General features: G+C 35.7%; 1 protein-coding gene and 5 long non-coding RNA genes across 11 annotated transcripts; 4 read left to right on the top strand and 2 right to left on the bottom strand.

Moving 5' to 3' along the window:
• Positions 1 to 3,832: 3,832 nt before the first annotated feature.
• On the bottom strand, positions 3,833 to 6,287 carry LOC126976890 (ejaculatory bulb-specific protein 3-like). The gene is made up of 3 exons (XM_050825528.1): positions 6,148 to 6,287; positions 4,682 to 4,866; positions 3,833 to 4,172 (listed from the first exon to the last, which is right to left on the bottom strand). Exons 1-3 carry the CDS (start codon positions 6,186 to 6,188, stop codon positions 3,985 to 3,987), a joined length of 414 nt encoding a protein of 137 aa, XP_050681485.1. The 5' UTR covers positions 6,189 to 6,287; the 3' UTR covers positions 3,833 to 3,984.
• Positions 6,288 to 17,403: 11,116 nt separating this feature from the next.
• On the bottom strand, positions 17,404 to 19,019 carry LOC126976932 (uncharacterized). The gene is made up of 3 exons (XR_007732035.1): positions 18,955 to 19,019; positions 18,013 to 18,211; positions 17,404 to 17,553 (listed from the first exon to the last, which is right to left on the bottom strand). It is a non-coding gene; the product is annotated as an uncharacterized LOC126976932 (long non-coding RNA).
• Positions 19,020 to 40,359: 21,340 nt separating this feature from the next.
• Positions 40,360 to 42,165, top strand: LOC126976929 (uncharacterized). The gene is made up of 2 exons (XR_007732032.1): positions 40,360 to 41,234; positions 41,914 to 42,165. It is a non-coding gene; the product is annotated as an uncharacterized LOC126976929 (long non-coding RNA).
• Positions 42,166 to 48,717: 6,552 nt separating this feature from the next.
• On the top strand, positions 48,718 to 92,049 carry LOC126976904 (uncharacterized). The gene is made up of 3 exons (XR_007732002.1): positions 48,718 to 48,792; positions 90,806 to 90,986; positions 91,813 to 92,049. It is a non-coding gene; the product is annotated as an uncharacterized LOC126976904 (long non-coding RNA).
• Positions 51,014 to 52,280, top strand: LOC126976911 (uncharacterized). The gene is made up of 2 exons (XR_007732013.1): positions 51,014 to 51,190; positions 52,044 to 52,280. It is a non-coding gene; the product is annotated as an uncharacterized LOC126976911 (long non-coding RNA).
• On the top strand, positions 58,398 to 82,539 carry LOC126976905 (uncharacterized). Of its 6 annotated transcripts, none has more exons than XR_007732004.1 (3): positions 58,398 to 58,539; positions 81,324 to 81,504; positions 82,303 to 82,539. It is a non-coding gene; the product is annotated as an uncharacterized LOC126976905 (long non-coding RNA). The 6 variants fall into 6 exon arrangements; XR_007732005.1 differs by lacking the exon at positions 81,324 to 81,504 and adding an exon at positions 69,596 to 69,776; XR_007732003.1 differs by lacking the exons at positions 81,324 to 81,504; positions 82,303 to 82,539 and adding exons at positions 69,596 to 69,776; positions 70,568 to 70,804.
• Positions 92,050 to 107,505: the final 15,456 nt, after the last annotated feature.

Below are 107,505 nucleotides of genomic sequence, written 5' to 3'. Positions count from 1 at the left end.
TTGCTTGTTTTTCTAACTATTGCACAATTATGTACACATATATTGAGATGCTGCCTGCAAGCTAACGTGCAGATTACTAAATACTTTATATTATTTTGTCTTACTTATCGATACGTTTTTTCCTCCTTACGGTAAAAACGCTGAATCATATTTAAATGTCAACGGGGATATCTTATTGTGTTATAAAGATCAACTCTTTTGAGAAAGTCTTAATTTTAAACTCTCTCTTATTAACTTTGTATGTATTAATGTAACGGGATATTTTATCCTGATTTCCCTTCATTTAAAAAAATCGATATGAATTGAAATTTCACACATTTATTAAATACCGATGAAAGTTCAAAAATTTAAACTGTTCCTCCCACTTTTTTAAGAAAGCTTGGTATGTTTGTATGTATGTAATGTGTATCCTGTCACAATATTTTCAAAATGTTGGATTATATTGAGACATAACATACTCAACAACGATCGATATCAGTTCAATAATTATTTAGTCTCTCCATAATCCTTACCAGGATGTTCAGGATAAGTAATTTTTTTAAAACCCACATCCGTAGTCTTGGTGCCAGAGGTACGTACAGCCACGTGAAGAGCTCTCCAAAATCTCAATTATTCATCGCTAAGGAATTATTATCATCGTTTAATGACTAAAAAAGCAAAAATATCAAGCCTTTTTACAATAAAATACATTTTACCGTTATCACACTCTTCCGATTTGAAACTTATTGAAACTTGTTTTATACATTAGTTTGGTTATCTATGAAAGCGTGTTTTTTTTTTAAACTTTTATATATAGTGTTTCACGAAAGAAGGACCATATAGTATAGACGGACAATGAAACTATTTAGCCCGTTGTTAGTCACTCTAACTGTCAAGACATATTTTCAATGTAAGCATTCAAATTCATATGTCTGAAAAAATGAAAATCAAAATTGTCATATTTAGTGTGGAAACGTCAATTTGCACCAACTGAATGATGTGGGCATTTAAAACGAATATTTTAATTGGATGTAAGTTAATACATGTAGGGTGCTTCATATTGACCTATTTTATTTTATTAACGAAGCTTACAGCGACAAACACAATACAGTTAAAACATGTGAATAAACATAAGGCCAATTAAAAACATATGAAAAAACAAAAAATATGTCTAACTATATAAAATTATATGTAACGAAAGATTTTAAAAGTTTTACAATTGAGTATATAAATAAAGTTTAATCTATCGCTAACATTTAATATTTACTAAGTGAACATCTAGTACTATTTATGTTACTAGCAAAGAAATCAATTTCAATATTGTACGAAATATTGCGTAAATTGGAGCTTCTATAGTGATGAATTTGGCGAGTGACTCATTTGATATAAATTGTAAACTGACACCTATGTTCACCTGTAATAAGAAGTGTTATAGGTCGTCTTCATGTCTAGTGCCCTGACCAAAAGCCCTTGCAGACTTAGTCTTATATCTATAGAACGTACTCAGACTTTGCTCAGAATTTACTTACATGAAACTCAGATGAGTTCAAGTTAATCCGTAAGAATTCATCCTTACTCAGTGGTTCAAGTGTAGCGCAATCTTTTATTTGGTATTTATAGTCATTTGACAGCTGAGATTAAGATGAGACAGACCAATAGAAAGATCAAACGCACTTTTCATCATCCACAGTACATTGTCAATTAATATTAAACAAACTTTTACAATAGAAAGATTAGTAAATTATAACAGAATCCAAAACTTATCTGGTTATTAGTTTTATTGATATGAAATAAGTAGAAATCCATGAATGAATTTTTTGAAATGCAGACTTGATAACTTATTAAGTATGAGGAACGGAACGCATTTTTAGATACGTGACAGCTATGGGTGACAGCAGAGAGTGTTTTATACGGGAAATGTCTTTCGATCTCCATTTTGTTAGGCTTATGGTCAGAGTTTTCCTAAGTCGTCGTTATGGTGGACTTATGTACAAACTAAGCTTTAGTTTAACGCGCACTCAAAGCGATGCTTATAAAATATACGGACTTCGACTCAACTTGCTAGATTAGTCTGAGCAGAGTCCAAAATCGCTCTATAGATAAGAGCTCTCAACCTTAGAATCGAAGGATCTGCGCACATTTAACCAAATTTTACCACATTTAATTGAAATATGTTTGATATACATTACAATAGTATTTTTGTTGTAAAATGTGGTACAATGCTAAAGAGAAAAAAACTTCCGATATTCATAAGTGCTATATCCCTGACCTGATTTTGCTTTAATTTGATATAATATGACTCGAATAGGTCTTTTCTCTCATATCTATATTATTCTATATTCATATTTAAAAAATATATGATAGGTAATAATGACAGACAAGTTCGCTAAAGTGGCCAACCAAAAACCATATCAATCAATAGATATAGGCCCATAGCACCCATAGACAGTAACAGTCAGCTAAGTTTGGAATTAGCTCCTAAGTCTTAGAATATTGACATTAAATATTCTAAGTCCTAAGTATATTACTATTGACAAATCAAAATTGGTTATAATATATTTTAAGTCTTTCAATAGGTCTGTTGTCATAAAATTTGCAGTCACCTGAGTAATAGTAGCTGCTATAAAAAGCAATGTTAAATACAAACTTAATGAGAAATTGCTGAGTATTTTTGACGAAAATTCGCGTACTGTTACCAAAAAGGCCTAATGTTCCTGTGATACCTCTAGCATTGCAAGAGAGTTTGGATGAGGAGGAGATATTTACATTCAACAATAATTGTATTTATTTCAATAATTCTATAGAAATTTAAAACCGCCTATAATGCATAATTAACAATCGTTATTCAAGTATTTTAATGCATTTGACGACGGCTAGGAACGCGAGAATCTAGTATATCTATACTAATAATATTATAAAGCTGCAGTGTTTGTTTGTTTGTTTGAACGCGCTAATCTCTGGTACTACTGGTCCGATTTGAATGATTCTTTCAGTGTTGGGTAGTCCATTTATCGAGGAAGGCTAAAGGCTATGTTTTTTTTATCAAAATTAGGGATCCGTAATAAAATTGCTATTTTGTAACACAAGGTGTAAAATCGAAAACCTATTTTTGCGTGCGCTGCAAAAACTATTGACAATAGAACAAAATGATGTACAGGCTATAATATAGGCAATATTTTATTACTTATAAAACTATCGCGTGAATTATACTTTATGTGGCAAAACAACGTTTGCCGGGTCAGCTAGTACATTAATATAAATGGTTCAATTAGCTATTTTAAATTACTTACCACAAATACACATTACGTTATTTGAAGCGCGCGCTTTAGTAACCCGCGTTTTAACAATAAATATATATACGGAAAGCAAAGCTACAGTACAGCATACATATTTGGTACACGTTCAAACGTCCGTCAGATGCTTGTTTTCAGATGTTAATACGAACGCGTGTTCTTCCAGCCGCCATTTTTGCTACTTAATTTATAGTGCGCTTTCAAGTAGGGTTGATGAATATTCATCGAGAACTTCGATACAGATTTATTTATTAATTACATTCAAAACAGCTCAATGTGGAACATGGAATGTCCTGATTCTCGGGTTAAACACAACGCCGAACGCTTAATGTGTATTCGTTCTAACAACAACTGATTAACAAAAATATGTCGTCATTTTTGCAAGTCTAAAGCTAATTTTAAATATTCTACTTTTAATTCTCAGTCATTCATTTATCTATAAGTTATTGTATCAATATAGAGTGAGCCAGCCCATGCCGCAGGCGTAATATTGCTCTAATTTCGTATGAGGCTTTATATTCTTGTTGTTTTTTGATATAAAGGTAAATAAAATATTCCCATAATAAAACCACAATATATTATAAATATTTTTCAAGTATTGATAATGTCAAGAATATTACATAAAATTATTTACTTAAAATCATAATGTGATGCATACGTAAACAAAAGCTAAATCCATCCATTTCAGTCATGATCAGTCTGTTTAAAAGTTTTAATCGGAACGTTTCAAGAACTCGGCGAAGGCAGGCCTGTATTCCTTAGTGGGGTCTATCTTGTCCTCAAGGTCCTTCCACATTTCAGGTAATTTCGTCTGAAAGCCTTTTACTACGACACGGATCAGTTGACGTTGTTTGGGTGAGCATTTCGCGCATGTTGTTTTAATTGCGTCCGGAATTATTTCTGGAATATTACAAATATTTTATTAGGCTCCTTGATACAACGAGGCGGTCTGGATGGGTAAGGGGGAAGAATTAATATCTTTCAGTTTGGTAGGTACCGTAGCTAATGCAATTACTAATGAGACTTAACATCTTATCGATTTAGTAAGTCTTTTATTGGGCGATGTATATTCCTTTAAAACATGATCCCAGAAAACGTACAATAAAAAATGTGTTACCAATTTCAAAAGAATTGTTAAAAACGTTTGTGTGGTAAAGGTTACTAGAACATAAATGATTTTCTTAAATAATTATGCTACTTTCTTTAATCTTAATTTCATTAATTTCTTAATTTTCCACAAACTGGGAATGAAGCGAACGCCCTCATTGTAACTAAATAAAAAAATAAGCAAGTCTAAGGCATTCTATTTCAAATGTGCGGTAGTTACTGACGTTCAAAAAGCAATTTTACATCTAATTTTGAATAATCCAGGGCGTATCACCATCAGATGGAAATAAAAAAATACATACTTCTAATCTCCCTTGCCTCAGGGGTGCAGGGTCCCTTGTTCAAGAAACATTTTCCATAGTTTTTGAGGAGGAAAATATCGTCCACCAAAACTTGAGCGTCAATGTTGTCAAATTTAGGATCGTAAGTCTCCACCGCGTTACAAACAAGACTGGCTGCCAGGACTGACAGTATGATGGCCCTCATGCTGGAAAAAGACGAAATGACTTCGAAGTAAAACTATTTCTACAACAATACCAGTAGGAGGCATCTTTGCACATGATGCCGGCTAGAGTATGGGTACCACAACAGCGCTTTTTATGTCGTAAAGCAGAAATGTGTATGCATTATTGTGTTTAGGTAGGAAGGGCGTCGTAACTAGTGAAATTACTGGGCAAATAAGACAACATATTATGTCTCAAGGTGACGAGCGCGATTGTAGTGCCGCTCAGATTTTTTTGGGTTCTTCAAGAATCCTGAGCGGCAAAATAAAGCTCCAGGGCTGTTAAATAATGAACAAGGCACTGGCAATCAATAAGTAGCAATATAACCACACACTTGAGGGGGTCAGTAAGCAGAAGGGGCTTCAGCAACCTATATCCCTAGAATAGTCTTGTGCAAAAGGCAATGGTAAACCACTGTCTATCCTAAGAGAAATGCCATACTAGTTAACATACAACATCAAAATTTCATGACAGCGGTTGGCCATGGAATACATTTCCTTGAAAATCGCACTGGATGTACGCAATGTGAGAATGGTTTGTAATGTGAAAATTTTTAGCGTCATGTTAGGACAAACAGATGTTTGAAACACTCTCCGTGATGAATGCGGTAGAAGACATAGGTACGTGGGTAACACTGGAAATGTTTAGAACTGGCCAGTTAGAAACACTTGTAATGAAAACTTTTTTTGAATTTCAATTTTAGAACTCTTTGGTACTTTAACCGACGACCAGAAACACGTTCGCATCAAACCCGAAACCAAAAGAGAATCAGCTCAGTGGGTGTTTCCTTAAGAGGATCGGGCAACTAAGGTAATCAAAGGAAGAAGTCATGGAAAACATGAAAAATGTTTTCCTCATTCTTTGGTCGGAAAGGTCATTTCGCGACGGTTGTGCTAGAAGATGGAAGGACAGTCACTGCAGACTGGTATGGCAATCGCTATTTGCCTGTAGTCTTGGAAAAAATTCAACAGCAGCGCCCTTGAAGCAAGATCCTCCTTCACCACGACAATGCTTCAGGGCACTCCGCAAAACGGACTGTTAAATATTTGACCATGGCAGGTGTCGAGATAATCAGTCATCCGACATACAGTCCTGAGCTGGCGCCCTGCGACTTTTATTTATTCCCAAGAACTAAAGATAAAATTCGAGATATAATATATAATGAATTAACGTAATTTTATTTAATAATATTGTTACTTCATCTCGCAAATTATATTTGTAAATTGTTGCACTCAATAAAAAGAAAATATAAAATCAGTACTTACCTGGATAGCTTCACTCTACAAGATGCAACTGTGTGTTTCATTATCTAACTATCATATATATAGATAGCGATGCGACCTTATGTGGTCAGCAAATAACAATATTAATTAAACAGACCGGCCTGAGATTTGCTGACGGTCTCGGTATTTTAGCTTTAGCTATTTTTGCACGTGTGACAAACACAACACGGAGAGCGATGGTATTTTATCGAAGAGTTTTGATTTATATTTAACAAGTCACCTGCCGTGGCTTTTATCGCTTTAGTTAATTAAATAAAATGTAATCTTCTTTATGAGTCATTAATGGTTTTAGACCTCTGTTTTAGATTGCAGTATGGTTGTGAGACGTGGAAGATCTTGAAGTTCATCTCTCATGAACACCAGGTTTCCATTAACCGATCCTTTCGAAATATCCTCGGTATGTACTGGCCATAAATTTGAAATTTTTCGCCATCATAAAGTCTGGTTCAACCATCAGATCTGGAATGAAATCATTGAATTCACAATGAATCGGAGTTTTTCTAAATTTCACAGGTTTCTTTGCACTGATTTTTTCGGATTTCTCTCTCTTAATTTCGTATTCTAAATTAAAAGTAGCTTCGACTTCCTAAAATATAAAGTATCGGCCTGTAAAACTATGCTAATTGGTTTTCTGCTATATTTCTACGCAAATGCTGATATTTTGACATTACAGAGAAACATCAATTTTATTTATGTAGAAATTAATCTGTTTTTTTTTTTAAATAAGCACATTTTTCTGAATCCGGTTTTGTTAATTGACTGTTACGTCTTTAACAGTTAAATAGCTCTCTCTCGGAATAATTTAACTTAAATGATTAACTAATTAAAGAATATGTAACTGGAAGATTCCATGTTGTGTTTATTGAAGAAGAGCCTAAACGATTCAGAATATGATAGTAAGAGACAATCTTCTGTGATAATAATAGACATTTACAAGTAAGGTTCATAAGTATTTTGTACTTATGTAAAAGAGGCAAAGAAAGTTCCATTCAGATTTTATAATCTTAACTAAACTGATTATTCAGTTGTTTAAAATATGCAATATATTACCGATGGATAGAAAAGAGTATCATGAATGATTTGAGAATATTATTTTAGTAATGAACATAAATTTGTTGTTAAACATGTATACGAAATGAAAAGCGTAAGAAAAAGAAAATAATTTCAGCCATAGTTTAATAATGATTATGGGGGACGACAAGTTTAACTTTCTTTTTACATTTTCAAAGGTTTTCAGTGATATACAATTTCTCAGGCAAACACTAAAATTGAATTGTGTTAGTATAAAATCCAACCCAAAAAAAAGTTTGACTGAACTTTGTGATAAGTTTAATGTTAATAACACATTGTAAGTATGAGCTAATTTAACTAGGAGCGTTATCTCGTCATCAAATGTTATTGATATCTCTTAGATGGTCATTAGTCGTGATTATCATAAATCATCAAAATATAATCTATCAAATCGCTTGTTCATTTTAAGCCTAAAAATCAGCTGAAGTCGATACGTGAATAAAACTATCAGTACGTGATTATTGATATATCAAATATGCTCATACAATGAATACAAACGTTTTAAATCAACCGTTTGTTGCTATTTAACACGAACGACAAAATACAATCTATATATATATAAATTAATTGCTGTTCGTTAGTCTCGCTAAAACTCGAGAACCGCTGGACCGATTTGTCTAATTTTGGTCTTGAATTATTTGTGGAAGTCCAGGGAAAATTTAAAAGGTGAATAAATAGGAAAATGCTCAGAATTAAATAAAAATAAAAAAGGAAAACCCTTTGATGTGCCCCCCGTCGTTCAGAAATCAAATTGAAAGAGTAGTTTAAAATGAATAACTAATAAGAATTATTATATCTTTCTAACTTTCTCAGGTAAAAAATAAACGTAATTTTGGCTAACTATGGTTGGTAGATTAACAACAGTTGTTAACTATCAATCAGGTTATTTTTATCTAGATTGATAAGTCATAAGTTTGAGAGTGACAATGAAGTACATAGGCTTAAATTGCAACGAGTTCGTGCAAATCAAACAGCCATAATATTGCGATTCGAGCTGACACAACACCTGCCGATGAACACACTAGGAGGTTTAATTCACCCACCATTGACGAAGTCGCTGTAGTTATTGTGGGAGAAAATTTACCATCTACAGCAATTATTCTTATTTCCAATATTTGTTTTGTATGGACATATTTTCTATTATTGACAAATTCATTTAAAACATTATTCTATTTATTATATACAGAACAACGTCTGTCGGGTCAGCTAGTTCATAATAAATATTATGTGCATGTTATTACTTATGTCATGAATGATTTAACGTAAAAATAAATTTTGAAGATAGTTGTAAACATAAGATTTATTTACGAATATATTTTAAGTATTTACAATAAGTAGATAAGTAGTCCATTCAAAAAATAATAAAGGTACGCAGCTGTGGTCGCTGAGAGGGCAATGGAGAGGGCAATGGAGAGGGCTATGCTCGGAGATTTCCTGCGAGATCTAATCAGTAATTAGGAGAGAGAGAACAAATCCGTGAGAGAACAAATTCAGCGACATAACCCAAACGATTGCGTAATTGAAGTGGCATTGGGCAGTGCATATAGCTAAACGACAGGTGGACGTTGGGGCAATAAAACCCTCGATTAGCGACCACGTACCGGAGGAAAAAGTGTTGGTAGGTCATCCCTACCACATCATCAGATTGACCGATGATCTGGTCAAGATCGCCGGAATATGTTACATGAGATAGCACCGTTGACTCTCATAATAGTGCCCCGGTATGATCTTCACCTACCACGTACATTGCAAGGATCGTCATTGTGCCATTTTGTGACGTCACAGATGTTATGACAATAATTAATTAAATATTATATTTAGATGTTTTACGACTGTTTAATGTTTTTATTTTAATTTGATGTAAGTCTATTATTATTGATACGCAAATAAGTTTTTAAAGTGATTACTTCTTATACCGCTTTGTAACTGTAACGCGTTACGTTACGAAGCGGTTTCTCACTCTCTTTCTCACTCTAACCATTTTTACTTTTCAAGGATAAAATAATGATACTAGATAATAATATAAACATACAAAATTCTAATGTACATAGTGCGGCCGATATTAATACCATCTTTGTGCTGCAGAAGAGGGTTATTCGCGCGATTTATAACCTAGGTCCTAAAGAATCATTAAGGAAAAAATTTAAAGAAATAAACATTTTGACTGTTGCTTCTCAATACATTTTTGATAATGTTCTGTATGTTCATAAGCACATTGAGGAATTTTCTAGAAACTGTGACATTCATAATGTTAACACGAGGAAAAAACATAAACTTTGATGCCTACTACTCGGTTGGGTCGAGTTAGTAAGTCTTTTGTTGGGCGATGTATATGCTTCTACAATATGATCCCAGAAAATGTACAAAACAAATGTGTTACGAAATTTTAAAGAATTGTTAAGAAACGTTTGTGTGGGAAAGGTTATAATAGTATAAACGATTTGCTTAATGACACCACGGACTAAAGCGAACACCCTCAGGCTCTTTAATTATAAATGTTTATTGTACAATATCACATTGTAATCCATATTTTATATTTAAAAAAAAAAAGCTGAGTTTCTTGCGCCCATTCTTCTCAGGTCTGAGGCAGTCTCTTTTGAATGGGTGGTAGATTTTGACGTTCAATAAGTGATTTTAAATCCTATATTGTATAAAAATATTTGAATTTGAATTTGAAAGCTGGTGCTTCCCGTATGGTCCCATTGCAAGTCTAGTCTATCTGACAATGACATCCATGAGAAAACCATAAAAGTTTTAAATTTGCTATACATACGTATAGCAAAGTGGATAATAAATTTACGAATAACTCAATATCGCGCTAACCGATTTCGACGATTCTTTTTTTATTGGAAAGGACATACTTCAAAGATAGTTTGGTGAGAGTTTGGTTAACCAACCAAACTTCCGATTACGGAATCCATGACAAAGTAACGGAACACTGTCTGTAATCAAACTGCAAAGCAGTTACGCTCATTTCTGCATTGAAAAATTTATTATATCTACACATATTTAGAAAAATTGTTAGTTAGTGTACTTCAAATTCACTAAAAATCATAAAAGATTTTTTTATACAAACTTATATCGCTGGTAAACTATACGTCATCCCATTGACAGACAGCGTGTACGGATAAGGTGAGTTACCGTCGATAAGTTTATTAGGACAGAAAAGTCAACGATAGTTATGATTTTTATCTCAAGTAAGAGATAGACTGAATATTGGGAACAGCCGTTAGTCTTCATCATCATTTCCAAATCACCAAATTTTTTTTTCTTCTGCGCTATTTTTTTATTTATGTGTTAAATACCAGATTAAATTAATTAAAAAGTTCCCTTCCTCGATTACTCAAAAAATTACTCTCTGGTTAAAATCACTTTTTAAACGTACGTTCAATAACATCCATTTGATGATATCAATACAGTACCATCCACATGATATGATACATTATAATATATAACATGCAATATCGTTACAATAAAAATATATTTCAACATTTTCTTACGAAAAATTTACAAGTGAAATGTTTAGAAAACATCCTGAGTTTTGCAAACCACAAAGTTGACTATAAACTAATTATAATTATTTAACGTTCGTAAATATACAAAGAGTATCTGTGATACAAACAGTCGCTTTAACTATGAGGAGATAGATGGTGAGTAGCAGAAAAGGTTTCGAAGGTTACCTTAAATTGTGCGATCTGTTTTCTTTAAATGAGTGGATGGCCTGTGAAATGCCACTGAACACTCAACAGCTATTGTCATCTCATCCCAACCCAAAATGTGACTCTCCTGCAGATTATTATGACTAAAATACTCAAGAGTTAATCAAATCGTGAGGGCATAAGCCCAAACTCTCGAAAACAAGATCAGTTTTCAAGAGTTTGTAGAATAGCCTACACACATTTTCGACTGTTAAATTATAGTTTATTGATACTTATGGTTAATGTTTGAAGCTATCTAGCAGACTTTAGGTCTATCACAGTATTAGGTGAGGTCTAAAAGTTAGTTGGTTTTGGTTTGTTTGCAAATCAAGAAGTACTATAAAGTGCTGAATATCCGCTGCGCTGGCAATTGAAGGTCCGTGGATGCACATATACGATATTAGACTTTTTATTTTTAAATAAAAGTAAATCATAATTATTTAAGAAAGTATTATGTACATGAACAACATTTTGCTAAATGTTTTGTGTAGGCGTCATTTTTTCTAAAGCGGTTGACGCCTTTGTTGAACTTTATATAAATTATAGTTGTAACTATCAAATTCTAGCCAGGCATTGTTGGTCCGGGCTACAAGTACCTAGTTAATAAAAATAATCGACCTGTTTGATAAAATAGCCTACGCAAATGGACAATGAGACATACCATCGGACATAGTCCGCTACCATACCGCGTCCTATTTCGGCCGAACCAAATCCGATCATGTAGTTAGACTATAAGCATAATCGCGATTTGAAGGGCAAAAAGGAGACTCGGTTTTAATGGACGCCAGATGGGCACCACAGGTGCTCCGTTCAGGCCGACATGCAGACCACGTATAGAGTCGACTCCTATACTCCAGTGTTTAGTTAAAGTGCTAGGGATCGAATCCCGGTAAGTGGAAGCATTTACAATAATGATGTTATTTTAAAAGTCGTAGATCTATTATGTATTTAAGTCTGCTTAAATATGGATACTATTTTAAATATATCCTTATCTTGTACAATAGCATGAATATGAATAGTTTGGAGCCAAATAATTTGTGTAAGTATAAGTATATGAATATTAAACAAAATAATTGCAATGGCTCATTCATGAATTCACAAGAGCAAAACACGCTGTACTTTTTCAATTATTATAAAATTAAGAAAATGAACGAAGACTTACTAGCACTATAAATATATAATAAATATTGATACACTTTTACACAAATTATCTTGCCTCAAACTAGGCATAACCTAGTATAGTACTAGGGTACAAGACAACGATATATTTAATACAATATACTTACTTAAACATACATAAATACTTATAAACATCAATGACTCGGAGACATACATCCATGACTTGAAAACAAAAATCCTAATCATATAAATGATTGCACCTACCGGGATTCGAACCCGGGACCTCTACCTCAGTAGGCAGGATCACAAACCACTGGGTATACCAGTGGTTTGTGATCATAAAGTAATCATTATTTTAACATTACACGTAAACGAATAAACGAATATAATATATATTTGGCCTGCCTACGATGAGAAGTGAAGAAAAACGTGTGCGTGTAGTGTCGGTACGCCCGACAGAGGCAACTTAAACTAATCTAAACTATTATATTATTATTACTATTTAATATTGAAATTCTTTGACTTGAGAAAAACATAAGTTTTTATTAAAAAAAAATTGTATATAAATTTGATAATGTAAGGAAAGGTTATTTATTAATAAAATCTTGTATTTATTATATAAAATATTTTATTCTTACATACAATTCTTGAATATGTACATTAGAGTTTTGTATGTTTATATTATTATCTAGTATCATTATTTTATCCTTGAAAAGTAAAAATGGTTAGAGTGAGAAAGAGAGTGAGAAACCGAAACTGTACCGCGTTACGTTACGAAGCGGTATAAGAAGTAATCACTTCAAAAACTTATTTGCGTATCAATAATAATAGACTTTCATCAAATTTAAATAAAACATTAAACAGTCGTCTTCCGCGGTGCGAGTCATATATGCCGGAAGTAAAAATCCGGAATGGCACCGTGCTTAAGGCGCTTCTCACCTTGGACATTCACAAATCGAGCGGGCCCGATGGCATTACCCCGATAGTGCTGCGGACATGTGCTCCGGAATTGGCGCCGGTCCTAACCCGTTTTTTCCGGCTCTCCTACTCATCAGGCGTAGTCCCGAAATTATTGAAGGCGGCTTTTGTGCACCCGATCCCTAAGAAAGGTGTACGCTCAGATCCGTTCAACTACCGCCCCATTGCCATTACCTCCATTTTCTCCAAAGTAATGGAGTCGATCATCAACCACCGGGGCCGACAAAATTTAGTCCAATTCAACCCCAAGAAGACACAAGTTTGTGCGTTCACCACTAAAACGTCTCCCTTTGTCGTATCCCCTCGATTCGAGAACACTCCTCTAACTGCCACAACAGCCTGTATTGACATACTTGGCGTCGATATAACGAGCGACGTTCAGTTCCGTGGTGACTTGGAAGAGAAGGCCAAACTGGCCTCAAAAAAGGTTGGTGTACTCAGTAAGGCGAGACAGTACTTCACGAAAAGCCACCGCCTGCAACTTTAAAAGGCGCAAATTCGGCCTCACATGGAGTACTATTCTCACCTCTGGGTGGGTGCTCCCCAGTAACAGCTTCTTCCATTTGACCGCATACAACGAAAAGCGGCTCGAATCATCGACGATCAAGTCATTTCCGATCGGCTTGATTCTCTAGCATTGCGTAGAGGTGTGGGTTCTCTCTGCATCTTCTACCGCATTTATCACGGGGAGTGCTCAGAGGAGCTGTTCGGGTTGATTCAAGCGGCCAAATTCCACCACTGAATCCGCATCACGTAGACGTCTGGCATTCCACAACCGCGCGTTTTGTCCGAAATTTCTTGCCTCGCACAGCCACTTTGTGGAATCAACTACCGGCAGCGGTCTTCCCGAACAGATACGACTTAGGGACCTTCACGAAAAAAGCATAATCCCACCTTTTGGCCGGCAACGCATTTCTTGACACACCTGTTGTTGCGGATCTCCATGGGCGGTGGCCTCACCTCTACCCATCCCGTGAGCCTCTTGCCCGTTTGCCCCCTCTCATATAAAAAAAAAAGATAGAGCATTGTTTACTTCGTCATATAAAACTTGGCTTCGTTTCACTTTGAATATAAGTGAAGTGTCGTCCGCAAACAATACCACCTTGTGTTTTTTTTCTACAAGGTTAGGTAGATCATTTATATAAATTAGGAAGAGCAAGGGTCCAAGAATGTACCCTTCTGGTACCCCCATACCGAGAGGAGTCCCAGGAGATCTCCTGCCACATCGACCCTCTGAATTCTATTATTTAAATATGATATCAGAAAATCGAGCGCAGATCCTCTTATACCATAGTGACATAGCTTCCTGACCAGCGTTGAATGTTGAACATACTCAAAAGCCTTAGATAAATCACAGAAGACACCAAGTGCATTCTGTGATTCCTCCCAGGCCTCAAAAATATTCCTGATGAGTTCAACACCTGCATCCGTAGTCGAGCGTCCCCTAGTAAAGCCAAATTGTTTTATATGAAGTACTTATAAGTGTTAAAGTGAGTAAGCATTTGGCTTAAAATATTTTTTTCAAAAATTTTACCTAGGGTCGACAACACTGAAACAGGGCCATAGTTATTCGGGTCAGAAGTGGGTCCCGATTTAAATATTGGTGTAATTTTACTATACTTCAGAAGGTCAGGAAATACGCCATGTTCAATACAGCTATTAAATACTAGTGCTAGATATGGTGCTATGACGTCAATAACAGAACTTATTATTTTTACAGATATGCCCCATATATCAGCAGTTTTTTTCATTTCTAAGGATCTGAAAGTTTTAACCCAGTCGAAAGTTTTGAGGAAACAAACATAAAAAAACATACCGACGAATTGAGAACCTCCTCCTTTTTTGAAGACGTAGTAATAAATTAATAAATAAGTCTACTTAAATACTTAAAGTTGCAGAATAAATGATTTTTCGTTCTTTGTTTATTTCAGAAACCCAAACTCAAAACCTTTCCAAAGATGGGATTTATGGGAGTCTGTACACGTTGTAGTTGATGAGGAATTAAATTTCTATCACCTTCCTTGTGCTTTATATATAGAGATGGCATATTTGACAGAAAGTGTTCAGAATTCCTTACAGAAACCACATTGTATCGTAGCAGTATTTGTACTTTTTACAATACCATCCACATTTCTTACTTAAAAGTGTAAAACATTTAATATTAATTTTCTATGTTTGAAAAAACGACAAAGTTTTCTTTAAGTGATATCATGTATCAGGTATTCCTACTAATATTATAAATGTGATTGTATATTGTTTGTTTGTTGAGCTTGAAAAAGTACTGAGGCTACCTTTTATTACAAAAAATTAATAAATGGAGGGGTTGAAATAGAGAACGGTAGTTTGTATGAAAATTCGTTTTTATCGAAGTTAAAACCATAAAACTTGATAAGAAATAATTTATAACCGTTACTTCGAACATTTTTGAAACTTTGACCTACATAGGGATGAAATATTAGGTTAAAGTTCACAGGGAAATATCATTAGCAGACTGTCCACAATGACAAGTGATATGTGCTGTATCATAGAAGAGCGCTGCCAGCAGCGGTAATCTTACTATTAAAATTGAAAAGTAATCTAATATCGTATTTAAGAAGATCGTTTATTATACTGATGCTATGTAGCCGATATTAAAACCATTTTTGTGCTGCAGAAAAGGGCTATTTCTAACCAAAGAATGAATAAAAAATAATAATAAACTAAGAATGAATTATTGAGAGCAAAATTCAAAGAAATTAACATCTTGACTATTGCTTCTCAATATATTCTTGATAATGTAATGTATGTTCATAGGCACATAAGTGAATTTGCTAGAAACTGTCATAACCATAATGTTAACACCAGGAACAGACATAAGCTTATAATGCCTACTAGCCGGCTAAGTCGAGTTAGTAAGTCTTTTGTGGGGCTTTGTATGTACTTTTACAACTGGATACCAGAAAATGATCAAAACAAAAGTATTACGTTATTCAAAAGAATTGTTAAAAAACGTTTCGCTGGTAAAGGTGTATAGGCTATAACATAAATAAAATTCTTAATGATACCACAGAATGGGAGTAGAGCGACCGCCCATATTACTTTGTAAACATATTTTTTCGATAAAAAAAGCCCGCAATGTGTGTAACGCCCGTTCTTCTCAGGTCTTAGACATTCATTTTGGAATTGGTGGTAGTTTTTACTTTCAATTAGTGATGTGACATACTATTTTGAAGGCTTCCTAGGCTTAGGAATAATAAGGATAAATTTAAAGAAATAAATAATTCAACTATTGCCACTTAATATATTCTGGATAATGCAATGTATTTAAACAGGCACATTAACGAATTGATTATAATAATAATAATCAAAATGTGAACCCAAGGAACAAACATAAACTTGAACTATGTCTATTAATCGGTTAACTCGAGTTAATATTTTGTTTGGCAACGTGTATGCCTTTACAACACAAACCCAGATAATGTACTCAACAAATGTATTACAAAATTCACAAGAACCATAAAAAACGTTTATGTGGTAAATGTTACTATAACTTAAGGCTCTCAGGCTAATGAATGAATAAATCTCTGAAATATACCAGCAAACTAATAATCTTCTAAAAAATGAAGTGCTAATTACCGGTAATTTTAACAAAATATTCAAGCTAAAATAAAATATAATGGGTCCACCCTTTCTAAGTTTATCCGAACAATGCACTTATAAAAGTATCTAATTTTAGTTTATAGGCATAAAATAAATTACACAAAAATAACTAACTGTTTCTGGATTACACTAACGGCCGTTCCCAATATACTATCTACAGATAGAGATAAATTACTACCTTCTCCTGTCAGTAATTAGCTGTCAATAATCTGAAGCTGTCCCAATATACCCGATAAGTCATTCTTATCACCTTATATTGGTACGCGTGGATTGTAATTACCATACAAACTTCTGTCGCTGGTAAGCTATACGTCGTCCCATTGACAGACAGCGTGTACGGATAAGGTGAGTTACCGTCGATAAGTTTATAGGGACAGAAAAGTCAACGATAGTTACGATTTTTATCTCAAGTAAGAGATAGACTTAATATTGGGAACGCCAGTAAGAAAATAACAGCCCTTTCTTCTGCGTCTTACAAACAATACCTTGACAAAGGTTTTAATTAGAGACCAACATAACATTATAGAAAAAAAACTCAATGACATCAAAGTTCACAGAAAACTTTTATTTATATAATTAACCCAAAAATATATTTCAAATCACACGGATTTTCGCTACTTAACATTTTTATTTTACACCAGTCACTTTTATTTTCGCTATTTTGGGAGTCCGTTGCTTTCGTTTCATTAAAATGTTATTCAATAATCCTTTACAACTTTCTTAAGTTCATCTAATTTCGTGCCCGTTGGATCGTAAACTTTTTGAAATTCAGAGTACTGAGTTGTATAGTCTATTGGTACAATTGCTAAGAAACGGTTCCATAAATGTTTATGAACATCAGTACATCTTGTACAGAGGGTGTCAATCGAATCTTTCATATTATCTGGAATAAGAGCAATAATTATTAATAGCTGATACATTGAGGAATTTTGTGTGTTAGTATCTATAATTATAATATACATAATAGTATTGTGTCAAAATAATTAAGTTGTTTACGGCCGTTTCCAATATTCAGTCTTTCTCTTACTTGAGTTAAAAATCGTAACTATCGTGGACTTTTCTATCCCAATATCTAGAATACGCTGTCTGTCAGTGGGATGACGTATAGCTTACCAGCGATAGAAGTTTGCATGGAAATTGCAATTCAGGCGTCCCAATATAAGGCGATAGGAATGACTTATCGGGTATATTGGGACAGCTTCAGATTATTGACAGCTAATTACTGACAGTAGAAGGTAGTAATTTATCTTTATTTGTTGATAGTATATTGGGAACCACCGTAAGATGCCAAACGTACGATTAAACGACTCACTTACGCAGTAGTATATAATAAAATTATTACCTTTGTAAAGTTGCATCTGTGGGTCACAAGTTCCTTTGTCAACCAAACAGTTCAATGTTATTGTCATAAAATCTCGATTAGCTGCCAGGATATCAATATCTATATTGTTATTACCGGTATCATAATAATCGACTGGCTGTGCAATTGTGATCGGCAGTAAAACCAGCAAACAGAAATATATATTCATTTTTAATTATATCTGAAACGATTAAAAAAATAATAATATTAGTATGTTTTAGTAGACATAGAATCTATGTCAATGGGAAGTACTACGCTCACTTAGCACGTATTACGAAAAATATCCGGAACAGATTAATATTACATTTCAAGTTTGTTGCAGTGTGAACTAAACGCACTGTTTAAGGTACCTTGTTCCTGTCGTTAAAGTACCAGCTACACTGTGCGTAGCGTGAAAGTATGGTATTTAAAGTCGATACGACACAGATTTGTCCCTACCATTAAAAGAACAGTGTGACAGGAGGGTATTTTTGAATGTCTTTTTTTTATGAAAATAAGGCACGAGACGAGTAGAACGTTCTGCTGATGGTAATCGATACGCCCTGCCCATTACAATGCAATGCCACTCAGGATTCTTGAAACAACTCAACAATTCTGAGCGGCACTACAATTGCGCCCTTCAGACCGAAACACAATAATGTTTACATATTACTGTTCACGGCAGAATTAGGCGCCATTGTGGTACCCATAATCTAGCCGGCATCCTGTACAAAGGAGCCTGCCTAGCCTGTGTAGCCTACACTGGTGAGTGAGTCTAAACATTTTCTGATATCTCTGGTGTTGTGGGTGGGCGGCAGTGATGACAAACAGTCACGTCACCCGTCTCAGTCGATAGACTGAATATTGGGAACGGCCATAAGTAGTTCCTCTTACAGAAATACAAATATATTTGAATTTAAAACAGGAAAATTCAGTAGCACATACCAACTTTACAAACTCCGCCAGCTTACTCACAGAGGTTCAACTATTTCTGAGCTCATAGATTTATATTTCATTTATTTATATTCAAATTCTAATTATTGTATAATTTTAGTTATACGCATTGTATATATAATATAATTTAATTATATTATATGAATATTTATTTGTAATACTTATCATTATTAACTTATTAAAACAGAACAGGTGATGCGGCGGATGGATCCAACTACAGGCCGATATCGCTGGCGACGATAGTGGCTAAGGTGCTGGACAGTTTGATGGATGCACAGCTAAGTAAATCAATTAAAATACACGACGCTCAGTTCGGCTTTCAGCCTGAACTCTCTACGGAAAGCGCAATCCTGTGCCTCAAGCAAACTGTGCGGTACTATACCGACAGGAAAACTCCTGTTTATGCCTGTTTTTTGGATCTATCCAAAGCTTTTGACCTAGTAGCTTACGACGTCTTGTGGCATAAGCTCGAAAAGGAATCAGCTTTGAGACCCGAACTGATTTCATTGTTTAAATACTGGTATGGTAACCAAACTAATGTGGTTAGGTGGGGTAATGAACTTAGTGACCCATATAAAATGGAGTGTGGAGTGAGACAGGGAGGGCTGACGTCCCCTGGGCTGTTTAATTTGTATGTGAACCAGCTGATTGAGGGGCTCGGTGGAGCTGGTGTCGGGTGTTCAATAGATGGCATACGCATGAATAACCTTAGCTACGCCGACGACATGGTTCTACTGAGCCCCTCAGTTGGGGGTCTTAAAAGGTTGCTGCAACTCTGTGAGGAGTATGCCGGGATGAATGGACTCAGTTACAACGCCAAAAAAAGCGAGTTCCTTATTTTCAGGGGAAAGAACAAACTATCCAGCTTTAAACCAAAGATACAATTATGTGGTAATCCCCTGAAGCAAGTGACTGAGTTCAAGTATCTCGGTCATGTAGTAACCGACAGCCTGAGGGATGATAGTGACATGGAACGAGAGCGCCGGGCTCTGTCGGTCCGAGGCAATATGTTAGCCCGCAGATTTGCGCGCTGTACTGGGCAAGTAAAGCTGACCTTATTCAGGGCTTACTGCCAGTCATTTTACACGTGCAGTCTGTGGATGGACTACAGGCAGCGGACCTATGGTGCCTTGCGTGTTCAATATAACAATGTGCTGAGAGCGGTGTTGAGGAAGCCTCGACACTGCAGTGCGTCGGCAATGTTTGCGGATGCTCGCGTGGATGATTTCTACGCGATCATGCGCAAGCGTGCCGCGTCCATGATGCGCAGGCTAATGAGTAGTACCAACACTCTTCTCAGCGCATTGGCCAGGAAACTAGATAGTCCTCTCTGGAGGTGCTGGGGGGGTGCGCACATAGGCGCCAAGAGGCTCCCTCGGGTTTTTTAGTTATAGTTTTTAGTTATAGAATTAGTTGTTAAGCTAGAAATAAGTACCTACTAACATAGTTTTAAGTTATTTGTCATACTAACACAGTTATGGGTCTAATGGCCTGAAATAAAAGTTTATTATTATTATTATTATTATTATTATTAAATTAATCATTCAATTTTTTGTTTATTTTTTTTTGAGGCTCGATCTATTTTTTCTCGTCATTCAGGTAATTGCTTACCATTTATTGAGTTACTGTTCTTATAAAAAATGGTAAGTAAATATTTTAAGCAAATTCAGTATCTTGAATCATCATCATCATCAGCCGGACGACGTCCACTGCTGGACAAAGTATCTTGAATGAAGGAGAATAATTAAAATCTCGTTTTATATTAAAAATTAACACGCGTCACGTTATTTGAAATTTATAACTGACTATTGCTTGGTCTGACTTTAGAGATTGGATGGATTGTCTTTATTATTAACCTCAAATAATATAATTATTGAGGGAAAACTATCCTATATCTAAAGCTGTTATTTTTTTATATAAGAAGGGGCTAACGGGCAAGAGGCTCTCGGGATGGGGATAGGTGAGGAAATCGCCAATGGACATCCGCAATAAGGTGTGTCAAGAAATACGTTGCCTGCCTTTAAGGTGGGATTGCCTTTTTCTTGAAGGCCCTAAGTCTTATCTATTCGGAAAAACAGCAGCCGGTGATTGATTCCACAAAGTAGCTGTGCGAGGCAAGAAATTTCCAGCAAAACGCGCGGTTGTGGAATATCAGACGTCAATGTGATGCGGGTGGTACTTTGCACGTAATGTCCGGTGGTCGTATTCGGCCGCTGGAATCAACCCGATCAGCTCCACTGAGCACTCCCCCTGATAAATGCGGTAGAAAATGCAAAGAGAACCCACAGCTCGCAATGCCAAAAAATCAAGCCGATCGGAGATGACTTGTTCGTCGATGATTCGAGACGCTCTTCGATGTATGCGGTCAAGTGGAATAGCTTGTACGGGGTAGCACCCGCCCAGAGGTGACACAGTACTCCATATGAAGCTGAATTTGCGCCTTCTAAAGTTGCAGGTGGTGGCTTATAATGAAGTACTGTCTCGCCTTAGTGAGTACACCAAGATTTTTAGAGGCCAGTTTAGCCTTCTCTTCCAAGTGACCACGGAACTGAACGTCGCTCGATATATCGACGCCAAGTATGCCAATACAGGCTGTGGCAGTTAGAGGGGTGATCTCGAATCGTGGTATCCCCACCACAAAGGGAGCCTTCTTAGTGGTGAACGAACAAACTTTTGTGTTCTTGGGGTTGAATTGGACTAAATTTTGTCGGTCCCACTCCGGGACTTTGCAAAGCATAGTCTCGATTTCAGACACAAGTTTGTTCCGGTTCTCGTCAGAGCAGGCACATGTTTCGTCTTGACAGACATGCAAATATTTTTGTGGTTTCGCTTCACAATATTATAAACCAAACACAATCAGTAATTACTGCTACATTTAATTTGACCAACGTTAAGCCTTTTAAAAGACCCTACAGAGATAATGTAGTAAAAATAATCACAACAAAATATAATAAAATTGGTAAAAATAGTATTGGTGCCAGTTACCACTTCACTTGATAATATTCGTTTATTGAGTAAAAACAATATTTTTTAATAGTGTTAATAATTTAAATTTAATTCTATTTAGCACTGTCACCTCTCTTATTTCTTTTGGTAATTTATTAAATATTTTTACACACATAGCATGACAGTTGGTTTTAATGTGGGGTACTTGAAGTCTAGTAGGATCTCGCGATGGAAACAAAGAACAGTCACCCAGCCGAGTGAATATTCGATTCGAATAATTCGAATTCGACCCAACCGCTTGCGCCCATTTATGGGTGAGGTATGCAAGAAGATCACCAACTGAGCGACCCTGACGGAAACCACACTGGCAGTCACTGATCAGCTGGTGATCCTCTATGTATCCCAAGAGCTGGCGGTTGATGATCGACTCCATTACTTTGGAGAAAATGAAGGTAATAGCAATGAGGCGGTAGTTGGACGGATTCGTGCGTTCACCTTTCTTAGGGATCGGGTGCACTAAAGCCGCCTTCCATAATTTCGGGACTACGCCTGATGAGTAGAAGAGTCGGAAAAGACGGGTAAGGACTGGTGCCAGATTCGGAGCACATGTCCGCAGCACTATCAGGGGAATGCCATCAGGCCCGCTCGATTTGTAAATGTCCATGGTGAGCGCCTTAAGCACGGCGCCATGCCGGATTTTTACCTCCGGCATGTATGACTCGCACCGCGGAATATGCGGTGGTTGTGCACCTTGGTCATCCAGAGTCGAGTTGGATGCGAAGAGATGAGATGAATATGAGAAATTATTGTTCGATAAACGATAACCCACCATTAACACAACATTTAGTGAATGTAGTTTAGTTGTTGCTTCCAATATTTCTTCATGAGTCTAAAACTCGAGTTGTTTTCTTTTGGAACACAATTAGTGCTCTTTGAAACAGGTATCAATATGAACTTTGACGTCAGTCCTTTGAACTCTCACAGCCCCTTCTATCCATTTCCTCCCTGTTTCTATATCCACTCAACCAAGGCGGCCATAATCAGCGCATTTGTACCGGGGTACTTCTGAATGCTCTGGTGTGATAACGAAGCATGTGTTTAAAATATAATATCTGTAAAGTTCTGTATACGTGCTTTACATAACACTTTTAATATTTGAATCGTTATGAAACGTAGTAAAATAAAAAAATGTTTTTGTTCATTTTTGCCTTGTAATTATTATTTTTTTGTTGCGTAGTTTGATAGAAGGACCGAGGCAGAATTTTTTTGGAGAGAAATTGTGTATTTTGATAATCCTGTTTGATTTCTACTTGTACAATAAACAAAATCGGGTTTTTCACGCAAAACAACCTGACAGACTTTTGAGACTTCTTGTTACTGTCAAACAACCATCGAAGGTGTATTCTAAAAACTTAACACAAAGACACAAGGGTATAAACCTCGGGGAAGATATTGGTATAACAATCTACTTTTATTGAGCAGAGTAAATTTGATTGTGATGCTTTGGATAATAAGCCAAAATAATATATTTTAAATTGGATAGGGAGAAATCAGAAGTGTTCTCTTGCTTGAAAAAATATAAGGATATATTTAAGGCGCTATAGTCCTAAAAAGTAACATTTTGTGAAAATCTATTTAAAATACTTCTACAAATTACAAAAATTTATTTGAATTGTTTTATATTATCATAAAACTATGATATATAAACATAAAACTTATTTTATTCGATACTTTATTAGTATTTATAAATTTTCCTTGTGGGTTTTATCAATACGCTTTGTGAATTATTTTATATTAATTTTTAATTTTTATAATTAATAATTAATATAAATATAATATAATATAATTAATATAATATAAATAATTATTTTAATATATTTTTAACCAAACGCGACGCCTTGGTTGCATGCTCGCTCATGCCAGCAGTACGCCCGTAACCACTGTCAAAGAAGGTACTGTATTCGTGTCTCTCGGGCTCACATTACGTAAGATTTAAGCAAACAAGTACAAAGCGGGAATCATAGAAAAAAAATAATGATGATTTATATATATATATATTTTACGTATTTGTTAAAATATAAAGGTAAACTAGCTGACCCGGTAAACGTTTTGCCATATAAAGTATAATTCACGCGATAGTTTTATAAGTAATAAAATATTGCCTATATTATAGCCTGTACATAATTTTGTTCTATTGTCAATGGTTTTTGAAGCGCACGCAAAAATAGGTTTTCGATTTTACACCTTGTGTTACAAAATAGCAATTTTATTACGGATCCCTAATTTTGAAAAAAAAACACAGCCTATAGCCTACCTCGATAAATGGACTACCTTTAACTATACTGAATTTAATCATAATGATAATCATTTTGTGTTTAGGCGAACAGGATAGTAATCCTTACAAAATTATAATGGAACTTGGTTTTTTATTAAAGCGTCATAGTAAAGCAACAGTTATTGTAACCAGTGTACTGCAAAATTACCACATCAATGAAAGAAAACTGAATAATTTATTGGAACTGACTTGTAAAAATTATAAAAATTGTACAATCTTGACTTTCGTACCCTGGCAAGAAACACTTCATTTAAGATTTTTGTATAGAATAAATGAGCTTATGGACTCAATGTATTATAGGCAAAAATATTTAGTACCCGGTAGTAAAATTATCATGGGACGTGGTGCGAAAGACATTCAACATCAAGCCCAAATATCGCAGTCTGCCAAAACTATCACCAATAGTAAAATAATAAAAGGTACTATACCATATTATTTCAAGCTAAAAAGTAAAGAACAAAATAATGAACTCAAAAGTGATTCGTTTCTTCGAGTCAAGATTTTATCTTAATATATCAGAATATAGCGAGCGTTTTAAGTAAAAAGGATTTTGAAAATGGAAAAGTAGTAGATGTTATATGTCTATCAGAAACATTCTTGAATGCAGAAAACAGATCTAATATTAAATTGAATGGATATACAATGATATCAGCTTTTTGTAGACCTAAGGAAAAACGTGGTGGTGTCTGCATTCTAGCCAGAGACGATATGGAGGCTGTTAAATTTGATGTCATGGATGAGCTCTGTGCAGAATATTCTTTCCAATGTTGTGGTTTAAGAATACCAAAGCACAAATTGATTGTGATATGTCTATACCGGACGCCGAATTCGAACGTTGCTGAATTTTTGAATAAGCTTAATTTACTTTTACACAAATTAAGATATTGGGAGACCAGTAATATTGTGATTGTTGGTGATGATATTAAAACGAATCTAGAGTTTACTAATTTATTGCGAAATTATAATTTTTTTAATCATATTAATGAACCTACTCGGAAAAAATCCTGTATTCACCTCTTTGTTAGTAATATAGAAAATGCCACAGGGAAGATTCGTCAGTTAGGCCTGTCGGAACACAGCACAATTCTTAATAGTACCGACGAAAATAAATAATTCAACACCGTCGTATAAGTTTATTTTCAAATAAGATTTATGTAATCAAAACATAAACAAATTTAAGGACTGTATAAAAAATCTTAACTGGATAGACGTGTATGATGCTCAAAAATTTGACGAATCTTTTGATGAATTTTACAATACATTAATCATATTTTATACATTATGTTTTCCTCTTCTTAAGTATAAAATTAACATTTGAAATTATTCCTTTTACGGCGCCCTTCAGACCGAAACACAGTTATGCTTACACATAACTGCTTCACGTCAGAAATAGGCATCATTGTGGTACCCATAATCTAGCCGGCATCCTGTGCAAAGGAGCCCACTCGTAGGACGTGCTGTTAAAACTAAAAAAGGTGATAATGTTGTTTATTATTGTTAAGACAGAATCAACAAAATTCTATAAGGAAAAAATTTAATCGAGAGAAATTAAGACTACGACTCTTTCATGTTTCATATAAGACCAGAAGCTTAGCTTATCGTCAAATACAGGATAGTTAAAAAATGGCTGGATCAAAATCTTTGCTGTCTCGATACGTGGGTGAGAAGTACAAAATATCCCTTTCAGTCATTTTGTCAATAACAGAAATTATATAAACATATTATATTATTGTGAGTTATATAATTCTAATATAATATTATATGCATATTGTATATAATATTTATAATAAGACATAATCACTAGACTGTGAAATTATCGTTCCTGAAAGAAAAATTACGTTGAATACAAAAACACTAGAATAATGAAGATATTTAATTAATTGATAAGGATATATTTAACTGCATTTAAGTATATTTCTAAATCAAAAGAAACACAAATAATATTTAAATTCGTTGTGGTATTTATAAAACAATTATATATTTGATTTTAGAAAATACGTGATTATTTAAATCAAAATCTACATAAATTGGATGAATTTATGTATTTTTTTTGTTGATTGCATATTTAGCTTAACTTTTATATAGATATTATAATATCAGCAGTGTGTGATAAGTCTGCTAGAATACAAGCACACTTGCTTATAAAATTATTGTTAAAATTTCTTGCACTGTAACTTTACCCCGTAGTAAGAGGTCTATACCATATTTACCATATACCATAGATGACTCCTTGCCTTTTGTCTTTAAAAAGACTTGGGATGTTATAAATTTGATCACAATCTTTATATCCAAATCAATTGAAATCAAAATAAAGAATGAATTATTCTTCTACTGTGGAGAATTATTATTATTATAATTATCAATTATTATCTAAAGTGCGAAATAAATGATTTTGTATTTTTGTATTTGTATTTGTATGTGTGATTCAGTTAATTAGATCAGTTAATTAACGCAATATAGGGCATATTATATGAATAGGCACGTTGCCTTCTCTTTCTGATGAATGATCTGACTATGATCACAAATGAAGTTGAGCAAATAGCCGTCTCAAATTGCTATACTTGTTCCCCAGAAGCAAGTGATAAGTATTTTAATTGTTCTCTCCATGATATTGAAATACTACACACTAATATTCGTAGCCTTATGAGCAATTTTGATAAACTAGTGGTATTTTTGAGTAGATTAACATACATGCCGGACATTATTATTTTGACTGAGTGCTGGCTGAGTAAATGCCCAAATAATCCCTTACTAACTGGCTACTCCTCGCACATTTCGTCGTATAAAACACAAAATGAGGGCGTGGTTGTCTATCTAAGAGATTTCTCTGATACCACTGTCGAAATCTCTTTATTAAATGAGGCAAATGCTCTTCTTCTTAAATTCTCAAATAAAGCTGCCTTCATCGCAATTTATCGAACTCCTTCTTATAGAGATTTGACTAATTTTCTTCGCAGCCTGGACAGTTTACTCAGTAGCTTAACTCAATTTAAAACCGTAGCCATCATTGGTGACATTAATCTAAACATTACTCCTGGGAACACCGACCCAAATGCTGATGAATACCTCAATCTTACAGCTTCACATGCTATGTTACCAGCGTACACTCTACCTACTAGACTCTCAAACTGCATTGACCATGTGATACTCCGGACTCAAAGCTCTGCTACTACTCTTATAATTGATTCTCCCATCACTGACCATACTCCTATTTTAAACCTTTTGCAACGTCAATGTAATAACCAAAACCCCCCACTCCACCAAAGTAAAAATTTATTTGCCTCAGATTGTGGAACAAATTGACAGCACAGATTTTTCCTCAATCTTTCAGTGTCATAACCCGAATGAGGCTGCCGAATCTCTTGTTTCCATCATGTCCTCAGTCATCAATTCGCACTCACATATTTCTCAAATTCCCAGTAGAAAGCGCATCATTAAGCCATGGATTACTCCTGGCCTGCTGAGGTGCATACATCACAGGGATAAGTTGCACCGAAACTTTATAAAAAACCCTGAAGATGAGACACGCAAACTAATCTTCTGTCGCTATCGAACCTTCTGTAACAATTTCCTAAAAAAAGTGAAGCGTCAATATGAAAGTTCCGAATTCGAACAGGCTAGAAACAGTCCAAAAGCTACATGGAAACTCATCAAACGTGTAGCAAGCTTAAGCAAAAGCAGAGATACGGCCTCTGACCTTCTAAACTCTAGTGCTGAACCGTCGCAGGCTGTAAATAATATCAACACTTACTTTGCGAATGTGGGTGGACTTTTGGTGGCTAATATCAAACAGTCTGTTCTTTATAAATATATCTCCGAGAATCGTTCTGAATTTGAGATACTAGGCACATCCACGACATCCGCACCTCAATCAATGGCTCTTCACAGCGTGGATAGTGCTGAGCTGGAAAACATCATCCTTAACCTTAAAGAAAATTGTGCAGTTGGATTTGACGGTATATCCCCCGAAATTGTGAAGGCGACTCGGCACACTCTTATTCCTATTCTCGTTTTCATCTTTAACCTGTCTTTTTCAATAGGAATTTTTCCTGATGTTTTCAAAACTGCAGTTATCCACCCTATCTATAAGTCGGGAAACAAGGACAAAGTCTCTAATTACAGACCCATTTCAGTGTTGAGTACCCTCTCAAAGATATTCGAAAAAGTGATAAACCATAGACTAACCAAATACCTAAATAAATTTCAACTTCTTTCTAATAATCAGTATGGATTTAGAAGTGGAAAATCCACCGAAGATGCTGTACTGGAACTTTCTAATACGGTTATTAACCACTGGGAACATAAATACAAAACACTAGGCATATTTTTAGACCTATCCAAAGCCTTCGACACTGTTTCCATTCCCATTCTTCTCTCAAAGCTAGAACACCATGGTATTCGTGGAACGGCCCACAGTCTCTTTTTTTTTTTTTATGGAATAGGAGGACAAACGAGCGTACGGGTCACCTGGTGTTAAGTGATCACCGCCGCCCACACTCTCCTGCAACACCAGAGGAATCACAAGAGCGTTGCCGGCCTTTAAGGAAGGTGTACGCGCTTTTCTTGAAGGTACCCATGTCGTATCGTCCCGGAAACACCGCACAAGGAAGCTCATTCCACAGCTTCGTGGTACGAGAAAGAAAGCTCCTTGAAAAGTGTGGAGGACCGCCACATATCCAGATGGTGGGGATGATATCGTAACTTGTGGCGTGTCGTGCGAAGAAGAAATTTGGCGGCAGGAATCAGGTTGAACAGCTCTTCGGAACACTCCCCGTGATAAATGCGGTAGAAGACACACAATGAAGCGACGTCTCTACGCAATGCCAAGTGATCCAGCCGTTCACAGAGTACTGGGTCCCCGACAATTCGAGCTGCTCTGCGTTGCACGCGGTCAAATGGATCGAGCTGATACTAGGGTGCGCCAGACCAGAGATGACAGTAATACTCCATGTGAGGCCGGACGTGCGCTTTGTAGAGCGCTAGAATGTGGGCCGGCTTAAAGTATTGCCGTGCTCTATTTATGACGCCCAGTTTCTTTGAAGCCAGTTTGGCTTTGCCCTCCAGATGGCCACGGAATTGGCGATTGCTCGAGATTTCGAGACCCAGTATTCCGATACTAGGCGAGGCTTTAAGGGAAGTGTTCTCGAAGAGCGGCAAATGGGGTTTTTTTAGTGGTAAACGCGCAAACTTGAGTCTTCTGGGGGTTAAATTGGAAAAGGTTCAACTTACCCCATTCCGCGACCTTCTCGAGAGAGGACTCGATAGAAGACACAAGTTTCTCCCGGCACTGGTCGACGTTTTCCCGAGAGAGACCTGCATGGCCCGTGTATACGGCATCACCAGTGCTGTCGTCTGCATAGCAATGCATGTTGGCGGTGTCCAACATATCATTGATATGCAGAAGAAACAGCGTGGGAGATAGCACACAGCCTTGGGGCACTCCAGCGTTCACGGGCTTGGGATTCGAGCAATAACCGTCGATAACGACCTGTATGCTGCGCCCAGTGAGGAAGCTGGAGGTCCACTTGCATAAGCTCTCGGGAAGCCCAAATGATGGAAGTTTTGCGAGGAGCGCCTTGTGCCATACACGAACAAAGGCCTTCGCTATATCCAGACCAACTGCCAGGCCTTCCCCCTTGCTTTCAATAGCCGCCGCCCATCTATGTGTTAGGTATACCAGAAGATCGCCAGTCGACCGACCATGGCGAAAGCCGTACTGCCGGTCGTTGATCAACTGGTGAAGGTATACCAAGAGCTGGCGGTTAATTATGCTCTCCATAATTTTAGAGAGTAGGGAGGTAATAGCAATAGGCCTGTAGTTTGCCGGATCCGGACTGTCTCCTTTTTTTGGGATCGGATGGACAAGGGCTGACTTCCATGAATCAGGGACTACGCCTTTTGAATAAGAGTGCCGGAATAAACGCGTTAGCACCGGCGTCAACTCAGCGAAACACGTTCTAAGCACGATTGGAGAAATGCCATCCGGTCCGCTCGACTTCCTGACGTCCAACGAAAACAGAGCTCGCCTAACAGTTTTCTGTCGGAACTGTACTTCAGGCATGGAGCTCTGACACCGCGGGATGGTCGGCGGTGTTTTTCCGTTGTCGTCAAGAGTCGAGTTGGAGGCAAAAAGAGTGCACAGGAGATCGGCTTTCTCTTTTGCCGTATGGGCCAGGGTGTCATTCCTCATGTGCAACGGCGGCATGGACGGCTGGTTGATGTTACCAAGAGCAGCTTTCGACAACGACCAGAACTTGCATGTTCCGGTCGGGTAACTGGAAAGCTGCTCGCTAATTTTGACGACGTGCTTCGATTTCACACGGGCGATTTGCCGCTTAAAAAATCTGGAGGTACGGTTATATTTCCTCTTCAGAACTTTGCAGTTCGGATCCTTTGAGCCCAGCGCCGCAACCCAAGTTCGATACGCCTGTTTTTTGCAGTCAGATGCTGCTTTAACTGACGCATTGAACCAGGGCTGTGATCTGCCACCGATCGGTACTACAGAGCTTGGTATAGAAATATCCATGCCCTGCAGTATCACATTGGCTACTGCAACGGCGCAGGCACTAGGATCATCCGAAAGGAAACAAACCCTGCCCCAAGGGTAGGATGCAAAAAAGGAACGCATCCTATCCCAATCTGCTGACTTGTAGTGCCAAACGCGGCGGGTCGCTGGTGGTCTGCGACGTTGGCTTCGGATAGGCACTTAACTCCTGACCAGGCAATGGTCGGACGTTCCGAGAGGGGCGTCGACAGAGACCTGGTAACCATCGGGATGTGTAGTCAGCAGAAGATCTAATAAGGACGGCATGTGGCTATTCACATCCGGGAGCTGCGTCGGCGACTCAACCAATTGGGACAGACCATACGCCAATGCAAAATTATGCACGGATCGCCCTGCGTAGTCTGTGGTACGTGATCCAAGCCATTCGGCATTGTGCCCGTTGAAATCACCCAAGACTACGATTTCAGCGGAGGGGATCTGAGCAAGCACGTCATCAAATGCCGCTTGAACGCAGCCCATGAGGTGATCCGTTTCTGCGTTACCACTATGGGATCTGTAGACACACGCATAGATGCGGACGCGGTCCTCTAAATCTACGCGGAGCCAGAGAGTAGACAGGCCCCTACCCTCAAAATTGCCGAGACGGCGACAGCAGATATCCTCCCTAACGTACACACATACCCCGGCATGAGGCATGAAATTATGCTCAATTTTGTACCTGGGGTACGTTAAATATGACGTATCGCTAGGTCGAGATATCTGCGTCTCCGTAAGGAAACACAACACTCTTTTTTAGGACCGCTCTCATATTTTGTTGGGGGGGGGGGGAAGGACGGGGGGAATGGCCTCCGGTCCTCGACACTAACTTATGCGAAACATAGCGGCACTAGGCCGCTACTTCACGCCGGTATTCTGTGCGAGTGTGGTAAGTAACCCGGACGAGTCTGGCCCGATTGTGCTGACGTCATAAGACAGCAGCGTGACTCTCCCACTTTCAAAAAGCCCGTAGTCGCCTCTTACGACACCCTTGGACCTGGGACTACCCTATTCTTTTTTCGCCCCGGGGCAGCACACGGCAAGTCTCTTCAGGAGTTATCTTACAGGTCGTAAATAAATAACAAAGCTTGAAAGTTAACAGAGCAACCAGGAGACTCTCACTTTCGGTGTCCCCCAGGGCAGTGTCTTGGGTCCCCCACTTTTTCTTATATACATGAATGAGCTGTGTCAGTTATCCTTACCCAACTGCAAAATTATAGCTTATGCCGATGACACAGCTCTAATTGTTCATGGTAGGGACTGGACTGATACATTCCTCAACTCTGAGTATGCCTTGACCACAGTTATGAGGTGGCTGACCAAAAATCTCCTTACTCTAAACGTCAATAAAACCAAATTTATCACTTTTTCTAATACAAAATCTAGTCAGCCTTCTACACCGATTGAAATTCGTGCGCATACCTGTCCAAACCGACACGAAAACTGTGGTTGTCAACAAATAGAAAACACTGCTACTATTAAATATCTTGGAGTTACTCTTGATAGCAATTTGAAATGGAAGCAACATATTTAACTGAAGCTCGTGTAAGAAAACTTATATATATATTTAAAAAGCTCAGAGCCGCAGCCGATTTTAGCTGTTTAATAACTGTGTACTTTGCGCTTGCCCAGTCTGTTCTGGGGTATTGCCTTACGGTATGGGGTGGTGCCGGTAAAACAGCCATGCTAAGGGTCGAGCGTGCGCAGAGAGCAGTTCTGAAAGTGCTAGCAAGGAAACCAATCCGATATCCGACAACCGATTTGTATACCCTTTGCCAGGTCCTCTCAGTTAGGCAGCTATTTATATTTCAAACTGCTCTTCGCAAACACTCCAAAATTACCTATGACCCCAAATGCTGTACCACACGCCGCTCAAATAGGGTATGTAATATTGATTCACGTAGAACCATAGCTGCAAGTCGCCATTACAAACACATAAGCTCTAAAATTTATAACAAAATCAACAAAAGCTTAAACATCTACCCACTGACCAAGAGGAAATGTAAAGCGAAACTTGACTCCTGGTTAAAAACATTAGATTATGAAGATACAGAGAAACTTGTGGATGTGTAAAATATTCATCACTCCCTCATACACCTAAGAAAACCACACACAGCACAAATGTAACAAACTTCACTTACTATATACGTATCTCTAACACTCACCCACACACTTCACCCAAAACTAAACACATAATATAATAATAATGAGTAAATATGTTTATTTAATCAAAACAAATCTTATAACTATATTTACAATACTACGACTACATAAAATTAAAACTATCATTACGTGGAAGCGTACCAAGAATACTGGCAGCATTACCCCGTTGGATAGCAAGGCTGATCCGTTGACCGAAATAGCTGCCAGCGCTTGGGTTTCCAGTAGCCTTATTGAGGCGCGAAGATAGTATTTTGAACATTCTCCGCGCCTCTGGGCCCCACGGGCCAAGTGTCTCGACACCAAACGGCACAAAGATGTATGACTCACTGAGACCAACATATTTGCGACGCTTGCTGTCTTCGGCAGTCGAAGCAGCAGCCCCAGCACCAACTGACGTAACATGGACATGAGAAGGAGCCAGAGTGTCGACGCAAGTAGCGTCCCACACCAGCGCCCTTCCCCGTGCCCAAGCCACCAGCGTCATTCCATCAGGACGCTTGCCATCGCGGCGGGTAATACCATTTGGCTCTAAAACAGCTGGTATATTAAGAGCGGCAAATGCCCTGCGGATGACTTCATTAATGCTGGCGTGACGACTGATACGGCCTGCCGATTTTAGGCAGGATAACCCGTGGCGTCCAAGAGCATCTACCTGAACGCCACATCTACATTGATGTGGTTCATTCAGTTTTATACCTAGCCGGAGTGATACGCATATTGACAATGTCATATTGTCAAGTAGCGTTCCAATCGGCGCAGAAGGCAAGGCTTGTAACCAAAAGCCCGACTCATTTTGTGTCACGGCCAAAAGACGAGCACGCTCTGTTATGTCAGTAGATGAGATCAATAGATCATCAAAGGCTGACTTACAAAGAAGTGCGTCCCATGCTTTTTGACACTTTAAATCGTCTGGAAAATTTTGAATGTTTGCAATATTTAGCCAAGCATTGTTAGCTTCGTTCAAATACACAATCTCTGAGTTACCTGATACATGATTTACAATTCTAGTAACCAAAGGCTGCGCACTATGAACTGAAGATAGAAATGCTGGTAAGGCAACGCCCGAAACTTTGCGAGTACCCAAACCACCAAACCGTATCGGTAAAGAGGCTTGAGACCATGCACGATCTGTAAACGCGCAATTCAAAACGGTTTCTAAAATATTTTTAAGTGAAATATCAATCACATCAAGCAAATTTGGAAATTTCCATAACGGGCTAGACCTTAAGAGGTACGTAAATTTTGGAACAAATAAACAAGACCGAATAATAGTTAAGGCCATATGAGAATTAATTTTTAATAATCTGTCCGAAACATTATTAAATTTTTTAATGTGATCGTTTAAGATCGTTGGAATTGAAACAGGAAATAATGGAGCTCCAAGAAGGTCAAGTGAATTCTTATCCAAAACTTTAATATTGGGGGCCAGAACATTAAATTTATTGGTAATATCAACCCGGTCTGAAATTTGGAAATTTTCGCCGATAAAAAGCTCGCATTTTGAAAAATTTAACTCAAGGCCGATTGAGCTAAAACTTTCTATTACAACTTTCAAATCATCTAAAACAGAGTCCACTTCACCACCCAAAGTACCATCATCCAAGTACCAAACATTAAATTTTGATTTTAGTTTTGTTATGGCGGAATGAATGGCAAGGCTAAATATTGCTGGACCAAGAGGGTCGCCTTGCTGACAGCCAACAGAAGACCAAATATTATGATTTTTGAATAATAATTTGGATGGTTTACTATAACATTGCCAAATATAATGATATACTGAAGGAATTGAATTTTTAACTTCTCTCAGCAGAGCTCCCCTATCAACAGAGTTAAAAGCATTTTTCACATCTAATTTTAAAAAGACATCACCAGAGTTCCTCTCCAAAAAAGTTCGCGCAGCGTGGACTGCAGCTTCGCAACCACTTTTGCAGCCGAAACCCAACTGAGTTGGAATGAATTTAGTTGATAGGATAATAATGATGTATATATTTCAAATCACATGTCCTGTACTATTTTTTAATGTCTTCTATTAATAACCGTACTCTGTTTACTATTTAGATCTTTGTGCATGGAACATCATTCCTTATTGTATTCGGAGAAGGGCGTTGTTAGCTGCGCTGCAGTTTATACTTTTGCAGCTATCATCGTTTTTACTTGTTTGTATTATCTTTGTTAAATTGTTCCAAATAAAAGTTTTATTATTTATTATTCTTCATCGTTTTTCTTTTGAAACTGAAGGTTTCTTACGTTATCATTCTTATTATAATAAAAATTCTCTCAGAAATGTCAGTACAGTTGGGTGAGACAACATGAATATAAAAAATAATAAAACAAAATTAAGAGATCTCATTTGATCCTCTAGTCCAAACTTTCAACCCCTCTATTTCGAAATCTAAATTCCTAAGTAGTGGGATAAAAACAGCTACTAATAATAAGTGACCAATTGCCATACTTCCTATCCGTTGTAAGTTATTAGAAAGAAACCTTATTACTGGTTTTAGAAAAACCCGATCAACCGACGATGTAATGTTTCAGCTTTCAAATACAGTGGTAAGGAAGCTGGATGCGTGCAGGGAATAACTGTCTAATAATTTTCCTAGATATTGGCAAAGCATTCGATACGGTATCTACTGAATTCCTAGTAAATTAATCAAAACATATGTGTGTGGTCAACAGTTAGAATTATTTCAAGAGGAGAATTTAGTGTGTGCGTATTCGCCACCAATAGCCCTCGCGATGTTATCACAAGATAACATCATCTCAGGGAAGTATTTGGCGTTACAATGTTTTAGTTTAGCCCCATAATTGCTTTCGTCGAAGATACTGCTTGCATATTTCGGTGAGAAATTGGGGGGGAAGTTTTAAATGCTCAAATTGGTTTTAGTAAAATTTCTATCTGGATTTAAGTTAATCTCTGTAGCCTAAACATTGTTAAATTATTGTCTTTCTCAACTTTTACAAATAGATAAAACTTTCACCCGACAGCAGATGCTTTCTAAGATTAACCCTATCCACTTGCTCCTTATATAACCAAAATAAAATTCAGTTTATTCACGTAGGTCACGGAAATGACACTTCTGAATGTCAAAAAAAAAATGTTATTGAATCTATCGCTACTTCACTCTTCACTTCACTTGCCACTCATTTATATCAAGATTTAAATTTGAGTACATCGATTTACAAATCATTTCAAATTACAATATAATATGTAAAATGTAAAATGATGCAACAGACACACTCAAACGTCAAATAGTCAATGTCTTACACGAGTAAGTCAAAAAAGTAAATGTAAATTAATACAAAAGTTATTGAGTACAGTAGCTGCATCATCCACATACACCATAGATAAATAAATAAAGGTATTCTGTGAGCATTTTATAAGCGATTATAATTAAATAAATATGTTTATATCCATACATATATATACACACAAACATAACCATACAATTATCAACAGAACTGCGACAATTAAATAATTAGATATCATGTTGAATAATAAATTAACATTAGAACCACATATTCAACTTTTAACCACCTTTATTCGTTAACTGATAGCTTTAATTAAAAATATTGCAGCACTATCAGCAAGATCTCATATGAATGATTTCAAAGAGCCATTCTTAAAGTGAGACAATTCCATTCATTATTGTATCCCACCTCCATTTTTTATATAAAGATTAACGCTACAATTAAATAGACTGGTTGATGTAAAATATATAAATGAAACCCAAAATATATAACATATTTTTTTTATTAATATAGCTTATGAGTAGGTACTACTACTAACTCATAAGCTAGTACCATGTGCTAGTTTTAAATTTTTTCCCTCATGCCGTGGTATGTATATTCATTAAGAAGGATATCTGTTGTCACCGCCTCGGAAATTTTGAGAATAGGAACCTAGCTACTCTCTGGTTGCGCGTCTATTTTTAGGACCGCATCCTTATCTAATCTATGCGTGTGTCTACAGGTCCCATAGTGGTAACGCAGAAACGGATCATCTCATAGGCTGCGTTCAAGCGGCAATTGATAACGTGCTTGCACAGAGCCCCTCCGCTGAAACCATCGACAGTTCAAAGAATTTGTATTTGAGGTAGAATTTGGGCTTGCAGATATAAAACTATACTTAAAGAGCTGTTATTTTAATTAACGTCCTAATTAAAACTATTATACAGAAAAATCAATATCTAGTACCCCGAATCGTATTGAGCAGCACTTAAAACGATTTCCTGAAAATCGAAAAAAATGTTTTTTGGACGGTATATTAATAACACTTATATTGAAAGGTCTTGCTGATATTTTTCCAGTTATTATTTTGTTCCAGTGGATAGCTTCTAAGCACAGGATATAAGTTAGGTGGTTAACAAATCGATGTGTTTTTTTGCCATAAAACTGTAATTTACAAGTCTTATTGTATCACATTTAGAAGAGTACTGTTAGAGACCGGTGTTAATAACTTTTGATACCAAAAAAAAAATAATAGGATGAAGGAAAAGGACGAGAATATAACAAAAATGAAAGGAAAAATAAATTACGGGCGACATACCTGTTATTTCGTAACAGCAAAAATATGGATAACAATTAATCAATAAAAATGGAAAAAAAGAAATCATGCTTGTCCCTTCACATTTTTTTTTAATATTTGTATCTTGTAGTATTACTAGAATTTAGTGTATTTTAATTTAAGGAACACTACCCAGAATTGTTTCTATGAATAAATTATGCAATTTTATATAAAATATTTCTGTGTCTCTTCTGCTTCTTATATTTATTTAAAATTAATCACAAAAAGCAGTTAGATAAGAACTAGGTATAAGAAGAAATTTTACCCTTTTTTCTACGCACTTCGAAGGAAATGGCATGCACCTTAGCACCTGGAGTTTCTAAGGGACTTGCGGGGGCCCCCAGCCGCAGAACATGGCGTCCAGGAATACCACCTGGTATAACTGATTTCGCAATAATATAATAATTATATATTAACCACGCACGCGCGCATACAGTGCCAGATATCTCTAAGAATATTACAGTCCTTTAAAGAGAATGTTTTGTACTAGGTGTTCCAAGCGATGCTCCGCAGAAATTTTTATGCAGTGAATGCTAAATTACTGTAAGAATCATAAAGCGCTACCTCCAGACCGCAATGTGCTACAAAACATATGGAAGCATTCCATAGTGAAGGCATCTACAAAGACAAAGTTTGCTAGTATCCAGTACAATATACGTGCAGCTCAAATCAAATCTAAATCACTTTATTCATGTCCCTTAAAAAAGTAAAAAAAAAATCTTATTGATTTTACCGCAACTTCGTAAAGTATTAAGCTAATACGAAGAAGTGGCAAGAAACTCATTGCCACTCTTATTTATGACAAACTTTACTACGATTGTAAGAAACAATTATATATCACAGTGGTTACGTTCCTCCAAATGGAAGTCTCCAATGGCAAGCATTATTTTGCTTAAATGGAGACTTTTACCCCTCGTTTACACCAAGGTATAATACACGTATTTGACAAGTTTCATGCAAATTATAAATACAAGTTGTATGCATGATTTCACAATATAAAAACATAAAACTTCTCGTAAACAATATGTGTATGAAACATGTCTGACGAAATTGTTTGTCACCTATTAGTTGTCTACATGCATATGGTCCCATGTTTTATACTTGTTGTAGGCGTGTAGCTAAACTTGTTTAAGACATGTCAGTGCAGAAGTTAATGAGTTTGACAACACAATAATTGACTACTGGTACAAACAATAGGAAGTGAAGGTACTGCAGAACTTTGCTTCATAAGTGCAGTATACTTGTACATCATAAAAATTAAGGAAATTCAAGAAAACCACGCAAGTACTGCTCGCGATCAATTTTGAGGAGACTACAGCAAAAAGGGGCCTATCGTTCCTTATTGAATAATAATGTGTTATTGAAATGGAACAGAAATTTTGTTAGAATGAGACCAGCAAATATGGAGAATTTGCTTCAAAAAGTTGCACCATACTTTTCTCAGCAGAATTCACAGTATCGAGATGCCATCACTCCAGCATTTTTTTTTATGGAAAAGGTGGAGAAACGAGCGTACGCACGGGTCACCTGGTGATACGTGATCACCGCTGCACACATTCTCTTGCAACACCAGAGGAATCACAGGAGCGTTGCCGGCCTTGAAAGAAGGTGTACGCGCTTTTTTTATTAGCTGTTTATTTGAGATTTCTAGCTACTGGTGACTCATATTCTTCTTTGTATTTGCATCGGATATCAAAGGCAAAATGTAGTTAATACATTACTGATACTTGCGAGACGATTATAAAAGTATCGAAAGAATATCTTAATATAAGCCGAGATAAATATTGCTTATAAATCTTATGTCGTTGACCACTATATTTATCTTCTTCATTTCCACTAAAAAAAAGCGGTCTATCTGGTAAATGTTTAAAACTTTATCCACCAAGCGTGGATAGAGTTTAAAACTAGAATTATACATAAACTTTAATAAAATTAACAATACTTGTTAAAAACATGTATGTTTTATATTGGTGTGAACCCTGTCAATGTATCAAACATGTCTCAGATCTATATGTGAACGCAAATGAGTTTTATACTTGTTGGCAACACAGTGTGAACGCAAGAATGGTTCAGACAATTGCAATACAATGTTAAAAACAAATAATTATGTTTTGACAAGTATTCTACAAGTTTTGTATAAAACAAGTTTTTGAGTTGTTTCTTGGTGTAAACGAGGGGCATCAGTGATAATGTAAGATAAATGAATTGTTTATCTATATATATAAAAATGAATTGCTGTTCGTTAGTCTCGCTAAAACTCGAGAACAGCTGGACCGATTTGGCTAATTTTGGTCTTGAATTATTGTGGAAGTCCAGAGAAGATTTAAAAGGTGAATAAATAGGAAAATGCTGCTAAATTAAATAAAAACAACAAATTTGTTTTTCCGTTGATGTGTCCATACATAATTTCCATGAGAGAATTTATTGACGCACGGTTTGACAGTTCTGCTGTGAAACAATTTCATTACGACAGCAGGGTGCATATTTTACGAAGTAATTTTTGATGTTTTGATATCTTATTGACAAATTCATATAAAAACATTATTTTATTTATTATAATATACAGAACAACGTCTGTCGGGTCAGCTAGTGTGAGATAAGTATATATAAAAATAAAAATAAAAGTCTCTTCTACATTAATTCTCATGTTAATGCATCGGTTAGTTTTTCAATACGTTCTTTGTATTCAAAGGAATAAATATAAATTAATTTTAATCAGCACGAAAATTGTGATAAGTAAGTTTACAATACTCTTTAATTTATAGTTTTTCATATAATTATATTTTGCTTAAAGCGCCATCTAGATTGATTTCAACTAATTTAATAAAATCTGTTGTTGATGTAATTATGTTAGATGAATTATTGATTGGGTAGCTGATAAAAGAGTTTCTTCTTTGCACATAATAAGCGTGTGAGGCATTTGCTACACTTTCAATGATATAACAGATAGTTACGTGCAGGTGCTCGCCAGTCAACGTGAACAATCTGTTCGATGACAGTAAACCGAGGTTTCATGTGCTCTTGGACAAAAACCTACAGTTTTCGTTGAAAATACCAATCAAGCTGGAAGATTCTTTCACTGAAAGATAGCTCAAACGTCTTATGGCCGTTCCCAATATACTATCTACAGATAGAGATAAATTACTACCTTCTACTGTCAGTAATTAGCTGTCCCAATATACCCGATAAGTCATTCTGATCGCCTTATATTTGGACGCGTGAATTGAAATTTCCATACAAACTTCTATCGCTGGTAAGCTATAGGTACATCGTCCCATTGACGGACAGCGTGTACGGATAAGGTGAGTTACCGACGATAAGTTTATTGGGACAGAAAAGGTCACGGTAGTTAATATTTTTTATCTCAAGTAAGAGATAGACTGAATATTGGGAACGGCCGCTAATGAATTTAACATAATAATGAACTATGTTCACATGCAAAAACTTAAATAATAATTTTGCGAGCAGATACGATTCAATATCCTCATTGAATTCATAAAAAAAATATATCTTAAAATGCATTTATTATATTTTACAGTTTCCAATGACCAAAGTTGTATTGCTAGCTGTTATATGTGACTCGTGTTTTGGAATAGAATATTATAAAGTCAATGAACAATATGATATAGACGAATTGATAAGAAATAAAGCCAAGTTCGACGCCAAAACCGAATGTTTTTTGGATATTGGACCGTGCAACGATGAATTTCTGAGTTATAAAGGTACAAATATTTCTTTAAAGGCTGTTTGGTTATTTATAAGGCTTTCTGGCATTGACTACTAGACTGGTTACCATAAAAAAAATATAAAAAAAAATATCATTGTCATACATAAAACTATTAAGAATATATTTATTTCAAAATTATAAACTATTTCTGAGAGAGCAGTGTAACGATATTATGCTGACAAGAATGGCTCCGAAAGAGTGGTGTGAAACGAAGCAAAAAGAGTATGAGCAGAGAGGTGACTGCAAGAGAAGATCATCACATGGATGAGAAAAAGAATAATAGCACTTTGGACCGAATTATTTTCGGGTCTAGATCAAAGCTGCATTTTGATTTGTTTTTTGTAATAATCCAATTTAAACAATTTCTTATGTTTCATAGTGATAACCCTCACCTCTGGGATTAATTACAAAAATGATGCAAATATTGGGGTTGAACAGGTATTCTGCTCTAAAGTATATCCTATAACTGAAAATTAGATCCTGTAGATGAAGCCACAACCTGAGAGTTGAACAAAGCAAACAAGATTTATGACGATACCTCACTCAAACGGTTGGCTCAGTTGGAAAGAGCGCTCGCACGGAACGCGGGCGTTTCAGGGATCGAGTCCCGCATCGTTCATAAAAAATTGTTTTCAGTTTTATTTGTATAAATAATCCAATTTGTGTATTTTCAGCTATATTACAAAGTTCAATAGAAGAAGCATGTGAAAGGTGCACCCCTGGAGTGAAGCGTTTGGCTAATGGTTATATGCAGGCTCTGGAGAAAAACAATCCCAAATATTATGGAGACTTCCTCAAGAAGTACGATCCCGATGGCAAATACATGGACAAATTCCTAAAAGCTATTGCAGATTTCTGAGGCGCTGCTAATGTACAACCATTGAAATAAAACTTATAATTACCAATAAAACTTCTATTTAACCACACTATCGAAATATTATTTATTGAAAATAAAATCTTACTTAAAATATTATGAACTTTAAGTATTTACGTGTTTTTTTTTTCGTTTGGACTATACCTGGTAGATAGTGAGAACTGCTAACCTTCTGCAGTGGACATCTTAATATCTAATATATAAAATTCTCGTGTCACGGTGTGCGGGACCGAACTCCTCCGAAACGGCTTGACCGATTCTCATGAAATTTTGAATGCATATTGGGTAGGTCTAAGAATCGGAGAACATCTATTTTTCATCCCCCTAAATGTTAAGGGTGGTCCACACGAATTTTTTTTTTTAATTTTTTTGAAATTTGTTTGATTATGAGTCAGCATTAAAATACATACAACTTCACCCATCTACGATCAACAGTTACTTTTGTGTCGTGATTTTAATATCGGCAATACAACGTTTGCTGGGTCAGCTATAATATACAGGATGTCCCAAACATGAAGGGAAAGTACCTTAAATATCGAAGATAGGCTATTTTACTGAAAGAAGACTTTATGTTATTTTTAAAAGTTAGTACTTCTGCATTCAAAGATTTTCTAAGAATTACTTGCCTCGTCTGGGAATCGAACCAACTGAAATGTAAAAAAAAAACACCCCTACTACGAATGGACCGATTAGATGGCCGGCCAGATCCCCGGACCTTACACCATTATATTTCTTCTTTTGGGGATACGTGAAAGAAATGCTATACAAAAAACGATACGAGAAGGTGGGCGAGTTACAAACAGAATTGTGCCATATCATATCGAGTATACACCATAAAATGATAAGAAAATCAACAGGCAGCAGACTCATTAAAAGATTGCCGATTTGCGTAAGGCAAGAGAGATCACATTTTGAGCATTAAATTAATTAATTTACCAAAAAATACCCACTTATTTGACTACTTTCTTTTAAAATACGATGTTATTTAAGAAGAGTTATTAGTTTTTGGCCATTCTTTCGATTGGCATCATAAGAGTAGGGGTGTTTTTTTTTACATTTAAGTCAGTTCGATTCCCAGACGAGGCAAGTAATTTTTAGAAAATCTTTGAATGCAGAATTACTAACTTTTAAAAATAAAATCAAGTCTCCTTTCAGTAAAATAGCCTATCTTCGATATTTAAGGTACTTTCCCTTCATGTCCCATAACTTTGGAACACCTGTACATAAAATACGTGACACGTTGTTTGTCCGCGATGGCCTCCTAAACTAATGAACGGATTTTAATGGGGATTACTTTATGGAGTGCAGTTTAGTCCTACGTGAGAGATAGGATAGTTTTTATTTCGATTTGAGACCCATGACTATTTTTATTTTCAATATTTGTTTTGTATGGACATATTTTCTATGAGAGAATTTATTGACGCACGATTTGACAGTTCTGCTGTGAAACAATTATTACATTACAGTTAACAATAGGGAGCAATGACGTTCTATACATAATATAGAAAGTCATTGATAGGGAGCATATTTAAAAAATAATTCTTGCTGTTATGAAATTATACGTGGAAATCTCTTATATATATACAGATTATTGACAAATTCATAAAAAAACAGTATTTTTTTTATTATGCACAGAACAACGTCTGTCGGGTCAGCTAGTATATATATATTTCTTTTGTGCGTCTGTTGTAACTGAACTCCTCCTAAACTGCTGGACCGATTTTAATGAAACTTTCTGTGTGTCTTCAGGTGGATACAAGAATGGTTAAGATTCACAATTGAACTACCTCCTAAGCGGTTGAACCGATTTTGATGATTTTTTGTGTGTTCCAGTGAGTTTGAGATTGGTTTAGAATTTAGATTCTCAATTCTGTCCATAAATCTTAGTCTGTCGGGTCCACTAGTAGGTATAGATATTATACAATAGCTTAAATTACAGATGCATTACCTACCTGCCTTTGAAGTGTGAGTAGTTGTTTGTAGTTGAAGTTGTTTTAATAAATCCGATTCTGAATAAAAATTTGAAAAACTGGAATCACAGATACCACAGATTTATACTGCAGCGACTACATTAATTGTTTAATGGCTGGTGGTTTTTAACTTTAAATAAGAGATTTTTAAATCTTATTTTGAATAAAGATATTCGCATTAGAATTTGGAATGTTAAATACAGTATCAACATCAGTAATAACTCAAAAATTTTATATAATATGTAAGACTTTTCACTTTGAATATAGTTATTTAAAGAGAAGGAAATCCCCCAACAAAAAGATGAGAAAACCGAAAGTCTATTATTATTCATTTTGATTTAAATATAAAAATGGTGGCGCAATGCTGCTACAGACAGCGTAACACGAAAATAAATTGCGTGTCTACAACGTACACATGTCAGAAGTGAAACCTGTATTGTGCATGAACCTCTAAACTGCATATGAAGTCCTGGTACATGTTGCTAGGATGACACATGATTTCATGATTCATGATTTCCGCTATGAAAGACATTACTAACACCGCTACCATATTTATGTTCTCCTAGTGTCTATGCAGTTACAAGTCGTGCGTGTGACATAAGAATATATTAAGGTATACCTACTCGCGTCATACATAAAAACAAAATAGTATGCATATTTCTGTCTCATTCTTTGCCGGTTTCATCCCACACATTTTTGTATTTGTGTCTCTTAAGCTGGGGTCCCACGGTCCGCTATTCTACGGATCAGCCACGCACAGCCGACGGTGCGTGTCGGTCTGTGTAGATCATTTCAAGTTGCATTTCGAAATGCAAAGTGAAAGAGAACGTATCGTCGCTGCAGCTGCCACTGTGATTATATTTATCAGTAAATGAACGAGTTCTGACCTGCCGTCTGTGCAGACGCGGATGCGCTCGGACCATCACAGACGTAGACCTTTGAAGTTACCGACTCGCGATGGATACCGCCACAGACGTGTCTGTGCTATCACGGACGAGGCCGGTTCTAGTGCGTCGTGCGAGCTGGTCTGCGTGCGTCCGCGTTTTTTCGGACCGTGGAACCCAAGCTTTTCCTGTCGTTTTTTCCATTGCATCCGGTTTGAAATCACAACGATTCTAAAGAAGTTTCCCTTCAAAATGCAACTTTGTTTATAGTAACAGTTAGTATTTACAATATTCTGATTAAATAACGTATAGGTCCTAGAGAATCATTGAGAGCAAAATTCAAAGAAATTAACATCTTGACTGTTGCTTCTCAATATATTCTTGATAATGTAATGTATGTTCATAGGCACATAAGTGAATTTGCCAGAAACTGTCATAACCATAATGTTAACACCAGGAACAGACATAAACTGATGATGCCTACTACTCGGCTAAGTGGAGTTAGTAAGTTTTTTGTGGGGCGATGTATATGCTTTTACAACAAGATCCCTGAAAATGTTCAAAACAAATGTGTTACGTTATTCAAAAGAATTGTTAAAAAACGTTTGTGTGGTAAAGGTTATTATAACATAAATGACTTTCTTAATGATACCACAGATTGGGAATGGAGCGACCGCCCTCAGGCTATTAAATAATAAGTTTAATTGTACAATGTTACTTTGTAAATGTTACTTTAATTGTAAAACATATTTTGATGAGAAAATGCCCGCTGAGTTTGTTGCGCCCATTCTTCTCAGGCCTGAGGCATTCATTTTGGAATGGGTGGTAGATTTTTTGACTTTCAATAAGTGATTTCACATCCTATTTTGAATAAAAATATTTGAATTTAAATTTGAATATCATCCCGTAAATTAAAATAATATGCCCACGAAAAAACATTAAAAAGTTTTTCAAAATGTTTTATTATTGCTAATTAACAGAGTTAGTTACAGACAATACCCAAAAAAAAAGCATTTTAATAAGTGATTAGATAGTTTAGAACATTATTAGAATTTCAGCATACAATATTTAATATTATGTCCTTTAGTTTGCATTGTACTAAACAACAAAGTGAAAATTAATGAACCTAAATTTTTTTTTCAAAGAACGTTAAAATAGCCAATGCAAATTTTATACAAAACAAAGACTCGGTGATGGTTGACATTCTTAAATACATTCTAAACCTAACAATTTGACGATGAAATATGACGCTGAAACTATTTAGTACACATTGAAAGGTGCAGGATTCTGCTAAGATATGAGTTTTTAAAGGCTTCAAATATAGAACTGATAATGTATCTATCATAGATTCATGAAATAATACCTTGTGATTTTTTTCAACTTCATAAAATCACAGAAAAGCTTCGAGATAATCGATCTACAATACTTGAAGAGGCGGTAAATGTGTTCCAAGGGGCCAAACAAGACTTCCCTCACCAAAACTGGAACAATGGATATAATGCAAAAGTGTATAAATATTGAAGTGATATACTTTGAAACAAAAAAAATAACTAACGAACTTAGAAACTTTCAATGAGTTTTATATGCAACAATTTTCTTAAATTAATAATAATAATATTAATATAATAATTAATTATTTTACTTTGAAAATGGCTTAGCATAAAAGCTTCATATCTGTATTCATGTCTGCTTCATATTGATAAAATATGTAAATTTTGACATTTGTACATTTAGTGAACTAACTTACTCATATATTGACAAAATACCTTCACATGTGTGCTTATAAAGCGCAGTTGGATTTAAACCTTATATTACAGAAAAGTTTAGTTTAAGATTTTATCCCTAGTATATTAAGTATTGGTCTCCACTGCGCTCCAACTAGATACCGTAGGCGAAGTGCACCAACTAATACTAAGCCCAAGTGGGCACACTCGAGCCAGTCTCGAACAATGTGTGACATTCACATGCCACACGTTTCAATATAAAATAACACGATGAAAAATGCCAATGCCATCTTTACAAATAGCCAATAAATACTACAATAACGTTGCCGTAATGAAAAAGCTATTGTGTCTGTTCGGTGCGGCAGCTACGAGCCAACTGTGCCTGAGCACCACTGCGCCGAACCATCGAAACCTTAGTAGACTTAGGTTGGCTAGTAGAATTCTAGCTGCTCTTTTTTCTCAAACAGGAGTAATTTACCTCTTTATTATTATAAAATAATTACGTAAAAGCTTAATAATCTCACACGCGCATGAGAGTTACAGATGAAACGTAATAATAATAATATTGGTGACACGAAAATGTGGGACATTTCGGTCCAAAAAGGGAGAGATTTTTGTTTGCATGAATCATAAAAACTAACTATGAATTTTTTTTGTGACTTTTAAATACAGTTGCTCAAACAGTGACGTATTACGGGGACGTATAGCGTTCGGGATATGGGCTATTACATACTCGAATTTTTTATCTTTTCCGAACTCGTGCGTTCTCTTTCCCAACTGTCAAAATAATGTCTATTAAAAAGAAAAAACCAACCACGAAGTTTTTACAAAAAAAAAATTCGTAGAAGTCTTAATGATTCATGCAAATATTTCTAAAACGGTATGTCAACCCTAACCTTCGGCTCGGGTAGACATTTGTCGGAACTCTTAGCAATGACAGGCATTCCGCACTAGTAATGAAATATACTATTCCTACACACGTCGAGAGGAAGTAACAGGAACCTTAGCATCAGGTGTACCTAGAGGATTAGCAGAGGCCCCCAGGTGCAGACCATCGTGCCTTGGAATCTCATGTACGTCGGCCTATTATTTAGCCATAACTAATTTTCAATTTTAATAATATCATAAGATTTCCTACGCACGCGCTAATACAAGAATTGAATAAATTTCTTATTATAAAATGCATTGACTATGTATGTATGTATTAAGATATATGTGTACATGGAATTTACTTTTTTGCCCATGACGTTTAGATAATAATTGTGTAGGTTGCTTCTCCATTATTATTGTGTTTCTGAGTTCGTTAAGAAAGTACAGATGAGAGAGGTTTGTTTCTGAATGTCCTGAATTTTCCAGGACAAGAAATTTTGTTTTGGCGATAAGATGTCTCCGCTGTGGTTCAAGCTATTATCCATCGATAGTTCAATTTTGATTGAGGTAGAGTGTCAATATGATGATCTCCCACTGGATAAAAATACGGAAAGAGATTTATTAACTCTCCTAACTAGGGAAAAACAGTAAGTATTAAAGTTCTTAAATAAAAAAATATATAACTGAAATTAAAATAAATTGCATAATATATCATAATAATATGTATATTTGTTACAATATATTTTATTACAATACTATGATTAAATAAAATTAAAACTATCACTACGGCGAAGCGTACCAAGAATACTGCAGCACTTCCTCAATTTATAGCTAGGTTGATCCGTTGCCTGAAACAGCTGCCAGCTCTTGGGTTGCCCGTAGCGCTATTGAGGCGAGAAGATAGTATTTTGTACATTCTCTGCACCTCTGGGCCCCACGGGCCAAGTTTCTCGGTTGACCAAGCGGCACAAAGATGTAAATATAATTTAAAAATGGTAATTAAGTGTTTGTTTTTGTAAGAAGAGGTTAATATATCTTTAAATAATAGCTGGAACTTGGCGATTATTACTATTTGAATGGCAAGAAAAAATTTAATGTTAAAGTGAAATAATGAGAAGGAAGTTGTAATAATTTTAACAAATATATTAAACGTTCCTTTATATAAATGCATCATAATTCTCAATATTCAGTCAGGAGCAGTGTGAGTAAGCTGAAGCAATATATAAAGATGGTAAGTACTGTTCAATATAATAATTATATTAATACTTATTGTATTTAAATTTTGATATATATCTCTTATGATATGGAAGATATGTCTTGGTTATGCCAGATATCTCTAGAATATAACGGGCGTTCTAAGATAATGTTTTGGATGGTATATCATATTACACTGGATGTTTCGCAGAAACTTTGATCCAGTGATGATAAATTGCAAGAAACATATTATTTATGTTATATTAATGTTAAAAAACAGATTTGATTATTCCACACAAAAATACATCAGACTTAATGAAATATTAGAGTATTTCTTTAATCATACACATTTATACACTAATGTCATATATTAGTATGCAACCATCCGGTATTTTATTAATTGTTATGGCAGGATAATTTGAAAATTCCTGAAATGTTTTGCAGATTATTGCCATCTCTTTTTATCCTCTTTAGTTTCTGTGATCTTTTAAATATAAATTGCTGCTCGTTGTCGGAGTCGTAACTGTTTAAAAGATATTTAAAAAGTTTTGAATGATTTGCTAGATTTCCTTCTCAGAATTGTCTCCAATTTGTTGGTTCACACCACCACCACCACCATGTACAATGGTGGTGGTGTGTCAAAAGCTGAGACCAAGCAAAGTAAATAAAAAAGAGGTTATTTCAAAACCCAAAAATCATTCAAACGTAATATATTTGTCCTGGATGCAATTTATATTCGTAATATGATCCATTCCAGTGTGAGCGGGAAGTTACTTGTTTGGTGCCGATTTAATACTACTTAATATTACTTGCGGCATCTATGAAGATGAAATTGATAAGATTTTTGAATTTAACAATAACTGTTACCATAGTTTTCTCTTCGAGACATAATAAGCGTGTCAGGCGTGCATTCTCAGATTTTCCCAAGTTTCTCGGATTTATTTAATATGTTACTTTTTGCACATGGTGACGTGCAGGACTGAATTGCTATGGGAAAATAACCAACAGTCTGTGCTACCCATATGGTCTAACCTCTCAGGTGTTACAAACAGGAGAGCAGTCAATATTACTGTTTTTATCTTTCAGAAAATTGACAGCAGCTGATTTCTCCTCTCTTCAACTTGTACTAGTCATTAGGCCAGATGGAATATCCCGTTTGGTTTATGATCTATCTTGACCCTCCATAAAGGAAACTTAGAGTGAAATAAACAAGTATCAGACCTGGTGTGATGAAGGCTGGCATTTCATAGCACAGGCTTTTATCAGCTCCTGTCGGCATATCAACAATTGCATGTTGGCCAGATAGAGTTGAATTAATAGCACTAAACTGTTTCAATATACCAAAGTTTATTAATTCCTTCATTAAAATGTCTCTTTCTGGGGTCGGTCCCTTATGTTTGAAAATCGCACTCAGCATTACAGATGCGTCTGGAGCGGATGATCAGCCTCCACGTGTTTCAGTCCAGTTGATCTCCTATAACTGTGGGGAGTTTGGATGACAAATCTTTAATTTGGTTTTTCCAATTAGTTGACGAACGACCACGCAACCTTTTGCCATCCGCATTTTCAACCGCAATTAGTCCTCTAAACTTTAGTGGCCAAAACATGAAACGGGACACATTTGGAAAGCGAGTATAAGAAACTGGGTTGGGATCAATGAGTATGAGTGAGTCTCGCTGTCCAATGTATTCTTAGGATTTACCTCTAACACTACATGCACATTGAATGCATCAATCCCTCTCCTTTCCTCCTCGTGTCAAGACTGTTCAAGTTTCTACTCCATACAGAAAGATAGGAAAAACCAGTGCTCGTGTCAATCTAGTCATAGTTTTGATAACATAATTTAAGATAAGAAATGGCTTAGACAGGATATAATTATCATCGTTTGCTATTTGGATTCTCCCTATATCAGGGACACAGCTGCCGTTATTGTTGATTTGGGAGCCCAAGTATATAACACAGTAGTCGAAGTTATTAATGCCAGGAATGTTGCACATTCCATTTATAAGCATTTCGGCTCGATCACCTATCACTTTTTTTTGCTCAGTTTACTGCTAGGCCGATTTATAGTCTCTTTCCACCTAAAAGAAAGCCCTTCTCATCACTATATGATAGCTCATAATATATGGAGTAACTTTATATTTGATAAAGAAATACGATCTCATGCAAGAATTAAAAAAATCTAATTGAAAATTGCATGTAAAAAGAATTTGCAGAAAATAATATTTTATAAAGCATTTCTAATATTTTACAGTTTGCAATGACCAAAGCTGTAATGCTTGCTGTTTTATGTGGCGCATGTTTTGGAATGGCAAGTTATGACGTAAATGAAGACTTCGATATGGAAGCATTGGTAAACGATAAGGCCAGTTTTAAAGTCGCAGTCGAATGTTTCTTGGATAAAGCACCGTGTGGTGAATTTCAGATGTATAAAGGTATGTATATTAATATAAGGGCTGTTAGGTTGTTACGCTTATGGCCTTAATTAAAGTAACTAACTTATAATAATTTACATTAAAATATTATCAGGGCTTCATGTAGAATACATGTTATCCCAAAATTTTTAATTATTCTTGAGTAGGCACTGCTATGATTTCTATACCGAGTACACAAGTTGAATGTTTTAATTCTCCGAAAAAAAGCTTTGAAACGAAATTTAAAGAGTATATGAAGGGGATTTTATTCTGGCTTTCGTTTATTGTCATTCTTATTGAGTAGGCAGTAAAGTGAAATATGTGACGGGCAGAATCCAGCTAAAAATCTGTTTAAAAAAACCGCCAATAAAACAAAATCCATTGCGTAGTTTAAAAGATCTAAGCATAGATATCGACAGACAAACAGGAAGTGAATTTGTTATTTACACAATGTAGTGATTTCTGATATTCAAAAAGATAAACAGTTTGTTTGATAACAACAACATCTCAAGTCAATTTCCTAATATTACGCAAATATTGGGGTTGAGTAGGTGTAACGTAGATTCTTTAGGTGGAGTCACAACCTGAGAATTGATCAAAAAATACATTGATTTATGAACAAAACGTTAGTCGAAGGGTTGGCTCAGTCAAAGAGCGCTCGGACGGGACCCGGAGGGGTCGCGGGTTCGAGTTCCCCATCGTTTATAAATTTTGTTTACTAATGTAATAATCCGAGTTCTTTATTAATATAAAGAACTCGGAAAACACTACTAGTGTGTTTTTTCCAACAGTTTTGCCTGATTTATTTTCGGGTGTAGATTGAAACTTTTTTTTGAGTCTTTTTTGAATAATAATCGCTTTTTTTATTTTTCAGATATAGCACAAGATACAGTAGAAGCAGCATGTGATCAATGCAGCCCTAAACTTAAGCATTTGGCCCATACGTTTATGCAGGGTCTGGAGAAAAACAATCCCGAATATTACGGAGACTTCGTCAAGAAGTTCGACCCCACTGGCAAATACATGGACAAATTCATAAAAGCTGTTGAAGATTTCTGAGGCACTGCTTATGTACAACTTCCATTGTAATAAATCATGGAGTTATATATAATACTTTTATTTTACCAAATTATCAAAAGATAACTTACTTAAAGTAAAATTTTACTTCAACTATAAGTAATGAATCAATACTCATGTGGTTCTTACTTCCCGTCCATAACAATTTATGAACCACCGACTAATTAGACATCTGCAAATCCAGAGGTATTAGAGAAAGAGATATTAAAGGTGAAGGATCAATACAATCATCACAGCAGAAAAAAATAAATTTCGAAAATCATATCCTGAGACGGTTTTGCAGCAATATTCGTAAAGGAGTACTGATACGCGATACCCAGTTAAATATAGAAAGATTATTTTGTTAAAGAACCTTGACAATTGAACAATTGCTATTACTCTTCCACATTGACTAATTAACCGACTTCAAAAAAGGAGGAGGTTCTCAATACGTCGGTATTTTTTTTATGTTTGTTACCTCAAAACTTTCGACCGGGTGAACCGATTTTGATAATTATTTTTTTATTTTAAAAGCTGGTGCTTCCCGAGTGGTTCCATTATATTTGGTTCAGATTTGACAGTGGAATCTATGAGAAAACCATAAAAGTCTTAAATTTTGCTATTTATACGTATAGCAAAGTGGACGATAAATTTACGAATAACTCAATATCGCGCAAACTAATTTCGATGATTCTTTTTTTATTGGAAAGGATATACTTCAAATATAGTTTGATGAGAGTTTGGTTAGGTTTGGATTACGGAATCCATGACAAAGTAACGGATCACTGCCTGTAATCAAATTGCAAAGTACTTACGTTCTTTGCTGCAATGAAAAATTTAGTATATTTACACATATTTAGACAAATTGTTAGTAAGTGTACTTGAAATACACTAAAATTCATAAATGAAAAAAAATAACAAAAAAACAAGCGCCTTCAAAAACACTATTCCAAGACAATAGATATAAAGTGCACTAAAAAGTATAAAAATGATAGCGTATTTTTATACAATCTAATTAATTAATCTTATTCTAGTTACGATTATTGTAATTTTTGGAGACGGTATCATCCAAGATAGGTTTGTTACTACATACATAGTTATTGGTGAGATGTGCTTGAATCGTGAGGTGGCGAGAGGCGAGAGCGGGTCGCGGCGGAAGGACACCGATTTCAAAAATAACAATAATCGTAACTAGAATAAGATTAATAAGTTAGATTGTATAAAAATACGCAATTATTTTTATACTTTTTAGTGCACATTATATCTATTGTTTTGGAATAGTGTTTTTGAAGGCGGTTATTTTTTTGTTAATTTTTTTTATGTTATATTTTCATTATCTTTCATTAAAACAACTTCAAAGTGAAGAAAGTTTTTAAATAGCCTGCACTTGTTGAAAAAAATATTGTCAGATATATCAGACGACACAGAATTTGACAAGAAGTCAATCATAATAGTACCTAAGGGAGCCCGAGCGGGGATTTTTATTCGGGCGTGGCAGAATAACTTAAGAGGCAACCATGTACCTTGTCAAGTGGTCCCACCATACCTGCTCTGTGTTTAAAGCAACGCTGTCGGGTGTGCGAGGCGCGGGGAGAAGGCAGTGGGGACTATGGTCCTCGTAGACGAGCGTGGCTATCTTGTTAACAATGCTCTAAATTAATAAAACTAAAACGAAACGCTTGTTGTTATCGAATAAATCTTCGTTTGGCCCGCCCGTTCACTCTTCCTTTTTTATTTTATAGTACATCATAAAATCTAATCGTAAGTATTTTTTATGTTCTGGATAAAAGTTTTATCGTTACCTTGATACGTACATGTTTTTTGCCTCGGGACACGCCCATACTGCTCATACTAGAAACCATATTAAACATAGACATATTTTATTTCACATCACCATCACACAAATTAATTTACAAAGTTTTATTATAAACGTTAAAGTAAAATAAAACAATATCGCTATAAGTTAAATAATATTTGTGAACATAATTATAAAACCAACAATACAATCAAGAATGATGCGAAAATTGACACCGCTCAGCGTATGCTGTAGCAAATGCTACAGCGCTGGTTTTCAGCCTAGCCCATTACGAGACAAACTCGCGCTGTGGTTTTAGAGGAGCGTAGCAGAAAGTTACCACCATTTTCAAATGGTGAGGGGAATCCAACGTACGTGGTCTGGTAGCGGACCATTTCCGATGGTATGACGCATAGTCTAGCGTACAAAATTATGACTATTACCGCCCGGACCGAACCGTAGACCGACGCCGAATCGATTGGTGGACGCGCCCACTGGACCATCATATTCTTAGGTTATAAGACTTGAAAACCAGGGGCTAAGGTCAGTTGACTTTTTAAGGTTTTATTTTTTATATAGAACCTAATATATATTAAATCGTCATCATCATCATCATCATCATTAGCCGGAATACGTCCACTGCTTCTTCAGCTCCGCAATCGATTGGACTATGTCGGTAACTTCGGATCTCCTCATTTCAATGAAATAAATTGTTCTTCACGACGCTATCATAAATCATCTGATTTTTTGGGTTATTTTAATATATACATTATGCAAATTGCACTTGCAGTCATTATTTACCACCCATTAGCATAAATATTCACCTAGTATCAAACATTCAAAGTTTGTTTATGTTAGTGAATCATAGATTTGTCTTACCTTTGTCTTTATATATTATTTTTAAAGCATCGCTGTGTTCGGTGTCTTTTCCAGCTTTATGCAAACAAACAAAAAGTTGTTTTAATATATAAGAGTGAGGTCGAGAAAGCAACAAGAATGAACGCAATTATAGACCTATATTTCTTATCTTTTGGTTTTCGCAAAGGTGCTTGAATATTTAATTTGTCCAATAATTCAAACGCATTTCAAACGTTTCGTTTCTGAACATCAACATGAATTTTCGCCAGGTAGGTCTACCACAACTAATTGGGCTAGTTTCAAAAGCTATTGACTAGCAGAAGCAGGTGGATAACGATTTTAAAAAGGCATTTGATAACGTGGATTGTTCGTTTTCGTTCTGATAGTGGATCCTCATAATCATTGGAAAATTATCGATCAATGGGCTCAGAGGCTCGGTGATGAATGGGCTTTCATCATAGTCGTTAATGGTTTAAGCTCTTAAACTAATCTAGTAACATCAGGTATACCTCAGGGTTTGCATCTTGGCCCAATTTTATCTACTATATTAATTGTGAAAGACATTGTTTCTTGTTTTGAATACTGCACACCATATTCATATGCCGATGACTTAAAAATAACGAGAACAATTCCTTCACCAAGTGATTTGATTCTATTATAGAACGACCTAAGTAAATTTACCAATTGTTGTGAATCTAACAGCATGCAACTCAGCTGAAATTATATTTACAAAGTTATATTAGTCCGACAAGATGTGAACTGAATAGTAATACCCTTAAGCAAATTGAACTCATAAGAGGCTTGGGTTGCTTGATAGAAAATTGTCTTATCCTTACCACATAGAAAGTGTAATAAACAAAGTGTCAGTATCAGGTTCTATTTTGTAACAAGGTCGAAATTTTAAAGAAGCCAAAACAAAAAATGTCTTTGCAATAAACCTTGTCCGCAGTCATTTAGAGTACTGTAGCGTTGGTTAACGTCCAAATTATTCTACACACTACTTAAGACTGAAACGTGTCCAGAAAAGGTTCATGTCGCATCTGTCATACAAAGATTTACAATATTGTGGTCTCCTATAAAAAAGTCTGATACAGTTTATCAAGATGTACTCTTAAACTTAGAAGATAATTTAAGGACTTAGAGTTTTTATATAAATGACTAAGAAACAATTCAGACCGCAATTACTCTGGTCATGCCTCGTACTAGAACAGTCTTTGGCGCCAACTGCACTATCCCTCGCTTGTATAAACTATAAAATAAATTCAGTTCAATAGCTGATATAAATATTGATTACCCTAACACTATTCGTAAATTAGTTATTAGCAATCTAGTCAGCCAGTAATGAGTGTGATATAATTACTTTGTCGTGTTACAGAAAATATTCTAATTTTAGTTTATTTTCTCTTATTTTATAATAATTATATTTACTTAGCTGAGATTTGAACTTTGTTACATTATTTAGTTGTAACTAAAACACTTATTATTTGATTCCCTAACTATCCTTAAAACTATTATTCTCAATTGTCATTGCAGACTTTTAAATGATTTTTGTATATTTTTTTTCTCTGGTTTTAGTTTTTAACTCACATGTACATTTATTTAGTAATTCGTCATAAACATAATGTAAGCACCATGAATAGACATTAGCTTATAATGCTTACTACTTGGCTAAGTCGATTTAGTAAGTCTTTTGTGGGGCGATGTATATGCTTTTACAAGAAGATCCTAGAAAATGTTCAAAGTATTACGGTATTCAAAAGAATTGTTAAAAAAAACGTTTGTGTGGTAAAGGTTACTATAACATAAATTACTTTCTTAATGATACCAAAAATTGGGAATGGAGCGACCGCCCACAAGCTATTAAATAATAAGTGTAATTGTACAATGTTACCCTGTTAACATATTTTTTGATGAATAAAAAACCCGCTAAGTTTTTTGCGCCCGTTCTTCTCAGGCCTAAGGCATTCAAATTGGAATGGAGTGTGTCACATCCTATTTTGAATAAAAACATTTGAATTGAATGATAAGTGAAATTAGGATGCAGTCTTTTCCTTTTTTATGAAAATAAGGGACGAGACGAGTAAGACATTCAGCTGATTGAAATTGATACGCCCTGCTCATTACAACGTTGTGCCGCCTAGGATTCTTGAAAAACCCAAAAATTCTGAGCGGCACTACAATTGCGAGACATAAGATGTTAAGTCTCATTTGCCCAGTAATTTCACTAGCTACGGCGCCCTTTAAACCAACATCCAGCAATCTCCATTCCTAATAAATCTGTAGCAATAAATTTTCATAATTGTGAAATTGTCTGAGATGTAAATATAAGTTTTTAGTTGTTTTATTATTAGGTACTATTTAATTTCAATTTAGTTGTTAAATAATAATATTACAATAAAATATGAGGCGCCTTCTATTCCTCACAGTTGGTGATGAAAAGTAGAGCGAAAAATATATTTTTGGCTCGGGAGACGTACTTTGAATCCCTCGCTGCGATCAGGTATCTACTCTAGAATCTCTCACTCGCCGTGAAATATTACTTTTCTTCCTTATGATACAATCTACTATGTTAATTTTTTGTTAATTTACAATTTTTTATGTGTATTTGTTCAAGGTTGGGAAAAAAGTATTTAGAAATAACACGTGGAATTTGAATTTGCCACTCGTCATTTAAGAATTTAATTTACTAATTTTCATAAAATATAAAATAAAAATATTTCATTAAATCTAAATCTCTCAATTAATGTCAAGAAAATCTCATTTCTTAATTTTAATAAAAAAAAAATATAATTTGTAATATTGACAAAAACATTGAGATTTAGATAACATATAAGTATTTAGAGAATAGATTAGAATAAATATAAACGACATTTAAAAATAAGTTTACCAAAGAAGTTTCACTTTCGAAAATTATACTTTGTAAGCACAAAATTTCTTATTATAGAATGCAATTACTATGTATGTATGTATTTAGATGTATGTGTTCATGGAAAGTCCTTTTTTTTTCATGTCGTTTATATAATAATTGTGTAAGATGCTTCTCCATTCTTATTGTGTTTCTGAATTCGTTGAGAAAGTACAGATGAGAGAGGTATGTTTCTGAATGTCCTGTATTTTTCAGGAGATGAAATTTTGATTTGGCGTTAAGATGTCTCCGTTGTAGCTCAAGCTATTTACCATTGATAGTTCAATTTCTGATCGAGGTAGAGTGTCAGTATGAAGATCTCCAACTGAATAAAAAATACGGAAAGGGATTTTATTAACTGTCGCAACTTGGCAAAACTAGTAAGTATTAAAGTTAAAAAACAAAATTATATAATTAAAATTAAAATAAATTGCATAATATATTATATTATAATTATAATTTTATATCTTTAAAAGTGTTTTTCTTTGTTAAGATATGAAAAACGGTACGAAAAAGAAGTGTCATAAGAAGAGGTATGTTATTATATCTTTAAATTATAGCTGGTACATGGCGATTATTACTATATGAATGGTAAGAAAAAAATGAATGTTAAGGTGAAATAATGAGAAGGATGTTGTAATAATTTTAACAAATATATTAAACATTCCTTTATATAAATGCATCATTATTCTCAATGTTCAGTAGTAACACAGGAGCAGTGTGAGTAAGCTGAAGCAACACGAGTATATAAAGATGGTAAGTACTGTTCAATATAATGAAATTATTATAATAATATTGTATTAAAATATTAATATAATTCTTATAAGACATGGATATTATGTCTTAGTTACTCGTATGCCAGATATCTCTAGAATATTACGGGCGTCCTAAGATAATGTTTTGGATGTTATCTCATATTGCACTGGGCGTTTCAAGCGATGTTCCGCAGAAACTTCGATGCGGTGATTATAAATTATAAGAAACATTTTATACAATCTTACACGTCCTTGTGTCAAACTGCACGAACCCTTAAACCAATTTGTTTGTTGTATTATTAATTGAACTAAAATTACTAGTTTCCCTTTTTTATATATAACTATACAACCATCCGGCATTTTATTAAATGTTATGTCAGGATGCGACGACTCCTTATTTTTCTGTGATCTTTTAAATATAAATGTTTTTTTTTCTATCTACAGAATTATCTCTATTGCTGGTCGTGATCGGAGTCGCAACTGTTTTTTAGATTTTTAAAAAGTTTCAATGATTCGCTTGATTTCCAACTCAGAAATGTCTCCAAATTATTGGCTATGGGCAATGCGGTGGTGGTGTCAAGTAAACTAAATAAAAAACAGCGAATTTCAAAACCCAAGAATCATTCAAACGTAATATATTTGTCCTTGGTGTCCGTGTATGCGGGAATTTGCTTGTTTGGCGCCGATTTAATATTACTTAACATTACATGCGGCATCTAGAGGAGTATCAAATAATCTGACTGTTCAAGTTTCTATTCCATACATCCCTATCTTCCATAGGGTTACCCAGTGCTCGAGTAAATCTAGTCATATCAATAATTTTAGATAAGAAGTTGCTTGCTCAGGACATAATTATCATAGTTTGCTGTTTGCATTCTCCTTCTTATCTCAGGGACACAGCAGCCGTTATTGTTATTGATTTGGGAGCCCAAGTATATAATATAGTAGTTAAAGTTATTAATGCCAGGAATATTGCATATGCCATTTATTAGCTTTAAGTCTCGATCACCTATCTTCACTTTAGTTTTTGCTCAATTCTTTACTAGGCCGATGTTGCCATTTTCTATTTCAAGTCGTTGAAACAGCTCACTCATATTATCCTAAATGGTAATAGTCACAAAAATGTTTCGTCGGCAAACCGGAGATTTTAAAGCCTATTTCCAACTACAGGGTGGACCAAAAGTCCGTTTACATTTGAATTGGTTGCCGCGTCTAGCAGCGGCGGTGGAGGGGGGTGGAAGGGTTATGCATTGCAAGAGCGGTCAATGGGAATTTAGTATCATGGTGTCGTTTAGCGGTAGTCAACGTGCATTTTGTGTACGCGAATACTATCGAAACACTGATTCTGCGACCTTAGCTCAACGAAAGTTTTGCAATCATTACAAGATACGACACAAAAATCAAGCTCCATCAGGTGTGTTAAATAAAAAATGGGTGCTCAAGTTTGAGAAGACGGGTTCAACAATGGATTTACGTCGATCTGGCCAGCCTAGAACGTCGAGGGACCCCGAAAACGTGGAGCGAGTAAAATCGTCTGTTCGTGACCAACCTGGACTATCAACTCGAAAGCGGTCTGCTGTCCTTAACGTGCCAAGATAATGATGTAATAAACCGCATTCTCAAGAAAGATTTAAGTCTACATTCCTATAAAATCCAAATGGTGCAGGAACAAGTTCCCCAGTTTTACAAACATTTTTTTCTCAACAAGGCACACTTCCACCTAAATGGGCATGTTAATAGACAAAATTATCGTTATTTGAGTGACACTATGTCATGGTGATCAAAAACCCCTGCATTCCAGCCAACCAACCCAGTAACTCTTGACGAATTAAAGGATCGTATTCGCACAGAAATCCAAAACATCTCAACAGAAACATGTGTAAAGCTGTCATCGAAAATTTCCGCCTTAGATTGCAGCAATGCCAGAATAATGAAGGATTGCATACGGATGATGTGATTTTTAAGAAATAAATTCCCCTTTTGTTTACTATCGAAAACAATAAACAGTTTTGATCTACTGTACTTAGTTTTTTTTAATCATCATTCCAATTATAAAGGAACTTTTGGTCCACCCTGTATAAGAAATACTTTATATTTGATAAAGAAATACGATCGCTAGTAGGAATTTAAACAAACTGATTGCTGATGATTACAAAGCATTTCTTATATTTTACAGATTACAATGACCAAAGTTGTAGTGCTAGCTGTTTTATGTGGTGCATGTTTTGGTATGCCAAGTTATGACGTAAATGAAGACTTCGATATGGAAGCATTGGTAAACGATAAGGCCAGTTTTAAGCTCGCAGTCGAATGTTTTTTGGATAAGGCACCGTGTGGTGAATTTCAGAGTTATAAAGGTATGTATATTAATTTAAGGGCTATTTGGTTGTTACGCTTTTAGGCCTTAATTTAAGTAACTAACTTATAATTATTTACAATAAAATATTATCAATGCTTTATGTGGAAAATTTTTAATTATTTCCCGAAGAAGCACGCTATGATTTCTATGCCGAGAACACAAGTTGAAAGTTTTAATTCTCCGAAAAAAAGCTTTGAAACGAAATTAAACATTATATGAAGGAGACCATATTCTAGCTTTCGTCCGCTGTCATTCTTATTGAGTAGGCACTAAAGTGAACTATGTCGCGGGTAGAACCCAGTTAAAAAATCTATTGAAAAAAAAACACTATAAAATGAAAATCCATTGCGTAGTTCAATAGATCTAACCATAGATATCGACAGGAAGCGACTTTGTTATTTACACTCTGTAGTGATTTCTGATATTCAAAAAAATAAACAGTTTGATTTGTTTGATAAGCAACATCTCAAGTCAATTTTTAATATTATGCAAATATTGGGGTTGAGTAGGTGTAATGTAGATCCTGTAGATGGAGTCACAACCTGAGAGTTGATCAAAACATACCTTGATTTATGAACGAAACGTCAGTCAAAGTCAGGTTGGCTCAGTAGAAGAGCGCTCGGACGGGACAAGAAGGGGTCGAGGGTTTGAGTTGCGCATTGTTCGTAAATTTTGTTTATATTCATAAAGAGCTGAGGAAACACTACAAGTGTGTATTTTCCAGCAGTTTTGGCTGATTTGTTTTCGGGTGGAGATTGAAACTTCATTTTGAGTCTTTTTAGATAATAATAGCTTTGTTTATTTCTCAGATATAGCACAAGATACAGTAGAAGCAGCATGTGATCAATGCAGCCCTAAACTGAAGCATTTGGCCCATACGTTTATGCAGGGTCTGGAGAAAAACAATCCCGAATATTACGGAGACTTCGTCAAGAAGTTCGACCCCACTGGCAAATACATGGACAAATTCATAAAAGCTGTTGAAGATTTCTGAGGCACTGCTTATGTACAACTTCCATTGTAATAAATCATGGGGTTTTCTATAATACTTTTATTTTACCAAATTAACAAAAGATAACTTACTTAAAGTAAAATTTTACTTCAACTATAAGTAATGAGTCAATACTCATGTGGTTCTCACTCCCCGTCCATAAGATTTTATGAACCACCGACCAATTAGACATCTGCAAATCCAGAGGTATTAGAGAAAGAGATATTTAAGGAGAAGGATCAATACAATCATCGTAAAGGAGTACTGATACACGATACCCAGTTAAATATAGAAAGATTATTTAGTTAAAAAACCTTGATAATTCAAAAATTGCTATTAATCTTCCACATTGACCAATTAACCGACTTCAAAAAAGGAGGAGGTTCTCAATACGTCGGTATTTTTTTTTATGTTTGTTACATCAAAACTTTCGACTCGGTGAACCGATATTGAAAATTATTTTTTTATTTGAAATCTGGTGCTTCCCGAGTGCTAGCTCCCCTTTGACAGTGGAATCTATGAAGTCAAAAGTCAAAGTCAAAGTCAAAATATCTTAATTCACTGTAAAACTTTATAAGTTATTTAGTGCAAGTCAGGATGAAGTACAAAAGTTACAATAGCATTCAAATGAATATAACAATATTCATTAACAAAATATAGAACATTAATTCCAACTATCTTTATCATTCAAATAATCTTTCACATTATAATAGGCCTTAGATGTTAATTTATTTTTTACGATACATTTAAATTTTTTAATAGGTAGAATTTTAATTTCATTTGAGAGTTTATTATAAAATATAACACAATCCACTTTAAAACATTTAGCAATTTTACGGAGCCTAGTAGATGGAATTGCGAGTTTATGTTTGTTTTGAGTATTGACACTGTGTACATCACTATTCTTTTTAAATTGGCTAATATTTTTATGGGCGTATAGGAGGTTCTCGTATATGTACTGGCAGTGTACTGTCATAATATTTATTTCACTAAACTTTTCTCTCAATGAATCCCTTGAACGCATTTTATAGACTCCTCGAATTGCTCTTTTCTGCAGCACAAATATGTTTTCAATATCTGCAGCCCTACCCCACAATATAATTCCGTAAGACATGACACTATGAAAATAGCTGAAATATACAAGTCTAGCCGTTTCAACATCTGTCAGCTGCCTAATTTTTTTTATCGCAAAAACTGCAGAGCTAAGTCGATTTCATAAGCTTTTTATGTGAGCACCCCATTGTAGCTTAAAGTCTAATGTAATGCCTAGGAATGTTGTCGTTTGTACTACATCAAGTTTGTCATTATTAATTTTTATAGGTTTTGGTTGGTGCTTTATAGTTGGAAGTGTAAACCTTACACTTTTTGTTTTCCTTTCGTTTAAAAGTAAGTTATTAACATTAAACCAATTTACTACTTCAGCAATGTCGTCGTCAACCTCACGGAAAGTTTTTTGCTGGCGTTTTATTTTAAATAACAAAGATGTATCGTCAGCAAAAAGTATAATATCATGTTTATTTTGAATAAGGTATGGTAAATCATTGACGTAATCCAGGAACAAAAAAGGACCCCAGATTGAGCCCTGCGGTACACCCATCGATATGATAGAGCCAGTTGATCTTTTTCCATTAATGTCTACTCTTTGAATCCTATTACACAAGTATGATTTTATTAAATCTAGATCTCTAACCCCATAGTGGTGAAATTTTCGAAGTAAGATTTCATGATGGACGCAGTCGAATGCCTTGGATAAATCACAAAACACTCCTAACGCATCACATGAATCCTCCCAAGCATCCAAAATATTTCTTATTAACTCGATACTAGCATCTGTGGTTGAAAGACTTTTAGTAAAACCATATTGTTTATTATGCACGAGGTTATTATTGTAAAAATGGTTAATTAATTGCGTTAACATAATTTTTTCGAAAATCTTGCTAAAGGTTGGTAGTACTGATATGGGTCTAAAATTGGTGGGGTCAGCTTTATCTCCCGACTTAAATAGAGGAGTGATCTTGCTCTGTTTCATTTGGTTTGGAAAAATACCGCAATCTACACTCTTATTGAAAATAAAAGCTAAGTCTTTGGCTACAATTTCTATTACAGATTTCACTACGTTAACAGAGATTCCCCAGAGATCTTTAGTTTTCTTAACGCCAATTAATCTAAACGTTTTAATAATCTCTATGTGATCAACATGCGAAAACCATAAAATAATATGAGAAAACCATAAAAGTCTTAAATTTTGCTTTTCATACGTATAGCAAAGTGGATGATAAATTTACGAATCACTCAATATCGCGCAAACCAATTTCGATGATTCTTTTTTATTGGAGAGGATATACTTCAAATATAGTTTATTGAGAGTTTGGTTAGGTTCGGATTACGGAATCCATGACAAAGTAACGGAACACTACCTGTAATCAAATTGCAAAGTACTTACGTTCTTGTTCTCATTGAAAAATTTAGTATATTTACACATATTTTGACAAATTGTTAGTTAGTGTACTTCAAATTCACTAAAAATCATAAAATAATAAAAAATTAACAAATGAACAACCGCCTTCAAAAACACTATTCCAAAACAATAGATATAATGTGCACTAAAAAGAATAAAAATAATAGCGTATTTTTATACAATCTAATTAATTAATCTTATTCTAGTTACGATATAGATATCGATTCACGACGCTATCGTAAATCATCTGATTTTTTGGACTGTTATAATATATACATTATGCAAATTGCACGAGCAGTCATTATTCACCTAGCATCAAACAATCAAAGTTTGTTTATTTGAGTGAATCATAGATTTGTCTTAACTTTGTCGATTTGTCTTTTTTATGGCATCGCTGTGTTCGGAGTCTTTTCCAGCTTTATGTTAACAAGCATAAGTTGTTTCAATATATAAGAGTGAGATCGAGAAAGCAACAAGAATAAACGCAATTATAGACCTATATTTCTTATCTTTTGGTTCGCGCAAAGGTGCTTGAATATTTAATTTGTCCAATAATACAAGCGGATTTTAAACGTTTCGTTTTTGAGCATCAACATGGATTTTCGCCAGGTAGGTCTACCACAACTAATTGGGCTAGTTTCAGAAGCTATTGACTCGCAGAAGCAGGTGGATAACGATTTTAATAAGGCATTTGATAGTGTGGATTGTTCGTTTTCGTTCGGATAGTGGATCCTCATAATCATTGGAAAATTATCGATAAATGGGCTTAGAGACTCGGTGATGAATGGGCTTTTATCATGGCCGTTAATGGTTTAAGCTCTTAAACTAATCCAGTAACATCAGGTATACCTCAGGGTTCGCATCTTGGCCCAATTTTATCTACTTTATTAATTGTGAACGACATTGTTTCATGTTTTTAATACTGCACACCATATTCATATGCCGATGACTTAAAAATAACGAGAACAATTCCTTCACCAAGTGATTTGATTCTGTTATAGATCGACCTAAGTAAATTTACCAATTGTTGTGAATCTAACACCATGCCACTCTTACGCAACTGTATTAAATGTATGTATATTGAATTTACTCTCAAAAATTATATAAGTCCGATAAAATATGAACTGTATAGTAATACTCTTAAGCAAATTGAACTCATAAGATACTTGGGATGCTTAATAGAAAATTGTCTTATCCTTACCACACAGAAAGTGTAACAAACAAATTGTCAATATCAGGTTTTATTATGTAACAAGGTCGAAATTTTAAGGAAGCCAAAACAAAAAATGTCTTTACAATAACCTTGTCCGCAGTCATTCAGAGTACTGTAGCGTTGGTTAACGTCCACATTATTCTACACACTACTTAAGACTGAAACGTGTCCAGAAAAGGTTCAGGTCGCATCTGTCATACAAAGATTTACAATATTGTGGTCTCCTATAAAAAAGACTGATACAGTTTATCAAGATGTACTCTTAAACTTAGAAGATATTTTAGGACTTAGAGTTTTTATATAAATTACTAAGAAACAATTCAGACCGCAATTACTCTGGTCGTGCGTCGTACTAGAACAGTCTTTGGCGCCAACTGCACTATCCCTCGCTTGTATAAATTATAAAATAAATTCAGTTCAATAGCTGATATAAATATTGATTAACCTAACACTATTCGTAAATTAGTTATTAGCAATCTAGTCAGCCAGTAATGAGTGTGATATAATTACTTTGTCGTGTTACGTATTACAGAAAATATTCTAATTTTAGTTTATTTTCTCTTATTTTATAATTATTATATTTACTTAGCTGAGGTTTGAACTTTGTTACATTATTTAGTTGTAACTAAAACACTTATTATTTGATTCTCTAACTATCCTTAAAACTATTATTCTCAATTGTTATTGCAGACTTTTAAATGATTTTTGTATATTTTTTTTCTCTGGTTTTAGTTTTTAACTCACATGTACATTTATTTAGTAATTCGTCATAAACATAATGTAAGCACCAGGAATAGACATAAGCTTATAATGATTACTGATCAGCTAAGTCGATTTAGTAAGTCTTTTGTGGGGTGATGTATAATATGCTTTTACAACAAGATTCTAGAAAATGTTCAAAGTATTACGTTATTCAAAAGAATTGTTAAAAAACGTTTGTGTGGTAAGGGTTGCTATAACATAAATTACTTTCTTAATGATACCACAAATTGAGAATGGAGCGACCGCCTACAAGCTATTAAATAATAAGTTTAATTGTACAATATACCCTGTAAACATATCTTTTGATGAATGAAAAACCCGCTAAATTTTTTGCGCCCGTTCTTCTCAGGCCTGAGGAATTCAAATTGGAATGGAGTGAATTTTTTTTTGACTCTCAATAAGTAATATCACATCCTATTTTGAATAAAAATATTTGAATTTGAATTTGAATGATAAGTGAAATTAGGATGCAGTCTCTACCTTTTTTTATGAAAATAAGGGACGAGCCGAGTAAGACATTCAGCTGATTGAAATTGATACGCGCTGCTCATTACAACCCTGAGACATAAGATGTTAAGTCTCATTTGCCCAGTAACTTCACTAGCTACTGCGCCCTTCAAACCAACATACAGCAATCTCCATTCCTAATAAACCTGTAGCAATCAATTTTCATAATAATTGCGAAATTGTCTGAGATGTAAATATAAGTTTTTAGTTGTTTTATTATTAGATACTATTTAATTTCAATTTAGTTGTTAAATAATAATATTACAATAAAATATGAGGCACCTTCTATTCCTCAGAGTTGGTGATGAAAAGTAGAGCGAAAAATATATTTTTGGCTCGGGAGACGTACTTTGAATCCCTCGCTGCGATCAGGTATCTACTCTAGAATCTCTCACTCGCCGTGAAATATTACTTTTCTTCCTTATGATACAATCTACTATGTTAATTTTTTGTTAATTTACAATTTTTTATGTGTATTTGTTCAAGGTTGGGAAAAAAGTATTTAGAAATAACACGTGGAATTTGAATTTGCCACTCGTCATTTAAGAATTTAATTTACTAATTTTCATAAAATATAAAATAAAAATATTTCATTAAATCTTAATCTCTCAATTAATGTCAAGAAAATCTCATTTCTTAATTTTAATAAAAAAAAAATATAATTTGTAATATTGACAAAAACATTGAGATTTAGAGAACATATAAGTATTTAGAGAATAGATTAGAATAAATATAAACGACATTTAAAAATAAGTTTACCAATGATGTTTCACTTCCGAATAATATACTTTGTAAGCACAAAATTTCTTATTATAGAATGCAATTACTATGTATGTATGTATTTAGATGTATGTGTTCATGGAAAGTCCTTTTTTGCCCATATGGTTTATATAATAATTGTGTAAGATGCTTCTCCATTCTTATTGTGTTTCTGAATTCGTTGAGAAAGTACAGATGAGAGAGGTATGTTTCTGAATGTCCTGAATTTTTCAGGAGATGAAATTTTGATTTGGCGTTAAGATGTCTCCGTTGTAGCTCAAGCTATTTACCATCGATAGTTCAATTTCTGATCGAGGTAGAGTGTCAGTATGAAGATCTCTCACTGAATAAAAAATACGCAAAGAGATTTTATTAACTGTCGCAATTAGGAGAAAACAGTAAATAATAAATTAAAATATTGTAATTATATTATAATTATAATATTATCTTTAAAATTGATTTTCTTAACAAAGAGCGGTATGAAAAAGAATAGTTATAAGAAGAGGTTATTATATCATTAAATAATTGCTGGGAAGTGGCGATTATTACTATTTGAATGGTAAGAAAAAATTAATGTAAAAGTGAAATATATTATACGTTCCTTTATATAAATGCATCATAGTTCTCAATGTTCAGTAATAACACAGGATCAGTGTGAGTAAGCTGAGTCAATATATAAAGATGGTAAGTACTGTTCGATATAATGAAATATATTATAATAATATTGTATTTAAAAATTAATATAATTCTTGTATGACATGAAATATATGTCTTGGTTATGCTAGATATCTCTAGAATATTACGGGCGTCCTAAGATAATGTTTTGGATGTTATCTCATATTGCACTGGGCGTTTCAAGCGATGTTCCGCAGAAACTTCGATGTGGTGATTATAAATTGTAAGAAACATTTTATACAATCTTACACGTCTTTGTTTCAAACTGCACGAACCCTTAAACCAATTTGTTAAACCAATTTTTAAATGAATGTATTCATGTTCTGTTGTATTATTAATTGAACTAAAATTACTAGTTTCCCTTTTTTATATATAACTATACAACCATCCGGCATTTTATTAAATGTTATGTCAGGATGCGACGACTCCTTATTTTTCTGTGATCTTTTAAAAATAAATGTTTTTTTTTCTATCTACAGAATTATCTCTATTGCTGGTCGTGATCGGAGTCGCAACTGTTTTTTAGATTTTTAAAAAGTTTCAATGATTCGCTTGATTTCCTACCCAGAATTGTCTCCAAATCATTGGCTATGGGTAATGTGGTGGTGGTGTCAAGTAAACTAAATAAAAAAGAGCGAATTTCAAAACCCAAGAATCATTCAAACGTAATATATTTGTCCTTGGTGTCCGTGTATGCGGGAATTTGCTTGTTTGGCGCCGATTTAATATTACTTAACATTACATGCGGCATCTAGAGGAGTATCAAATAATCTGACTGTTCAAGTTTCTACTCCATACAGGAAGATATGGATACCCAGTGCTCGAGTTAATCTAGTCATAACAATAATTTTAGATAAGAAGTTGCTTGCTCAGGACATAATTGTCATCGTTTGCTGTTTGGATTCTCCTTCTTATCTCAGGGACACAGCAGCCGTTATTGTTATTGATTTGGGAGCCCAAGTATATAATATAGTAGTTAATGTTATTAATGCCAGGAATATTGCATATGCCATTTATTAGCTTTAAGTCTCGATCACCTATCTTCACTTTAGTTTTTGCTCAATTCTTTACTAGGCCGATGTTGCCATTTTCTATTTCAAGTCGTTGAAACAGCTCAGTCATATTATCCTAAATGGTAATAGTCACAAAAATGTTTCGTCGGCAAACCGGAGATTTTAAAGCCTATTTCCAACTATAAGAAAGCCTTCTCATTACTATATGATAGCTCTTAATATTTGGAGTTACTTTATATTTGATAAAGAAATACGATCGCATGTAAGAATTTAAACAAACTGATTGCTGATGATTACAAAGCATTTCTTATATCTTACAGATTACAATGACCAAAGTTGTAGTGCTAGCTGTTTTATGTGGTGCATGTTTTGGTATGCCAAGTTATGACGTAAATGAAGACTTCGATATGGAAGCATTGGTAAACGATAAGGCCAGTTTTAAGCTCGCAGTCGAATGTTTCTTGGATAAGGCACCGTGTGGTGAATTTCAGAGTTATAAAGGTATGTTTATTAATTTAAGGGCTATTTGGCTGTTACACTTTTAGGCTTTAATTTAATTTAACTAACTTATAATAATTTACAATAAAATATTATCAATGCTTTATGTGGAAATTTTTTAATTATTTCCCGAAGAAGCACGCTATGATTTCTATGCCGAGAACACAAGTTGAAAGTTTTAATTCTCCGAAAAAAAGCTTTGAAACGAAATTAAACATTATATGAAGGAGACCATATTCTGGCTTTCGTCCGCTGTCATTCTTATTAAGTAGGCACTAAAGTGAACTATGTCGCGGGTAGAACCCAGTTAAAAAATCTATTGAAAAAAACCACTGTTACTGCGTAGTTCAATAGATCTAAGCATAGATATCGACAGGAAGCGACTTTGTTATTTAAACTCTGTAGTGATTTCTGATATTCAAAAAAATAAACAGTTTGTTTGATAAGCAACATCTCATGTCAATTTCCTAATATTATGCAAATATTGGGGTTGAGTAGGTGTAACGTAGATCCTGTAGGTGGAGTCACAACCTGAGAGTTGATCAAAACATACATTTATTTATGAACGAAACGTCAGTCGAAGGGTTGGCTCAGTGGAAGAGCGCTCGGACGAGACCCGGAGGGGTCGCGGGTTCGGGTTCCACATCGTTCATAAATTTTGTTTACATTACTAAAGAACTCAGGAAACACTACAAGTGTGTTTTTTCTGCAGTTTTGGCTGATTTAGTTTCGGGTGGAGATTGAAACTTCATTTTGAGTCTTTTTAGATAATAATAGCTTTGTTTATTTCTCAGATATAGCACAAGATACAGTAGAAGCAGCATGTGATCAATGCAGCCCTAAACTGAAGCATTTGGCCCATACGTTTATGCAGGGTCTGGAGAAAAACAATCCCGAATATTACGGAGACTTCGTCAAGAAGTTCGACCCCACTGGCAAATACATGGACAAATTCATAAAAGCTGTTGAAGATTTCTGAGGCACTGCTTATGTACAACTTCCATTGTAATAAATCATAGGGTTTTCTATAATACTTTTATTTTACCAAATTAACAAAAGATAACTTACTTAAAGTAAAATTTTACTTCAACTATAAGTAATGAGTCAAAACTCATGTGGTTCTCACTCCCCGTCCATAACAATTTATGAACCACTGACCAATTAGACATCTGCAAATCCAGAGGTATTAGAGGAAGAGATATTTAAGGAGAAGGATCAATACAATCATCACAGTAGAAAAAAATAAATTTCGAAAATCATATCCTGAGACGGTTTTGCAGCAATATTCGTAAAGGAGTACTGATACACGATACCCAGTTAAATATAGAAAGATTATTTAGTTAAAAAACCTTGACAATTCAAAAATTGCTATTACTCTTCCACATTGACCAATTAACCGACTTCAAAAAAGGAGGAGGTTCTCAATACGTCGGTATTTTTTTTTATGTTTGTTACATCAAAACTTTCGACTCGGTGAACCGATATTGATAATAATTTTTTATTTGAAATCTGGTGCTTCCCGAGTGCTAGCTCCCCTTTGAAAGTGGAATCTATGAAGTCAAAAGTCAAAAACATAAAATCTTTATTCACTGTAAAACTTTATAAGTTATTTAGTGCAAGTCAGGATGAAGTAGAAAAGTTACAATAGCATTCAAATGAGTATAACAATATTCATTAACAAAATATAGAACATTAATTCCAACTATCTTTATCATTCAAATAATCTTTAACATTATAATAGGCCTTAGATGTTAATTTATTTTTTACGATACATTTAAATTTTTTAATAAGTAACATTTTAATTTCATTTGGGAGTTTATTATAAAATAAAACACAATCCACTTTAAAAGATTTAGCAATTTTATGGAGCCTAGTAGATGGAATTACGAGTTTATGTTTGTTTCGAGTATTGACACTGTGTACAATCACTATTCTTTTTAAATTGGCTAATATTTTTATGGGCGTATAGGAGGTTCTCGTATATGTACTGGCCGTGTACTGTCATAATATTTATTTCACTAAACTTTTCTCTCAATGAATCCCTTGAACGCATTTTATAGACTGCTCGAAATGCTCTTTTCTGCAGCACAAATATGTTTTCAATATCTACAGCCCTACCCCACAATATAATTCCGATACTATGAAAGTAGCTGAAATATACAAGTCTAGCCGTTTCAACATCTGTCAGCTGCCTAATTTTTTTTATCGCAAATACTGCAGAGCTAAGTCGATTACATAAGTTTTTTATGTGAGCACCCCATTGTAGCTTAAAGTCTAATGTAATGCCTAGGAATGTTGTCGTTTGTACTACATCAAGTTTGTCATTATTAATTTTTATAGGTTTTGGTTGGTGCTTTATAGTTGGAAGTGTAAACCTTACACTTTTTGTTTTCCTTTCGTTTAAAAGTAAGTTATTAACATTAAACCAATTTACTACTTCAGCAATGTCGTCGTCAACCTCACGGAAAGTTTTTTGCTGGCGTTTTATTTTAAATAACAAAGATGTATCGTCAGCAAAAAGTATAATATCATGTTTATTTTGAATAAGGTATGGTAAATCATTGACGTAATCCAGGAACAAAAAAGGACCCCAGATTGAGCCCTGCGGTACACCCATCGATATGATAGAGCCAGTTGATCTTTTTCCATTAATGTCTACTCTTTGAATCCTATTACACAAGTATGATTTTATTAAATCTAGATCTCTAACCCCATAGTGGTGAAATTTTCGAAGTAAGATTTCATGATGGACGCAGTCGAATGCCTTGGATAAATCACAAAACACTCCTAACGCATCACATGAATCCTCCCAAGCATCCAAAATATTTCTTATTAACTCGATACTAGCATCTGTGGTTGAAAGACTTTTAGTAAAACCATATTGTTTATTATGCACGAGGTTATTATTGTAAAAATGGTTAATTAATTGCGTTAACATAATTTTTTCGAAAATCTTGCTAAAGGTTGGTAGTACTGATATGGGTCTAAAATTGGTGGGGTCAGCTTTATCTCCCGACTTAAATAGAGGAGTGATCTTGCTCTGTTTCATTTGGTTTGGAAAAATACCGCAATCTACACTCTTATTGAAAATAAAAGCTAAGTCTTTGGCTACAATTTCTATTACAGATTTCACTACGTTAACAGAGATTCCCCAGAGATCTTTAGTTTTCTTAACGCCAATTAATCTAAACGTTTTAATAATCTCTATGTGATCAACATGCGAAAACCATAAAATAATATGAGAAAACCATAAAAGTCTTAAATTTTGCTTTTCATACGTATAGCAAAGTGGATGATAAATTTACGAATCACTCAATATCGCGCAAACCAATTTCGATGATTCTTTTTTATTGGAGAGGATATACTTCAAATATAGTTTATTGAGAGTTTGGTTAGGTTCGGATTACGGAATCCATGACAAAGTAACGGAACACTACCTGTAATCAAATTGCAAAGTACTTACGTTCTTGTTCTCATTGAAAAATTTAGTATATTTACACATATTTTGACAAATTGTTAGTTAGTGTACTTCAAATTCACTAAAAATCATAAAATAATAAAAAATTAACAAATGAACAACCGCCTTCAAAAACACTATTCCAAAACAATAGATATAATGTGCACTAAAAAGAATAAAAATAATAGCGTATTTTTATACAATCTAATTAATTAATCTTATTCTAGTTACGATATAGATATCGATTCACGACGCTATCGTAAATCATCTGATTTTTTGGACTGTTATAATATATACATTATGCAAATTGCACGAGCAGTCATTATTCACCTAGCATCAAACAATCAAAGTTTGTTTATTTGAGTGAGTCATAGATTTGTCTTAACTTTGTCGATTTGTCTTTTTTATGGCATCGCTGTGTTCGGAGTCTTTTCCAGCTTTATGTTAACAAGCATAAGTTGTTTCAATATATAAGAGTGAGATCGAGAAAGCAACAAGAATAAACGCAATTATAGACCTATATTTCTTATCTTTTGGTTCGCGCAAAGGTGCTTGAATATTTAATTTGTCCAATAATACAAGCGGATTTTAAACGTTTCGTTTTTGAGCATCAACATGGATTTTCGCCAGGTAGGTCTACCACAACTAATTGGGCTAGTTTCAGAAGCTATTGACTCGCAGAAGCAGGTGGATAACGATTTTAATAAGGCATTTGATAGTGTGGATTGTTCGTTTTCGTTCGGATAGTGGATCCTCATAATCATTGTAAAATTATCGATAAATGGGCTTAGAGACTCGGTGATGAATGGGCTTTTATCATGGCCGTTAATGGTTTAAGCTCTTAAACTAATCCTATAACATCAGGTATACCTCAGGGTTCGCATCTTGGCCCAATTTTATCTACTTTATTAATTGTGAACGACATTGTTTCATGTTTTTAATACTGCACACCATATTCATATGCCGATGACTTAAAAATAACGAGAACAATTCCTTCACCAAGTGATTTGATTCTGTTATAGAACGACCTAAATAAATTTACCAATTGTTGTGAATCTAACACCATGCCACTCTTACGCAACTGTATTAAATGTATGTATATTGAATTTACTCTCAAAAATTATATAAGTCCGATAAAATATGAACTGTATAGTAATACTCTTAAGCAAATTGAACTCATAAGATACTTGGGATGCTTAATAGAAAATTGTCTTATCCTTACCACACAGAAAGTGTAACAAACAAATTGTCAATATCAGGTTTTATTATGTAACAAGGTCGAAATTTTAAGGAAGCCAAAACAAAAAATGTCTTTACAATAACCTTGTCCGCAGTCATTTAGAGTACTGTACCGTTGGTTAACGTCCACATTATTCTACACACTACTTAAGACTGAAACGTGTCCAGAAAAGGTTCAGGTCGCATCTGTCATACAAAGATTTACAATATTGTGGTCTCCTATAAAAAAGACTGATACAGTTTATCAAGATGTACTCTTAAACTTAGAAGATATTTTAGGACTTAGAGTTTTTATATAAATTACTAAGAAACAATTCAGACCGCAATTACTCTGGTCGTGCGTCGTACTAGAACAGTCTTTGGCGCCAACTGCACTATCCCTCGCTTGTATAAATTATAAAATAAATTCAGTTCAATAGCTGATATAAATATTGATTAACCTAACACTATTCGTAAATTAGTTATTAGCAATCTAGTCAGCCAGTAATGAGTGTGATTATTGCTGCAAAACCGTCTCAGGATATGATTTTCGAAATTTATTTTTTTCTACTGTGATGATTGTATTGATCCTTCTCCTTAAATATCTCTTCCTCTAATACCTCTGGATTTGCAGATGTCTAATTGGTCGGTGGTTCATAAATTGTTATGGACGGGGAGTGAGAACCACATGAGTTTTGACTCATTACTTATAGTTGAAGTAAAATTTTACTTTAAGTAAGTTATCTTTTGTTAATTTGGTAAAATAAAAGTATTATAGAAAACCCCATGATTTATTACAATGGAAGTTGTACATAAGCAGTGCCTCAGAAATCTTCAACAGCTTTTATGAATTCGTCCGTTGTCGTCAAGAGTCGAGAAGGACGCAAAAAGAGTGCACAGGAGATCGGCTTTCTCTTTTGCTGTATGGGCCAGGGTGTCATTCCTCATGTGCAACGGCGGCATGGACGGCTGGTAGAAGTTACCAAGAGCAGCTTTCGACAACGACCAGAACTTGCGTGTTCCGGTCGGGTAACTTGAAAGCTGCTCGCCAATTATGACGACGTGCTTCGATTTCGCACGGGCGATTTGCCGCTTAAAAAATCTGGAGGCACGGTTAAATTTCCTCTTCAGAACTTTGCAGTTCGGATTCTTTAAGCCCAGCGCCGCAACCCAAGTTCGATACGCCTGTTTTTTGCAGTCAGATGCTGCTTTAACTGACGCATCGAACCAGGGCTGTGATCATATTGCTGAAATCAAATTTTGTGCGGCGGCCATCTTGGATTTCAAAAATGATCCCAGAATCATTCTCTGCACCTTCAAGAACCTCGGATACGATACCCATAATTTTGTAATCATAATTTTGCACGTAATATAACATTTTTCTCATACGTCGATAAAAAAGATTTACTTCAAAAATTGCATAAAAAATATTATCACAGTAATTCCGTACTCTAGCACAACTGTAAGTTTTACAAAATATTACGCGGTCCTTCTGGGTCAGCGATCAATGACCCGCATCGCTCGGTTCGTTCTCAGCCATGCCCGACGCCCGCGTCCATGCGTACCTATCGAATCTAACGTTCGCGCAATTTTTACCTAAAGTGTTGGGAAAACCTCGCCTTAAGAGGCAACCTTGTACCTTGTCGAGTGGTCCCACCATACCTGCTCTGTGTTTAAAGCAACGCTGTCGGGTGTGCGAGGCGCGGGGAGAAGGCAGTGGGGACTATGGTCCTCGTAGACGAGCGTGGCCATCTTGTTAACAATGCTCTAAATTAATAAAACTAAAACGAAACGCTTGTTGTTATTGAAAAAATCTTCGTTTGGCCCGCCCGTTCACTCTTCCTTTTTTAATTTATAGTACATTATAAAATCTAATCGTAAGTATTTTTATGTTCTTGATAAAAGTTTTATCGTTGCCTTGATACGTACATGTTTTTTGCCTCGGGACACGCCCATACTGCTCATGCTAGAAACCATATTATACATAGACATATTTTATTTCACATCATCATCACACAAATTAATTTACACAGATTTATTATAAACGTTAAAGTAAAATATAACAATATCGCTCTAAGTTTAATAATATTTGTGGACATAATTATATAATCAACAATACAACCAAGAATGATGCGAAAATGGACACCGCTCAGCGTATGCTGTAGCAAATGCTACAGCGCAGGTTTTCAGCGTAGCCCATTACGAGACAAACTCGCGCTGTGGTTTTAGAGGAGCGTTGCAGAAAGTTACCATTATTTTCAAATGGTGAGGGGAATCCATCGTACGCGGTCTGGTAGCGGACCATTTCCGATGGTATGACGCATAGTCTAGCGTACAAAATTATTACTATTACCGCCCGGACCGAACCATAATCCGACGCCGAATCAATTAGTGGACGCGCCCACTGGACCATCATATTCTTAGGCTATAAGACTTGAAAACCAGGGGCTAAGGTCAGTTGACTTTTTAAGGTTTTATTTTTTATATAGACCCTAACATATATTTCGGTAACATTCGGTGTACCTCAGGATTCGCATCATGGCCCAATTTTATCTACTATATTAATTGTGAAAGACATTGTTTCTTGTTTTGAATACTGCACACCATATTCATATGCCGATGACTTAAAAATAACGAGAACAATTCCTTCACCAAGTGATTTGATTCTATTATAGAACGACCTAAGTAAATTTACCAATTGTTGTGAATCTAACAGCATGCAACTCATACGCAACTGTATTAAATGTATGTTTATTGAATTTACTCTCAAAAATTATATAAGTCCGATAAGATATGAACTGTATAGTAATACTCTTAAGCAAATTGAACTCATAAGATACTTGGGTTGCATAATAGAAAATTGTCTTATCCTTACCACACAGAAAGTGTAACAAACAAAGTATCAATATCAGGTTTTATTATGTAACAAGTTCGAAATTTTAAAGAAGCCAAAACAAAAAATGTCTTTACAATAACCTTGTCCGCAGTCATTTAGAGTACTGTAGCGTTGGTTAACGTCCACATTATTCTACATACTACTTCAGACTGAAACTTGTCCAGAAAAGGTTCAGGTGGCATCTGTCATAAAAAGATTCACAATATTGTGGTCTCCTATAAAAAAGACTGATACAATTTATCAAGATGAACTCTTAAACTTAGAAGATAATTTTAGGACTTAGAGTTTTTATATAAATTACTAAGAAACAATTAAGTCTGCAATTACTCTGGTCGTGCCTCGTACTAGTACAGTCTTTGGCGCCAACTTCACTATCCCTCGCTTGTGTAAATTATAAAATAAATTCAGTTCAATAGATGATATAAATATTGATTACCCTAACACTATTCGTAAATTAGTTATTAGCAATCTAGTCAGCCAGTAATGAGTGTGATATATTACTTTGTCGTGTTACGTATTACAGAATATATTCTAATTTTAGTTTAGTTTCTCTTATTTTATAATAATTATATTTACTTAGCTGAGATTTGATCTTTGTTACATTATTTAGTTGTAACTAAAACACTTATTATTTGATTCCCTAACTATCCTTAAAACTATTATTCTCAATTGTTGTTGCAGACTTTTAAATGATTTTTGTATAATTTTTTTCTCTAGTTTTAGTTTTTAACTCACATGTACATTTATTTAGTAATTCGTCATAAATATAATGTAAGCACCATTAATAGACATTAGCTTATAATGCTTACTACTTGGCTAAGTCGATTTAGTAAGTCTTTTGTGGGGCGATGTATATGCTTTTACAAGAAGATCCTAGAAAATGTTCAAAGTATTACGTTATTCAAAAGAATTGTTAAAAACGTTTGTGTGGTAAAGGTTGCTATAACATAAATTACTTTCTTAATGATACCACAATTTGGGAATGGAGCGACCGCCCACAAGCTATTAAATAATAAGTTCAATTGTACAATGTTACCCTGTAAACATATTTTTTGATGAATAAAAAACCCGCTAAGTTTTTTGTGCTCGTTCTTCTCAGGCCTGAGGCATTCAAATTGGAATGGATTGTAGTTTTTTTTTTGACTTTCAATAACTAATGTCACATCCTATTTTGAATAAAAATGTTTGAATTTGAATTTGAATGATAAGTGAAATTAGGATGCAGTCTCTACCTTTTTTTATGAAAATAAGGGACGAGACGAGTACGACATTCAGCTGATTGAAATTGATACGCGCTGCTCATTACAACCCTGAGACATAAGATGTTAAGTCTCATTTGCCCAGTAACTTCACTAGCTACTGCGCCCTTCAAACCAACATACAGCAATCTCCATTCCTAATAAACCTGTAGCAATCAATTTTCATAATAATTGCGAAATGGTCTGAGATGTAAATATAAGTTTTTAGGTGTTTTATTATTAGATACTATTTAATTTCAATTTAGTTGTTAAATAATAATATTACAATAAAATATGAGGCACCTTCTATTCCTCACAGTTGGTGATGAAAAGTAGAGCGAAAAATATATTTTTGGCTCGGGAGACGTACTTTGAATCCCTCGCTGCGATCAGGTATCTACTCTAGAATCTCTCACTCGCCGTGAAATATTACTTTTCTTCCTTATGATACAATCTACGATGAAGTTATCTTTTTGTTAATTTACAATCTTTAATGTGTATTTGTTTAAGGTTGGGAAAAAAGTATTTAAAAATAACATGTGGCATTTGTCACTCGTCATTTAAGAATTTAATTCACAATTTTTTTAAATATAAAATAAAAATATTTCATTAAATCTCAATCTCACAATTAATGTCAAGAAAATCACATTTCTTAATTTTAATAAAAAAAATAAAATTTTAAAATTGACAATAACATTGAGATTTAGAAAACATATTAGTATTTAGAGAATAGATTAGAATAAATATAAACGACATTTAAAAATAAGTTTACCAATGATGTTTCACTTCCGAATAATATACTTTGTAAGCACAAAATTTCTTATTATAGAATGCAATTACTATGTATGTATGTATTTAGATGTATGTGTTCATGGAAAGTCCTTTTTTGCCCATATGGTTTATATAATAATTGTGTAAGATGCTTCTCCATTCTTATTGTGTTTCTGAATTCGTTGAGAAAGTACAGATGAGAGAGGTATGTTTCTGAATGTCCTGAATTTTTCAGGAGATGAAATTTTGATTTGGCGTTAAGATGTCTCCGTTGTAGCTCAAGCTATTCACCATCGATAGTTCAATTTCTGATCGAGGTAGAGTGTCAGTATGAAGATCTCTCACTGAATAAAAAATACGCAAAGAGATTTTATTAACTGTCGCAATTAGGAGAAAACAGTAAATAATAAATTAAAATATTGTAATTATATTATAATTATAATATTATCTTTAAAATTGATTTTCTTAACAAAGAGCGGTATGAAAAAGAATAGTTATAAGAAGAGGTTATTATATCATTAAATAATTGCTGGGAAGTGGCGATTATTACTATTTGAATGGTAAGAAAAAATTAATGTAAAAGTGAAATATATTATACGTTCCTTTATATAAATGCATCATAGTTCTCAATGTTCAGTAATAACACAGGATCAGTGTGAGTAAGCTGAGTCAATATATAAAGATGGTAAGTACTGTTCAATATAATGAAATTATTATAATAATATTGTATTTAAATATTAATATAATTCTTGTATGACATGAAATATATGTCTTGGTTATGCTAGATATCTCTAGAATATTACGGGCGTCCTAAGATAATGTTTTGGATGTTATCTCATATTGCACTGGGCGTTTCAAGCGATGTTCCGCAGAAACTTCGATGTGGTGATTATAAATTGTAAGAAACATTTTATACAATCTTACACGTCTTTGTTTCAAACTGCACGAACCCTTAAACCAATTTGTTAAACCAATTTTTAAATGAATGTATTCATGTTCTGTTGTATTATTAATTGAACTAAAATTACTAGTTTCCCTTTTTTATATATAACTATACAACCATCCGGCATTTTATTAAATGTTATGTCAGGATGCGACGACTCCTTATTTTTCTGTGATCTTTTAAAAATAAATGTTTTTTTTTCTATCTACAGAATTATCTCTATTGCTGGTCGTGATCGGAGTCGCAACTGTTTTTTAGATTTTTAAAAAGTTTCAATGATTCGCTTGATTTCCTACCCAGAATTGTCTCCAAATCATTGGCTATGGGTAATGTGGTGGTGGTGTCAAGTAAACTAAATAAAAAAGAGCGAATTTCAAAACCCAAGAATCATTCAAACGTAATATATTTGTCCTTGGTGTCCGTGTATGCGGGAATTTGCTTGTTTGGCGCCGATTTAATATTACTTAACATTACATGCGGCATCTAGAGGAGTATCAAATAATCTGACTGTTCAAGTTTCTACTCCATACAGGAAGATATGGATACCCAGTGCTCGAGTTAATCTAGTCATAACAATAATTTTAGATAAGAAGTTGCTTGTTCAGGACATAATTGTCATCGTTTGCTGTTTGGATTCTCCTTCTTATCTCAGGGACACAGCAGCCGTTATTGTTATTGATTTGGGAGCCCAAGTATATAATATAGTAGTTAATGTTATTAATGCCAGGAATATTGCATATGCCATTTATTAGCTTTAAGTCTCGATCACCTATCTTCACTTTAGTTTTTGCTCAATTCTTTACTAGGCCGATGTTGCCATTTTCTATTTCAAGTCGTTGGAACAGCTCAGTCATATTATCCTAAATGGTAATAGTCACAAAAATGTTTCGTCGGCAAACCGGAGATTTTAAAGCCTATTTCCAACTATAAGAAAGCCTTCTCATTACTATATGATAGCTCTTAATATTTGGAGTTACTTTATATTTGATAAAGAAATACGATACAAAGCATTTCTTATATCTTACAGATTACAATGACCAAAGTTGTAGTGCTAGCTGTTTTATGTGGTGCATGTTTTGGTATGCCAAGTTATGACGTAAATGAAGACTTCGATATGGAAGCATTGGTAAACGATAAGGCCAGTTTTAAGCTCGCAGTCGAATGTTTCTTGGATAAGGCACCGTGTGGTGAATTTCAGAGTTATAAAGGTATGTTTATTAATTTAAGGGCTATTTGGCTGTTACACTTTTAGGCTTTAATTTAATTTAACTAACTTATAATAATTTACAATAAAATATTATCAATGCTTTATGTGGAAATTTTTTAATTATTTCCCGAAGAAGCACGCTATGATTTCTATGCCGAGAACACAAGTTGAAAGTTTTAATTCTCCGAAAAAAAGCTTTGAAACGAAATTAAACATTATATGAAGGAGACCATATTCTGGCTTTCGTCCGCTGTCATTCTTATTAAGTAGGCACTAAAGTGAACTATGTCGCGGGTAGAACCCAGTTAAAAAATCTATTGAAAAAAACCACTGTTACTGCGTAGTTCAATAGATCTAAGCATAGATATCGACAGGAAGCGACTTTGTTATTTAAACTCTGTAGTGATTTCTGATATTCAAAAAAATAAACAGTTTGTTTGATAAGCAACATCTCATGTCAATTTCCTAATATTATGCAAATATTGGGGTTGAGTAGGTCTACGTTACAACGTAGATCCTGTAGGTGGAGTCACAACCTGAGAGTTGATCAAAACATACATTTATTTATGAACGAAACGTCAGTCGAAGGGTTGGCTCAGTGGAAGAGCGCTCGGACGAGACCCGGAGGGGTCGCGGGTTCGGGTTCCACATCGTTCATAAATTTTGTTTACATTACTAAAGAACTCAGGAAACACTACAAGTGTGTTTTTTCTGCAGTTTTGGCTGATTTAGTTTCGGGTGGAGATTGAAACTTCATTTTGAGTCTTTTTAGATAATAATAGCTTTGTTTATTTCTCAGATATAGCACAAGATACAGTAGAAGCAGCATGTGATCAATGCAGCCCTAAACTGAAGCATTTGGCCCATACGTTTATGCAGGGTCTGGAGAAAAACAATCCCGAATATTACGGAGACTTCGTCAAGAAGTTCGACCCCACTGGCAAATACATGGACAAATTCATAAAAGCTGTTGAAGATTTCTGAGGCACTGCTTATGTACAACTTCCATTGTAATAAATCATGGGGTTTTCTATAATACTTTTATTTTACCAAATTAACAAAAGATAACTTACTTAAAGTAAAATTTTACTTCAACTATAAGTAATGAGTCAAAACTCATGTGGTTCTCACTCCCCGTCCATAACAATTTATGAACCACTGACCAATTAGACATCTGCAAATCCAGAGGTATTAGAGGAAGAGATATTTAAGGAGAAGGATCAATACAATCATCACAGTAGAAAAAAATAAATTTCGAAAATCATATCCTGAGACGGTTTTGCAGCAATATTCGTAAAGGAGTACTGATACACGATACCCAGTTAAATATAGAAAGATTATTTAGTTAAAAAACCTTGACAATTCAAAAATTGCTATTACTCTTCCACATTGACCAATTAACCGACTTCAAAAAAGGAGGAGGTTCTCAATACGTCGGTATTTTTTTTTATGTTTGTTACATCAAAACTTTCGACTCGGTGAACCGATATTGATAATAATTTTTTATTTGAAATCTGGTGCTTCCCGAGTGCTAGCTCCCCTTTGAAAGTGGAATCTATGAAGTCAAAAGTCAAAGTCATAAAATCTTTATTCACTGTAAAACTTTATAAGTTATTTAGTGCAAGTCAGGATGAAGTACAAAAGTTACAATAGCATTCAAATGAGTATAACAATATTCATTAACAAAATATAGAACATTAATTCCAACTATCTTTATCATTCAAATAATCTTTAACATTATAATAGGCCTTAGATGTTAATTTATTTTTTACGATACATTTAAATTTTTTAATAAGTAACATTTTAATTTCATTTGGGAGTTTATTATAAAATAAAACACAATCCACTTTAAAAGATTTAGCAATTTTATGGAGCCTAGTAGATGGAATTACGAGTTTATGTTTGTTTCGAGTATTGACACTGTGTACAATCACTATTCTTTTTAAATTGGCTAATATTTTTATGGGCGTATAGGAGGTTCTCGTATATGTACTGGCCGTATACTGTCATAATATTTATTTCACTAAACTTTTCTCTCAATGAATCCCTTGAACGCATTTTATAGACTGCTCGAAATGCTCTTTTCTGCAGCACAAATATGTTTTCAATATCTACAGCCCTACCCCACAATATAATTCCGATACTATGAAAGTAGCTGAAATATACAAGTCTAGCCGTTTCAACATCTGTCAGCTGCCTAATTTTTTTTATCGCAAATACTGCAAAGCTAAGTCGATTACATAAGTTTTTTATGTGAGCACCCCATTGTAGCTTAAAGTCTAATGTAATGCCTAGGAATGTTGTCGTTTGTACTACATCAAGTTTGTCATTATTAATTTTTATAGGTTTTGGTTGGTGCTTTATAGTTGGAAGTGTAAACCTTACACTTTTTGTTTTCCTTTCGTTTAAAAGTAAGTTATTAACATTAAACCAATTTACTACTTCAGCAATGTCGTCGTCAACCTCACGGAAAGTTTTTTGCTGGCGTTTTATTTTAAATAACAAAGATGTATCGTCAGCAAAAAGTATAATATCATGTTTATTTTGAATAAGGTATGGTAAATCATTGACGTAATCCAGGAACAAAAAAGGACCCCAGATTGAGCCCTGCGGTACACCCATAGATATGATAGAGCCAGTTGATCTTTTTCCATTAATGTCTACTCTTTGAATCCTATTACACAAGTATGATTTTATTAAATCTAGATCTCTAACCCCATAGTGGTGAAATTTTCGAAGTAAGATTTCATGATGGACGCAGTCGAATGCCTTGGATAAATCACAAAACACTCCTAACGCATCACATGAATCCTCCCAAGCATCCAAAATATTTCTTATTAACTCGATACTAGCATCTGTGGTTGAAAGACTTTTAGTAAAACCATATTGTTTATTATGCACGAGGTTATTATTGTAAAAATGGTTAATTAATTGCGTTAACATAATTTTTTCGAAAATCTTGCTAAAGGTTGGTAGTACTGATATGGGTCTAAAATTGGTGGGGTCAGCTTTATCTCCCGACTTAAATAGAGGAGTGATCTTGCTCTGTTTCATTTGGTTTGGAAAAATACCGCAATCTACACTCTTATTGAAAATAAAAGCTAAGTCTTTGGCTACAATTTCTATTACAGATTTCACTACGTTAACAGAGATTCCCCAGAGATCTTTAGTTTTCTTAACGCCAATTAATCTAAACGTTTTAATAATCTCTATGTGATCAACATGCGAAAACCATAAAATAATATGAGAAAACCATAAAAGTCTTAAATTTTGCTTTTCATACGTATAGCAAAGTGGATGATAAATTTACGAATCACTCAATATCGCGCAAACCAATTTCGATGATTCTTTTTTATTGGAGAGGATATACTTCAAATATAGTTTATTGAGAGTTTGGTTAGGTTCGGATTACGGAATCCATGACAAAGTAACGGAACACTACCTGTAATCAAATTGCAAAGTACTTACGTTCTTGTTCTCATTGAAAAATTTAGTATATTTACACATATTTTGACAAATTGTTAGTTAGTGTACTTCAAATTCACTAAAAATCATAAAATAATAAAAAATTAACAAATGAACAACCGCCTTCAAAAACACTATTCCAAAACAATAGATATAATGTGCACTAAAAAGAATAAAAATAATAGCGTATTTTTATACAATCTAATTAATTAATCTTATTCTAGTTACGATATAGATATCGATTCACGACGCTATCGTAAATCATCTGATTTTTTGGACTGTTATAATATATACATTATGCAAATTGCACGAGCAGTCATTATTCACCTAGCATCAAACAATCAAAGTTTGTTTATTTGAGTGAATCATAGATTTGTCTTAACTTTGTCGATTTGTCTTTTTTATGGCATCGCTGTGTTCGGAGTCTTTTCCAGCTTTATGTTAACAAGCATAAGTTGTTTCAATATATAAGAGTGAGATCGAGAAAGCAACAAGAATAAACGCAATTATAGACCTATATTTCTTATCTTTTGGTTCGCGCAAAGGTGCTTGAATATTTAATTTGTCCAATAATACAAGCGGATTTTAAACGTTTCGTTTTTGAGCATCAACATGGATTTTCGCCAGGTAGGTCTACCACAACTAATTGGGCTAGTTTCAGAAGCTATTGACTCGCAGAAGCAGGTGGATAACGATTTTAATAAGGCATTTGATAGTGTGGATTGTTCGTTTTCGTTCGGATAGTGGATCCTCATAATCATTGGAAAATTATCGATAAATGGGCTTAGAGACTCGGTGATGAATGGGCTTTTATCATGGCCGTTAATGGTTTAAGCTCTTAAACTAATCCAGTAACATCAGGTATACCTCAGGGTTCGCATCTTGGCCCAATTTTATCTACTTTATTAATTGTGAACGACATTGTTTCATGTTTTTAATACTGCACACCATATTCATATGCCGATGACTTAAAAATAACGAGAACAATTCCTTCACCAAGTGATTTGATTCTGTTATAGAACGACCTAAGTAAATTTACCAATTGTTGTGAATCTAACACCATGCCACTCTTACGCAACTGTATTAAATGTATGTATATTGAATTTACTCTCAAAAATTATATAAGTCCGATAAAATATGAACTGTATAGTAATACTCTTAAGCAAATTGAACTCATAAGATACTTGGGATGCTTAATAGAAAATTGTCTTATCCTTACCACACAGAAAGTGTAACAAACAAATTGTCAATATCAGGTTTTATTATGTAACAAGGTCGAAATTTTAAGGAAGCCAAAACAAAAAATGTCTTTACAATAACCTTGTCCGCAGTCATTTAGAGTACTGTAGCGTTGGTTAACGTCCACATTATTCTACACACTACTTAAGACTGAAACGTGTCCAGAAAAGGTTCAGGTCGCATCTGTCATACAAAGATTTACAATATTGTGGTCTCCTATAAAAAAGACTGATACAGTTTATCAAGATGTACTCTTAAACTTAGAAGATATTTTAGGACTTAGAGTTTTTATATAAATTACTAAGAAACAATTCAGACCGCAATTACTCTGGTCGTGCGTCGTACTAGAACAGTCTTTGGCGCCAACTGCACTATCCCTCGCTTGTATAAATTATAAAATAAATTCAGTTCAATAGCTGATATAAATATTGATTAACCTAACACTATTCGTAAATTAGTTATTAGCAATCTAGTCAGCCAGTAATGAGTGTGATATAATTACTTTGTCGTGTTACGTATTACAGAAAATATTCTAATTTTAGTTTATTTTCTCTTATTTTATAATTATTATATTTACTTAGCTGAGGTTCGAACTTTGTTACATTATTTAGTTGTAACTAAAACACTTATTATTTGATTCTCTAACTATCCTTAAAACTATTATTCTCAATTGTTATTGCAGACTTTTAAATGATTTTTGTATAATTTTTTTCTCTGGTTTTAGTTTTTAACTCACATGTACATTTATTTAGTAATTCATCATAAACATAATGTAAGCACCATGAATTGACATAGGTTATAATGCTTACTACTTGGCTAAGTCGATTTAGTAAGTCTTTTGTGGGGCGATGTATATGATTTTACAAGAAGATCCTAGAAAATGTTCAAAGTATTACGTTATTCAAAAGAATTGTTAAAAAACGTTTGTGTGGTAAAGGTTGCTATAACATAAATTACTTTCTTAATGATACCACAAATTGGGAATGGAGCGACCGCCCACAAGCTATTAAATAATAAGTTTAATTGTACAATGTTACCCTGTAAACATATTTTTTGATGAATAAAAAACCCGCTAAGTTTTTTGCGCCCGTTCTTCTCAGGCCTAGGGCATTCAAATTGGAATGGAGTGTGTCACATCCTATTTTGAATAAAATCATTTGAATTGAATGATAAGTGAAATTAGCATGCAGTCTTTACCTTTTTATATGAAAATAAGGGACGGGACGAGTAAGACATTCAGCTGATTGAAATTGATACGCCCTGCTCATTACAACGTTGTGCCACCCAGGATTCTTGAAAAACCCAAAAATTCTGAGCGGCACTACAATTGCGCTCGTCACCCTGAGACATAAGATGTTAAGTCTCATTTGCCCAGTAACTTCACTAGCTACGGCGCCCTTCAAACCAACATACAGCAATCTCCATTCCTAATAAATCTGTAGCAATCAATTTTCATAATAATTGCGTAATTGTCTGAGATGTAAATATAAGTTTTCAGTTGTTTTATTATTAGGTTCTATTTAATTTCAATTTAGTTGTTAAATAATAATATTGCAATAAAATATGAGGCGCCTTCTATTCCTCACAGTTGGTGATGAAAAGTAGAGCGAAAAATATATTTTTGGCACGGGAGACGTACTTTGAATCCCTCGGTGCGATCACGTATCTACTCTAGAATCTCTCACTCGCCGTGAAATATTACTTTTCTTCCTTATGATACAATCTACTATGAAGTTATCTTTTTGTTAATTTACAATCTTTAATGTGTATTTGTTTAAGGTTGGGAAAAAAGTATTTAAAAATAACATGTGGAATTTGAATTTGCCACTCGTCATTTAAGAAATTAATTTACTAATTTTTCATAAAATATAAAATAAAAATATTTCATTAAATCTCAATCTCTCAATTAATGTCAAAAAAATATCATTTATTAATTTTAATAAAAAAATATATAATTTGTAATATTGACAAAAACATTGAGATTTAGAGAACATATTAGTATTTAGAGAATAGATTAGAATAAATATAAACGAGATTTAAAAATAAGTTTACCAATGAAGTTTAACTTCCGAATAATATACTTTGTTAGCACAAAATTTCTTATTATTGAATGCAATTACTATGTAGTATGTAGTATGTAGGTATTTAGATGTATGTGTTCATGGAAAGTCCTTTTTTGCCCATGTCGTTTATATAATAATTGTGTAAAATGCTTCTCCATTCTTATTGTGTTTCTGAATTCGTTGAGAAAGTACAGATGAGAGAGGTATGTTTCTGAATGTCCTGAATTTTTCAGGAGCTGAAATTTTGATTTGGCGTTAAGATTGTAGCTCAAGCTATTTACCATCGATAGTTCAATTTCTGATCGAGGTAGAGTGTCAGTATGAAGATCTCCCACTGAATAAAAAATACGCAAAGAGATTTTATAATCTGTCGCAACTAGGAGAAAACAGTAAATAATAAAGTAAAATATTATAATTATAATATTATCTTTAAAATTGATTTTCTTAACATAGAGCGGTATGAAAAAGAATAGTTATAAGAAGAGGTTATTATATCGTTAAATTATAGCTGGGAAGTGGTGATTATTACTATTTGAATGGCAAGAAAAAAATTAATCTTAAAGTGAAATATATTATACGTTCCTTTATATAAATGCATCATAGTTCTCAATGTTCAGTAATAACACAGGATCAGTGTGAGTAAGCTGAGTCAATATATAAAGATGGTAAGTACTGTTCAATATAATGAAATTATTATAATAATATTGTATTAAAATATTAATATAATTCTTGTATGACATGAAAGATATGTCTTAGTTACTCGTATGCCAGATATCTCTAGAATATTACAGGCGTCCTAATATAATGTTTCGGATGGTAGGTCATATTGCGTTTCAAGCGAAACTTCGATACGGTGATGATAAATTGTAAGAAACATATTATACAATCTTACACGTCCTTGAGTAAACTGCACGAGACCTAAAACCAATTTATTATGATTATTAATTTATTCATGTTCTGTTATATTTTTAATTGAACTAAAATTACTAATTTCCCTTTTTTATATATACTATTCAACCATCCGACATTTTATTAAATGTTATGTCAGGATGCGACGACTCCTGGAAATTCCTGAAAGTTTGGGCAGATTTTTGAGACCTCTATTTATTTTCCTTAATTTCTGTGATCTTTTTAATATTAATAGGTTTTTTTTTTATCCACAGAATTGTCTCTTTTGCTGGTCGTTATCGGAGTCGCAACTGTTTTTTAGATTTTTAAAAAGTTTCAATGATTCGCTTGATTTCTTTCTCAGAATTGTCTCCAAATTATTGGCTATGGGCAACGTGGTGTCAAAAACCAAGAATAATTCAAACGTAATATATTAATTGTCCTTGGTGTCCGTGTATGCGGGAATATGCTTATCTGTCACCGATTTAATATAACTTAACATTACATGCGGCATCTAGAGGGATATCAAAATATATATTGAACAGTCAGATGACTGTTCAAGTTTCTATTCCATACAGGAAGATAGGGTTACCCAGTTCTCGAGTCAATCTAGTAATAACAATAATTTTAGATATGACATTGCTTGGTCAGGACATAATTATCATCATTTGCTATTTGCATTCTCCTTCTTGTCTCAGGGACACAGCTGCCGTTATTGTTATTGATTTGGGAGCCCAAGTATATAATAAAGTAGTCGACGTTATTAATGCCAGGAATGTTGCAGATGATATTTATTAGGTTTACGGCTCGATCACCTATCTTCTCTTTAGTTTTTGCTCAGTTCACTGCAAGGCCGATGTTGCCATTTTCTATTTCAAGCCATTGGAACAGGTCACTCATATTATCTTAGATAGAAGTGGCCACAAAAATGTTTCGTCGGCACACCGGAGATATTTTAAATTTTTCTTCATTCAATTCAATCTTTCTTATAGTTGAATAGAGGCTATCTCTTTCCAACCTTCTCTTTCTCTCTTTCTACGAAAGCCTTCTCATCACTGTATGATAGCTCTTAATATTTGGAGTTACTTTATCTATCTTTATATATAAAAATGAATTGCTGTTCGTTAGTCTCGCTAAAACTCGAGAACGGCTGGACCGATTTGGCTGATTTTGGTCTTGAATTATTTGTGGAAATCCAGGGAAGGTTTAAAGGGTGAATAAATATGCAAATGCTCAGAATTAAATAAAATCGTCGTCGTCGTTTAGAAATCAAATTGAAAGAATAGTTTAAAATGAGTAACTAATTAGAATTTTGATATATTGATTAATTATAAAAATAAATAAATTAAATTAATTAGCTAACTATAGTTGGTAGATTAACTACTTGGTTTTGACTATTTGGTTGTTAACTATCTCTCAGATTATGTTTATGTAGATTGATATATCTTAAGTTTTGTCACAAATTAAATTTCTGAACGCAAACAATACTATTTGACGTACATACAAAAGTTGAGGTCGTTTATTTATCTATTGAGGCAGTTCGTAGTCTGCTGGGTCAGCTAGTATTTTATAAAGAAATACGATCGTATGTAAGAATTTAAAAAAACTGATTGCCGCTGATTACAAAGCCTTTCTAATATTTTACAGTTTACAATGACCAAAGCTGTAGTGCTTGCTGTTTTATGTGGCGCATGTTTTGGAATGGCAAGTTATGAGGTAAATGAAGACTTCGATATGGAAGCATTGGTAAATGATAAGGCCAGTTTTAAAGTCGCAGTCGAATGTTTCTTGGATAAAGCACCGTGTGGTGAATTTCAGATGTATAAAGGTATGTACATTAATATAAGGGCTGTTAGGTTGTTACGCTTTTGGCCTTAATTAAAGTAACTAACTTATAATAATTTACAATAAAATATTATCAGGGCTTCATGTAGAATACATGTTATCCCAAAATTTTTAATTATTCCCGAGTAGGCACTGCTATGATTTCTATACCGAGTACACAAGTTGAATGTTTTAGTTCTCCGAAAAAAAGCTTTGGAACGAAATTTAAAGAGTATATGATGGGGATTTTATTCTGGCTTTCGTTCATTGTCATTCTTATTGAGTAGGCACTAAAGTGAAATAAGTGACGGTCAGAATCCAGTTAAAAATCTATTTAAAAAAACCGCCAATAAATCAAAATCCATTGCGTAGTTTAAAAGATCTAAGCATAGATATCGACAGACAAACAGGAAGTGAATTTGTTACTTACACAATGTAGTGATTTCTGATATTCAAAAAGATAAACAGTTTGTTTGATAACAACAACATCTCACGTCAATTTCCTAATATTATGCAAATATTGGGATTAAGTAGGTGTAACGTAGATCCTGTAGGTGGAGTCACAACCTGAGAGTTGATCAAAACATACATTCATTTATGAAAGAAACGTCAGTTGAAGGGTTGGCTCAGTGGAAGAGCGCTTGGACGGGACCCGGAGGGGTCGCGGGTTTGCGCCCCATCGTTCATAATTTTTGTTTACATTAATAAAGAACTAAGAAAACACTACAAGTGCGTTTTTTCCAGCAGTTTTGCCCGATTTATGTTCGGGTGTAGATTGAAACTTCATTTTGAGTCTTTTTTGAATAATAATCACTTTTTTTTTTTTACAGATATAGCACAAGATACAGTAGAAGCAGCATGTGATCAATGCAGCCCTAAACTGAAGCATTTGGCCCATACGTTTATGCAGGGTCTGGAGAAAAACAATCCCGAATATTACGGAGACTTCGTCAAGAAGTTCGACCCCACTGGCAAATACATGGACAAATTCATAAAAGCTGTTGAAGATTTCTGAGGCACTGCTTATGTACAACTTCCATTGTAATAAATCATGGGGTTTTCTATAATACTTTTATTTTACCAAATTATCAAAAGATAACTTACTTAAAGTAAAATTTTACATCAACTATAAGTAATGAGTGAATACTCATGTGGTTCTCACTCCCCGTCCATAACAATTTATGAAACACCGATCAATTAGACATCTGCAAATCCAGAGCTATTGGAGAAAGAGATATTTAAGGAGAAGGATCAATACAATCATTACAGTAGAATGAAATAAATTTCGAAAATCATATCCTGAGACGGTTTTGCAGCAATATTCGTAAAGGAGTACTGATACACGATACCCGATTAAATATAGAAAGATTATTTTGTTAAAAAACCTTGACAATTCAAAAATTGCTATTACTCTTCTACATTGACTAATTAACCGACTTCAAAAACGGAGGAGGTTCTCAATACGTCGGTATTTTTTTTTTATTTTTTTATCAAAGAAAACATCTGTGTCAACTAGATTTTCATTATCATTAAAGTGTTTACAAGCACGCTTAATAAAAGAATTTGCACCATAAAGTATTCTACTACGTGGTATATAAAACAAGTTTTTAATACGACAATGACGCTCACGCCTGCGAGGCACTCTAAAATGTATCTGATTTAGTAGTGAGGGGACGTCAATATAGCTATTAACAATTTTGTATAAAAGGACGGATTCAACACAATTACGGCGAGATTCCAATGGCTGAAACTTGTGACGATTCAGTGATTTAGAGTAGTCAACATAATTATATTCTGTCCTGAGGTCCAAAGATTTTACAAATTTTCGTTGTATTCTTTCTAAGCGGTTATTATGACATTTTAAATAAGGGTTCCATACCGCACACGCAAACTCAAGATGACTTTTAACGAAGCTATTGTATAGTATCTTGAAGGTAAGGGAGTTCTTAAATGGTTTACCTTAGTATTAGTCCTAATTGCTGACATGATTTAGATATAATGGAATCCATGTGAGGTATAAAAGTCAATTTAGCATCCATGATAACACCAAGATCTCTAATTCGAGTAAATTTTTCTATTTTGTGATTATACAGAGTGTAATCGTAATCTATAATAGTTTTATTTTTTGAGAAATTAATATATTTACACTTATCAAGGTTTAAAAGCAATTTATTTTCTGTACAATAATTTTCGAAATTGATTAAATCACGTTGTAACAGTTCACAGTCCCTGGTATCGCGTATCAGTCTGTAGATCTTGGTGTCATCGGCGTAAAGTAACGAAGAGGAGTATATTAGGTGTTTTGTGACGTCATTTATGAACAATGTGAATAACAAGGGCCCCAAATGAGACCCCTGGGGTACCCCAGAATGGACCTGTTTTGGCAATGATTTGTAACCACACAGGACTACCGATTGACTTCTCCTTTCAACATAAGACTTAAGCCATCTAAAGAGATCACCGTGTACACCGAGTCGCCAGAGCTTTGCCAAAAGTGTGTTGTGGCAAATTTTGTCAAAACATTTGGCAAAGTCAGTGAAAACGTCATCAACCTGGCAACCGTCCTCCATGGCATGCAATATATATTATGTGAGTACAAGTAGATTTGTATCCACAGAACGACCTCTGAAAAATCCGTGTTGATTGGGCTTAATGTGGCAACGTGTAACCGCTGAGAGCTCATCTGTAACAATCTTCTCCATAACTTTGTCGAATTGGCACAGTTTAGAGATTGGTCTATATTTCTCAATGTCAGTGCTTACTTTTCCTTTCGGTACAGGAGTAAGCCATGCATGTTTCCAGATATCCGGTACATGGCCTTCATGGAGAGATTTTTTAAATAATAAGATGATAGGTAATGCTAAAGCGTCGGAGCACTTTTTTATTAATAGTGGGTGTATTCCGTCAGGACCAGATCCCTTGTGGACATCAATAGAGTTTAGGTATTTACCGATAAGCTTAACATTTAAATTTATAGAGTTAATGTCGTGTAGTGTACTCATTTTTGTTTGTTTTATATTTTACGCACCGTGTTATCTAGTTTCTACGTAACAAACAAATAGACGTAAGTTGCCCTTCAACTTCTACACTCACGGGGTTTCGTTAGGTTTTTACTGGTACTAACTACAGCTACACTTAATAAAAATTTCTTGCTACTTTATAGTCCAATTAAGTTTTATAACAGTTCCAAGTGAGACAATCCAGTATACTGAATAATTTTAGGTTGAAGAACTAGATGGCGTTTATATACATTTGAGTCACTTTTGACATTAAATTTATATTAATATTATTTCCAATACAGAAAAAGTACTTCTCTTATTATCTCCAATGCCGGTGATGTAACGATAGATGATGTTAAGTCACTTTGCTTAGCACTTAATGAAAGATGATGCAATAGTTACGAGCACACACGTGACTTACTTATAACTACACTTTTTACTATATTTTACGATTATTAAGTTTAGTTAACAATATATATGTTTATTTAGACTGCAAACTTTATGTTAACACTTAATTCACTAATGTATAGGCACTATATCTTTTTATATCGATTTTTAAACACTACTACAATATTAACACTCGCTTAGCGACGAACGCAGTTTATTGAAAAGGATTTTTTTATGTTTGTTTCCTTTAAACATTCGAGTGGGTGAACCGATTTTGATAATTATTTTTTTATTTGAAAGCTGGTGCTTCCCGAGTGGTTCCATTGTATTTGGTCCAGATTCCACCGCGGGGAGAAGGCAGTGGGGACTAGGGTCCTCGTAGACGAGCGTGGCCATCTTGTTAACAATGCTCTAAATTAATAAAACTAAAACGAAACGCTTGTTGTTTTCGAAAAAAAACTTCGTTTGGCCCGCCCCTTCACTCTTCCTATTTTATTTTATAGTACATTATAAAATCTAATTGTAAGTATTTTTTATGTTTTACATACATACGTACATGTTTTTGCCTCGGGACACGCCCATACTGCTCATGCTAGAAACCATATTAGACATAGACATATTTTATTTCACATCATCATCACACAAATTAATTTACAAAGTTTAATTATAAACGTTAAAGTAAAATAAAACAATATCGCTATAAGTTAAATAATATTTGTGGACATAATTATATAATCAACAATACAATCAAGAATGATGCGAAAATGGACACCGCTCAGCGTATGCTGTAGCAAATGCTACAGCGCAGGTTTTCAGCGTAGCCCATTACGAGACAAACTCGCGCTGTGGTTTTAGAGGAGCGTTGCAGAAAGTTACCACTATTTTCAAATGGTGAGGGGAATCCCACGTACGTGGTCTGGTAGCGGACCATTTCCGATGGTATGACGCATAGTCTAGCGTACAAAATTATGACTATTACCGCCCGGACCGAACCGTAGTCCGACGCCGAATCAATTAGAGGACGCGCCCACTGGACCATCATATTCTTAGGCTATAAGACTTGAAAACCAGGGGCTAAGGTCAGTTGACTTTTTAAGGTTTTATTTCTTACATAGAACCTAATATATATTTCATCGTCATCATCATCATCATTAGCCGGAATACGTCCACTGCTTCTTCAGCTTCGCAATCAACTGGACTATGTCGGTAACTTGAGTTCTCCTACGGATCTCCTCATTTCTGATTCGATCTCGCAGGGAAACTCCGAACATGGGCTATGCTCGGAGTATCTCCATTGCCCACTGAGCCACTATTTAATGTAATATATTTTCTAGCACCTATTTTAAGTTTGCTTGTTTTAGTACTGGAAAGATAAACATTCTGCCCTTGAAAAAAAGGTCCGTCAGCAAATCCTATCCGTCGCACTGACGGAGATGCAGTGAACAACTAATTAATTTAACTTTCAACGAAGGGAGATAGTTCGAAATAAATTGTTCTTCACAACGCTATCGTAAATCATCTGATTTTTTGGGTTGTTTTAATATATACGTTATACAAATTGCACGAGCAGTCATTATTCACCACACATTAGCATAAATATTCACCTAGCATCAAACAATCAAAGTTTGTTTATTTGAGTGAATCATAGATTTGTCTTTACTTTGTCTCTTTATATTATTTTTAAAGCATCGCTGTGTTCGAGGTCTTTTCCAGCATAAATGTGTGAGAGTGAGGTGGTCGTTGAAGGCTAGGCATTTTTTGCTGAGCGAATACCGATTGTCATAGAAAAACTGTGAAACTATTCAACCTTGAGTAGTTCCATAAAAATCCGTAAATCTTCATGGCGCTAATGGTGCCTGAGCGAAGTTAGTGAATAAGAAATTGAGCTGGAGCTCGTGTTGCTTAGAGTATTGCACTGCTGATCACTTTCTATAGAGTCGAACGACTAGTGCAGCCGTTCAGCCATGCACTTTTTAAATTTGGAACACCTTAGTGTTCAGCGCCAAAGAAATCCATACCAGATTGGTACGACGGGCTACATTTACAATATTCATTGGAGGTGTCCAAAAAAAATAAGCCGCCTGGGAGCGTGAAATAAAGACGCTGTCTTTACCTTTTAAAATATAACAAAATAATGTATAGTGCTATCGTATCTAGCCTACCTTTGTGTCTATATATTATTTTTAAAGCATCGCTGTGTTCGGGCTCTTTTCCAGCTTTATGCAAACAAGCAAAAGTTGTTTCAATATATAAGAGTGAAGTCGAGAAAGCAAGAATGAACGCAATTATAGAACTATATTTCGTATCTTTTTCTTTTCCTTTTTTCAGGTATTATAAAGGGTAATTTACTGAATTATTTATAGAATAATTATTGTGTAAGATATTACTTAGCTAGGGTAAAATATGTGTTTTAAAATCCGTCCGGTCAAATGGGAGTAAGAGAATTTTCATGACAAATTTTTTTTTTGAATAAAGAAAGGTAAGCACTAAAGAACAATTGATAAGCTAATAAAGAATGCTTAGAGTGATTAAAAGTAATAGAGTACTGGTTTAATTCACCTGGATTACAAATGATAATATTTTAATGTATCTATAGTGTTTGGCACAATTTTATCGATTGTCGTTATTTTATTTTAAATTATTTTTATTATATTATATTGTACATGATGTGCAGAAACTATTTAAAGCCTAAAAGTAGGGCTAACTAATTATTTCTGTTAATATGTATTCTGTTATAATTTCAGATTTAGTACCCATGTCTACGACTTCAAAAACATTTAATGCAGGTCTACACCGTAACTACTACACAACACAAAAGTATTAATTATGTTAACCGTTTTTTTGATAATTAAAACGTATCCCTAGTTTAAACTAGTTAGACTTGAAAATTTATTGAATTAGGCGTTACTTTGCGGAAATCCATAATTATACAAATGATTTAAGTTTTCTTTAGTGTTAATTCCGCCAATATTTGTTTTTAAAACAATTCGACACGTGTTTCGCCTCTACACGAGGCATCCTCAGTACGTGTTGTCTCGCCTAAATCTGGCACGAGACTGAATAAAATCTGGTGGGTCTTCCGCGTAGGTCCTTACGGGCCTCGGGGTAACTGTTCGGGGCGATGGCCCCTTTCAGTAGTATAAACGCCGCCTGCAACTACAGACGGGGCACTGGGTGGGACCGGTTGGTCCGTGGTGTCATGTCCGGTGGTATCTTGCTACAGTGCGATCAAGCCCGCGTAGTGTCACGAGCGATCTGCGGACTGCAGCCGGTTTGTAGGTCCGTGGTTAGCTTGCGCCCGCCGCTCAGCGAGGTCGAGCCCGCCGGTAGTGTACCGGTGAGCGCCCATCAGCCAGCGGCGAGGAAGCAGTCGTGTCCTAGGAGACTAGGTCACGTGGTAGTCCTCTTCTGTCCGGCGGTCGTCGATGGTATGGCGCGATGCCACGCAAATGCTGGGATCGCGCTCCATCGGCGCGCGCGAACATAGAGGTGCTCAGGCGACGAACGAAGTCGTCCAGGCTCTCCATGCGCAGGTCTCTGGAGATGACCTGATTTCGTACGAAGCGTGGTGCTCCGGAGATGGTGCGGAGCGTCAGCGACTGCTGCACTCGCAGCGACTTGCGACCCGTCTCGCTTGTCAGCGCAAACCAGGCGGGGGCAGCGTAGGTGAGTCGCGTGCGAACGTACGCCTTGTATACGCCAGCACGGGTCGGAGAACGTTCCGTGCGGCGCGCGTCTGGGCAACCACGTTCTTAACATGGGGCCGCATCGAGAGTGTCCTGTCGATGGTCACGCCGAGGTATTTGGCCTTCGGGGACCATACGACGGTCTCGCCCATGAGTGACACCGGGGGCGGCAATAGGCGCACCCGCCCGATGGAAATCGCCTGATTCTTCGCCACATTGACCTTGAGTCTCCAGTCCTTCAGCCAGGTGGGAATCGCGTCCAGTGCTCGCTGCATCTTCAGCGTTGCATGCGGGGCATTCAGCGAGGTGGTAATGAACGCCGCGTCGTCAGCATACAGCGCTAAAATGGCGCCGTCGGCGACTGGAATGTCGTCCGTGTATCTGCTGTACCAGACGGGCGACAGGCAGCTTCCCTGGGGCACACCAGCTCGGATGGGGCGCTCCGTGGACAGAGCGTCTTCAACCGCCACTTGAAAACGTCTGTCTTCCAAAAAGGTGGCCACAGTCTTAACTACTCGGCGGGGAGTAGTAGACGTGGACAGCTTGTACACGAGGCCGGCGTGCCAGACGCGATCGAACGCCTTCTCCATATCGAGGAATACTGCAACAGACTGCTCTCGCTTGTTGTAGGCGGTAGCGAGATGGTGCAGTACCCTCGTCACTTGTAAAGTGGTGGAGTGTTCGGCACGGAAACCGAACTGTTCGTCGCGTGGCTAAAGATGCGGCGTGATGTGCAGCAACAGTAGCTTCTCGAAGACTTTCGAGGTGGTGGATAGAAGAGTGATGGGACGGTAACTCCCAGGCAGCATGATGTTCTTGCCTTGCTTGGGAATCAGGATGACTCGGCCGAGCTTCCACGATGATGGAAAGTGCCCGGTACGGAGGATTCCGTTGAAGAGCCGCGTCAGAGTCGCGATTGCTCGCGGAGGTAGGTGACGCAGGGCTTCGTTGGTGACTCGATCAGGGCCGGGTGCTTTGCGCAGTCTAGTTCGCCGAATCATCCTTTGGACTTGTCCGGGGGAGAACACGACGGGGTCTTCTGTCGGTACTATCGGCGACTCGAAGTAGTTCTTTACATGTCGCTCGATGGTCTCTACGTGCTGCACATCTGCGGTCGGGTTGGGTGTAAACTGCGTCTCCAGGTAGTCCGCAAATTTCTCCGCTCGATCCTCAGCTCGGTAACGTGGGGTTCCGTCACTGGCCATGAGGGGTCTAATCGGGGAGGGCTTCCCGGAGAGTTGGCAGCATAGGCGGTGCATGCCAGACCAGTCGTCACCGGCTCGCTCAATGGCGGAGTGCCAGGATTCGTCTGCAACTGTCTCCAGTGCGTCTGAGATCTTGGCAGCCAGAGCGTTCAGCCGCGTCTTCATGGTCGGGCACCGCAGGTTTTGCCATTGCCTTCGCAGCTTCCTCTTCTCCTCGATCATCGCTTGTATGTAGGCAGGGAGCTGGGGTTGTCTACGAGTAGATGCAGCGTCGAGTCTGGACTCTCGAAGCGCATTGGACGCTGTTGCGCTGAGGTCCGTGGCGAGTCGATCAACGTATGCAGGGCTCTCTACTCTAAAGGATGGCGAATGTTCGGCCATGTGTTCGGCGAAGATTCGCCAGTCCTGGCGATGCTTCGGAGAAGGCAGCGATGTCGTCATCGGGGTTGTCTTCAGCGTCAAAAGGACTGCTTGGTGGTCGGAGATGAGGTGGTCATCCAGAACGTCTAACGACGGTGCGGCAGCTAGGCCGCACGTGACGGCTATGTCAAGGACGTCTGGCATGTGGGCTGCACAGTACGGGTAGTGCGTCGGGACCTCTGGTCCTAGCACCTGGTAACCGTGGCGATCTGCGTCGTCCAGGAGGCGTCTGCCATCTGGGCTCACGATATTGGAGTTCCACGCCGTGTGTTTCGCGTTGAAGTCGCCCGCGACAATCGTGGGCAGCAGCGAGTCCAACAAGGTGTGGACATCAGCCACTGCGAGTCGGTTCTGCGGCGGCTTGTAGAAAGCGAACACACGGGTGGGCTGATTTTCGATGCAGATCTCCACGCCTAGGGCGTACGACGTCTGCAGTTGAGGTACTGGCAGCAGTTGGTGAATGACGTTCCGACGGACCAAGACTGCTAATCCCCTGTAAGCAGTCCCGATCGGCGAGGCGTGGTCCTCCCGGTAGACGTAGTATCCGGAAACCTTCAACTTGTCTACCGGTCTGAGGTGAGTCTCGCTGATCAGGCCGATGTCCACTCAACGCTGAGAAAGCAAAGTCTTGAAGAGACGGGCTTTTTGTGATGAAAGCCCGTCGGCGTTCCAAAACACGATGCGGAGCTCAGCCATAAAAGGTGCAGAGCTCCGTGATGCAACCCAGGATCAGCGGAATAGGGTCACGCTGCTCCTGGATGGCCATCAGCACATGATTCAATGTGCTGATAACTTTGGTGAGTCGCGGGTCCAGCGGCGTCACTCGCTTCGCCTTCGTCCCCCCTGCGGGGGCGGCGACCACGGTGGGCTTGGACGATTTCGTACTGCGCTCGGTAGGCTGCAGTGCGGCGGGCGCAGCAGCGCGTGTCGCAGTAGGTGGTGCGGCAGGTAGGGCGCCTTGGCGCGCTTGAGCGCGTTTCCCGCGTTTGCGTCGGCGTTTAACCGGTTGCCGTGGCTGGTTGGCGACAGCCATGAGCGAGCCGGGCGCGTCGGCCTCTAATGCGTGGGCAGTGGGAGGATACGCGCGCGCTGTTGAGGCGGTGCGTGCGATGGTGCCCGCCCGGCGGTTGCGCGTCTCTTTGTGGAACACCGGGCAGTTTGCGTTGTTCGCCGTGTGCGCGCCACCGCAGTTGGCGCACGTCGGCGGGTCCTCCCTGGGGCGCTGGCACTCTCGTGCAGGATGGTTGTCCCCACACCGCACACAGGCAATGGGCCGGTGGCAGTTGTGCGAGGAGTGCCGAAACTGCTGGCAGCGATGGCACTGCGCTGGTCCCTTTCTGCCGCGCCACGCCTCGATGGTGATCCCGGGCATACAGAGGAGCTCGTGCACCTCATATATACCCGGGATGAGATTTGGCGTACGCTGGAGTTGCACGAACATCAGACATCCCGGTCTGCCTGGGCGCGCGGGGATCGCGCGCACGTGCTCCGGGACGTATCCGAGCTCACGCAGCTCCGCGTCCACTTGTGCCGGCTCTGTGTTTGCCGGCAGGCCCCGTATTGCTACCTTAGCGCTCCTCTCCGCGGGGAGCGAGTAGCAGAACCAGGAGATTCCAGCGACACTTTCCAGCTGCGTGAGGTAGCGCTGGATGTGGCGGAACTCCTGGTCCGACTTGGGGATGAAGCGGACGCCTTTGCCAAACGGGCGTCCGTTAGGTGTGTGGCCGAGTAGCTTTTTGAGCTCCCGGAAATGCGTCGGCCAGTCGGGAAGCACCTCCACAATCAGCGGTGGGTAGCTTTGGTGGTCGGAGTGGCTGAGGTGGTGGCGGCGGTCGCAGCGGTAGCGGTGGCGGAGGCGGCGGATGCGGTGACGTCGCCCGTCGTCGGCGTCTTTTTGGACGCGGTAGTAGCCGCGTATGTTGGGCTTGTCGCGGTCTCCATTGGAGAGCCTGGCGACAGGGTCGGCATACTCGGTGGTGTTCGTGCCGAGGTTTTGTGTTCTCCTCTATGAGGAGGCGAGGGGAAACGCCCCACGGGTATACCAGGCTGCGTGGCGGGATATCGTGGCTGACGTGGGTGAGGCGCTTGCGCGGTATGATTCGCCGTTGCAGGCGTCGCCGTGCGTACGGCAGGAATAGGCGTAGCGGCAGTCGTGGGCATCACTCGTCGCCTGGGCGTTGCTGGTCGGACGATGGACGGCAACGATTCCATGGATGGAGCCGGTGACGGCGTCAGCGGACTCGCTGCGAAGGTCGCTTCACCGGCTCCCGTTGAAGGACCCGCTTGAGCGGCTTCGGGGTGCCTCGTTGCGCCAGCAGCGAGGGTTGCTTGGCCGGACGCTATCATTGCGTCCAGCCCGGCCTCAAGGCCGGAGATTGCCGACCGCACAAAAACCTTACGTCGAAGTGGGCGCGGTTGAGTCGCGCGTCGCTGTGACATCAGCGGCAGGATTGGTGGTGGCATGCTGTTTTTTTTATATTATTATTTTTTTTTTTTGCCTTGCCTTTAGGCGCGGCCCAAGCGGAGGTGCTGGCACGCCAGCACCCCACCGGGCTCCACCTCAGGAGGCAGACCGAACCCAGACCGGAGGGGGTGTCGTGTTTACCCAGAACACCAACCGTGGCAAAAACAAGGTTTCAGTACAAAGTAGCACAGTATGCTGAAACACTATAAGGGCCCGAGCGCCGGTGCGAGTCGCTAGCAGACTCAGCACACGAAGGCAGTCGAAGTCTCTGAATAAAATGAATAAAACTGAATAAAATGAGCCGGAAGCCGCTCTTTTATACCCTCATTCCATGAAATGACGTGCTGTGATTGGTCGGCACGTAACAAAGGAGATGGGACTAAATTTGTTTGTTCATTAAACAATGTAAACATATTATTTTTGTGTTTGAGTGACCTGTAATTAAATGTTTCGCGAAGTGTGATTTTTCGGGATGATTATTCCTAAATGCAGCAATATGTTCCTTTAATATAATATCGAAAATTCAACCTGTTTGACCTATATATACCCCGTTACAAGTGTCACAACTTAGTTTATAAACACCGGATTTTTCGGAATTATTTAATCGATCTTTGCCATTACATATTTGACTGACATTGTGATTCGTTCGGAAAGACACATTAATATTGTTTTTCCTAAATATTCTAGCTATTTTATCTGATATTGGACTAATATATGGCAAACTACCCACATATTTGGTAATTGATTGTGGTGGGACGGGATAAAGTTCTGAATTAATTAAATGTTTTTGTTTATTTTTTATTACCTCCTGAGGATGCCTCGTGTAGAGGTACGAAACAAGTGTCGAATTGTTTTAAAAACAATAATTGGCAGAATTAACACTAAAGAAAACTAAAATCATTTATATAGTTAGACTTGGTTAAGATCCATCTTAAAATTAACTAAAGAGAACCTTAAAATATATATAATTTATATATTTATCGATAAAGATTATGGTTTGATTCCAACCCTATATATTTATTGTATTAGCAGCTCTGATATTACGTCATTAGTTGTTTATGTTGGGATTAAGATTTAGTACAATACAATACAAGCGACATTTCTAATTATTTTATATGGCACTCTCGTCTCTTAAGCATAGTGTTTAAATTCTCTTTGCACCGCATGATAATGTAACCAAATTGTCACCTAGCTACACAATTCGCACGCAAATCGCAATATACGCTTAAAATAATTAAATTGATAAAATGATAATAAATAAATCAGTGATCAATGATTAAATGAATGTATTAATTTAATGAATTAAGTTGTCAGTGTAACGCAATGCATAAATATTTTCCTATACACGCCGATTTTAATAATATCATAAGATTTCCTACGCACGCGCTAATACAAGAATTGAATAAATTTCTTATTATAAAATGCATTGACTATGTATGTATGTATTAAGATATATGTGTACATGGAATTTACTTTTTTGTCCATGTCGTTTAGATAATAATTGTGTAGGATGCTTCTCCATTCTTATTGTGCTTCTGAATTCGTTTATTAAAAAAAGTACAGATGGGAGGAATATGTTTCTGAATGTCCTGAATTTTCCAGGAGAAGAAATTTTCTGATCGAGGTAGAGTGTCAGTATGAAGATGTCCTACTGAATAAAAAATACGGAAAGAGATTTTATTGACTATCGCAACTAGGAGAAAACAGTAAGTATAAAGTTTTTAAAGTTTTTTTTTGTTTTTTTTTTGTAATTATAATATTATAATATCTTTAAAATTGATTTTCTTAACGTAGAGCGGTATGAAAAAGAATAGTTATAGGAAGAGGTTATTATATCTTTAAATTATAGCTGGTACATGGCGATTATTACTATATGAATGGTAAGAAAAAAATGAATGTTAAGGTGAAATAATGACAAGGATGTTGTTATAATTTTAACAAATATATTAAACATTCCTTTATATAAATGCATCATTATTCTCAATGTTCAGTTGTAACACAGGAGCAGTGTGAGTAAGCTGAAGCAATACGAGTATATAAAGATGGTAAGTACTGTTCAATATAATGATATTATTATAATAATATTGTATTAAAATATTAATATAATTCTTATAAGACATGGAAGATATGTCTTGGTTACTCGTATGCCAGATATCTCTAGAATATGACGTTTGTTGCGTAAGCCCAAGTATATAATATAGTAGTTGATGTTATTAATGCCAAGAATGTTGCATATGCCATTTATTAGCTTTACGGCTGGATCACCTATCTTCACCTCAGTTTTTGCTCAGTTCACTGCTAGGCCTATATTGCCATTTTATATTTCAAGTCGTTGAAACAGCTCACTCATATTATCCTAGATGGAAGTAGCCACAAAAATGTTTCGTCGGCACACCGGAGATTTTATAGCCTCTTTCCAACTATAAGAAAGCCTTCTCATCACTGCATGATAGCTCTTAACATTTGGAGTTACTTTATATTTAATACGATCGCATGTAGGAATTTAAACAAACTGATTGAAATTTAAAAAAAATGAAACAACAAATAATTTTTATAAAGCATTTCTAATATTTTACAGTGTACAATGACCAAAGCTGTAGTGCTTGCTGTTTTATGTGGTGCATGTTTTGGAATGGCAAGTTATGAGGTAAATGAAGACTTCGATATGGAAGCATTGGTAAACGATAAGGCCAGTTTTAAAGTCGCAGTCGAATGTTTCTTGGATAAAGCACCGTGTGGTGAATTTCAGAGTTATAAAGGTATGTATATTAATTTAATGGCTGTTAGGTTGTTACGCTTTTAGGCGTTAATTTAAGTAACTAACTTATAATAAATTACAAAAAATATTATCAGGGCTTCATGGAGAATACACTTTATCCCAAAATTTTTAATAATTCCCGAGGAAGCACTGCTATGATTTCTATGCCGAGTACACAAGTTGAAAGTTTTAATTCTCCGAAAAAAAGCTATGAAACAAAATTATAGTAAAGTATATGAAGGGGACCATATTCTGGCTTTCCTCATCTGCCATTCTTATTGAGTAGGCCCTAAAGTGAACAATGTCGTCGGCAGAACGAAGTTAAAAATCTATTTAAAAAAACCGCCTCTAAATCAAAGTCCGTTGCGTAGTTTAAAGGATCTAAGCATAGATATCGACAGACAAACAGTAAGTGAATTTGTTATTTACACTCTATGGTGATTTCTGATATTTAAAAATATAAACAGTTTGTTTGATAACAACAACATCTCAAATAAATTTTCTAATATTTTGCAAATATTGGGGTTGAGTAGGTGTAACGTAGATCCTGTAGGTGAAGTCACAACCTGAGAGTTGATCAAAACATAAATTGATTTATGAACGAAACGTAAGTCGAAGTCAGGTTGGCTCAGTGGAAGAGCGCTCGGACGGGACAAGAAGGGGTCGAGGGTTTGAGTTGCGCATTGTTCGTAAATTTTGTTTATATTCATAAATAGCTCAGGAAACACTACAAGTGTGTTTTTTCTGCAGTTTTGGCTGATTTGTTTTCGGTTGTAAATTGAAACTTTATTTTGAGTATTTTTATATAATAATCGCTTTGTTTATTTCTCAGATATAGCACAAGATACAGTAGAAGCAGCATGTGATCAATGCAGCCCTAAACTGAAGCATTTGGCTCATACGTTTATGCAGGGTCTGGAGAAAAACAATCCCGAATATTACGGAGACTTCGTCAAGAAGTTCGACCCCACTGGGAAATACATGGACAATTTCATAAAAGCTGTTGAAGATTTCTGAGGCACTGCTTATGTACAATTTCTATTGTAATAAATCATGAGGTTGTCTATAATACTTTTATTTTACCAAATTATTAAAAGACAACTTATTTAAAGTAAAATTTTACTTCAACTATTAGTAATGAGTATTGTTATGGACGGGGAGTGAAAATTACTGACCAATTAGATATCTGCAAATCCAGAGGTATTAGAGAAAGAGATATTTAAGGAGAAGGACCAATACAAACATCACAGTAGAAAAAATAAATTACGAAAATCATATCCTGCGACGGTTTTGCAGCAATTTTCGTAAATGTGTACTGATACACGATACCCAGTTAAATATAGAAAGTTTATTTTGTGTCCGAAAAAGTAAGCCGTCTGGGAGCTTCAAATAAAAACGCTGTCTAAAACTCTTAAAATATAACAAAATAATGTATAGTGCAATTGTCTATCTTATATAGGACTAAAGACACGGTCGGGATAACATATGTATATCTCTCAGAGAAATCCGAAAGCATTTTGGACGTTCCTTAACTCTTTAGAGTATGCGTAGTAATTTTAGCTCACATCCAGCTGCAATGAGTAACGGAGTTAAAACCACAACTAGAGGAGTTGAAATTTGCGGTATGTTTTCTAGTTATTTTGCTTCGGTATATGATAAATCAAATAGTTCTTATCATTTAGATTCATCATCTAATAAAAAATTCTATCTAGACCTTAGTGTAAATCATGCAGGCATACAAATAAATCAGAAGGACATCGGTAAAAAGCTAAAATTTCTAGATATTGCAAAAGGTGTGGGATTGGACAACGTACCACCGGCATTTATTAAAAATAGTTCATCTGGCTTAACTTTTGCGTCTATATATTATTTTTTAAGCCTCGCTGTGTTCGTGCACTTTTCCAGCTTTATGCAAATAAGAAAAAGTTGTTCCCATATATATGAGTGTACGGTGGTTTGGTTCCGTACAGAGTAAAACACAAGTTAGGCTCAAATGGTATATTGAAACCTTAACTTATGCTATATGGTAAAATGGTAAAATGTTGGTATGGTAATGAGCACGCGAATCGATCGGCGGCTTGTCGCGAACTGGTTACAATATTACTTAGGAAATAACGCGAGGCGACGTAAACGCTGACACGCGAAACGTGATGTACAGTCGACATGCTGTTGACCGTACATGCTGCCACCGCGAGAGAAGAAAGAGTGGTGGTGAAGATGGTACAAAAAAGTAATGGTTATGGTTAGCGAGTGACGTGAGACAAGGTGATAAACAAATTTGCATTATCTAATGGTAACCTTAATGTCTCTAGCCACAGTAATCACTAAAATTATGCCTATGCACTACAGGAGAAGTGGATTGGTCTTTCACTTCATCACTACACTTATCACTATTTTTACTAGCACTAGATTGCCCGTGGTTAACTACACTTACACACTGGTCACTAACACTATACACAAACGCTGCGTTCGTCAGACCCCGCGGCTCAGGGCGCGGCGGGTGCGACGCGGCTGGCCCTGCGCCAGCGGCTGCCGGCGCGGGCGGCGCGCTGGAGTCCTGGCGGCGGCTGCGGCGCGGGCACCACCGCCGCACGGCGTACGCGG

Source organism: Leptidea sinapis, chromosome 42, assembly GCF_905404315.1.
Source record: "Leptidea sinapis chromosome 42, ilLepSina1.1, whole genome shotgun sequence".
NCBI classification, from domain to species: Eukaryota; Metazoa; Arthropoda; class Insecta; order Lepidoptera; family Pieridae; genus Leptidea; species Leptidea sinapis.
The sequence above is the reverse complement of the archived record's forward strand: the minus strand, read 5'-3'. Positions and strand labels throughout refer to the sequence as shown.

Excerpts from the sequence above, each read along its gene's own strand:
- LOC126976890 (XM_050825528.1), bottom strand. The coding sequence starts at position 6,188 with ATGAAACACACAGTTGCATCTTGTAGAGTGAAGCTATCCAG. Across the intron at positions 4,867-6,147 it reads TGTAGAGTGAAGCTATCCAG|CATGAGGGCCATCATACTGT; the intron begins GTAAGTACTGAT and ends GTCTTTTTCCAG. Across the intron at positions 4,173-4,681 it reads TGAGGCAAGGGAGATTAGAA|AAATAATTCCGGACGCAATT; the intron begins GTATGTATTTTT and ends GTAATATTCCAG.